Source organism: Stenella coeruleoalba, assembly GCF_951394435.1.
Source record: "Stenella coeruleoalba genome assembly, chromosome: 7".
Lineage (NCBI taxonomy): Eukaryota > Metazoa > Chordata > Mammalia > Artiodactyla > Delphinidae > Stenella > Stenella coeruleoalba.
Window position 1 is genome coordinate 35,910,032 of NC_137153.1, and position 110,543 is coordinate 36,020,574.

General features: G+C 39.5%; 2 protein-coding genes across 2 annotated transcripts; both read left to right on the forward strand.

The window, feature by feature from the left end:
* The first annotated feature begins 490 nt into the window (after positions 1–490).
* Positions 491–26,803, forward strand: ZNF367 (zinc finger protein 367). The gene is made up of 5 exons (XM_079927325.1): positions 491–1,153; positions 19,660–19,810; positions 22,382–22,501; positions 23,829–23,967; positions 26,483–26,803. Exons 1-5 carry the CDS (start codon positions 743–745, stop codon positions 26,703–26,705), a joined length of 1,044 nt encoding a protein of 347 aa, XP_079783451.1. The 5' UTR covers positions 491–742; the 3' UTR covers positions 26,706–26,803.
* A 4,076-nt stretch (positions 26,804–30,879) lies between these two features.
* SLC35D2 (solute carrier family 35 member D2) lies at positions 30,880–85,411 on the forward strand. Its single transcript, XM_079926499.1, has 12 exons — positions 30,880–31,441; positions 47,681–47,714; positions 49,607–49,693; positions 56,339–56,406; positions 62,557–62,628; positions 63,591–63,659; positions 68,020–68,122; positions 69,434–69,526; positions 75,008–75,075; positions 82,575–82,653; positions 83,636–83,718; positions 84,453–85,411. Exons 1-12 carry the CDS (start codon positions 31,290–31,292, stop codon positions 84,553–84,555), a joined length of 1,011 nt encoding a protein of 336 aa, XP_079782625.1. The 5' UTR covers positions 30,880–31,289; the 3' UTR covers positions 84,556–85,411.
* The last annotated feature ends 25,132 nt before the right edge of the window (positions 85,412–110,543 follow it).

Sequence of the window (110,543 nt, forward strand, 5' to 3'; positions counted from 1 at the left end):
TTCCAATCAGCAACTCTCTTACCGCCCGCCCCTGCCTGTCGCCCACAGCGCGCCTCCAACCCTGACTAACCGCGCGGAAGGACGGCAGGGGCGGGGCTACTGGAGGGTGTGTCTGGGCGAGTGCAGACGTCGCGCGCTCCCCCGGAGTTTCGAACGCTGTTGGCTCTTCAGGCAGAAAAAAAATACAAGAGCCGCGGCCAATAGCGTGGCAGAAAGGACCCGCGCGCAGGTCCGGCTCCGCCCTGCTCTAGCTAGAAAGAAATCCAGGCACAGCTATTGGCTCGCATGTGCTGTCACTCGCCGCTGCGGCCAGCGGGCAGGGGACTGGCGGTGATTGGTTCCGCCCAGGCGCGAAATGTAACGCGGGAAAAACTGGAGCAGGGACCCCGGCGGCAGGTTGTTATTTTCGGGGGCTCGGCGCTGCGCGTCCTGCTTTCCTGTCATCGCAAGGCAAAGCGCCCGCTGCTTCCCGCCGCTGCAGCCTGCGTTGGGGAGCACAAAGAGTGGAGGGCGGGCTTGACCCAGGGTTGGGGTCCGGCCCTGGCAGCCTGGTGCAGGCCGAGCGGCTCTGCTTCTTCGCTGGCCGCCGCGCAGGAGGGTTCCAGGAAACGTCCGCCTGCCATGAGCCAGCGAGACTGAGAGCCTGCGACTCCGAGCAGCGCGGGCGAGCGGAGCAAAGGGCCAGACCCGGGCTCAGGGAGTGCGGCCCACGGCCGCCGGAGCTGCGGATCGGGGCCGGGCAATGATCCGGGGTGTGGAGGGGCCGATGGCTGACAACCCGCCGCAGCCGCCGCCCGTCATCTTCTGCCAGGACTCCCCGAAGCGGGTGCTGGTGTCGGTCATCAGGACGACCCCGATCAAGCCCACATGCAGCGGCGGAGGGGAGCCGGAGCCGCCGCCACCGCTTATTCCCACCAGCCCCGGCTTCAGTGACTTCATGGTGTACCCGTGGCGCTGGGGTGAGAACGCGCACAACGTGACGCTCAGCCCCGGAGCCGCCGGGGGCGCCGCCTCAGCTGCCTTGCCCGCCGCCGCCGCAGAGCACCCAGGGCTGCGGGGCCGGGGCGCGCCCCCGCCCACCGCTTCGGCCGCCGCCGCCTCAGGAGGTGAGGACGAGGAGGAAGCGAGCAGCCCGGACAGCGGCCACCTCAAGGTAAGCGGCGCGGGCGGGGCTTGGGGCAGTCGCGGCCCGTTAACGGCGCGGCCCGGGAGCCGGCAGCGCCCGCAGACACGGCGGGCGGGGCGGGGCCGAGTTTAAAACGCGAGGTCGCTCTGGCAGGGGCGGTGGCGTTGGCGGGTGACAGGACGCTGACGTCACTGCCGCGCGCCAAAAAACTGCCCCGGGGGCGGGGCTAGGTTTTGGTCACGTGACACCGCCCGGGGGGTGGGGCAGCACAGCAGACCGGAGGCCACAGGCCAGCAGGTGTAGTAGGCGGGAGTGTGGCCTTGTTGTCACGGAGGGGGACGGTCAACCCGCTCTGCCAGTCGTTCGGCCCACCGCTGAGTCTTTTCTGGCGGGAGAGGGCGGGAAGGACCGCAGTCCTTGAACTGTTCCTCTGGGTGCGGGGGGAGGGGTTGCGCAGTTTCTGCCTCACCGCAGATACCCCGCCCCTGCTAAAGATGCCCTGTAGAGATAGCCGAAGAACAAGAAGGGACTTAGGGGAATCTTCCCCACCGGGAGTTGAGCCCTCGCTGTCTTTCACGCATCCAGCGTACTACTTTGCTAGGTTCTGAGAGCTCAGAGTGGAATGGGACGCTGTTGTCACCAACCTCGAATTGCTTGGAGTCTCAGACTGTATTAGAGCTGGAAAGGTTTCAAACCTACAATTTACGGATCAGGCAATTGACGCTTAGAGGGATTGGTGAAGGGAGCTCCCCAAGGTACACAGCTAGGTAGCGGGAACGCTGGTACTGTAGTTGAGTTTTTGTGGCTCCTAGTCCTGAAGCATGTGTTGGAGGTGCCTCCCTGCTGACATATACTTACCTCTATAGACTGTAAGCTCCAGGAGCGCCGGGACAATTTCTCTCTGGTAGACTTATTTGACTTTAATACCTTATACTCTGTAAATGCTGAATAAATGTGCTCAGTTAAGTATTTGTGTAATGAATGGTGCTAATATAAGGTTAATATTCAGATTCTATTTGTTAAGTGGCTATATAAGATAAGCAGTTTGCTAAAGATAAAACAAGTAAATCACCTTGTTGATAAGTACGTCTATATTGGCAAATATTATAAAAATTGAAACAGGTTTTATCATCATTTTACACGCAGTAGCAAAGATGTTGAAACACTGTGTTGAGCCTTAGGAAATTGATACACTTTGTTACTAATGGCATTGTTATTAAAGAACTATACATTTATACAGCTATATGCCTTGACACACTTCAACTCTTGAAGCTGCACTTCAGTAAAAATTTGAAAGAAGAAGCAGTAGAAATATTTATATTAGTGCTGAGTTTGTGGAGTGAACAATCACTGTGTGCTGTCTCTAGGTAGCCCTTAGTAAGATGGCTGGGTATCCTAGATATTTTTCCGTGTTAACATATTTACATGTTTAGTACTCAAAAAAATATATACGTAGTAGGTTATATGGTTGAGCAACATAAAGACATATATGCACAAATTACTTATAGAAGATTTTGCATCTGTTATTTTATTCTTAATTATAACTGAATCTAATTTTGGATTATCCAAGAAGATTAATGTTATAATAGATAAGTGAAATCTATACTTTTTTTGGGGGGGCTAAAACAGTTTTATCTTCATATAAACCTTTTAGAAAACATTCTTAATAATGCATAGGTTTGAATTTTATTTCCACTTTGTCTTTCTCTTTTCAGAAGTAAAACATAACACAAGTTATGAAAAACATTTAAAAGTGAAAAGGCTGTTATATATTTCACTTTTTTTCCTCCTCACCATCTTTCATACCATAACTGTTTCATAAATTAGTTCATAAATTAGTAGACAAATTGATTTTAACGTGTCCTTTTATCAATGAAGCAATCCAAATACAGCTCCAAAAATTCATTCATTTAGTTTTTGCAACTTGAGGGGGAGCCTCAAGCTTCCATATTTTGTGCCGTCTGGAATATACTTTCATTTAAGGAAGTTACCTAGTTTGATTTGTGATCAGTTCATTCTAGACTAAAGGTTGGGAATTCCAGCCTCCTTTACTTTGTTTTGCTTCTCTAAAGTACTCATAGTTCTTTTATCTCCATATACTTATAGGTGAATCATGCTGGCTGAGTCTGCTCACTTTTTGGGAAGACAAGTTTGTAATATAGTTGGTGCCAATAACATGGCACCAACTTCTACCCCCTTCGCTCAGTATGCGGGTTAGAGGCAATAACAGCTTTGGGTTTGAGAACAACTTTTGTGTTCATTTACTGTCTTTTGATGCCACCTTTCCCATGGGAGGTGTTAACATCTGAGTCCTACACACCTGGTGTCAGCTTTTGCTTGCTTTCTTGTTTGTTTCTGCCCAACACTGCCTCCCCGCCTGTGAGGAGAACATCCATCTAATACCAACTTATTTTGGCCCCTCATCACAAGATTGTTTAGCACAATTGGGATATAGTTATATATTAGCACTGTCTCTTCCCAGGTTGTAGAATTCTGGGAAGGAAGGGAGAAGGTCTAATTTTCATCTGCCAAATGATATTCCAAGCCTCCATATTTTGTGCCCTTTACTCAGACTGCATTCATGAGGTTACTTCTCCACTTTGGGACCTGTGTAGTTTGGCTTCTCTGCACATCCTCAGATACCACTTACCCTTCAGGACCCGCCAGCTGCCTATCCTGTTTCCCCTTTCTATCACCAATCACTTTAAACATCTAGAATGCACATAGCCTTACAAACAGCTGATTAGTACACAGTAGTTTTTGATAACCACCATGTTTAAACATAACGTCATGTTAACGTGTTAACGTGAACATAGTAGCCACCATTTGTTATTCATTGCCTTGCAGAGCAAACCACCAGACTCTGTGTTGATTGTTTTGAATTCTTTTAATTAATTTACCTTGTTTACCTGATGAAAAAGGATGAATTAGAGAAGTCCCCAAGATTAAGTTAACATTATATAAGTGGCAGAACTGATTGGAACTTTTTAGAGCCCTTACTCTTAATCTGTACCTGATACTGCTTCTGTGTTTATCATGTGTGTATTGACTTTAGGGGTTTATTTATTTATTTTTAGTATTAAGAAGATGCAAGTAGGGAATTCCCTGGTGGTGGTCCAGTGGTTAGGACTCTGCGCTTCCACTGTAGGGGCATAGGTTTGATCCCTGGTCAGGCAACTAACATTCCGCCAGGCAGCATGGCCAAAAAAAAAAAAAAAGAAGATGCAAGTAGACTTATGAAATAATACACACTATTCATAACTGCCTATATCTCGATTGAGATGCATCATGAGAATACACACAGTACAATAGATAGATGCAAATTAAGACTTAGAAAGTGGTCCAGATAGGTCAAGGTGGGGGATAGAGTTAGGAAGCAGATATGCAAGCCATAGGAAATTCGGATCTAAATCTGAATTCGAAAAGGAAAATAAGATCTATTTACATTTACTCATGAAAGTGAGAAGGTACACACGCCTCCCTCTGAGAACTGTTTTTCTTTTCCTTCCATGTTGTAGCTGTATAATTTATTTGAATTTTACTTTGTATAAAAATGTGTTGAGGACTTTTAGTTTTTTTAGTAATCACATGAATATAAAGTTTGAACATAACTTTTTCTAAAGCTTAGGTAAATGTGTACATTATTCTAAGTGGCTTGAGAAATAACTCCAATTTTATTAAATAACTTTAAAGTTATTGACATTGAAAACAAAACATTTACCATGAAATATTTTAGAAAACACTTTCAAAATCACTATCTTCTGGAGGTACTGAGATTGTTTTAAAAATTAAACCTGCTGAAGTATGCAAACATTTTGGCGATTTACTCATTTTTCTTCTTTCTAGTAGCTTATTTTGCAGCAGTTGCCATATAATAGCAATAGGATGTCTAAGAGTTTCTTTTTTAACTTTACTTTTTTTTTTTTTTTTTGCAAATCATCAAGCAGTCTTGACAAGATTTCTCTCTTAAGCTACAGGTACACTTAGTTGCTGATGAGTTAACTCTATTATTGTCAAAATGTACATAGATACATGGTTTTCTTATTGCTAAGGCTAAAATGAAAAAGGTCCTCTTTAAGTGACACTGCTCATTTTTGTATATATGGTTAAAAGATGCTATTTATTCATTTATTTAGGGTATTAGATGATTACTTGCCTTGTTTAATTTTCTTAGTTGAAAGAATGCACTTAGTGAAGTCTTACCTGTATATGGCTGGGATGTTGTATTATGTTGCATTTTTCAGCTCTTTATTTCTCACTTGGAAAATGCAAGTATGATTTGCATTTTCTTGTTTCTAGATGAAACAAGATCTTACAGTTACTGGGAGGCAGCCAAATAGTTAACTTAAAAAAAAAAACTTCCCCCACTATTAAACATGCTTGATAATTTTTTTTTTAACCAGAAACAGAGAAAATAGTAATGGATAATCTTAAAATTTTGATACTAAATAGTATTTGATACTAAATCAGTTATTTCAAATTGTAATGGAGTCAACAATATGTTTTTATGTATTTAAAAAATATTAGGGGGGGGCTTCCCTGGTGGCGCAGTGGTTGAGGGTCCACCTGCCGATTGGGGGACACGGGTTCATGCCCCGGTCTGGGAGGATCCCACGTGCCGCGGAGCGGCTGGGCCCGTGCGCCGTGGCGGCTGGGCCTGCGTGTCCAGAGCCTGTGCCCCGAGGCGGGAGAGGTCGCAGCAGTGAGAGGCCCGCGTACAGCAAAAAAAAAAAAAAAATTAGGGGACTTCCCTGGTGGCGCAGTGGATGAGAGTCTGCCTGCTAATGCAGGGGACACGGGTTCGAGCCCTGGTCTGGGAGGATCCCACATGCCGCAGAGCAACTAGGCCCGTGAGCCACAGCTACTGAGCCTGCGTTTCTGGAGTCTGTGCTCCGCAACAAGAAAGGCCGCGATAGTGAGAGGCCCGCGCATCGCGATGAAGAGTGGCCCCCGCTTGCCACAACTAGAGAAAGCCCTCGCACAGAAACAAAGACCCAACGCAGCCAAAAATAAATATAAATAAATAACAAAGATTTGTTGAGAATCACTGACCCTATACTTTGCAATACTATACATTAAATGTATTAAAAAAAATTAGGGAAATTATCCTTTCATGGCAGAGGAGTTGTATTACTAAGGTTTTTAATTAACCTTATTTCACGTTCCATTTCTTTCTTAACAGAACAAATCATCTGCTGTTTTTATGGATCATAGATGCTGTGTTTGTTTTTCATTTTTAAAACTATTTAAAACAATTATTCATGATATGATCATAACCAGCAACAATTTATACAATTATTGTGGAGAATTGATGAGATCTTTATCCCATTAACAAATATTTATTAACAATGTGCCTGAGTCAGGTAGCTTAGGCTAAACCATGCTGCCGAATGAACCTCAAAATCTCAATGTCAACCTAAACAAAGCTCGTGTTATGTATCCTGTGAGGGTTAACAGCAGGTGTGCTCTTCATCCTGTTCATTCTGGGACCCAGGAGGAACATCCCCTACCTGGGACATGCGAGTCTCAAGGCAGAGAGGAAAGAGAGATGGTAGAACCTTGTGATGGCTTTTAGAGCTTTTGCTCAGAAGTCACACATGTGATTTCTATTCACATTTCATTGGTCAAAGCATTGGCCTCATTGGGGCCCACAGTGCGGAAGGAACAGTGAATATTTTAACAATATTATAATCTGCCACAGTGCTTTCTCACATTCTTTTCCATTATTATTATTATTATTATTATTATTATTATTATTATTATTATTATTATTATGGCTGCATCGGGTCTTAGTTGTGGCACATGGGATCTTTGTTGAGGTATGTGGGATCTTTTTTCATTAAGGCACGTGGTCTCTTCGTTTAGGTGCTCGGGCTTCTCTCTAGTTGTGGCTTGCAGGTTTTTCTCTCTCTAGTTGTGGCGTGCAGGCTCCAGGTCATGTGGACTCTGTAGTTTGAGGCACGCAGGCTCTCTAGTTGAGGCATGCGAGCTCAATAGTTGTGGCTCCAGCTTAGTTGCCCCCCAGCATGTGGGATCTTAGTTCCCTGACCAGGGATCGAACCTGCGTGCTCTGCATTGGAAGGCAGATTCTTTACCACTGGACCACTGGGGAGTACCCTCACATTTTTTTTCTTTTTATACTTTTGTGGCAGAAAACACATAACGTAAAATTTACCATCTTAACCATTTTAAAGTATTAACTATATGAACATTGTTGTAATAGAACTCCAGAACTTTTTCATCTTACGAAACCAAAACTGTACCCATCTCGAGCTCCCCCTTTCTCCCTCTCTATGGCCCCTGGCAACCACTATTCTGCTTTCTGTTTCTAAGTTTGACCATTTTAGATACCGCATATAAGTGGAATCATGTAGTATTTGTCTTTTTGTGACTGCCTTATTTTACTTAGGATAATGCCCTTAATATTCATCCATGTTGTAGCATATGGCAGAATTGCCTTCTTTTTTAAGGCTGAATAATTTTTCATTGTATATATCCCATTTACTTTATCCATTCATCTGTCAGGGGACATTTAGGTTGCTTCCACCTCTTGGCTGTTGCAGAAATAGGTTTTAATATCTAAGAATTTTTTAGACATGACTTATAAGATAACTCATCCATGTTGAGATTGAGCTTTCCTTTCAAGGTGAAAATTGATTGAAGGGAATTTTGCTGTGGCTTATTATCAAGGTTTCAGGCTGATGTTTTTAAGCTTTGGGAAGGCTTTAGGTTTTTATATTGACAGCAGTAAAAACATCTTCAGTTTGGATGTAGGTGTTTTTTATGTTTTTCTTTTCTTTTTTTTCATTTAACTTATATGTGTAAAAATTTAACTTACCTGGAAAGAAAGTTTTTTTCTTCAAGGAAATGCTTATTTTAGATTAGTTTTACATACATAGAAATGTTAAGACAGTACAGGGAGTTCCCATCAACCACATATCCAGTTTCCCCTATTGCTGACGTCTTGCATTAATATGATATATTTGTTACAATTAACGAACCAAATTGGTACATTATTAACTAAAGTCCATAGTACATTCAGAGCTCGTTAGTGTTTCAAAAAATTGAGCAGAAATTCACATAGCATAAAATTAACCATTTTGAAGTATAATTCACTGATAGTTAGTAATTCACAATATTGTGAAAACACCACCTATATCAAGTTCCAAAACATTTTCATCGCCCCAAAAGAAAGTCCTGTATTCATTAAGTAGTCACTCCCTTTTCCCCTCTATAGGCAGTCTCTGGAAAACACCAATCTGTTTTCTGTCTGTGGTTTTACCTATTTTGGACATTTTATTACATGGAATCATAAAATATGTGGCCTTTTGTGTCTGACTTCTGTTACTTAGTATACTGTTTTTGAGGTTCATCCACCTTGTAGCATGTATCGTTTCTATGGCTGAATAACAGTCCATTGTATATGTATATGTACATATGTATATGACATTGTATCACACCGTCAAACTTTTCCATAGTGGCTAAAACTTTACATTCCTACCAGCAATGTATGAAGTTTCTAGTTTCTGCACATTCTTGACCAAAAAAACACCTTATTTCTACTTTTTTCCTGTTTTTTTTTTTTTTTGAGTATAACTAAGTTGGTGTGAAGTCGTATCTCACTGTGTGTGTGTGTGTGTGTGTGTGTGTGTGTGTGTGTGTGTGTGTGTGTGTGTTTAATCTTTTTCCCTTCAGGCTTTACTGAGATATAATTGACCTCAATTGTAGTTTTGATTTGCATTTCCCTAATGACTAATGATGTTGAGCATCTTTTCATGGGCTTGCTGCCCATACATATAACTACTTTGGAGATATGTCTATTCAAGTCCTTTACCCATATTTTATTTGAGTTTTCGTTGTTGTGTTGTAAAGGTTCTTTATATATTGTGGATACTAAAACCTTATCAGACATATGATTTGCAAGTATTGTATCCCATTCTGTAGGTTGTCTTTTCACTTTCTTGATAATGTCCTGTGACACAAATGTTTTTAATTTTAAGTCCAGTTTATCTATTCTTTTGTTGCTTAGGCGTTTGGTGCCACATCTAAGAATCCATTGTCAAATCCAAGGTCATGAATATTTATCCCTGTCTTCTTTTAAGAGTTTTAAAGTTTCAGCTCTGACATTTTGGTGTATGATGCATTTTGAGTTAATTTTTTATATATTGTGTGAGGTACAACTTCATTCTTTTGCATGTAGAAATCCAGTTTTCTCAGAACTATTGTTCTGAGAACAATATTGTTCTCAGATTGAACGATACTGTTGAAGAGCTATTCTTTCCTCATTGCATGTTCTTGGCACCCTTGTTGAAAATCAGTTGGCCATAGGATAAGGGTTAATGCCTTGATTCTCATTTTGTTTCATTGGCCTATGTCTTTCCTTATGCCAGTACTACACTGTCTTAATTGCCATTGCTTTGCAGTAAATTTTGTAATAGGGAGGTGTGAGTACTACTTTGTTCTTTTAAAATATTGTTTTGTCTACTTGGAGCCTCTTGCAATTCCATGAGTAGAGGATTGCTTTTTCCATTTCTGCAAAAAAGGCCTTTGGGATTTTAATAGGGATTGCACTAAGTCTGTATATCACTTTGGGTAGCAGTGGTATCTTATATTAAGCCTTCCAGTCCTAGAAATGTATCCCATAAGTTTTGATATGTTGTGCTTTTATTTTCATTCATGTCAAAGTATTTTCTAATTTCCTGTGTGATTTCTTCTTTGACCCATTGGCTGTTTAAGAGTGTTGTTTAATTTCCACATATTTGTGAATTTTCCAGTATTTTTTCTGTTATTGATTTATAGTTTCATTCCAAGTATGTCAAAGAAGATGCTTTGGATGCTTTCAGTCTTTTAAAATTTATTGATTCTTGCTTTGGGCCCAACATATGGTCTATCTTGGGAAATGTTCCACGTGCACTTGAAAAAAATGGATATTTTGCTGTTTTTGTGTGGAATGTTCTTCATATTCTGTTAGGTGTAGTTGGTTTATAGTGTTGTTCAAGTCTTCTATATCTTTGTTGACCTGTCTAGTTGTCCTATCCATTAATTGAAAGCGAAAGTCTCCAGCTATTTTTGAACTATGTCTTTTTATTTTCAATTCTGCCAATTTTTGCTTCATACATATTGGGAGCTCTGTTGTTAGGTGTGCATGTGTTTATAATTGTTATCTCTTTTTCCATCCTTTCACTTTTTTTTTTTTTGCCGTACGCGGGCCTCTCACTGTTGTGGCCTCTTCCGTTGCGGAGCACAGGCTCCGGACGCGCAGGCTCAGCGGCCATGGCTCACGGTCCCAGCCGCTCCGCGGCATGTGAGATCCTCCCGGACCGGGGCACGAACCCGTGTCCCCTGCATCAGCAGGCGGACTCTCAACCACTGTGCCACCAGGGAAGCCCCATCCTTTCACTTTTAAACCTATTTATGTTTTTGGCCCTAAAGTGAGTTTCTTGTAGATACCATATAGTTGGTTCATTTAAAAAAAAATCCATTCTGCCAATCTCTGCCTTTTGTTTGCAGAATTTAATCTATTTACATTTAAAGTGATTACTTACAAGGAAGAACTTCTCCCATTTTATTTGTTTTCTATAGTGTTATACCTATTTTGTTTATCAATTCTTCGATTACCGCCTTCTTTTGGGTTTGATTTTTTTTGTAATGAACTATTTTCTTTTCTTTCTTGTTTCCTTTTCTGTTTTTTCTTTTTGAATTAATATCACCTTAGCACCAATAGTATACAAAAGTTCTGCTCCCATATATTTCTGTCCCTCTCCCTTTTTGTTGTTGTTGTCATAATTACATCTTATATTGTGTTCCCATTAACAAAGATTTATTATTTTTTAATACATTTGGCATTTATCTTTTATATAGGAAAGAAAAGAAGAGTTATAAGCCCAAAGTGCAATACTTCTGGCTTATGTAGTTACCTGGTGTTGTTTATTTCTTTGTATGGCTTTGAGTTATTGTCTAGTGTCTTTTCATTTCTGCCTGAAGAACTAACTCCCTTTAGATTTATTGTAGGGCAGGTCTAGCAATGAACTCTCTTAGCTTTTGTTTGTCTGGGAATGCTTAATTTCTTCATTTTTGAGTGATAGTTTTGTTGAATATAAGATTATTGTTTGATTTTTTTTTTCCTTTCAGCACTTTAAACATGTCATCCCACTGATTTGCATAGTTTCTCCTGAGAAATCAGCTGTTAATCCTATTGAGGACTGGTATGTGTGATAAACTGCGTCTTTCTTGCTGCTCTCAAGAGTCTCTGTCTTTTGATAGTTTGATTATATCTCCATGTATATCTCTCTTTGTGTTTATGCCATTATTTCTTCAAATATTCTTTCTGCCCTAGTCTCTCTTGCCTTCTGGATCTCCGATTGTGTGTGTGTGGGTATGCTTGATGCTGTGGTGTCCCCCAGAAATCGTGTGTTGAGATCCTGACCCCCGAAGATGATGGTGTTAGGAGGTGGGGGTCTTTGGGAGGTGCTTAGGTCATGGAGGTGGAGCCCTCATGAATAGAATTAGTGCCTTTATGAAAGAGGCCCTGGAGAGCTCTCTTGCCCCTTTTGCCATGTGAGGACACAGCAAGAAGGCACTGGGTATGATCTAGGAAGTAGTCCCTAACCTGACCATGCCAGCATCTTCATCTTGGACTTTACAACTGCCAGAACTGTGAGAAATAAACTTTGGTTGTTTATAAGTTACCCAGTCTGTAGTATTTAGTTTTAGCAGCCCAAATGGACCCATAAGACACTTGATGTCCTACTGGTATCATAGGCCCTGTTCATTCTTTTCTCTTTCTGTTCCTCAGACTGGATAATTTCAGTTGACCTATCTTTAAATTTGCTGTTTCTTTCCTCCTGACCGTTCAAATCTGCCATTAAGACTCTGTAGTGAATTTTTTTCATTTTGGTTACTGTATTTTTTAGTTTCAGAATTTCTATTTTTAAAAATAATTTGTGGGCTTCCCTGGTGGTGCAGTGGTTGAGAGTCCGCCTGCCGATGCAGGGGACATGGATTCGTGCCCTGGTCTGGGAAGATCCCACATGCCGCTGAGTGGCTGGGCCCGTGAGCCATGGCCGCTGAGTCTGCACGTCCGGAGCCTGTGCTCTGCAATGGGAGAGGCCACAACAGTGAGAGGCCCGCGTACCACAAAAATAATAATAATAATATTTTGTTTCTTTTTTGACATTCTCAGTTTGTTGAAACAGTGTTCTGGTTTTCTTTTGTTCTTTGTCCATGGTTTCCATTACCTCTTTCAGCATATTTAAGACAGTTTAACATCTTTGTCTAGTAAGTCCAATGTCTGCTTCCTCATAGGAGAAATTGACTCCTATGTATGGGAGTTAATATTTTTGTTTCTTTGCATGCTTTGTAATATTTTGTTGAAAACTGGGTGTTTTGAATATTATAAAGTAGTAACTCTGGAAATCAGATTCTCCTCTCTCCTCAGAGTTTTAGTTGTGTGCTGTGGTTTGTAGTTGTTTGGTGACTTTTCTAAACTATTTTTGTAAACTCTATTCTTTATTGTGTTTGTTCTTTAAAGTCTGTTTCTTTAGCTTTAGTCATCTCATATTTTGAGAGAGATCTTGAATGCCCCCCAAAAAAAACCCAAAAAACAAAAACAGAAAAGAAAAGAAAGGGGGGAAAAAACCCCTTCTAACTTTTCAGAATGGTCTGTGCTGTAGCTCTCCTTCTGTACTTAGCCAGACTGTTTACAAGTCTGTCTTAGCCTTCATTTCTTGTTTGTGCTGAGCCTAAGGATCAGCCAGAGGTGAAAACTTATGTTCTTTTCAGGTTTTTTCTGAGTATGCTTCCTGCGCTGGGCAGGCAAGTGTGTGGCTTCCTAAATTCCTGTCTTTGGGATATGTGGGCACTTTCCAGTGCCCTAATTTCCTGAGGAAATTCTCTCCCCAGCTTTTCCTCCTAGGCTTTTGGTGTGTTTGTGTGCCTTCGTTGAAATCTTTTCCCCCAGGGGGCAGCAAGTTGTTATTGACCTTACAAGGTTTTTGAGAGATGCCCTCTGTGTAGCCACTCTTCTGCCCAGAGAGAGTTCTAAGTTAGCAAAACAAAGACAAGCATCTTGTTTCAGACCTTCAGGTAGCCCCCAGGCTGGGCAAAACAGACAAACAAAATTCTTTCAGAGTAAAGTCTTCTCTGTTCTTTCTTGAACCAGGGACTAGATTCCTACACTAAGAATGAAGGCAGTAATCTTCAAAGACCACTGAGTGAAGGGGTGGGGCAAGGGCTGTAAAAATTGCTGCAATGCTTTCCTACTGTTTTACGTTGCTTGTTTCTTGATTCATTGTTCTCTGAGTTGCTGTAAGTTTCTCATCATTTTCTGGAGTTGTGACAAAGCTGACTCTGAACAGTTTTTGCTTGACTTTTTAGTGATCTGTGGAGGGGTGGGCCCTTGGAACTACCTACTCTGCCATTTCACTGATGTCACTCAAGAAAGGTTTCAAAAAATTATTTACAGTTATACCTTTGAGATATTGTGGGTTCAGTCCCAGACTGCTAGTCACACAAGCTTTTGTTTCCCAATGAATAAAAAGTTATGTTTACACTATACTGTAGTCTCTTAAGTGTGCAATAGCATTATGTCTAAAAATTACCTCAATTAAAAAACACTTTTAGGGCTTCCCTGGTGGCGCAGTGGTTGAGAGTCCGCCTGCCGATGCAGGGGACAAGGGTTTGTGCCCCTGTCCAGGAAGATCCCACATGCCGCGGAGCGGCTGGGCCCGTGAGCCATGGCCGCTGAGCCTGTGCGTCCGGAGCCTGTGCTTCGCAACGGGAGAGGCCACAACAGTGAGAGGCCCGCGTACCGCAAAAAAAAAAAAAAAAAAAAAAAACTTTTAAAAAATATTTCTAAAAAATGCTAATCACCATCTGACAACACAGGGTTGCCACAAACCTTCAATTTGTAAAAAACGCAGTATCTGCAAAATGCAATAAAGTGAAGCGTAATAGAGACTCTGGGAGGGCTCATGCCAAGGAGTACTTCCCAAAACTTCTGCTGCCAGTGTCCTTGTCCCCACGGTGAGCTACAGCCACCCACCGCCTCTGCAGGAGACCCTCCAACGCTAGCAGAAAGAAGTAAGAACTTGATTATCTGGGCAACAGTCAGCTCTACCCAACACCAGTCCCTCCCATCAGGGAACTTGCACAAGCCTCTTAGTTAGCCTCATCCACCAGAGGGCAGACAGCAGAAGCAAGAAGAACTACAATCCTGCAGCCTGTGAAACAAAAACCACATTCACAGAAAGATAGACAAGATGAAAAGGCAGAGGGCTATGTACCAGAGGAAGGAACAAGATGAAACCCCAGCAAAACAACTAAATGAAGGGGAGATAGGCAACCTTCCAGGAAAAGAATTCAGAATAATGATAGTGAAGATGATATGGGACCTCGGAAAAAGAATGGAGGCAAAGATTGAGAAGATGCAAGAAATGTTTAACAAAGACCGAGAAGAATTAAAGAACAAACAAACAGAGATGAACAATACAATAACTGAAATGAAAACTACACTAGAAAGAATCAATAGCAGAATAACTGAGGCAGAAGAAAGGATAAGTGACCTGGAAGACAGAATGGTGGAATCCACTGCTGCAGAACAGAATAAACAAAAAAGAATGAAAAGAAATGAAGAAAGCCTAAGAGACCTCTGGGACAACATTAAACGCAACAACATTCGCATTATAGGGGCCCAGAAGGAGAAGAGAGAGATAAAGGACCCAAGAAAATATTTGAAGAGATTATAGTCGAAAACTTCCCTAACATGGGAAAGGAAATAGCCACCCAAGTCCAGGAAGCACAGAGAGTCGAATACAGGATAAACTCAAGGGGAAACATGCTGAGACACATAGTAATCAAAGTGTCAAAAATTATTGAAAGCAGCAAGGGGAAAATGACAAATAACATACAAGGGAACTCCCATAAGGTTAACAGCTGATTTCTCAGCAGAAACTCTACAAGCCAGAGGGAGTGGCATGCTATACTTAAAGTGATGAAAGAGAAGAACCTACAACCAAGATTCCTCTACCTGGCAAGGATCTCCTTCAGATTCGATGGAGAAATCAAAAGCATTACAGACAAGCAAAATCTAAGAGAGTTCAGCACCACCAAACCAGCTCTACAACAAATGCTAAAGGAACTTCTCTAAGTGGGAAGCACAAGAGAAGAAAAGGACCTACAAAAACAAACCCAAAACAATTAAGAAAATGGTCATAGGAGCATACATATCGATAATTACCTTAAACGTGAATGGATTAAATGCTCCAACCAAAAGACACAGGCTTGCTGAATGGTTACAAAAACAAGACCCATATATATGCTGTCTACAAGAGACCCACTTCAGACCTAGGGACACATACAGACTGAAAGTGAGGGGATGGAAAAAGATATTCCATGTGAAGGGAAATCAAAAGAAAGCTGGAGTAGCAATACTCATATCAGATAAAATAGACTTTAAAATAAAGAATGTTACAAGAGACAAGGAAGGACACTACTTAATGATCAAGGGATCAATCCAAGAAGAAGATATAACAATTATAAATATGTATGCACCCAACATAGGAGCACCTCAATACATAAGGCAACTGCTAACAGCTCTAAAAGAGGAAGTCGACAGTAACACAATAATAGTGGGGGACTTTAACACCTCACTTACACCAATGGACAGATCATCCAGACAGAAAATTAATAAGAAAACACGAGCTTTAAATGACACAATAGACCCAACAGATTTAATTGATATTTATAGGAAATTCCATCCAAAACCAGCAGATTACACTTTCTTCTCAAGTGCACATGGAACATTCTACAGGATAGATCACATCTTGGGTCACAAATCAAGCCACAGTAAATTTAAGAAAAATGAAATCACATCAAGCATCTTTTCTGACGACAGTGCTATGAGATTAGAAATCAATTACAGGGAAAAAAATGTAAAAAACACAAACACATGGAGGCTAAACAATATGTTACTAAAAACCAAGAGTTCACTGAAGAAATCAAAGAGGAAATCAAAAAATACCTAGAGACAAATGACAATGAAAACATGATGATCCAAAACCTATGGGATGCAGCAAAAGCAGTTCTAAGAGGAAAGTTTATAGCTATAGAAGCCTACCTCAAGAAACAAGAAAAATCTCAAATAAACAATCTAACCTTGCACCTAAAGGAACTAGAGGAAGAAGAACATACAAAACCCAATGTTAGCAGAAGGAAAGAAATCATAAAGATCAGAGCAGAAATAAATGAAATAGAAACGAAGAAAACAATAGCAAAGATCAGTAAAACTAAAAGCTGGTACTTTGAGAAGATAAACAAAATTGATAAACCATTAGCCAGACTCATCAAGAAAAAGAGTGAGAGGACTCAAGTCAGTGAAAAAGGAGAAGTTACAACAGACACTGCAGAAATACAAAGCATCCTAAGAGACTACTACAAACCACTCTATGCCAATAAAATGGACACCCTGGAAGAAATGGACAAATTCTTAGAAAGGTATAACCTTCCAAGACTGAACCTGGAAGAAATAGAAAATATGAACATACCAATCACAAGAAATGAAATTGAAATGTGATGAAAAATCTTCCAACAAACAAAAGTCCAGGACCAGATGGCTTCACAGGTGAATTGTATCAAACATTTAGAGAAGAGCTAATACCCATCCTTCTCAAACTCTTCCAAAATATAGCAGAGGAAGGAACACTCCCATACTCATTCTATGAGGCCACCATCACCCTGATACCAAAACCAGACAAAGATACTACAAAAAAAGAAAATTGCAGACAAATATCACTGATGAACATAGATGCAAAAGTCCTCAACAAAATACTAGCAAACAGAATCCAACAATACATTAAAAGGATCATACACCATGATCAAGTGGGATTTATCCCAGGGATGCAAGGATTCTTCAATATAAGTAAATCAATCAATGTGATACACCATATTAACAAATTGAAGAAGAAAAATCATATGATCATCTCAATAGATGCAGAAAAAGCTTTTGACAAAATTCGACCCCCATTTATGATAAAAACTCTCCACAAAGTGGGCATAGAGTGAACCTACCTCAACATAATAAAGGCCATATATGACAAACCCACAGCAAACATCATTCTAAGTGGTGAAAAACTGAAAGCATTTCCTCTGAGATCAGGAAGAAGACAAGGATGTCCACTCTCACCACTATTATTCAACATAGTTTTAGAAGTCCTAGCCGTGGCAATCAGAGAAGAAAAAGAAATAAAAGGAATACAAACTGGAAAAGAGGTAAAACTGTCACTGTTTGCAGATGACATGAAACTATACATAGAGAATCCTAAAGATGCTACCAGAAAACTACTAGAGCTAATCAATGAATTTGGTAAAGTTGCAGGATACAAAATTAATGCACAGAAATCTCTTGCATTCCTATACACTAATGAGGAAAAATCTGAAAGAGAAATTAAGGAAACACTCCCATTTACTATTGCAATAAAAAGCATAAAGTACCTAGGAATAAACCTACCTAGGGAGACAGAAGATCTCTATGCAGAAAACTGTAAGACACTGATGAAAGAAATTTGGATTAATGGAGAGATAGATCATGTTCTTGGATTGGAAGAATCAATATTGTGAAAATGACTATACTACCCAAAGGAAGGTACAGATTCAATGCAATCCCTATCAAATTACCAATGGCATTTTTTATGGAAGTAGAACAAAAAAATCTTAAAATTTGTATGGAGACAGAAAAGACCCTGAATAGCCAAAGCAGTCTTGAGGGAAAAAAATGGAGCTGGAGGAATCAGACTCCCTGACTTCAGACTATACTACAAAGCTACAGTAATCAAGACAATATGGTACTGGCACAAAAAGAGAAACAGATCAATGGAACAAGATAGAAAGCCCAGAGATAAACCCACACGTCTATGGTCAACTAATCTATGACAAAGGAAGCAAGGATATACAATGGAGAAGACAGTCTCTTCAATAAGTGGTGCTGGGAAAACTGGACAGCTATATTTAAAAAGATGAAATTAGAACACTGCCTAACACCATACACAAAAATAAACTCAAAATGGATTTGAGACCGAAATGTAAGACCGGACACTATAAAACTCTTAGGGGAAAACATAGGAAGAACACTCTTTTTTTTTTTTTTTTTTTTTTTTGCGGTGCGCGGGCCTTTCACTGCTGTGGCCTCTCCTGCCGCAGAGCACAGGCTCCAGACACGCAGACCCAGCAGCCACGACCCACGGGCCCAGCTGCTCCGCAGCACGCGGGACCCTCCCGGACCGGGACACGAACCCGTGTCCCCTGCATCGGCAGGCGGACTCTCAACCACTGCACCACCAGGGAAACCCCAAGAAGAACACTCTTTGACTTAAACCACAGCAAGATCTTTTTTGATCCACCTCCTAGAGTAATGGAAATAAATAAATAAACAAATAGGACCTAATGAAACTTCAAAGCTTTTGCACAGCAAAGGAAACCATAAAAAAGACGAAAAGACAACCCTCAGAATGGGAGAAAATATTTGTAAACGAATCAATGGACAAAGGATTACTCTCCAAAATATATAAACAGCTCATGCAACTCAATATTAACAAACAACCCAATCCAAAAATGGGCAGAAGACCTAAATAAACCTTTCTCCACAGAAGACATACAGATGACCATGAAGCACATGAAAAGCTGCGCAACATCACTAATTATTAGAGAAATGCAAATCAAAACTACAATGAGGTATCACCTCACACCAGTTAGAATGGGCATCATCAGAAAATCTACAAACAACAAATGCTGGCGAGGGTGTGGAGAAAAGGGAACCCTCTTGCATTGTTGGTGGGAATGTAAATTGATACAGCCACTATGGAGAACAGTATGGAGGTTCCTTAAAAAACTAAAAATAGAATTACCATATGATCCAGCAATCCCACTACTGGGCATATACCCAGATAAAAACATAATTCAAAAAGACACATGCACGCCAATGTTCATTGCAGCACTGTTTACAATAGCCAGGTCATAGAAGCAACCTTAATGCCCATTGAGAGACGAATGGATAAAGAAGTTGTGGTACATATATACAATGGAATATTACTCAGCCATAAAAAGGAACGAAATTGGGTCATTTGTAGAGATGTGGATGGATCTAGAGACTGTCATACAGAGTGAAGTAAGTCAGAAAGAGAAAAACAAATATCGTATATTAATGCATATATGTGGAACCTAGAAAAATGGTACAGATGAACCGGTTTACAGTGCAGAAGTTGAGACACAGATGTAGAGAACAAATGTATGGACACCAATGGGGGAAAGCGGTGGTGGGGGGTGGTGGTTGTGGTGTGATGAATTGGGTGATTGGGATTAACATGTATACACTGATGTGTATAAAACTGATGACTAATAAGGACCTGCTGTATAAAAAAATAAAATTGAAAAATTGAAAAAAAATGAAGCGTAGTAAAGTAAGGCATGCCTGTATTATGATATTTTGTTTTAATGAGTGGAGTCCAAGAAATTATATTAATGTTTATGCACATTGTTAACAGGATGGAATCCGACGTGGTAGACCCAGAGCAGATACTGTACGGGATTTAATAAATGAAGGAGAGCATTCGTCCAGCAGAATACGTTGTAACATCTGTAATAGGGTGTTTCCACGGGAGAAGTCACTCCAGGCTCACAAAAGGACTCATACAGGTAAGTTGAGCAAATTTTAGAGAATGCCAAAAGTGATACTTAACTGAAAGCTGATTTGATGTTTGGGCCTATAAATTAATTTTTAGTTACCTTCCATTTCCTTATTGTAAAGTTTTAAAAACAGGCACTGTATAGTCAGCTTCTCTTTTGGTGGGGAGGGATAGTTTTCTGAACATTGATACCATGTGATTTCTAAAGTTATCATGGTAATTAATGTAGTTGTCACAGGAATGTTATTACTAAATTTGGTTCTATCCTTCTATGTACCCGAATTTTACCTGATATGCCCTTAAGTTGTCTGTATAATTGTTAAAACTGATTTGTAGGCCAAATCCTAAATCAGTTATAGTCAAGTTTTTAATAGAATTTCTAGAATCCTCAGGGTATTTGACCTAACTATTAAATCTAAGGTGAAGTATAATTTTTCAGAATTAAGCATATTATAGGTAGCTATCCCAAGACTATCATGTATCTTTATTTGTGTAGAGAAGTTATACTTGCATTTAAAATACCATAAAAATACCATATAAAGAGCAAAAAGATAATATAAAGAGGGCCTTGTTCTTTCCATAGAGAAAGTTGGTCCCACCCAGAAGGAGCCATATGGTTCTAATAATGATATCAAATAATTTACAGATGAGGAAACTGAGGCACAAAAACACCCAATTACCACTGACTTACAACTTCTCATACCCTTAAGTCTAGAACTACACTGGCCAGTATAGTAGCACATGTGGCTGTTGAGCACGTGAAATGTGGCTAGTCTAAATTGAGATGAACAGGATGTTTAAAATACACTTAGTATGAAAAAAAGAGAGTAAATGATATCTTTAAAAATTTTTGATAATGATTACAAATTGAAATGATAGAATTTTAGATATATGGGGTTAAATGAAGTATATTATCAATTAATTTCACCTGTTTCTTTTTACGTTGTTAATGTGGCTACCATAAGTGGTTCTCATTCTATTTCTGTTGGTCAGTATGGGTCTAGAACTTGGGCTTTTAACCCTTAGTCCCCTGTTTGTTCCACTATGTTTATGGTCATCACCTGTTTCTTTTTTCTTTCCGTTTTTGAAAAGATATATTTTAGTGGTATGCTAGAATACAGTTTTCTTAGCTAAATCCCTGGAAAAGGGTAAAATTTTAATTTTGAATCATTATAAACTAAGGTGGCCAAGATGTTTTGACTTTAGGTATCATTCAGGAAAACTATTATTGAATGAATATCTGATTTTGAGAATTTTTGTATTTTTTCAATCTACTTAGTCTGAAATAACCCCAAATAACTGGTACACAGCTGTAGAGTACATTTTGCCAGTGTGAAATCAGTTGCTGAGATTCAAGACCATGCGGCATCATAAAAAGGTGCCTGAGTCCCAGTCCCGACCTACCACTAACCCATTGTGTGTCACCCAGTACTTCCAGGCTTACTACACTGTATGCCAGGGAACAGAGCTGAAGATCTCCATGCTATAGTTAAGCTCTAATAGTATATGCTTTGTAAAAAGCTTTTGTCTTACTTTATCCTATGTTTATTAACTTGTGTCCAACTGTCACATTCGTCTAGTACATTTCTAAATAATGAGAAATTTAGGGAAGACTCATTACTGTTCTTTGAGTCATATAGGAAGAACCAGTATATAATTGTTGACCAAAGAATGTTTATTCAAGAAATAATAAGTTTAATTATGATTGAAAAACAACCTTTTTGAGCGCTTTCTTTAGCCTAGCACTGTGTTGTATATAGGAAATGAAATGGAGTACAAGGTGTTACGTATCTTTGTATAAGGAGAGTACCATGATACATAAACAACATAGGACACTAAGTTAGTGAAGGGATATGTAGCTTAATATTTGGAGGTGGGTGTTGGGGGGTAGGGAGGAGTTTTACTGAGACTACAGGATTGGGAAGATTTGAATGGGCAGAAAAGATAGGGATTTCAAAGAGTAGAAGATGGGGAACTGCCTCGTGGCTGGAATGAATCTCCAAGAGGGAAGTAAAGATAAACCCTGCTCGCTAACCTAGTAGCTATAGTGCAGGTATTAGAGGACCATTTAAAAGTCAGCAGATAATCTTCAGTTGTTCAAGGAGTATAGTAGGGTTTGGGGTAATTTTAGAGGGTAGTTGCCTGGCAGCTGTTCTGGAAGTGCTGTGCAGGTCAGAGACTAGAGGCCTGCCAGGGTTCATTCTAGGTGGGAGGGGCTACCAGTCTGACCAGGGGAGGTGGCAGTGGGAAGGCAGGAGTGGCAGACATGTTCAAGAATCAGCAAGAGCTAGCGATTTGGATTGTGGGGCGAAAATATGGAATAAGTTGAAGATGATAACTTTAAGGATTTGAACCTGGGTACCTAAAAGCTCAGCGCCTAAAGAAAATATTGTGCTTCCAAGTGGATCTTCATATCATCCAAGTGTGCCCTTAGCACTTCCACTTGCAGCTCTGCAGAGGCTGTGACATGTTTTATTGTTGTTTGCAGTCGTAACTTATATAAAGGTTGATTCTCTCTCCGTGCCCCTTCCCCTTCTCACCTTATTGTCTCAGAAATAATATATAACATCTGTCTACTTAGGTGAGAGACCCTATCTGTGTGACTATCCAGACTGTGGAAAAGCCTTTGTTCAAAGTGGGCAGCTCAAAACCCATCAGCGTCTTCACACCGGAGAAAAACCTTTTGTTTGTTCAGAAAATGGTATGGTGTTAGGAGTTAAGTTTATGGAACAGCTAGTTGGGAGTTAAAATATCTTTTGCTTGAATTTTTGGGAAGCGAGATTTTTGATAAAGATTTAATCAAACCTCATAAGTTTTCTTCCTTGTTAATTGTGACCCATGCTCGATTTCCAGGAAATGACTGATTTTTAAATAAAGTGTTCTTTTTAGGTGAAAATCTTAAAGGGCAATTAAAAATGCTATATCTAGTTGTATGCTGTAGAAAAATCTATACAAGTAAATACAGCCTTTAGAGTAGGCTTTTACTTTGGTTTTAAACTTTTTAACTGTTAAACTGAAAGAAGCACATTATTGTCGAAATTTTCAGTCCAGGGGGAGCAGGGGTGGGGTGGATTTTACCAGCTCAACACTGCTGCTGTTGGTAATTTCATAGTTTCTTAAGCTGTTTTTCTTATGTACATTTTTACACAGTTATATTTGAAATTCAGTACAGTTTTCTTCTGTTGCTCCATGGTTTTCTTTTTTTCTTTTTTTTTAATAGATCTTTATTGGAGTATAATTGCTTCACAATACTATGTTAGTTTCTGTTGTACACCAAAGTGAATCAGCCATATGTAAACATATGGCCCCATATCCCCTCCCTCTTGAGCCACCCTCCCACCCTCCCTATCCCACCCCTCTAGGTCATCACAAAGCACCGAGCTGATATCCCTGTGCTATGCTGCTGCTTCCCACTAGCTAACTATTTTGCATTCGGTAGTGTACATATGTCGATGCTACTCTCACTTCGTCCCAGCTTTCCCCTCCCATCCCGTGTCCTCAAGTCCATTCTCTATGTCTACATCTTTATTCCTGCCCTGCAACTAGGTTCATCAGTACCATTTTTTTTTCGATTCCATATATATGCGTTAGCATATGAACAATGATTGCCTCAATGTTAGTTACTGAATATCTAATTTGTTTTTAAAATTTGCTTGTTATCAACAAACATGAGGGGCATGTTTTCCTACTTAAACTTTTGTTTACCTTTGGGATGTTTTTTTATGATAGAGTCCAAGAATGAAATTCCTGGGTCAGAGATTTTGAACATTTTTATGACTTGTGCTAATCACTTTCCAGTGGGGTTGAATGCATTTACATTGCGATGACCAAGGTGAAAGAACCGTCTTCACATTCCTCTCAGTGGCATTGATAATAGCAGCTGAGGGTTATTTTTTTTTCTCCTCAAGTTATAGAATGATAAATTTCATCATCTTAATTTACTTTTCTCGGATACCAGAGAAACTGAACATTTTCCATGTCTGCTGGATGTCCAGATTCTGATAACTGTTTCCTTCTGTGTTTTGAAGGCTGCCTAAGCAGATTCACCCATGCAAACCGCCACTGTCCGAAGCACCCTTATGCCAGGCTGAAGCGAGAGGAGCCCACAGATGCTCTCAGTAAGCCCCAGGCTGTGGACAACCAGGCTGCCGCCGAGTGGTTGGCAAAGTAAGGCTCTCTCTGGAGTCTACTGCAGAACACTGCCCAGTGTGTGGGTTGAAGTTGGGGACTTTGACAGTTCTTTCAGTTTAAATAAGTTGCTTTTCTACATATTTTATAAAATAACTTGAAATGGCACTTTTGTTTCCTGAAACCACAGAATTGTTAGGAGTTTTATTTGGATCTGTGTGATAGAAAACTACTATATGATATTAATTAGTCTGAGTGCTCAGACCACAATTTATTTTAAAAGCAAGAGTTTACCCCATTTGAAAAGAATGTTTTTTATGTATTGTATTTCATTGGTCATTAATGCAGTCCCTCTTCATTTCTTTATATTGGTTTTAGCTACGTGTTGATTATTAGAGGGATAGAGACTAGATGTTATTCTAAAGTAAAATTCCAAAAAGCACCCAGTTTAATTTTTTTTAATGGCAACAAGGGGACCAGTATAAAAACATTTCTCTAAGGATATTTTGAGTTAAGGAGTCATCTATCACATACACACCGGCAGCAGCTGACTGTGCCGCTCCCTAGCTTCACTGGCTTCCTCTGTACTGAGGATAAAGTCTAGAATCCCTAATTGTGTTGCTGTGGCTCTGCCTCCCTCTAGCAACACAGCTGTCTCCAGTCACCCGGGCTCCTTGTCTCTCAACAGCACTATTGCTGTTGTTTCCAGGCCTTTGTGCTCACTTCCCTCTTCATTTAGCCACTCTGCTCATTTTTCATTTCTTACTCAGGTTAAACACCACTTCAGGAAGTTCTTCCCTAAGCTGCCCACTAACCCCCCAAACAAACAAGGTTAAATCCACTTAATAGATGCTTTTATAACACATTGTATTTTCCCTCTCAAAACCTCCTTCACACATTTACTTGTTCAGTGGCTATCTTCCCTGCTGGATCGTAAGCTCCACAAGGGCAGGGAATATGTTTGTCCCGAGTACTGCGTCACTTCCTTCCTCCCTCTTCCTCCTGCCTGGCCCCCACTGCCCCATTATATCTAATTTTGCCCAAGCCAGAAACTTATTAGTCATCCTTGTGTTTATCTTCTTTTTCTCCCATCTACTCAGTGACCAACCTATGGATTCTACTTCCTTAACAATTATCAGATTCAGCCACTTCAGTCTTCTCAATCCATTCTCCATGCCGCTGCCAGAGGAGTCTTTCTAAAATGCTAATATGATGCTCAATATTAAGTCTAAGCCCTTTATTATAGCATTCAAAGCCCTTCGTTACCCAGTCCTTGCTGACCTTGCTAAGGTATTTTGCTATTTTGCTATTTTCCTTTTTTAGTTGTCCTTCAAGTGATACTGAACTGTTTGCATTTCTCTTTTTATACTTCTGCATATTTCCAAAACTTTTCTAGTTTGAGTAGTCTGGATTTCCTGAAATCTGGTCATTGTATTTTTTTTGTATGTAATTTTAAAAACAGCTTTATTGAGGTATAATTGGCACACAATAAATTGTACATATTTAAAGTGTATAATCTGATGCGTTTTGACATATGTAGACACCTGTGAAACCATCACCAAAATCAAGATAGTGAACTTACCCAACACTTTCACAGGCTTCCTCATGTCTCTTTGTAATCCACTGTCCCTGCATCTCCCTGCCCTCCTCCACCCCAAAGGACACTGACTGGTCTGCTTTCTGTCACTATAGTTAGTTCACATTTTCTAGAGTTTTATACAGATGGAGTCATATAGTATGTACTTGTTCGTCTGGCTTCTTTCAGTCAGCATAATTATTTTGAGAGTCATCATGTTGTTGAGTGTATCATTTCATTCCTTTTCATTGCTGTGCAGTAATCTGTTATATGGATGCACCTCCACTTATTCACCTCTTGATGGGCCTTTATGTTGTTTTTGGCTCTTACAAATAAAGCTGCTATGGACATGAATATACAAGTCTTTGAATGGACATTTTTGTAGGTAATGGTACTGTCATTTAAATATGCCTTTCTTTGGTTATCAAAAAAGATGGAACATTTGTATTTTTTCTTGTGAATTATCAGTTGGCTACGTAATAGAAAATGATGGTGCTCTTAAATTCTTGAGTAAGCTCTAGGTGTTACACATATTAATCCATTTGTCCTATTTTGTGGGTTTAAACTTTCTCATAGTTAACTCTGTCAGAAGCCATCATCCCTCTGTGGATAGAATAAATGGGTTTCTAATGATTATTCTACTGTTTCTATATTTTATTCTAGTCCATTTCACATATGATCTTTAAGGCAGCTATAGTTTAATGACAAAAACACGTGACTAGAGAGTTGAGTATAAGACCCAGAACTGCCACTTGTTGATTTTGTTATTCTGAGCAAGTCCTTCAACTTCTTGAACTTGAATTTTTTCCTCTGTTATGGAAAAACATGTAATGTATTCAAAATCACTTTATAACTTTATAAACTGAAACACAAAATAATACTGTAGGAAAGACCCCCCTTTTTATTTTCTTTAAAGAAAAGTGAACATTTGAGAATGTTATATATACTGTATAAGTAATACGGATGCATTTCATATAGGTACTGGGAAACACGAGAGCAGCGTACTCCCACCTTGAAAGGAAAGCTGGTTCAGAAGGCAGACCAGGAGCAGCAGGACCCTCTGGAGTACCTTCAGTCTGATGAGGAGGACGATGAGAAGAGCGGTGCCCAGCGGCGTCTGCAGGAGCAGCGGGAGCGCCTGCACGGAGCCCTCGCTCTCATCGAGCTCGCAAACTTGACGGGAGCGCCGCTCCGCCAGTAGCCAGAACACTGACTCTTTCCACTGTACAAAAGTACTGCCCAGCATACTTAAAAAGTAGACCCTTGGGCATAAGCTAAGCACCTTATTTGCTTATCATAGGCTGCTATTCTGTAGAAATTTATGAAGAATGTCATTGCCCCAGAATATGGGGTGAGAGAGAATTGCACTTTTTTTATATGGTATTGGATTTCTTGTAAAGTTTAAAATATTTTGTAAATATGGGACTTCTAGTACAGGGTAGAAAACTACATATTGTGGGAAGCTAGATTTTGCAAGTTTAATGCATTCATTGGAAGCAGTTCTCACAGGAAGCACTTTCTGAATAAGACACTTGTATGAAAAAAAGAAAAAGAATGGTACATGTAGCCAAAGAAGGTTTAAATAGATTATTTATAAGATCATTTTTAACAATGTATATTAGTATGTTTAACAATACTGTAAACACTGAAACAAGCAAGAAAGTATAAGATGTGTGTAAGATATATATTTTTAAATGGCAAAATAGTGTGCCTAATAAGACTAGAGAAATGGAAAACTGACTATTTCGGAAGACTTTCTAACTTACCGACTTTGGAAGAAAATAGGTATTTGAAGATCTTGGTAAGATGAACAGTAGTTCAGAATTTTCAAAATTGGAGTAAAATAAGTCTTATTCTATCTTTCTGAGGCTTTACAACTCACTGTGATATTTAGGTTTGAAAGCACTTGTCACCCTTAGCTTGTTAACTTGGGAACTTTTGCACATTTCATGTTTCTCATTTGCTGAAATTGAATGATTAATCTTGCAAAGTCTAGGTAACTCGGTAATTGGTATTTTTAAAAAATATTATGGGCCCTGTCATGAGATTTGGAAGTTGGATTTTTTTAATAAAAGGGACATCTACAGGGTTGTTTTGTAATGAACTGTTTTAGATCCTTTGTTAGCAAACACTAAATTTAAATGTACTGCTTGTTTAGAATTATTAGCAAATGGAAGCCTCCTATTTATATTTTCAGTGCATAAAGCCACCTTCTTGCTTTACTTCAGAATAACATGCCAAGCTATTTTGTGTTCACTAAATTTAGCTATCAGTTAAACACTGCAGAAAATATTAGCGACTCAAATAAGTAGGCTTCTGGAATAGTTTTAACTGCAAGTGTGTTAACTTGTGTGGTGGTTTTAAATCATTTTTTCCAAAATAGATGAAGTTTTTAAACACCACTTTATGTACTGAAGCATGAATAGAAAAAATCAAGAGCTGAGTAGTTCACCTCCTTTATGTAGGCATAAGCCTCCATCATTTTAACTTGTTTTAAGCAGAAACTAAATAACATCATAGCATGGTAATTTCATAGATTGCTTAATTGGAGTAAGCTTCAGAATAAGAGAGTGAAATATGGGCTCTTCAGCGCCTTTTGTTTCTTTTTTGTATTGAAGTAGTAGCCTACAGATGTAGTTTAAACATTATCTAAAATGTAGGCTTCTTTATCTCAAAATCCCAGTGTGTTGCAGTACACAGATAGTTTAAAATATGTAGCCACGGGGAAGGGGAGGTATGTAAATGTCTTGAAATGGAGCAAAAGTATGAAAGATGATAGTAACAAATAATGTGTATGATGAGGACATACTTTAAAAATGTAATTCCTCTGTACAGTAAATTACAAATCTTGAGGGATTTTTTTTTTGTAATAAGAGAATTTATATTTGTAATGGTTTAAGAATTTTGTTTGTAATCTGGTATATAGAATTTTAACTTGGAGCACTTATGAGCAAGTAAGAGAGACTATAGTATCTGAATTTTCTTGGTTTAGGTTTCAACATTTTTCTCTAGAATTTTTCCCTCAAATATGACTTAATGAATTATAAAAAGTGTCGTCAGTCTTGGGAAATTTAAAATTTGATGAACTTACCTAAAGAAGGAAGTGCAGTATGAATTTAAAAAATACAAATACTTGCCAGTTCACAGATAATAAAATTTAAGGCCTTCAAAAGTAAGAGTTTTTGTTTGTTTATCCTGTCAGCTTTTGCCAACTATAATAGTTATATTCACAAACTTTTCATTTGTATAATTGGAAGTTTTAAGAAATTATTACAACTATTTACTATAGAAATATTTAAAATGTTCTTTTTTTGATATAAGCTGTATACTTGGACAAAATACATTGGCATCTAAAATTTGAGGTGTGTTAACACTGCTTTTTGTTTTAAAAATGTGGTTTACATTCAGATTTTTGAAGTGTTTTATGCTTCATATGGCTAAGTTGTAGTTTGGCAGAGTTAACAGCATAAGAATAAACATGCTGTAATTTTAAAAAATGCTTTGAATAAAAACTTATTTTAATTTACAGTTTAAAGTACATGTTCATTCTTAAACCCTTTACAATTTGTTTTTCTTTTTAAAAATATAATAGCCGTAATATAAAAATCTAAAGATGGAAAGAAATGTCAACTATAGCCATACATTCTCCCATCATTATTATTTTGGTGCATTTTATATTTCATTCCAGTCTCATTCGAGGCATCATTTTAGCATAGTTAGAACCATCATGTGAATTCCTTTTTCTTACATTAAAATTATGGCCTTTTAGAATATAGATATTCATTTAACTTCCTCATCTGTTTCATTATTACAGTGTTAAAAATACTGGTGTAAAAAAGTATTAAACTATTGCCAGCTCTATCCCAGGCTTTATATTAGGGTAATCAGCAACTGGGATTTCATTTCACTTGTATCCAGGATGTGTTGAATCTGGGGTCAAACCCATAGAATCCACTCAGGGCCTGATTACTTTTCTGAGTCAAGCAAATTTAATTTTTTTATTAGTTATTTTTGGTAGATCTTTAGTTGTTTACTTGCAATGGCAAGGTTCAGCCTGTCCAGGCTTTGTGCAAAAGAATTTCACAAGCAACTCTTGAGTGTGAGTTGTGGTTTAAACAAAGTAAGGATGAGATTTTGACAGTGACTTAAGTTCCTGGAAGTATGTATATAGAAGCAAATTAAATGCAAATATGGTTAAGGCTGTCTTTAAAAGTGACTTTAAAATAGTCTTAGACTTCCCTGGTGGTCCAGTGGTTAAGACTCCGAGCTTCCAATGCAGGGGGCTCTGGTTGATCCCTGGTCTGGGATCTAAGATCCTGCATGCTGTGCAGCATGTGTGTGTGGGGTGGGGTGTGGTGTGGTGGGGGGGAAGCAGGACTGTTTTGCAGCCAAAACTTATTTGGAGACTCACTGGAAACATAGTTGATCTTTTTGAGGCAATTAACCAAAATGACTTCCAAGTTCAGATTTTTGGGTTCAACTTGAATATGAATTTATTTTCTATTTTAAACAGTCTTATGTGTGTTTGTTCCTTTCCTGTTTTGGGTAATGTAGACTCTTCCTTTCTGGCTCTTTTAGTGCTAGTTATTTGTCAGAAGTTCTGCTTTAGTTCTTATCAGTACTGAAAATGTTTTTGGTTGTTCAGTGACTCCAAAAGAAAATCATTGCATGGCATCGATATAGTTAGGCTCAAATATCTATTTAACTTGAAATCTTTAGCTTTTCTAAAAAGTTGAAATTTCAGATGTTTAAAATTAATTATTTAGAATGAAAATATGGGACATTTAATTGAAAAAACGCTAGACCAGGTAGACTGGTCAGAGTAGGCAGTTCTGGGAGGCCCTCCTTCAGTTAACATGAACAATAACCTGATGTTTAGATGCACCCATGTAGAAAAGAAATGGGTAGGGGGAGAACCTGCCTTAAAGCACCCAGAGGCAAGAAAAGCCTGGAGACTTTGCACCCACTATACCCCTAGCCATTCCACTCCTAGGTATTTCCCGAAGATAAATGAAAATATACGTTCACACAAAAAAACTTGTACACGAATGTTCATGGAAGCATTTTTTTGGTAATAGCCCTAAACTGGAAACAACCAAACATGCCCACCACCTAGCTAGTGAATGGATAAACAAATTGTGGTACTACTCAACAATGAAAAGACTCGAAAATGGGTGAGTCACAAAAATAATAAAAGCGAAAAGAGCCTTGAAAGAGTACATGCTCATTTATACGAATTTTCTGAAAAGGCAAATCTAACCTAGGGTAATAGAAATCAGAATGAAATGGGGGGGGGGTCGACCAGTGGGACACAAAGGGCACTTTTTGGGGTGATGGAAATGTTCTATGTTTTGACTTGGGTGGTTACACGGGTGTATGCATTTGTCAAAACATCGACTGTGGACTCGTTAAATCCGCATTTCATTGTATGTAAATTGTCAGTTAAAAATATTGGAAAAAAAGAAAGCAAAACAAACCCTAAGTCTTAACGCTTCTCACCAAGGCAGCAGTTTGGAGGAAAGTAGGGTCTTTAAACTCTCCCAAACCCGTCTCTGTTCTCCTTTTAGACACAGAGAGTGGTGCTTTTGAGGACGAACTGCAGCCGAACCCGCTCCTCCCGCGCCGGCAGCGTGGGGCGCCCGGCAGGGCTCTCGGACTTGCAGGGTTCCCGCCGTGGCCCTTCCTGTTTCGGCCGCGCCCTCTCCAGCGCCGGCCAGGGGCGGGGGCGGGGACGGAACTGGGGCAGCGCAGGCCGGAGTGCGGCCGATACTGGCAGCTGCGGGACATGACGGCAGGCCGCCAGGCCGAGGGTGAGGGTACGGACCACGCCTCCGCGCGGCTGCCCTCCCGGGTGGCCAAGCTACTGTCTGCACTCTTCTACGGGACCTGCTCCTTCCTCCTCGTGCTGGTTAACAAGGCGCTGCTGACCACCTACCGGTGAGGCGGGCGCCAGAGGTCCGGGCGGAGTCCGCGGGGGCCCCCGGCTGCTCCGCGGCGACCTGTCCCGGGACCTTCCCGTTACGGCGCCGCGCTGTCCGGCGGGAGCTGCCCCGACCCCCGAGGTCCCCGGGTGGGGGAGAGCGGCGGGGCTGCCCCTGCCCTCGGTGCACCTTGGCCGCGCCCTGGTCAACGGGCGGGCGGGAACAGCGAGCGGGGAGCCTCACTGCTGACTCCCGTGCCAATGTGGGCGGCTGTGTGCTCGGCACATGGACCACGTTTTCACAGGGTCGGGACCTTCAGAGTGTTCTGAAAACCAAACCACAACCTAGCAAAGTCATTCTACTCTCAGTGAGTGCGGGCACACCTCACCGCCACTTACTGCTGTAGGACATTCCTCGCAACTGTGCTTGTAGAGCTACCTCCCAGTGCTTTCACAAGTGCTGGTGAGCTGGAGCAAGTGATCTGAATGTGTTCTTCAAATGTGACTGTTCTTTATACAAATCAAGATGTTCAATCATCAGAAAAGTCCTGAGTGGATAAGTTTATTCGCATTGTTTGACCATTCATTCTCAGATTATCAGCATGTTCATGGAAAAATGGGGAAAACAATTAAAAATTCATATTCTATACTTTTTTGGATGAATGTGCAGTAAACCAGCAAATTTGTAGTTCCTTGAACCTATTTGTAAAGACTAGAAAATCCTGTTTAATTCTCCTTTCGTTGTATTGGCATTGAAAGAGCTGTGAATTTAGACCCAGCTCCACCATTTAATAGCTGTGCCTCTTAGGCCAGCCTCAGAGTCGTTTTTTCAGATGCAAAAGCTGGATAATTACAACTCTGTGAATTACCTCCCAGATCTCTGTGCGAGCTGTCAGAAGTGAGGGCTCCTTGTAAACTATACTGTGCTGCAAAAATGTAAAATCAGAATTTTATAAAGAGCCCAAAGAGACCTTAGAGTATCTTCAGCCCAAAGAGACTGTCAAGAGTATCTTCTTTTTATTTTATACTTGCAAAAGCTGAGACCTACATGAGCTTGGCTGGTTCCACCTGTAACAGATATTTACCAAGCACCTACTATGTGCCAAGCCCATCACTGGCACCAGGGAAGCAGCTGTGAAAAACGCAAAGCTCCTGCTGTGGAGATTCCATATCAGCGGTAGAGAGAGAAAATAAACAGGTGGGCTCATGAATAAGCAAGGTGATTTCAGGTATGCTATGAGAGTGCCTGGGATGGAATGGTTGGGGCTAGAGCATTACACACAGAAGAAAATGTGCTGAAGTGGGCATGAGCTTCGCCTGCTGGAGGAACAGAGAGAATGTCATTCTGGCTAGAATGAGCAAGTGGTAGAAGGTAGGAAAGACAACGTGGAGGTAGGCAGGGAAGGCAGAATCAGTTCCTTCATTCATTCAATAATATTCACTAAGCACCTGTTATATGCCAGGCACTGTTCTAGGCATTTGCGATACAGAAGTGAACAAAGCAGATCAAAATTCCATATGTCGTGAAGCATCCATCCATATTCCTGGAGCATACCCAGAGCCTTCTAGTGGATCAGTAAATAAACTGGTAGAATTTATATTAAGTCAGATGCAGCTGTGTGGTCAGGAGAAAAAAATAAGGAAAGGGAATTAGGGACTATGAGCATGGGGAAGAGTTTTCAGTCTCAGCATGATCAGTGAAGTCTCATTAAGGAGGTGACAGTTGAGCCAAGGGATGAATGATGTGAGGGAGATGGGGGAAGAACATTCCAGCATGGAAGAGTAAGGAGTTTAGGTGGGAATGGTACTAGATTGTGTAGGGCCTTTGTGGCCACTGCGGAAGCTCTGAGGGAGCTTCTGGAAGGTGTCAAGCAAAGGAGTAACATGATCTAACTCCTTGTAGCTGCTGTGTTGAGAGCAGATATTGGGAGACCAGCGTGGAGGTAGAGAGACCATGATAAATAGTTTTCATTTTAGTCTAAATGCAGTTGGGAGTCCCTTGGAAGGTTTTAGCATGGGTAGTGACATGGCATCATTTGTATGATTAACAAGATTTCTTTGGCTCTTGGGTGGGTGAAAAACTGATGGTATTGGAGCCAGGAATGGATTGTAATAGTCTAGATAATTTTAAGTGGTGGCTTGGACTGGGGTGGAGGGTAGCAGTGGATATGGAGGGAAGGGATGGATTTGGGTTAGTTTCTGGTGTTCCTAGGGCTATTGATATTCTTTACAAGGTCTATTCGTGTGTTGCAGCATGCTTGCTGGTGTCCGTGGGGAACAGAAACCCTCCCTCAAAGAAATTAGAATGAATAGATACATAAACATGGATCATTTCATATACAATGCAAGCAAATGAAAGAAAAAGAAAACTTAAACACCTACCGTAAAAAACAAGAGAATGCTATTATAGGCTTTGGGGGAGTGTTGACAGTTACGTCAGTTGAAGTTTGAAGATAAGTCTCTGCTTTCTGCTCTTGACTAAGTAGTGTGCTCGCTGACCACGGCAGTCAGTGCCTCCAAAAACATATGTCTTCTTGTTGGAAGCAGGACCAGTGAACACTGGTTAAGTGCTGGGAAGATGAAGGATAGTGTCCGACCAGAAAGAATTTATATGAGACATCTCATGCTCTAGCCTTTTCATCTTTAAAATTTTGAGTTCCATGATTGAAGGAGGAAGTTGAGTTTTTATCTCAGCAAGGCAAAGCCCCTTATAACCTTATAAGCAGATATTTCACATTTCCGTAATGTAATATACAGTTGGAGGGCCCTGTTCAAAAAACATTGTTTATTCTCTCATTTCAAAATAGTTTAGGAGCACGTTTTTGAGGGGAAGAGGGTTGGGGTGATTTGGTTATAACAATAAACCATAGAAATCTGATCCAATCATTAGCTGTTTGAGGACAGAATGTTGTGTTGTAGGATAGAAGGAAGGACCTTTCTGTAGTCACCTAATTTGCAGGACTACGGGAATGTAGCTCAGGGGATGTTTTTTTCTCTTACGGTTTGAGTAGATTGTGTCTGGTTGGGGTACAAGACTGATGGGTGGTCTTAGTTATTTGTTAGTTTTAGGTCGTTGAGATGCTAAATTTACCTGGCTGGACAGAGAGAGCCTTTGAAGGACTTGGACTGTCAGACCCTGTTGGGGTGAGACGGAGAAGCACGAATCTGTGGCCACTTGGTGACACTAGTGGTTCTTCGGAATCACATTCATGAGGGTTGTGCAGGCAGTCTGGAGTTGTTATTTTTGTTGCCTTTTTTTTTTTTTTTTTTTTTTTTGTGGCACGCAGGCCTCTCACTGTTGTGGCCTCTCCCGTTGCGGAGCACAGGCTCCGGACGTGCAGGCTCAGCGGCCATGGCTCACGGGCCTAGCCGCTCCGCGGCATGTGGGATCTTCCCGGACCGGGGCACGAACCCGTGTCCCCTGCATCGGCAGGCGGACTCTCAACCACTGCGCTACCAGGGAAGCCCTTGTTGCTATTTTAATACTGTTCTCTATGACATGTGAAGATTTACTAATGATGCTTAATAAAAAATATAAACTTAGCTGTATTCAATTCAACAAGTATTTGCTCCATATTTGCTGTGTGTCTACTTTTATGCAATCGAAGGCTTTAGGATCATTTCACACAGTGGTTTCCAAACTTGCTTGGTAATGTGAATCACTTGGAGAGTTTTTTTTTGTTTTTTTAAAGCTATTGAATCCGAGTCTCCAGTGGTGGGTGCTGGAAGTCTATATTAAAGAACAAAAACAGCCCTAATTTTCTCTTACTCTGATGAAAACCGGCTCTCTCCCAAAGATGCTGTTCCATTTGACCCCTGGAAAGGAGCTGGATCCTGGTCACACCCCAGGTGTGGCCAGGAGGTGGGGTTGAGTCCTCGTAGCTTCCCACTGCCCCTGCTCTGTGGAGAGTCCAGACTCAGCACTCACTTTCTGCCCTCTCTGTAATGGCTTCTGAGCTTCTGTGGCTCATTTAGTGGAGTCCTGGTATTCCTCTCCACTCAGACTCGCATAAGCCTTCAGGACTTTGAGATACGCACGCTGAATCATCACAGCCCACCTTGTCCCACATCCTGTGGTCACTCCTAGGGCCATGTGCTCAGTGTGACCCTGCCAGCCACTCCAGTTCCTGTGCAGGATTGTCCACACTCTGTGCTGCAACCCCGCTCATTTCTGCCACATCACCCTTCAGGCATCCCTTCCCTCCTGGTCCAGCAGGAGGGCCCCTGCGCTGGAAGCCACAAGGCTCCTTTCCAGCTCCCGTCTTGGCTGGTACTTGTCCTGCACAGCCTACCTTCTGCATCCTTCCTTCAGCATTGAGCAGCTCCGACTGTCCTGGGAGAAAAAACACTTCCGGGCTGGCTGGGTTGATGTTGAATTGATGATCACAAGCTTCAACCGGCTCTAGTACCACCTGCTCGTTCCTTCTGGGGGATTGCTTTCCTTGTCACAGAAAGGACTCCTTCCCACTTTCTCTTTTACCCTGAAACCTCCCACACCCCCATCCTCCACTCTCCTCTGATACTTCCTTGAGGAAATTGAAACCGTCAGATGATGTCCCCTTTCTGCTGTGATGGAGGGAGCATCTTGTTCCTGTGGAAGGTCCAGCTCCCCACTTCTGGATGTCCCCTTCTCCCGGCTCCTTTCATGATCCTCCTCTATTCTGCGTCAGCAAGCTCTCTCTACCGGCTTAAAACATGTTTAGGTTTCTCAAGCAAAAATAACCCTCCCTTGATCCACATGGGTGCTCATTTCTCTGTTCCTTTCAGAGTCCGACTCTTCAAAGAGTTGTGCACACATACTGTCTTTACTTCCTTGCATTCACTCCTAAAATAATTCAGTTAAAATTGGGAGTTATTTAAATACAGAAATGTACGAAGAAGACAGTAATAATATTGCATATTCCCACTACCTAGAATCAATATTTTTTTTAAAGAAAAGTCATTCTGTGTGATCATGATAAAGAATTCAAACAAAAGAAAAATATTAGGGTAAAATTTTAAAAATTACTAAATTGACATTAGGCAATAACTTCAGACATCTTTTTAGATAGATGGATGGATTGGAGAAAGATTAATAGACTGAATTACTTTTTATATAAAGTATATATTATAGATGCTACTTATTTACTCGTTTCTTTATAAATTGTTTTCTTTAATCCAAAAAGGAGTGGGAAATGGAGTGCGGGGGCTTTCATTTATTTAATTTTTTGAGGATCACCTAAGTCCCTCCACCACTTTTTTTTTTTTCCTCCACCACTTTTTATTATGAAAAGTTTCAAGCACACAGAAAAGTGGAAAGCAAAGTACAATGAACACCCATACACATACCACTGAGGTTCAGTAATTAACATTTTGCTATATTTGCATTTTCCCCTGAATGATTGAATATAAGCTGCATACGTCATGACACTACACTCAGATATTTCAACATGCCTCTCCTGAAATATGGATCTTCTCCTACATAGTATCCTTTTTGTTCTTAACAAATTTAACAGTAATTTCCTAAAATAATCTAATACCAAATCTATAATCATTCCAATTATTCCCCAAGATGTTTTTATGGTTGTTTTAAACATTTGAATTAAGATCCAATCAAAATTCATGCAACACACACAGTTATGTCTTTTTCGTTTATTTTCATCTAGAAAAGTCCCCCGTTCCACCTCTTTCCCCTGATACTGAATTTGAAAAGCCTGGGCCAGGTGTGTTGTAAAGTGTCCCATATTATGGGTGGTCTCATTTATTTTTTGAAGTCTCACTTAACTTACTCTCTGTTTTTTAAACTGAAAGTTAGATCTAAAGGCTTGATTACATTCAGATTAAACAGTTTTTGGCAAGACCACTTCATAGCCGACCCTGTAAACTTCAGCTTGCCTCATATGAGGGATTGTGCTACCATTAGTCATGCTGGCTGTGTTTGAAGGCTTACTTAAGGTGAGGACTGCAAGTTGCATGCACGTATGAAATGTAGTTTAACTGAATTGAATGGAGAAAAGAGAAATTAGAGTTCAACAAAAAGAATTGTTGACGTTCAAATATATATATATTTTCAATTTCTGATGGTATATATGGCTTCTCTGCTATGAATGATGACGTTTGCATACTTCTTCCCATGTTTCCACCCCTCCGTGTCTTCTTTTACAGTGTAGCATCCTATTGTGTAATTATAATCCCACAGTTGTTTGAATCTGTTCCATATTAAATGGATACAGTAGTCAGCACCCTTTTATCACAGTGCCTCCATTCCAGAGTTCATTATTTTGATTTGATTCCTAATTGGTTGATTCTGATGTATGGTAGTATTTTTATGGAGAGTTCATGGCTGCTGTATTAATCGTGTTGAATATTCTTAACAGCTTTTTCTACAAGTGTGCTTTTAGATCTGGAGAGTTTACTTATTCTCCCCGTGTCAAGGAAACAAATTTGCCTTTTATCTTTTAATCATTTTCTCTCTTTACTGAGAGAACAGCACAGCAATTAGCCCTCTCTGCTGGTATCTATCTTCTATATCTGTTTATGTTTGAGAGTTTGTCTTTTCCCTACTCATTCACTGTGATTACCTCATCTTGGTAATTCAGTTGAAAGCAGTGGCCATTTAGTTCTGTGTTGTTTCTAAATGGTTCATGTGGCAGTTATGTGTGTTTTTTCTTACATCTTTATTGGAGTATAATTGCCTTACAATGTTATGTTAGTTTCTGCTGTATAAAAAAGTGAATCAGCTATATGTATACATATATCCCCATATCCCCACCCTCTTGCGTCTCCCTCCCACACTCCCTATCCCACCCATCTAGGTGGTCACAAAGCACTGAGCTGATCTCCCTGTGCTATACGGCTGCTTCCCACTAGCTATCTATTTTACATTTCATAGTGTATATATGTCCATGCCACGCTCTCACTTCTTCCTAGCTTAACCTTCCCCCTCCCCGTGTCCTCAAGTCCATTCTCTACATCTGCGTCTTTATTCCTGTCCTGCCCCTAGGTGCTTCAGAACCTTTTTTTTTAGATTCCATATATATGTGTTAGCATACAGTATTTGTTTTTCTCTTTCTGACTTACTTCACTCTGTATGACAGGCTCTAGGTCCATCCACCTCACTACAAATAACTCAATTTCGTTTCTTTTTACGGCTGAGTAATATTCCATTGTATATATGAGCCACATCTTCTTTATCCATTCATCTGTTGATGGACACTTAGGTTGCTTCTATGTCCTGGCTATAGTAAATACTGCTGCAGTGAACATTGTGGTACATGACTCTTTTTGAATTATGGAATTCTCAGGGTACAGGCCCAGTAGTGGGATTGCTGGGTTGTATGGTAGTTCTATTTTTAGTTTTTTAAGGAACCTCTATACTGTTCTCTATAGTGGCTGTATGAATTTACATTCCTACCAACAGTGCAAGAGGGCTCCCTTTTCTCCACACCCACTCCAGCATTTATTTGTAGATTTTTTAATGATGGCCATTCTGACTGGTGTGAGATGATATCTCATTGTAGTTTTGATTTGCATTTCTCCAATGATTAGTGATGTTGAGCATCCTTTCATGTGTTTGTTGGCAATCTGTATATCTTCTTTGGAGAAATGTCTACTTAGGTCTTCTGCCCATTTATGAATTGGGTTTTTTTTTTTTTTGATATTGAGCTGCATGAGCTTCTTGTATATTTTGGAGAGTAATCCTTTGTCAGTTGCTTCATTTGCAAATATTTTCTCCCATTCTAAGGGTTGTCTTTTTGTATTGTTTCATTGCTGTGCAAGAGCTTTTAAGTTTCATTAGGTCCCATTTGTTTATTTTTGTTTTTATTTCCATTACTCTAGGAGGTGGGTAAAAAAGGATCTTGCTGTGGTTTATGTCATAGAGTGTTCTGCCTATGTTTTTCTCTAAGTGTTTTATAGTGTCTGGCCTTACATTTAGGTCTTTAATCCATTTTGAGTTTATTCTTGTGTACGGTGTTAGGGAGTGTTCTAATTTCATTCTTTTACAAGTAGCTGTCCAGTTTTCCCAGCACCACTTATTAAAGAGGCTGCCTTTTCTCCATTGTATATTCTTGCCTCCTTTATCAAAGATAAGGTGACCATATGTGCATGGGTTTATCTCTGGGCTTTCTATCCTGTTCTACTGATCTACATTTGTGTTTTTGTGCCAGTACCATACTGTCTTGATTACTGTAGCTTTGTAGTATAGTCTGAGTTTCAGGAGCCTGATTCCTCCATCTCTATTTTTCTTTCTCAAGATTGCTTAGGTTATTTGGGGTATTTTGTGTTTCCATACAAATTGTGAAATTTCTTGTTCTAGTTCTGTGCAAAATGCCAGTGGTAGTTTGATAGGGATTGCATTGAATCTGTAGATTGCTTTGGGGAGTATAGTCACTTTCACAATGTTGATTCTTCCAATCCAAGAACATGGTATATCTCGCCATCTGTTTGTATCATTTTTAATTTCTTTTATCAGTGTCTTATAGTTTTCTGCATACAGGCCTTTGTCTCCCTAGGTAGGTTTATTTCTAGGTATTTTATTCTTTTTGTTGCAATGGTGAATGGAAGTGTTTCCTTAATTTCTCTTTCAGATGTTTTCATCATCAGTGTATAGGAAGGCAAGAGATTTCTGTGCATTAATCTTGTATTCTGCTACTTTACCAAGCTCATTGATTAGCTCAGGTGGTTTTCTGGTAGCATCTTTAGGATTCTCTACATATAATATCATGTCATCTGCAAACAGTGACAGCTTTGCTTCATCTTTTCTGATTTGGATTCCTTTTATTTCTTTTTCTTCTCTGATTGCTGTGGCTGAAACTTCCAAAACTATGTTGAATAATAGTGGTGAGAGTGGGAAGTCGTGTCTTGTTCCTGATCTTAGAGGAAATGGTTTCACTTTTTCACCATTGAGAACAATGTTGGCTGTGGGTTTGTCATATATGGCCTTTATTATGTTGAGGTAAGTTCCCTCTGTGCCTACTTTCTGGATGGTTTTTATCATAAATGGGTGTTGAATTTTGCCGAAAGCCTTTTCGGCATCTATTCAGATTATCATACGGTTTTTACCTTCAGTTTGTTACTATGGTGTGTATCACATTGATTGATTTGTGTATATTGAAGAATCCTTGCATTCCTGGGATAAACCCCACTTGATCATCCTTTTAATGTGCTGTTGGATTCTGTTTGCTAGTATTTTGTTGAGGATTTTTGCATCTATCTCATCAGTGATATTGGCCTGTAGTTTCCTTTCTTTGTGACATCTTTGTCTGGTGTTGGTATCAGGGTGATGATGGTCTTGTAGAATGAGTTTGGGAGTGTTCCTCCCTCTGCTATATTTTGAAAGAGTTTGAGAAGGATAGATGTTAGCTCTTCTCTAAATGTTTGATAGAATTTACCTGTGAAGCCTTCTGGTTGTGGGCTTTTGTTTGTTGGAAGATTTTTAATCACAGTTTCAATTTCAGTGCTTGTGATTGGTCTGTTTATATTTACTATTTCTTCCTGATTCAGTCTCAGAAGGTTGTGCTTTTCTAAGAATTTGTCCAGTTCTTCCAGGTTTTCCATTTTGTTGGCATATAGTTTCTTGTACTAATCTCTCATGATCCTTTGTATTTCTGCAGTATCAGTTGTTACTTCTCCCTTTTCATTTCTAATTCTATTGAGTCTTCTCCCTGTTTTTCTTGATGAATCTGGCTAATGGTTTATCAATTTTCTTTATCTTCTCAAAGAACCAGCTTGTAGTTTCATTGATCTTTGCTATTGTTTCCTTCATTTCTTTTTCATTCATTTCTGATCTGATCTTTATGTTTTCTTTCCTTTTGCTAACTTTGGGGTTTTTTTGTTCTTCTTTCTCTAATTGCTTTAGGTTTAAAATTAGGTTGTTTATTTGAGATGTTTCTTGTCTCTTGAGGTAGGATTGTATTGCTATAAACTCCCCTCTTAGAACTGCTTTTGCGGCATCCCATAGGTTTTGTGTCACCGTGTTTTCATTGTCACTTGTTTCTAGGTATTTTTTGATTTCCTCTTGATTTCTTCAGTGATCTCCTGGTTATTTAGTAGTGTATTGTTAGCCTCCATGTGTTTGTATATTTTACAGATTTTTTCCTGTAATTGATATGTAGTCTCATAGCGTTGTGGTCAGAAAAGATACTAGATACGATTTCAGTTTTCCTAAATTTACCAAGGCTTGATTTGTGAGTCAAGATATGATCTATCCTGGAGAATGTTCCATGTGCTCTTGAGAAGAAAGTGTATTCTGTTGTTTTTGGATGGAATGTCCTCTAAGTATCAATTAAGTCCATCTGGTCTAATGTGTCATTTAAAGTTTGTGTTTCCGTTTTTATTTTCATTTTGGATGATCTGTCCATTGGTGAAAGTGGGGTGTTAAAGTCCCCTACTATTAGTGTGTTACTGTCGATTTCCCCTTTTATGGCTGTTAGCATTTGCCTTATGTATTGAGGTGCTCCTATGTTGGGTCCATATATATTTATAATTCTTATATCTTCTTCTTGGAATGATCCCTTGATCATTATGTAGTGTCCTTCCTTGTGTCTTATAACAATCTTTATTTTAAAGTCTATTTTATCTGATATGAGTATTGCTACTTCACCTTTCTTTTGATTTCCATTTGCATGGAATATCTTTTTCCATCCCCTCACTTTCAGTCTGTATGTGTCCCTAGGTCTGAAGTGGGTCTCTTGTAGACAGCATATATACGGATCTTGTTTTTGTATCCATTCAGCTGGTCTATGTCTTTTGGTTGGAGCATTTAATCCATTTACATTTAAGGTAATTATCAGTATATATATTCCTATGACCATTTTCTTAATTGTTTTGGGTTTGTTTTTGTAGGTCTTTTCCTTCTCTTGTGTTTCCTGCCTAGAGAAGTTCCTTTAGCATTTGTTGTAAAGCTGGTTTGGTGGTGATTGATTCTCTTAGCTTTTGCTTGTCTGTAAAGGTTTTAATTTCTCCATTGAATCTGAATGAGATCCTTGCTGGGTAGAGTATCTTGGTTGTTGGTTTTTCCCTTTCATCACTTTAAATATGTCCTGCCACTCCCTTCTGGCTTGCAGAGTTTCTGCTGAACGATCAGCTGTTAACCTTATGGGGATTCCCTTGTATGTTATTTGTTGCTTTTCCCTTGCTGCTTTTAATATTTTTCTTTGTATTTAATTTTTGATGGTTTGATTAATATGTGTCTTGGCATGTTTCTCCTTGGATTTATCCTGTATGGGACTCTCTGAACTTCCTGGACTTGATTGACTCTTTCCTTTCCCATATTAGGGAAGTTTTCAACTATAATCTCTTCAAAATATTTTCTCAGTCCCTTTCTTTTTCTCTTCTTCTTCTGGGGCCCCTATAATTTGAATGTTGGTGTGTTTAATGTTGTCTCCGAGGTCTCTGAGACTGTTCTCAATTCTTTTCATTCTTTTTTCTTTATTCTGCTCTGTGGTAGTTATTTCCATTGTTTTATCTTCCAGGTCACTTATCCATTCTTCTGCCTCACTTATTGTACTATTGATTCCTTTTAGAGTGTTTTTAATTTCATTTATTGTGTTGTTCATTATTGTTTGTTTGCTCTTTACTTCTTCTAGGTCCTTGTGAAATGTTTCTTGTATTTTCTCCGTTCTATTTCCAAGATTTTGGATCATATTTACTTTCATTACTCTGAATTCTTTTTCAGGTACACTGCCTATTTCCTCTTCATTTGTTTGGTCTGGTGGATTTTTACTTCGGTCCTTCATCTGCTGCCTATTTCTCTGTCTTCTCATTTTGCTTAACTTACTGCGTTTGGTGTCTCCTTTTTGCAGGCTGCCGTTTCGTAGTTCCTGTAGTTTTTGGTGTCTGCCCCCAGTGGGTAAGGTTGGTTCAGTGGCTCCCTGAGGCTTCCTTGTGAAGGCGACTGGTGCCTGTGTTCTGGTGGATGAGGCTGGATCTTGTCTTTCTGGTGGGCAGGACCACGTCCGGTGGTGTGTTTTGGGGTATCTGTGAACTTAGTATGATTTTAGGCAGCCTCTCTGCTAATGGGTAGGGTTGTGTTCATGTCTTGCTAGTTGTTTGGCATGGGGTGTCCAGCACTGGAGCTTGCTAGTCGTTGAGTGGAACTGGGTCTTTGTGTTGAGATGGAGATCTCTGGGAGAGCTCTTGCCCATTGATATCATGTGGGGCCAGGAGATCTCTGGTGGGTCAATGTCCTGAACTTGGCTCTCCCACCTCAGAGGCTCAGTCCTGAGACCTGGCTGGAGTACCAAGTGTCAGCCACATGGCTCAGAAGAAAAGGGAGGAAAAAAAGCAAGCAATCAAGAAAAAAATAAATTAATAAAGTTATTAAAATAAAAAATTATTAAAATTAAGAAGGTAATAAAAAAATAAAGAGAGCAACCAAACCAATAAACAAATCCACCAATTATAACAAGCATTAAAAACTAAATTAAGATAATCATAAAAATCAGAAATTAGTCATTCACATACAGCAAACCCCAAGTCTACAGTTGCTCCCAATGTCTACCTCCTCAATTTGGGATGATTCGTTGTCTATTCAGGTATTCCACAGATGCAGGGTACATCAAGTTGATTGTGGAGATTTAATCTGCTGCTCCTGAGGCTGCTGGGAGAGATTTCCCTTTCTCTTCTTTGTTTGCACAGCTCCTGGGGTTCAGCTTTGGATTTGGCCCCGCCTCTGCGTAGAGGTCGTCTGAGGGCGTCTTTTCTTCCCTCAGACAGGAGGGGGTTAAAGGAGTGGCTGATTAGGGGGCTCTGGCTCGCTCAGGTTGTGGGGAGGGTGGGGTACGGAACGTGGGGTGAGCCTGAAGCGGCAGAGGCCGGCTTGACATTGTAACAGCGTGACATTGTAACTACTCTGGCAGTGGTGGGCTGCACGGGCTCCCGGAGGGGAGGTGTGGATAGTGACCTGTGCTTGCACACAGGCTTCTTGGTGGCTGCAGTAGCAGCGTTGGCATTTCATGTCCGTGTCAGGTGTCCACGCTGATAGCTGTGGCTTGCGCCTTTCCCTGGAGCTTGTTTAGGCGGTGCTCTGCCCTCTGTGGGCAGACAGGCAGGGAATCCCCTCTAATCCCGTACCCGGAAACAATGGTCTCTTGCCTCTTAGGCAAGTCCAGCCTTTTTCCCGGACTCCCTCCTGGCTAGCCGTGGCACACTAGCCCCCTTCAGGCTGTGTTCACGCCGCCAACCCCGGTCCTCTACCTGCGATCTAAGCCCCGAATCCTGAGCCTCAGCTCTCAGCCCCCACCCGCCCCTGCAAGTGAGCAGACAAGCCTCTCAGGCTGGTGAGTGCTGGTCGGCCCTGATCCTCTGTGCAGGAATCTCTCCGCTTTGCCCTCTGCATCCCTGTTGCTGCGCTCTCCTCCCTGGCTGCGAAGCTTCCCCCCACCCCCACCCCCCGTCCCCACCAGTGAAGGTCCTTCCTAGTGTGTGGAAACTTTTCCTCCTTCACAGCTCCCTCCCACTGGTGCAGGTCCTGTCCCTATTCTTTTGTCTCTGTTTTTTCTTTTTTCTTTTACCCTACCCAGGTGTGTGGGGATTTTCTTGCCTTTTGGGAAGTCTGAGGTCTTCTGCCAGCATTCAGTAGGTGTTCTGTATGAGTTGTTCCACATGTAGATGTATTTTTGATGTATTTGTGGGGAGGAAGGTGATCTCCACGTCTTATTCCTCCACCATCTTGAAGGTCCTCCCCCAGTTATGTTGTTTTTTTTTTAAAGAAGATGTTGAGGGTAGGAGTTTGTTAATTAATTTATTTTTGCTGTGTTGGGTCTTTGTTTCTGTGCGAGGGCTTTCTCTAGTTGTGGCAAGCGGGGGCCACTCTTCATCGCGATGCGCGGGCCTCTCACTATCGCGGCCTTTCTTGTTGCGGAGCACAGACTCCAGAAACGCAGGCTCAGTAGCTGTGGCTCACGGGCCTAGTTGCTCTGCGGCATGTGGGATCCTCCCAGACCAGGGCTCGAACCCGTGTCCCTGCATTGGCAGGCAGATTCTCAACCACAGCGCCACCAGGGAAGCCCCCAGTTATGTTGTTTTGATCCTCAGTTGCTTTCCTTAGATCTGTAGGTCCCCTTTTCATCTCACTTGATTGCTTTGTTATCTCAATTTTGAGCTCTTGTTTTATTGATATCTTCTTATTAAGGTGTTCCGTAGCTGGAAGCAATTACAAAGGGTGCCTTCTCTCTCTGTGTTATATTCTCTTCTAGGCTGATCTCTTTGTCTTCCTTCTGTAAGCCTTTTGTTGTTGTTGTTTGTTTATGTTGTGGTTTTATTATTTTGCTTCATGTTGCAGGTTGTATTACTGGGCAAGGAGACTCTCAGGTACAGGGGAAGTATACTGGGTGGAGCTCTTGGGACCCACCCCTGTTGGGGAGTGAGGGAAGCAGGATTAGGTAGAGGGAGAAGCTGGGCTGTGCTTTATCACAACAAAGCCTGATCCCAGGCCCTCTGGAGCTGGAAGGGCTCTACAGAGTTGTCTTGAATTGGGGTGAAAGCCCCTGGCTTTTATACCCCTGCACAGACACACAGGCTTGGAACACAGGCTGCTCTCAGGGAGTGGGGGTGCTATTGGCAAGGCAGCTTTCTTCAGCTGAGGTTGCTCTTGAGCGACTGGAGAATGAGTGCTTCAGTCCAGAAGAGGGTGTCTGGGTGGCACATCTGGCATCCATTAGAGTTCATTTTATTCTCACAGTGGTGCTGTCTAGACAGTCATTCAGTTTTCTCTGATAAGGCAGGTTGGTTCTTTATTCTTTTCTTACCCTATCTGAAATAGGTATGTTTCCCTTTGACATACAGATTGAGGGCTGAGGTGTTGCTGTTGGTGGTGGTGGTGGTGGTTTTTTAGGTGATATTCCCCCTTTTTTAGTGGCCTGAGAGAATGACTGGGAGCCAGTGAAGGGCTGGAAAATGAGTGAGCCCGGTGAAGTGATGTGCTGCCTTGTTAAGTATGGTATGAGGTAGGGGTTAAGATTCTGATTCCAGTTACCTAGGGCCATTTCCCTACTGCTTGCATGGTCATCTTTGTCATGAATCAGGTTTCCATAAAGCTATGTATCTGTCCCCATGTGTGTTCTCTTGCTTTGTCCTGTTAGACTATCATTGTGCAAATACTGCACTCTCTCATTTATTGTAACTTTAAAATGAATCCTGGGGACTCCACTGGTTGTCCAGTGGTTAGGGCTCCGTGCTTCCACTGCGGGGCACAGGTTCAGTCCCTGGTGGGGAAACTAGGATCCCTGCATGCAGTGTGGTGCAGCCAAAAATAAATAAATAAAAGAATCCTGGCATCCAGTAGAGTCATTCCTCCAACTTTGTTTTTCTTCAGGATTATCTTGGATCATGTTTGCTTTTTGCCTTTGCATTTAGTCTTAGGATCAGTTTGTCAGTTTCCACAAAATACCTGCTCGTGTTTTTACAGAGAGATTTGATTTTATAGGTCAGTGTGTGGATAATGGTTCACAGCAATATTGATTCTAATCCATGAAATTTATTTAGGGCTTCTTTAATTTTTTAAATATTGATTTATAGTTTTCTATGTAGAGGTATTTCTTGGAAATCTTTTATTAGATTTGTACCTGGGTATATTATTTTGAAGAAAGGAAAACCGTATAATGGATCTCCATGTAGCCATCATCCAGTTTCAACAACCTTGTTAAATTTATATCACTCCTCCTCTCAATCCCAACCTCTCCCCCAAGATTATTTTGAAGCAAATTAAAAATGTATTGTCATATGCATTTCAATATGAATTTCTGAAAGATAAGAGGGACTTTTTTGTTAAAAAAAAAAACCTACCACCCCAATATTATTTCATGCCTAAAAAAAGTAAAAATAATTCCTTATTACCATAAAATACCCAGTTAGTGTTATTTGATGTTTTTTGGGTGCTATTGTAAATGAATACCTTTAAAATTTTATGTTCTTTGTGTTTTTATGATATATAGACATAGAAATGATTTTTTTCGTGTGTTCATCTTGTATCCAGTAACCTTGCTAAAGTTATTTATTATTTCTAGTAATTTATCCCCAGATTACTTTAGCTTTCTACATATACAGTTGTGTTGTTTGTTAATATGACAGTCTGCCTCAAGGGGCAATAGAAGTTTGACAAGTTTAGCAATGATCAGTTTAAAAAATGGAAAAGAAATGAACAAATTTGACAATTTCACTAAGACTGAAAAAAAAGTCTAAGACTTTTTAATAACTCCTATCATTATGTGTTGTATATTGTCTTCAACTTTTTTTATCAGTTGCTAATATTATTTGTTATTCTATATTTTTTGTAGTTTCCCATCACCAATTGTTCTTGGAATTGGACAGGTAAGTGAAAAAAAAAATCACCCTCTTAATTAGTTGTCAGTACACATCATGAAATTTTAAGTGCTTTTGTTTAAGACTGTGATTTACGAATTTGTTCAGCTGGCAGAGGACCATGGTACTTTTGGTGAAACAACATGAAGTAGTGACACACATCTTATTTCATTTTACAATTTAGGAGCAGTTGTATTTGTAGGAAAAAGCAACTAATTTTAACTTCCTTAATAGAATTTAATTACTCTAAAGCAAGGGGGCAGCAGACTGAAAGCCTCCAAGGTCTGCTGGGTAACAGATGAGTGTGCACAGTTTAAGCCACTGTGCCTGAGAAGAAAAAGGTTAGGGAGATGAGGTGAGGCCCACTAGGGATCAGAGAAATCTAATTTTTACATCAAACCCCCTAATTTGTAAATGGTGGCAACAGATTCATATTTTCATAAAACTCTCTACAGGCCAAACAAAACATGTTTGCACTTGCCTTCCTGAAGTTTGTGATGTTTGTTCTCAAGTGTAAGGATAAACTTGGATAAACTTTCAAACAATTTTCCGTTAATTTGTGGCTTTTTTACTTTTTTGGTCATATGCTGATGATTTCTAGTAGGCACGTGGTAACACAGGCACCAAAGTTTTTTTGTTTTCGTTTTCCTTTAGTCTATAAGGAGAAAAACTTAAAATTATAAAAATTGTATCTGTTAACTAAATTTTAAATTGTGAATCTGGAATTTATATGATTAAACATTATTCTAGTTAAATGTTTTGCTAATAAGGTACTCTTTGCACATCATTTTAGGGAGACAAAAATCATGAGGGAACAATATCTTTCCTTAAGGTCAAAAAATTGATATCTTTATGGTGCAGTGTGAAAATATGTTAAAAAGTACTTTAAAAGATCAATAATATGTGGTAATGTGCCCTTTGTAATGCCCAAGGCAAATAAATTCACTGGATTGTACTCAATTAAGGTAAAAACGTTTATGATTTGCAATTTGTGGGGGAAGAAGCCAGCAGACCAAATTTTAAAAGTCTGAATTGCAGAATATTTTAAACAAGTGTTGGTATATTTCTGTAAGAATTATAAAGTAAGTCATATATACAAACTACAATTATAATTCAGGGTGGGCTTGTGTTATATAAATCTATTATAAGTATTAAGTTTGTACACTCGGGCTCAAGGTTTAGGATGATAATCATTTTGAAGGAGACCTTAAATTTTTGCATCCTAATGTGGAGAAAAGTAAGTTCTAAAATGTGTGTAGAAAGATGATATTAAAACTTTTTATTTTATAATAATAATCTGGAGTATTTCTGATATACCTGGTGTAATCCAGATTAATAGCATTTGAATGAGATGTTTTTGCAACACCGGCTAGATTGGAGAGAAAAATAAATCCCTTTTAAAGTTGGTTTTCTTCTTAATTTGACTTTTGTGTTATAGAAATATTATACTTTACAAAATATGTTTATGTGTGGAGTTTGCCTCCCTTCCCCCTTCCTTTCATCCCCACACTTACTTTCTGGGGTAAGGTGACCATATGCTCAGTACATAGGAAGGATGGTCTAGGATCAACAAGCAGCCTCACCGACTGTGGTCACTCTGGTCAGTTTTGGGGACACAGTTCCTTTTTCCCACTGTTGTCGTTCCTTGAGCCCCTTGAGATATCGTATATACGTTATATTTGATGTTATACTTTTTGCCTATAGTTCTGGTGCAATCTATACGGTGGCAAGAAAAACAATTTTAATATTTCAAGGAATAATAGGTTTTTTGGAACCTAGAAAATGGACTTTTCAGATATATATATATTTTTGGTGAATCTCTTTTCTTTTGATGATGTGTTTGTACCTCAAATAGTCTTTCCAGATATTTTGCTGAAGTTTTTCTCTTCCCTTTTCTTTAGATGGCAGTTACCATAATGATACTATATGTGTCCAAGCTAAATAAAGTAATTCACTTCCCTGATTTTGACAAGAAAATTCCTATTAAGGTATGTGATGGAAAGTACATAAAGCTATGATGGAAGATGTAGAAATGCTATAGAATTACAAAGTGATCTTAAGAGTACAGGTCCGTTTCTATACACATGTGCTTCCTGCTGGCAATGGGTAGAAACTTCTTAATAAAGTTTTCATATCATTCAGTGGTCCACTAATGTAACATAATAATAGTAAAAGTATGTGCTTAGCAATGGATATTAAATAAATACTATGTGTCTTCTGAAATGACAAAGCTTTCTAATAGGAATTGGCAAGCTTATCTGGTAAACGACCAGATAGCAATTAATTCGGCTTTGTGGGCCAGACCATCTCTGCTGCAGCTCTTCAGCTCTGTACCATGAAAGCAGCTGTAGATGATACATATATACATGAATCGGTGTAGTTGTGTTCTAATAAAACTATTTGCATGAATAAAAGATGGGTTAGATTTATCTCTTGGGCCCTCCCAATTTGTTGATCCCTGTTTTAAATTTTCATTTTTAGCTTGGATTGATAACAGTTGTGAGTAGAATGACGAATAAACACATTTTGATATACGTAGGTTTTTTTCCACGGTGGAACTAGAAACATGAGAACTGCCATTCCTTCCTGGGAATGTGGAATGGAACTAACTTTTTTTCTTTTTTTTTGCGGTACGCGGGCCTCTCTCACTGTTGTGGCCTCTCCCGTTGCGGAGCACAGGCTCCGGACGCACAGGGTCAGCGGCCATGGCTCACGGGCCCAGCCGCCCCGCGGCATGTGGGATCTTCCCAGACCGGGGCACGAACCCGTGTCCCCTGCATCGGCAGGCGGACTCTCAACCACTGCGCCACCAGGGAAACCCGGAACTGACTTTTATTGTACAGTTGCTGGGTGACATGCATGAGGCCAGACATTTCATTCCTAGAGCAATCCCATACGACAGGTGGTATTAAATCGATCATGGTGACATTTTTTGATTTAGGGAGGTTAAATCAGACTGCAGTTCCTAGAGAGTGAGGACCTCACATGGTTTGTTCACTGCCATGTCTCTCAGGCCTGGAAAAACACTGGCATCTAGCTCTGGATTATTCATCAGGTCGACTAAGCACACGCTTACTGCATCAACAATCAGGGACATCCACAAAAAGAGAAAAACAAAATATTGAAGTATAGGAAAGATATTAACCCAGTCATCAAAAGAAAAATCAGAGTATTGTTGGGCTTGCTTACACTTAGCTTATGATATAATTTTTAAATACTTTGAACAATTGTGAAATATGATCTAGACATAGGAAAAAAGGCATCATACATGACTGTGTAGTTGAATGAATAATTACCCTTGTAATCATTACCTACGTCATGAGATGGGATCACAAAATCCTTCTTTACCCACTATTCTGACTTTTGTATTAATAATTTTCTTGCTTTCTTTGTAAGTTTTCTAAATTTGTATGTATCCTTGAATTATGTCGTTTAGGTTTGCCTATTCTTGGATGTTATATAAAGAGAATTAAACTCTATATATTCTTTTGTATCTTGCTTCTTTCACTTAATATTATGTTGGTAAGATTCATCCACATTGTTGTGTGTAGCCATATTCTTTTATTTTCATTGTATAAATATATTACAATTTATTTATCTGTTTTACTGTTTATGGTAGTTGGGGTTGTTTTTAGTTTGGGCCCTAGAAAAATAAAAAGTACTGTTCTGAACATACTGATAGCTGGATCTTGGTGCACAAGTATTAGTCACCTAAGGCTCCCATAACAAAATACCACAGACTAGGTGGCTTAACAGAAGTTTATTTTCTCACACTTCCGGAGGCTGGAAGTCCGAGATCAAGGTGCCAACAGGGTTGGTTTCTGATGAGAGTTCTCTCCTTGGCATATAGACAGCTGTCTTCTCACTGTGACCTCATGTGGCCTTTACTCTGTGCCTATGCACTCCTGGTGTCCCTTCCTCTTCTTATCAGGACACAAGTCCTATTGTATTAGGACCCCACATTTATTACCTCATTTAACCTTAATTACCTCCTTAAAGGCCCTATCTTCGCATGCAGTCATTTGGGGGCTAGGGGTTCAAAATGTGAATTTCGAGCAGATACAATTCAGTCCGAAACAGCACATGTGCGTGAGTTTTTTGGGAAGCTTATCAAGAAGTGAAACTACTGACTCCTAGGGTGAGCATATTGTCAACTTGAGTAGATAATGGCAAACTCTTCCCCCAAGCGGTTGTACCAGTTCCTACTCCTGACGAAAGTGACGAAAGTGCATGAAGGTCCCTATTGCTCCTCATTCTTGCCAATCCTTGGTATGCCAGTCATTTTAAATTGTGCTGATCTGGTGGGTGCATAATGACATCTTCTTGGATTTTATTTGCATTTCCCTGTTTATTAATGAGGTTGAGTGCCTTTTCATTTTTTAGTGCCCATTTGGATATCCTCTTTTGTGAAATACTTGTTCAAGACTTTTGCCCATTTTTCTGTTGGGTTGATGTCTTTTTCTTACTGATTTGTGTAGGAGTTTTAAAAAATATATTAATGATAGTCCTCTTGTTAGTTATATACAGCATTACAAATATATTTCCCCACTCTGTTTCATATCTTTTTATTTTCTTTATTATTTATCTTGTATTCCTTTATCATGTATTCCTTATCATGAAAAGGAATCTTAATTTTAAAATAGTTAAATTTTATCAGTCTTTTCCTTAATAATTAATCACTATTTTTCTTATTTAGGAAATTCTTCCCTACTCTGAGGTTATGAAGATATTTTTCTAGATAAAAGATGTATTGTTTTTCAGAGTTAGGTTTTTAATCTGCTTGGAGTTGATTTTTGTGGATGGTGTGAGGTAATGGTACAATTTCATTTAATTTTTTCATTTGTCGCAGACTCAACTGAAAAGTTTATCCTTAATATTGTGCCACTTATATCATGGTACTATTGTTCACATATATTTCTAAGCTCTCCATGCTTTTTCATTTGTCTATTTGTGTTTCTGCACCATTACCTCACAGTCGTAATTACTATTGCTTTATGCAAAGTCTTGCTATCTGGTAGAGCAAGTCTTTCCTCCTAAGTTCTTGGTTCTTCACATTTTTATGTGAATATTAGAAGCAGGTTTCAAGTTTCATGAAAAATAACCTTTTGAGATTTTGACTGGAATTGCATTGAAGCTCTAAAGCAATTTGGAATGAGTTGACATCTTTAAAGTATTGAATCTTTCAATCCATGTACATGGTATGCATACCCCTTCTTTAACTGCCCTCAGTAAAGTTTTATAATTTTCTCTATAGAGTTCTAACAGTTTTTGTTAGATTTGTTCTGAGGTACATCTTTTTTTTTTTTTTTTTTGCTATTGCATGTATCTTTTAAAAACAGGGGAATTCCCTGGCGGTCCAGTGGTTAGGACTCCACGCTTCCATTGCAGGGGGCACAGGTTTGATCCCTGGTCAGGGAACTAAGATCCTGCATGCTGCATGGCACGGCCAAAACACCCCCAGATTATTTGGAAAGTTAGAAGTATATCCACTAGAAAATTATTCACAATGTGAAAGTTGAGAGTTATGTTTTATACGGCGGGAACTTTTAGTACTTCAAGCCTGGGAGGCAGCATCTCAAGTAACTGTGAGAGAAGTGCTCTGAGGAGGTGAGGTGAGGAGCCAGGACATATAGGAGTTTTGCAACAAAGGGCAGGTGGTCTGAACATCAAAAGATTATTGTTAATTAAAGAAAACCGGATATGTCAACTTAAGGAATTTAGAGCTTTTCTATATATGGGAAGATGCAAGAGTCTGGGCTCACTGAAATCATTCCTTTGAGATGCATCTCAGCTATCTGGGACCAGTATCCTGTGTTTTCATAACCTGAGTTTCCTCAGGGCTCGCCAGCTCACCATAGGCTGTGGCTGCAAAGGTGGTGGCTGCAATGGCTGGTGACTGTGACATCCTTTGTTTACTGATATGGCAGGACATATTCCACTTCTCAGATACATATTTTTATCTTTCTTTTGTATATTGTCTTTGTATCTGCAACATTCTAACTTTCACTTCTTTTACTTGCCATACTGTATAGCACAGGACCTACAGTGCAATGTTGATAGAAATGGAAATGGCATTTTTGTCTGATCTCAAAGGGGAAACTTTTAATATTTCGTCATTAAGTGTATTGTTTGCTGTAGGTTTTTTTGAGATGCCTTTTTTCTGTGTTCCAGTTGCCTTTTGCTGTAGGGACATAGACACTACCTCTGGATGGAAGGGAGTGTCAAAGTCACATTTTAAGAGTATGTGAGAAGAGAGATATTGCTACAGCCATTATGTCTGATTATGGATTTGTCTATTTCTCTTGGTATTTCTGCCAGGTTTTTTGTTTTGTTTTATGTATTTTGAGGCTGTATGATTAGGTGCCTAATTTTTTTTTTTTTTGATTGCACCTCGCGGCATTCGGGATCTTAGTTTCTCGACCAGAGATAGAACCCGTGCCCCTTGCAGTGGAATTGCATAGCCCTAACCACTGGACCGCCAGGGAATTCCCATAGGTGCCTAAAATTTTAAATTAGTTAAATCTTACTGGTGAATTATAGTGTTTAATTGTGCACCGTGGAACTCCTCTGTTTCAGTTCTTTTAGTGTTCCCCTGGAATTCAAAACAGGCATATCTAACTTATCAAATTATAAAGTTGATTAATTAATGCATTGATTAATCAGCAGGGGAACTAGCACAAATAATTTAGCCCGTGGTTACCAGAAACTAGAAGTCAGTACTGTCTTTATTTTGAATTGTATATGGAAATGGGGCAACTGATTCTCTTCAACACCTAAGAACCTCTAAAGTTGTAATATCACCAGCTGTGTGATTGTTGAGTCAGTTGTACACTGTTAACCAGAATGTTGTTGACCGAAAAAAAATGTGCAACGTAAAAGTTGAGAATTATGTTTTATTTTGAGGACAAAACAAGGACTTAAGCCCAGGAGACAGTCTCTCAGATAGCTCAGGTGGCTCTGAGGGACTGCTCTAAAGAGGTGAGGGAAGGGCCAGCATATACAGGAGTTTTTGCAAAAAAGACCAGGTAGTTGGAACTTCAAAAGATTACTGTTAGTTAAAGAAAGCCAGATAGTATCTCAAGCTAATGAATTTAGTGCTTTTCTATGTATGGGAAGATGCAAGAGTCTTGGCTCATTGAAATTACTCCTTTGATGTGACCTTAGCTATCTGGGACCAGTATCCTCTTCCTTTCCATCCTGAGTCTCCTCAGGGTGCACCATGGGGGTGACTGCAGTGACTGAGGGCTTGGCAGTGAGGGCTTGGCAGTGGGCAGCCCGTTTGTCTCCATCCTGAGTTCCCTCAGGGCTCACTTTCAGGGGGCTGTAGTGGCTATCAAGCCATCAGGCTGCAACATCCTTTGTTTACTGATATGGCAGGTCCAAACATTTTTCACTTACAATGTTGATGAATAAAAGGGAAGGTCCTGGATCTATTATCTTGCTTATGTTTCTTGAGCAAATTTCCTAATAAAGAAATTCTGTAACTTTTTTGCAGATGACACATAGTATTTAAAAATCTTTCAAAAGGGGCTTCCCTGGTGGCACAGTGGTTGAGAGTCCGCCTGCTGATGCAGGGGACACGGGTTCGTGTCCCGGTCCAGGAAGATCCCACATGCCGCGGAGCGGCTGGGCCTGTGAGCCATGGCTGCTGAGCCTGCGCGTCCGGAGCCTGTGTTCCGCAACGGGAGAGGCCACAACAGTGAGAGCCCCGCGTACCGCAAAAAAAAAAAAAAAAAATCTTTCAAAAGCTATCTGAGTTGCACGCTTAGTGTCTTTTTAGTGGAAAAAGAAATGTTGGACTCATCTTGATAGCTATGGAGTACTATATTAGTTAAAAAGTTCTTAAAAGTTGTATGAGCTTATGAAGGGATTTTTTTTTCATTTATGGAAGACTAGGTGTTACATTTTGTCTCTTTTTCAGTGTGTTCTGAATAATATTTCTCTTAACAATCAGAAAATAATTCAGGAGCTCAGAGCTCGATAAACCTAATTCAAGTACAAGCTACATTGTTTAACCTTGGTAGATATTTAATTATTCTAGGCCTTTAAAGCAAATAAAGTAACTCCAAAGTAATGTGGCCAGTATACACTTTTTGAAAGTGTATAACTTTTTGTATAACTTTTTGAAAGTGTCACCAACTGTGTGACACATCAGTGGGATATAGACCTTTGCCTTTGTCCAGAAAAGTGCATATATGCATAGATAACAGAAGTTTGCACACTTTTTCAATGGCCTTCTGAATCTCATTCATAAACTATATTTATATAGTTTATAAGCGATAAACACCCATCCTCAACTCACCAACCTGGCTAGGGGTCTCCACCTAAGATAGGTGCTTATTCAGAGCTTTCTTTTAGGGAAATAGTCTACTAATGTGGGCAAGGTCAAGATTTCCATTTCTATCCAGCCTCCACACCACCACCATGATTATGGATATCACTTCCTGCCTAACTATTTTTTGATCACATGGAGAAAGTCATGATGTGTTCTGGATTCTGGAAAATATAGTCATTGCAAGGAAAGGAACTCAGAATGATTTGCTTACTGATGCGGAGTGAATGTCACCGTTTTTATATATGAAAGAAAATGTTATTGGAGTACTAACCAAATATTCTTTCTTTTTTTATTGAAGCTGTTTCCTCTGCCTCTCCTCTACATTGGAAACCACATAAGTGGATTATCAAGCACAAGTAAATTAAGGTAGAGTGCAGGATAATGGTTGATCGGAGTCTTCAATCGTTTGCTTTTAGTGTCACAAAGACCAGCTTTGATTTTTCAAGATATTGCTTGGGCTACATATAGAAGACAATAATATTCCATAATTTAAGAAAATAAGGTAGAGTTTTGAATTTAATTTGGTAATGCTTTAGAAATGTTAAAAAGCTGATATATTTTTCTTTATGTTCAAGTCTGAAGATAGAATGTGAGATCTATAGAAATCAAGATAGAGAAGGTTTGATTTATTCAGGAAGATTCATTTATACGAATATGGTTCTGTGTAACTTTTGGTTTCATCACAGTTTTATAAAAGCAGGAATAGGGCTTCCCTGGTGGCACAGTGGTTGAGAGTCCGCCTGCTGATGCAGGGGACACGGGTTCCTGCCTGGTCCAGGAAGATCCCACATGCCGCGGAGCGGCTGGGCCTGTGAGCCATGGCCGCTGAGCCTGCGCCTCCGGAGCCTGTGCTCCGCAACGGGAGAGGCCACAACAGTGAGAGGCCCGCGTACCGAAAAAAATAAAAAATAAAAAAATGAAAAATGGTCCACGTCAAAAAAATCTTTCTTTAAAAAAAAAAAAAAAAGCAGGAATATTCTGTCAGATTTGGTGTAGGTCAGCCTTGGTACAAGGAAAAATAAATGACAGACGTTATTTTCACGTATGTGATATATACTTCTGAAATCTGCATTTGCATTTATTTTATGGTCCTTTGACTACTCTGTTAAAAGTCACTGCAAAAATGAAAATAGAAGTGTACAAAGACCAAGTCATCCTATAAATTGGAAAACGTGGTGTGAAATATGTAGACTAATGAACACACATTAGGGTGACAAACCTTATGAAAAAGATGTGAATAATGGGAAAATAAAGTCTGACCAAAGGGTGACAGAAATGGAAGGAAACCTGTTTGTATAGGGAGAGAAGAAAAGTGGCAGGTAGGAGGTAGACCAGAAGGAGAAAGTACATATAAAACTGAGAAATGTGAAATTAGGCCTGTTGCCTTTCACTCTTGTTTGGAAAGGACAGATTGTGGTTGTTGTGAAAAACAAAATGTCCAATACTGTTTTTAGTTACATATTTTAGTTGTTTTGTTGTTTCCTTCTGGGATTAGGACCGTCAATTTTCCTTAATTGTCTTAAATTTGTATTAAAACTCCCTGTGGTAGGTGCTATTGCTGTGTTGCTACATATCCTCTTGCCCTGTCTCTGAGCCCACCTGCAGCGTGGGGATGCCTTCAGTTACCCTCATAGCTGCCCAGCCGCACTGGGGGTCTCTGCCTCGCAGATGAGGCCTTCTTGTTTTAGTGATCTTACAAACATCTTTATTACAAGTGTTCTTCAACACTTCTCTACATGCATAGCAGAAGAGGTAAGATGAAGGCTTTCAGCAAGTGAGACTGAGGAGGAAGGCTTTCAGCAAGTGTGACTGAGGAGGAAGGAAGGAAGATTGCTTATACGTGGTGTCATGTAGTATGTTTCTCTCTCTCCCCTGTTTTCCATAAACTGGTAGTTGGTCCTAGAGGCTTGATCAGATTCAGATTCAATTTTTCAGGCAACATCAGTTTATTGGTGATGTTGGGTTCTTTCTACTGCATCACCTCATGGGATACATAATGTTTTATCGCACCTTTAATGATATTTAATGGATCAGTTCCACTTTTAATGATTTTAAGGGGTCAGTCTGGTTCCTTCATTAGAATGTTTCCCATCAGTTTTTCCCCTAATGGTTTTAGCCCCTATTGATGATCATTGTCTAGATCCATTATTTCATTTCAAATTGAAAAATGATGATTTTCTAACTATATCACCCCTTCTACATTAATTGTCTAAAGTTCCTCAATAAATACAAACTTTCATTCACCATATCATACAGGAAAGGCAGGATAAAGCTTTATTTATAAATGTTCAGAGTAATAAATTAGTGTCCTGTCACCTTCAATAGTGAGTTGTTGTTTATTGTTTGTTTTGTTTTTTACCATCATTATTAACTCATGCATTTTCATTTATTTGAAACAAGTCCCTCATGAGATATGCATTTTGCAAATATTTTCTCTCAGTCTATGGCTTGTCTTTTCATTCTCTTAACACTGTCTTTCAGAGCAGAAGTTTTAATTTTAATGAAGTTCCACCATCATTTTTTTCTTTCACAGATTGTGCTTTTGGTGTTGTATCTAAAAACTCATTGCCAAACCCAAGGCCATCTAGATTTTCTCCTACATTATCTTCCAGAAGTTTTTGTTTTACATTTAGGTATATAATCCATTTTGAACTTAATTTTTGTGAAAGGTATAAGGCCTGTGTCTAGATTCAGGTTTTTTTACGTGTAGATGTCCAGTTGTTTGAGCACCATTTGTTGAAAAGGCTAGTCTATCTCCATTGAATTGTATTTGCTCCTTTGTCAAAGATTAGTTGACTATATTTGTGTGGGTATATTTCTGGGCTCTCTATTCTGTTCCATTATTCTATTTGTTTCATTTACTTAATGTTTTAATTCATTATATAAATACTTCTTTTGATGTTCAAATTATATCATCTCAGGTCAGTGGGAGCCTCTTTGAGTTGACTCCTATGTTCTAGAGCCCCAGTAGTCTTTGATTACTTCCTTGCTTCCTGGTACATGATGTCCCAGATTTATCTGGACTTTTCCTGCCATTTCTCCAAGGATGCCCTGGTTATTTTTAGTGTGAGGTTGAGGCCATAGTCTGGGTGCTGGATATATTTAGAAGAAAGGGCTAACACAGTATCCTGATGAATAACATGTAGGGTATGAGAAAAAGAAAGACCAAGATGCCTTCATGGTTTTTGGCCTGATGAAGTGGAAGAACAGAATTGCTATTGATTAGGTCTATACCTAGGAGTAGGATTGCGGGGGGTATGGCCATTCTGTGTTTAACATTTTGAGGAACTGCCAAGCTGTTTTCCAAAGTGGCTGTGCCATTTTACTTTCCCACCAGCAGTGTACGAGGCTTACAATTTCTGTACCTTCTTGCCAAATTTGTTATTGTCTATCTTTTTGATTATAGCTATCGTAGTGGTTGTGATGTCGTATCTTATTGTGGTTCTGATTTGCATTTCCCTGATGATTCATGATATTGACCATCTTTTTATGTGCTTATCGGTCATTTATATAGCTTCTTTGGAGTAATGTCTATTCAAGTCCTTTGCGCATTTTTTAACAGGGTTATTTATCTTTTAATTATTGAGTTTTAAGTCTTTAGGTATTCTAGATACAGGTCCTTTATTATATATATGATTGCAACATTTTCTCCTATTCTGTGGATTGTCTTTTTACTCTCTTGATGGTGTACTTTGAAGCACAAAAGTTCTAAGTTTTTAAAAATTCAATTAATAATTAAGGTAAAATATACATAACATAAAACTCACCATTTTAACTATTTTTAAGTGGACAGTTAAGTGTCATTAAGTATATTCACCATCTTGAGCAACCATCACCACTATCTATTTTCAGAAATTTTTCATCATCCCAAACAGAAATTCTGTACCCATTAAACCGAATGCCCCATTCCCCCATCCCCCTGGCCCTGGTAAACTCTATTTTACTTGCTATGTCTATGAATTTGCCTATTCTAGATATTTCATACAAATGGAATCATACAATATTTGTCCTTTTATGTCCAGTTTATTTCAGTTAGCATAATGTTTTTGTTTCATCCATGTTGTAGCATGTATCAGAATTTCATTCCTTAGTAAGACTGTATAGTATTCTATTGTATATATCTATCACATGTTGTTTATCTATTTATAAAAGTTTTACATTTTGGGGAAGTCTGATATATTTATATTTGTTATTTTTGCTTGTGCTTTTGGTATTGTGTCTAAGAGAATTTTGCCTGACCCAGGGTCATGAAGATATAATCCTATTCTTTCATCTAAGAGTTTTATAGTTTTGGCTCCTACATTTAGTCTTTGATATATTTTTACATAATTTTTTCTATATAGTGTGAGGTAGGGGTCCAAAATCATGCTTTTGCATGTGAATGTTGAGTTGTTTCAGCATTACTTATTGAAAAGACTGTTCTTTCCCCATTGTATTGTCTTGGCACCCTTGTTGAAAATTAATTGACCGTAATTGGAAAGATTTATTTCTTGATTCTCAATCTTATTGCTTTGATTAAATGTTTATCTTTAAACTAGTACTAGATAATACTGATAATTGTAGCTTTGTAGTGAGTTTTGAAATTGGGTCCACCAACTTTGTTTTTCTTTTTCAAGATTGTTTTGGCTTTCTGGTTTTCTTGCATTTCCACATTGATTATAGAATTAGTTTGTCAATTTCTGGGGGAAAAAAAGCCAGCTGAAATTTTGATAGGACTGTGTTGAATCTATAGATTTATTTGGGGAGTATTTCCATTTTAACAACATTAAGCCTCTGATCCATAACATGGAGTGTCTTTCCGTTTAATCTTCTTTCACCTTTTAACAATATTTTGTAGTTTGTAGCGTATTACAATTCTTACACTGGTTTTGTTACGTTATTCCTAAGAATTTTGTTCTTTTTGACGCTATCATAAATGGAATTGTTAATTTCCTTTTTGGATTGCTCATTGCTAGTGTATGGAAGTACAGTTGATTTTTGTATATTCATTTTGTTTCCTGCACACTTAACTTCATTTGTTCTAATAATATTTTTTAATGGATTTCTAGGATTTTCTCTGTATATATCATCTGAAAATAGAGACAACTTTCTTTTCTTTTTTCCAAACTGTATACTTCTTTTTTTTTTGGCCTAATTGTCCCATCTAGAACCTAAACTACCATGTGGAATAGATGTAGTGGTGTGAGTGGTCTTATTCCTGATCTTAGGGGGAATAGCATTCAGCTTTTGACCATTAACTATCCTTATCTGCTTTTATTTTTTTATTATTTTTTTCTTCTTGGCTATGCTGCATGGCTTATGGGATCTTAGTTCCCCGACCAGGGATTGAACTCAGGCCCTCGGCACTGAGAGCGCAGAGTCCTAACCACTGTACTGCCAGGGAATTCCCCTTATCTGCTTTTAAAAGGCATCATCTAAAAATACTTTTTGAATTTAATGGAAAATAATAAGACTTTTTTTTTTTTTTGTCTTGCTTTGAAAAAGGCAGTTCAGACCAGTCTCATAAGACATTTTTAAGTGAAGTTCCTGAAAATTCTTTCTGCACTGCTCTCTGGTTGTAGTGTGAAACCCCTCCTCAGGTCTGGTCAGGAGGAGCTGCCCACCCCACCCCCCAGACGCTGTGGTTCTGGCTTTCCTTTCTTTGGTCACCATCTTCTCAGGGTCACATTGGAAGCAGATGGAGGTGGGTTTTTCCAGCCCTGGCAGTCTGTGGCTGTGCATTGAACTGTGTCCTGGAATCTCTGGGTTTTGAGAGTGGGTGAAAGGTTCATAAGTATTTTTGAAAGGCAATGAATGTGGTCTCATTACATAAAGTTTTAGGGAAAAATTACCCATAATTTTATCCTCTAACATACTATTTTAAATACTCACTTTCAGTCTTTTTCCATATACAGAATGTATTTTATTACAGTTGCAGACTCTACATAGTTTTGTCACCTCCTTGATTTATTTAACATTCGTTTTCGAAGAATGGTAACGTTTTATATTATAGAATTAATGTATAATGTTCCCTCAAGTGGATTTATCATAATTTATTTAATCATTGCCTTGTCTGATATTCAGGTGGTTTCTGATGTTTTTCCCAAAGACATTACTGCAATGAACATGTTTGTGCACACGATTTTTTTTCTTTCCTTTGGGTTATTATCTTAGGGTAAGTTTCCCAGCAAGAAGTAATTAGGTCCTAGGTTAGGACCGTTTAATGACTGTCCATACATAGTCCCAACTTGATTTGTCAAAGGCTATATTGGTTCACACTGCATATAATCTTTTAGCACAAACTTTGTAGTAGTTGGATAGTATGATGTTTTGAATTGCTAGTAAGTAAAAATGGCATGAAATTATTGAATCTCCATTTCTTTTTATTATTTAATATGACTTATTAGTAGCATGTGTGATAATTAAGGTTAATTCCTTATATTTAATTTGGAAAATTAATGGGCTTAATTAAAAATGTAAGGCATTAAAAGAGTACCTGGTGTCTGATGATATTATACTTGAATCTTTTCCTGACAGCTTGCCGATGTTCACCGTGCTCAGGAAATTTACCATTCCACTTACTTTACTCCTGGAAACCATCATACTCGGGTGATTTTTGTTTTTCTTCTTTTCCTCTGGTGTCCTCTCCCCACAGCCCCACATTATTTTTACCTAGCAAATTCTCAACATCTAGTCATCTTTTCAAATAGTTGATTTGAAGTGCTAGTAGCAATAACTTAAGGGCAAATGGTTTGTTCACTTAAAAGCAGTCTCCTATTTCCATGATTCCCTAAGAATGTAATGAGTGTTTTTTAAAAACAATTATAATTTTACATTAGATAAATAAAATGTGTGTGTGGTCAAAAATTATAAAAAAAAAAAAACCCAACAACCCCAAAACAGATGTAAATCTGTTTCCTGAGCCAGATGGAATATACACTGATTTTGGAATGTAGAGGAAAAGTTGTCCACATATATAGTATAGAATAGGAGTAGCAGAAAATCAGGGAGATTCATTCTGATGCAGTAATTATGGTGTAACATCAGAATAAATTAATTTTTATAATGTTGGTTTAAAAATTTCTCATAAAGATACTCAGGCTGACATCTAAAAAGGTGATTCTTGATTTTGCTGTGGAGACAATTTAATGATGAAATTTGGATGATGGCCCAATGTTTTAAGTTTTACTATTGAATTTTATCTTAATCTTTGGATGCTTGATAAAAGTACATACCAACTAGACCCACCAGCAGGAGCTCTTCTGCATTTTGTCCCAGCGTCTTTCTAGTGAGAACAGAGAAATACATTTGTAATTAGATTAAGACAACTACTTAAGAAATAAAGTAAATTTGGTCTGATTTCCTAATCCATTTAAGGTACCTTTAGTACTCTTTTTACATAAAGCACTGTCCGTTAGATTTTAGCTATAAAACTGTTAACAATGTCTATTTGCAGTTTATTTAAAAATATAATCTATATTTTTTCCTCTCCTCCTCCTTTCCTTATCTATCTATCCATCTATCCATCTGTCTGCCTACCTATCTATCCATCCACTATTTATTTATTACAGGAAACAGTATTCCTTGAACATCATTGTCAGTGTCTTTGCCATCATTCTTGGTGCTTTCATAGCAGCTGGGTAAGACTTTGGACTATTTCTGCTCAATAACTCCTTTGTGTCTTTGACAATAGGCCTGGCCCCCTCCTCATTTTTCATTTTCCATCTGGCTGCAGTTGAATTGAGTAGCCAAGAGACAAATCTGTTGATGTTAGTGGAATCCCCATGTGTTCCTGTGAAAGTCAAACTGGGTTCCAAGTTGGCCAGAACATTTCTGAGAAATATATAGAGTGAGCATTACAAGGTATTAATACAGCTTTTCTTCATAAAAGGAGTAAACTGTATACTTTTATTACTGAATGTTTGTCTTCAATATAAAAATTTTACAAAGAATTTTGAAAAGTTCTTAGGCATTTGACTAAGAAGAATAACAGATTTATAAAGCCCTTGTAAGCTGATTTGTTTTATCATCCTGTGATGCCTTATTGGTCAATATTTCCAAGGATAGAATACTCTCATTAAATGTTTGGGACATGAGCCAATACCAGTGCATGACTACTATCTTATTCATTAATATACCTGACCAGGAATAAGGACTCCAAGTTTGCATTTGAAAGCAGGCGCTCGGACTCCTTTTATAGCATAGTGGTTAAAGCATGTGTGCAGTTACCTTCCTTGGTTTGAAACTTAACTTCTGTCAGCTATTTCTTAGCCTCTCTGTGCCTCAGTTTCCTCATTTATAAGGTAAAGGATACAGTTGGCCCTGTGTGTCCAAGCCTTCTGCATCTGTGGATTCAACCAACCATGGATCGAAAATATATATTTTTTAAATACCAGAAGATTCCCCAAAGCAAAACTTGGATTTGCTGTGCACTGGCGACTATTTACGTAGCATTTACATTGTATTAGGTGTTATAAGTAATCTAGAGATGATTTAAAGTATATGGGAGGATGTATGTAGGTTATATGCAGACGCTGCACATCATTTTATATAAGGGACTTGAGCATCCGTAGATTTGGGTACCTGCATGCAGAGGGCGTGGGGGTGTGGGGTACTGGAACTAGTCCCCCGTGGATATGGAGGGACGACTGTAATAGAAAAGAAAAACCTATGTGAATGAAAGGAAGAAAGAAAAAGTTGGAGGAATTTCAGTTAAACTAGTTTCATTAACTCATTTAGAAACAAGAGTTCTGGATCATTAATTGCAAATTAAATAAGGTGTGGGCTACAGAGCCAGGATGTCTGGAACCCTATTCTAGTCTCCTCACTTACTGGCTCTATAACCAAGGACAAGCTATTTAACCTCTCTGTGCCCCAGTTATTTTGACCGTGAAGTGCAGATTAGAATATCATCCACCTAATAGCATCACTATGAGAATTAAATGAGATAATAGTAAACCAGGATTTACACTAGTTCATGGTCAAGTTCAACAAAAACATGCTGAAGCATTTACTATATGCCAGGCATCATTCTATGTGCTGAGGAGTCCAGCAGTTAACAAGACCGAGAACAATCCTTGCCTTCATGGAGCTTTCATTCAGGTTGGTGGAAACAGATAATAAGCAAAAGAAATTGATTAAAGATATAGCATGCCAGCTGGTGACAGATATTAGCAATAATAATGGTGTTTATTATTGTTATAAATGTGTTTAGTCCCTTGCCTAGACCAGGGTTTATTATTTGCCTTTTTTATCTGTAACTTCCTCTTCTCCAGTTCTAGCTGTGGCTGAGCTCATCCCCCTTAAAGGTGGCCTGTTTGGTTTCAGTGCTGTGTTTCATGCCTGATATGGTACTGGTACAGACATTAAGCAGCTACACTTAGAGCCTGTTTTGATCATGAAGACTTTTGTTCAAACAAAACATATGCGTGAAGTAGCTAAAAAAGGGAGGTGCTCTGTTAAAAGTGCCTTCCTCCCACAGGGCTGAGGTCTCCCCAGGGACGCCTCTCTCTTCTAGGTTTCTTGGAGCTCAGTTTGAAAACCACTAACTTAGAGCCAGTTGAAGACTTGTACAAAAATTGGTTTATAAAAATGTAAGTCTTTGATGAGGCATGGCACGTCAGACCCTGTGTGTATGAAAGCACATCTCCAGAAGCAGTTAGTAGGAATTCAGCTCATAGGTGATACTCTAGTGAGCTGAAAGGGTAAGTAGTGTTTCCCAAAACATCTAACTTTTACCCAAGAGCCAGCTTGGAATAGTAATTCTCGGCTTTCCCCTTCCTCAGCACCCACAGAATGGAAAATATCCCTGTGGGTAACAAGCACAGTTCTTAGCTGCAGCCCAGCTGTCACCGCACCCTTCTCTGCTCTCACTCAAATTAACTCATCAAAGGCAGGTAACAGATGAGCCAGTTTAGGCAGCTGTAACAAATAGCCCCTACATCGTGGTTGTTTAACATACCAGGTATATTCTGCTCACACTCCAGATGCATACTAACATCAGTGAATGCTGTGGGAGTGCTCTGCCCATTGTAGCTACTTAGGGACCCAGGGGGATGGAACCTCTGCCTTAAAGAGGGTTTCCTTGCTCATCCAGAAGGGAAGAAGGCATGTGGGGAATTGTCTGCTGGCTCTCCAAGCTTTCCCCCGGAAGTGATGTGTTACTTCTTCTTACATTGTATTTGCCAAAGCAAGTCACATGGCCAGCAAAAGTTGAAATAGAATGTCTGCGAACAGCCCTAAATGACAATCACACGGGTTGACCATGAATCTGCTCCCATTTATAACACAAGTAAATTCTTATCAAACGTCTGTGCTTTCACTACTGGCCTAAACAAATGATGTTGGGAATTCCTGGCCCCCTCAAGTAGGAGACCTGAAGACTCCAAGAATTCCCCTTAGGCTCCCTGAGGAAGTGAGTAACACTTCCTTTCCATTCCTCTGGATGGAAAGGTACCTCACTTTTTTGCTCATTCATGTCTTTGCCATCTTAGGGAATGGCAGACACTTCTTAACACTGAGCTGAATGTGGGTAGGAAAGATCTGGAAAACCCTTATTTTCAGAGATTCTATTGTGATTGAGCCAGAGAATTATGATTTATGATGATCTAAAATTAATTTATATTCTCACAAATATATTTGTAGGTAAATAATGCCAGTGGAAGCCTCAAGCAAAATCTGGTTTAATTTGCATTCAGATTTTGATGCAATTTTTACCTATTTCTTTCTCTTTGGTTAGAAATAATCTTATTTTGATACTGAAGGGGATAAGGATATGCCACTCCAATATATGCCACTTTGGCATAAACATTATTTTGAGTTGAAGGCAATTGAGAATCAATAGATGTGGGAAGAGTTCTCTGCCCTCCCTTTTCTGCCTAAAAGTAGACCATAAATTTGCCTTTGTGAAGGTGTCCCTTGGTCCTGTACTTGAAATAGGAAAGCAATTCTTATCACCAGAGACAGAGAGTAGGCATCTAGATGAATCTGCATAAACAAACCTTATTAAAATAACCCTTATCTTCCATTAGTTTCCCCTATGTATTTCCTAGTCCCTTTCCCACAATTTATTTGTTCCTTAACACCCAAACCCTCTTTTTTGTTAAAATGGTATCTAAGCCCCAGAGTCTGACCACTTCTTTGAGTTTCATTTCTTTTCTGTGAACTCCTGTGCATGTAAAATATTTAAAACAATTTGTATTTTTTCCCCCGTTATTCTGTCTGTTGTCAGTTAAATTCACAGGCCCCCAGACACTGACCCAAAGAGGGTAAAGGAAACCTTCTTGACAATATATACTTATGAATTTGGACATGGGTGTGGTACTGTTTACAAGGTCAAGTGCAGGTGAATGCATCACATCTGGGCTTAGCTGTTGTTCACTCTCTCCTCCCTTTGCCATATTCCCCCCAAACATTTTTATACTAGTGTTATTTATTTAAAATGGAAATTGAAGAGAAGATGCTTCAAAGAATGGGAAGAAAGGGGCCTTAGAGGAGTTGCAGAGAAGGAATGGATCCCTGCCTTGCCTTTTTGATGGACAGGCTAGTGGGGGTGCTAGTGGATGACGTGAGTGGGGACCAGATGGAGGTGTCAGTTCCTCATTTGACCCCTTTACCATGTCACTGCTCAGCTGTCCCCAGAGGGCTGTACTCTGGGGAAGGCCCTATTTACTACAATAAGCCACAGGTGGGTTGAACAAATCATTCCTCTTTATCAGTTAGCAAAAGAATGGCTTTGCAGTCAAAGGAAGATGGTTAATGTCCCTCTGGTTTTAAGCGGTTGTGATTAAGCTTAAGCCTCCTGAAGGCCTGGTTTTGTTTTTGTCTGGGGACAGGGCAGAAGAATTAACCATTCATCACCATACAGGGGGAAAATATGCCAGAGAAAAGGTAGTTACTAGCATCACAAATGGATTTGATTAGGAAAGATGAAACAGAGAGTGTCTGAGGCCAAGTTGTGAGTTTCTGAATAATCATACTCCTCTGTGTTCTCCCTACCAGTTCTGACCTTGCTTTTAACTTGGAAGGCTATATTTTTGTATTCCTGAATGATATCTTCACAGCAGCGAATGGTGTTTATACCAAACAGAAAATGGACCCAAAGGTACCAGATCTTCACTCCTTTAGCTTTTAGGCTTTGTCATCTGGCCACTGAAATTACATGAAAAAATGAACTTGTAAAGATGACATGTAATTTAATTTACATGTTATGATCTACAGATTACTGATTTCTTTTTAATTATCTTGTCTGCATAGGTTCTTGTTACTCCTTGTCTTGCAAAGTTTGGGTGAAAATTAGGTAGGAAGGGAAAAATGGGCACTATTTTAGATGCAAAGTCAGAATACTATATAGAAAGGGGATTATTTTGAAAGGCAAATTAAAATTAGAAGAAGTTTTTTTACCATCATCATCAGTGACCAATGGGAAGTCAGGAGTATTCTGAAAGCAGCTGTAGTTTGAGAGTCTGGAGATGTGGGTTACAGATTCAAGTTTTGCTGCTGACTGGTTATTGTGACCTGGAACCTTCACTTCTCCAAACCTCAGTTTCCTCATCTGTGGAATGAGATGATTGGAATGGATAATTTATAAGGTCCTGTCACGAGGGCCGGGTGGGCGTATGAGCTCTCCTTCCTTGTGGCTGCCCTCAGGTCAGAGCTCCCAGCCCTCACCACGCCCCCCCACCCCCACCCCAGGCTGTGCAGGAAGCTCTGGAGGATGGGCCAGGCATATGTTTCTTTGTTCCAAGTTCTTTGTGTTGAGTGAGGGTGTTCTCTCTGATGGACAGGCTTATTCCTATGAGCTGTTTTTTATCTGCGCTGTATTTTTCTGCACTACCATTTGGTTTTTAATGGTGGCAGTTTTACAAAACTGGTTTTGCTGTCTTTTGAGAATCACAGTGTGTCACCCTGTATGGAAAGTGGCGGATGTAGCCTCTAACGAAAATTAAATTAATGCAAGCTTGGAAAACAAGATACCTGGTGTTTTAACCCTGCTGTTCCTTAATAGAAAGAGCAGATGTTTTTAAGGACTTCTGTTTATATTAATATTGTTAATGCTGTTTACTTTGTTCCACATTTCCCATTTTGAATAGCATGCTTTTAAAAAAAGAACAATTAGAATGTCAGAGATGGATGGAACCTCGGAGTCCATCCATCTCCATCCACTTTATCTGTCATTTTTTGGATAAAGCAAATTTTTTTTTGGAAATCACGGTACACTTGAAATGAAGCATTTTACATCAGAAATTTGCTGAAAATATTCCAATACAGAGCTGGTCAGAATGCATGTTCTAACTCTGCATAAGTACATGGTTGTATAATTAGCTTCAGGGGAAAATAAAATAAAATAAATGGCTCCAGGAAGTCTGATGCTTCATATTTCTGAAATTGAGTGGAGTTTTCTTGGTTTTTGCAGGAGTTAGGGAAATATGGAGTGCTTTTCTACAATGCCTGCTTCATGATTATCCCAACTCTTATCATTAGTGTCTCTACCGGAGACCTTCGACAGGTGAGCTGATGACAGTCATTCATTCTTACTTAGCAGTGTTTAAAATTTTAATATTTAACCTGTGGTACTTACTGAAATAAAAAGTGTATAAAGGTAACTAGGATTTCCGAAAGCAAGATGTTTGGTACGCCCAGTAATACCTTTGACACTTTCCTTTTCTCGGCATTTATCTTTAGAACTGTGGGGAGTAGCAGGAAGTAGTCAAAAAAACTCTGGTCTTGAAGCATTTTGCAAAACAACAACAAAAATCTGAGTTTGAGTCTCCCTTTCCCCTTTGTTGGCATGGGGATCCTGAGAAAGCTAGTTAACTTTGAAGGGGATTTTGATAGTTTTAAAAAATGGATTTACTTATTTATTACCCTTGTTATGGACATTTGGAAAAATACACACAAAATAGAATAATTTAATGAACTCTCATGTACCTATCACACAACTTCAATACTTTTTGGCATTTCACCCTTCTTATTTCATCTATCCTCATCTGCTCTCACTTCACCCCCCCCGCCACCCCCGGAATATTTTAAAGTAAATCCCAGACATCATGGCATTTGCCTCTAAATATTCCAGGATCTACATTTGAATTTTGAGAAGGTTTTGTTCTTTTGGTATTTGCCCTGTTCACCTTATCTGCTGTACACCTGTCAAAGACAAATAAAATAAGTTAGTAGAAGGATGGGAGGCCCAGTTGGGGGGTGGGTATCTCTTAGGAAGAGTGAATGTTCACCCCATAACATCCGCATGGCTACCTTGAAATGTGCGGGCTCAGAAAATTACCAGACAAACCACTTTAAGTTCATGTGAGAAACGAGGTGCGCTGGGCAAAATCCTGGTCTAGTGTGGCCTCTGGCCTCTCCCACAGACGTCCCCCTCCACACCATGGGCTGGGCATTAACCTTCATTAACCCTGTTGTTGTTGCTGGGCCGGGGGTGGGGTTCACAGTCCCCCACCGTTGCCCCCACCCCAGCGGCAGACGTTGACAGCATTTCTGTATTTAACAGTCAGCATGGTTGTGTGGTGCACACGGGTTGAGCGTCAATCCCATTTGTCACCTTTTAGGGGTTTGAATGACTTTAGAAGCTTTCAGATTCCGGGGCCTCCTGGGGTGAATGTCAGGGCTCCTTGTTCTTTCTCAGAACTATACCTTCTCCCTTGTACAATTCCTTTCTCAGAACAAGAGAAAGGTTGATCGGCTTAGCAGCAATGTCCCCAGGGGTAAACATCCATTTCCATATGTTTATATTGAAAACTACCAAGAAACCCCAGTTTTGATTAAAGGGGTCTCAGTGTGTGAACCTGGGCCTCACTGTTAGTTCAGAATATTGGAAGTTAAAGCAAGCACCCCGTATACCTCTAGCAATGATGAACAGGGCAGAATATCTAAAAGCACATTATTTATTTTTCAGCTACCATCAATTAAACCAATTTAGTGTCAGCAGCATTACATAAACAAGGTGAAATTATGAGCCCTCAACGTCCTACCAGCTTGTCTCTTTTCATTATCATAAAAATGAGTTTTTCTTTTGAGTCTCTGGAGTTTATCTGTTCTGAGATTCTGGTACTTTATAGCCTTTCAGATATATATTTATTTCTAGAAATAGAAATCTAGAAACTTCTAGGAACTCTTAGAACACCTGATTGAAACTAAAAGCACATTTCCCTATGGGAACAATGTTATAAATGGCGTAGTGACCAGAAACTGAATTTTAGGTACCTTTTGAAAATAGACTACATGTATTATATTAATAATTTATAACAGCATTTCAATAGGAATATGTATTTCCACATTTAGATCGTTGACTTACAAACTTATAGCATGGTGCTTTCAGAAGTTGCCACCTGCTTGTAATGATTGCCATGCAGAATTATTATACTTTCTCAAGTAATAGTAAAAATAGCTAATAATTGTTGAGGAATTATTCTATCAGACGTTGTTTGAAGTATTCTACATGAACTGTCTCGTTGCATTCCCACAGTAGCTTGAGGAGAAGGTACTATTATTATCCCCATTTTATAGACAAGGAATCTAGGGCACAGTGTTTAAAAAACTTTCCAAAGACAGTAAGTGATAGATCCAGGAGGCTGTCTGGCTCTAGAAACACATCATCTGCTGTAATCTCAATTTAAAAAAAAAAAATTTATTTATTTATTTTTGGCTGCGGTGGGTCTTTGTTGCTGCGCACAGGCTTTCTCTAGTTGCGGTGAGCGGGGGCTATTCTTCCTTGCAGTGTGCAGGCTTCTCATTGCGGTGGCTTCTCTTGTTGCGGAGCACTGGCTCTTGGCTCATGGGCTTCAGTAGCTGTGGCACACAGGCTTCAGTAGTTGTGGCTCACAGGCTCCAGAGCACAGGCTCAGTAGTTGTGGTGCATGGGCTTAGTTGCTCTGTGGCATGTGGGATCTTCCCGGACCAGGGCTCGAACCTGTGTCCCCTGCATTGTCAGGCAGATTCCCAACCACTGCACCACCAGGGAAGCCCCTCAATTTTTTAATTTGTATCAGTATATGAAAAGTGTTTGTTTCTTTCCTTCACATATGATAAAAACTATAACCTATCACTTATAGCTTAGAAAGTATAAGAGGCCTAACATATACCTTAACTTATTCAATCCTGGTGTTCTAGGAGAATATTATGCTCCTATTCTGGCTTTCGATGCTGGAATATCTCAGTATTTACCCATCTAGCCTCTTCCATTTGATCAGTCTCTTAAGATTTCAAACAGAAGTTACTATAGTTACCTGAGAGCCCCAGCAATGATAACTATTCACTGAAATTCCAGATGGATCAGAGCTAAATATATGGATTTAATTTAAAAGTTTATAAGAAAAATTATAATCAGAAAAATATATTTATTTTCTGTAAGAGACTGTAAGAGAAGGCTTTCTATAAGATGACAAAGATACGAAAACCATAAAGTTAAAAATTTGGCTCTAATTTAAAATTATTATATGATAAGAGATGCCAAAAGAGATAACACTGTAATCAGTAATTTTTAAAACTCTGTAGGAAAAAATAGTAAGATTTTTCACTACTAATGTTGTTTTGCTCTGTGTTCATTGAATCACTATGAATTTCTTCCAGTTGGTCACTTTTAACCATGGCTGAATCCATTTTAGACTGTGAACCAAATACAAAAAAGTAGTGAACTTACATAATTAGGTGTGTTAGTCTGCAATATAAAATTGCATTTTATTTGCCAAGTTTGGTTTGATTGTATTGAAAGTTAATTGAGGAATTCGAGTGAAAGGTTAACTTCTCTTGTTAATGGAAGGAGTACTTTGATGAGTCATTATTCCCGGTTGACTGTAGGGGGTCAGAGATTGTGTTAAGACTCGTGTGTGTGACTCACTGTACTGGGGGTTCACTCTTGGACCTTGGACTTACAGTCATCGACTTAACACAGTCAGCAGATCTGGTAATAGCACCTTGATTCTATCTGTGATTGACAAAGTCAGTAATGCCAGCTCCTCTTGTTAACAAATTAGGTCCCTGGAAAATAGTGGGTGAACTTTCTTTAGTTATTTGAATCATTGCAATAAGTTCAAGGTACATTTAGTGTGTTGCAGTTGATGAATAGGGATAAATAATAGGACTTTTTTCTGATTAAAAAACACATTAATGAAAAATGAAAAAGATTCACACTCCAACATATTTTCATAGCAATAGTGAGTCTAAAGAAGGAAGTACTTAATATTGTTACTCATCTTTATTTTCTATGTTTTCTTTTTTTTTTTAACATCTTTGTTGGGGTATAATTGCTTTACAATGGTGTGTTAGTTTCTGCTTTATAACAAAGTGAATCAGTTATACATATACATATGTTCCCATATCTCTTCCCTCTTGCGTCTCCCTCCCTCCCACCCTCCCTATCCCACCCCTCCAGGCTTATGTTTTCAAATAAATGTCATGCCACATGACTTTTTAAAATGCCACCAGCAGAGCCTCATGATTATTAAAGAAACAAAATAAAACTAAAATCTATCAAAATTTAGGCTGGCAATGAATCCAAGTATTTTTATGAAAATTACTACATAGCTCTCAATGGTTTATGTGGTATCAAGAATATATAGTTTTTGTATACTGTTTTCATAAATACTCCCAGTTCTTTGAGTAAATAAGTGTTTTCCTACCTTTGGTTTGAAGTTTGGGGCATATGCTTTTCTCTTATTCACAATCTTATTTAATTTTTCAGACACAGAATGTTTTCCATAAGTTTCTGTTTAGTTTTGTTCTTTGACTGTCTTGGTATAAACTGTCCTGGATGTTTTATGACCCTTTGATCAGCTTGGGGCTTGCCAGTAAGACAGATTTATATTTATTATATTTTTTATTTCACAAGTAAGTGTTAAAAAGAAAGTTTTATTATGAAAACTTTCAAACCTGTTCAGAAGGAAAGAGAATAGTATAACAAATCCCATGTACCCATCAACCATGTTTGGCAGTTATCAACATTTAATGTGTATTTTTTCATAAGAGGTGGTCAAAATGTTACTAATGAAACAGTGACAGTAAAGTGTAATCAGAGAAGAGAATTCCATTTTAATTGGTTTAAAAATTTGAACTATAAACTTAAGAAAGATTTAAATAGTTTTAAATCTACAAAGTTACTAAAACTTGGCTAACAAAGTATTGCTTAATAGAAAGTGAATAGAATTTATATTTAATCATGTTATTCAGCATGTACTTACATATAGTCTTGAGTCACCGTAAAGTCATTTTTGGACGCAGGCAAGGGACAAATCATGAATAAAATACTCCTTTTTATTGTTACCTGAAAAGGGTTTTTATTTTCTCACCTAAGAGCAGAAGCTGTCTTAAACTTCTCTGTCTACCAGCTCCTCTACCCCAATTACTTGATTGCTTTGTAAATAGCACACAATAGTTTATTTGTTCATGATACTTCCTAAGCATTTGCAAATTCTTTTTTTTTTTTTTTTTGGCTGCTCTTAGTTCCCCAACCAGGGATGGAACTGGGCCCTGGCAGTGAAAGCTCTGTGTCCTAACCACTGGACCGCCAGGGAATTCCCTTTTTTTTTCCTCTTGTGCAAATTCTTGAAAACAGTTTATGAACTTTAAGTTTTCTTAGTCTTGCCAGCATTATTAAATTTATAATAAGCTTTCTTTTAATATTATTTATTAAAAACACAACGCTGATCTTATGACTACAAATTAGTAAAGATTTAACGATAGCCATAGCAATAATAGCTGTCATTTTGCTCTTGCCACCTGTAAGTTTCTAAACAATTTCATTAAATCCTCACACTGACCTTCTGAGGAAGTTTTTAAAAAAATAATCCCCATTTGTAAAATGAGCCTGAGGTTCAGGGAGGAAAAATAATTAGCCCAATGCCACACAGCTAGTATTACCCAGGATTTTTGAAACTGTATTTTCTGTTTGCGAAACTGGAATTTGTACTAGAGTGTACACACTGGTAAAACCAGTATTATTAATCTAACCATTAGTTTTCTTTCTTTTTGATAATAGGCTACTGAATTCAACCAATGGAAGAATGTTCTATTTATCATACAGTTTCTTCTTTCCTGTTTTTTGGGGTAAGAAGCCATAGATAAGAAGAAGCTTTGGTCTGTGGTATCTCTTAACAAGTCAAATCAAAATATACATTCCGTCTGCTCTGTCAAAATCCCTTTTTGCTTCTCCAACTTCTACTGAAAAGTAGCACTGCAGCAGAGGAGTGGATTGGGACCCATGCTAAATGTGACCTCCAAAATATGATGTTGCATATTGATTTCTGAAAGTTAGTTTGAAATAAAATCAGCAGCCCTATCAAATTCAAATGTGTTTTTTGTCTTTGTCACAATGTCCCAAGGTTCCCAAGGTTCTCACCTCACATAAATATTTGGAAATAACCATTTTCTGTAGTGTTGTACCTGTTATATTCAGGGTGTTTTCTGAGGAGAGATGCCCAGGCCATTATATTGCCCAATAATTTTAGGCTTTTGTTCTTAAAATTTCCCTTAGGTTTAGCTTCCTGTTGAGTGGCCATGCAGTTTGTCTTTTTATATGTTCCCCAAACTTGTAAAGTCCTTTTCATAAATAGATAATACATACAACTAGTAAATAATACAAAAGCTGCAAAAGGATGCATAGGGAACATAAGCCACCTTCCCTTCTTCCCTGCCTTGTGACACTGCAGTTTTCCTCTCCAGAAGCAACTGCTGTTTGGAGTATCCTTCCTGGACTGGGCTCCATGTATACACAAGCACCTGTGTCTTATCCCATAAGAAAGGGTCTTTGAATGACTGTCTTGGAATTATTTGTCAAAAGATTTTTCCTGTGAAGAAAGATGAATTCCCCCTTATTTTTTTACATTACTAGTACTGTAATTTTCATTGTGTGTAAATGAACTAAGACAATTCATGAGTCTTTGATCAACACTCTTCAATTCTTAAACTTGATCTTAGTTGCAGTAACGTAATCACATCAGTAAAAGTATTTTTATGTATATCCTCAAGTTCAGTAATTCTCTCTTTAGCTGTGTCTGATTTAATGTTTAACCTGTTTCTTGGAGATTTTTTTAAATTTATTTTTTATTGAGGTATAGCTGATGTACAGTATTATGTGTTTCAGGTATACCACATAGTGATTCACAGTTTTTAAAGGTTATATTCCATTTAGAGTTATTATAAAATATTGGTTATATGCCCTGTGTTGTACTGTATATCCTTGTACCTTACTTATTTTATACATAGTACTTTGTACCTCTTAATCCCCTACCCCTATCTTGCCCCTCCCTGCTGGAGTTTTTGATTTTAACAATTTTTACTTTATTTGTAAAAGTTCCACAGTTTGTTTTCAAACTTGTCTGTTCATTCTTAACATTCTTTTGTGGGTCATCTTTGAGACTGTACCTTTTATTTCTTTAGATATTACACACATAGCTATTCTGTATTCTGCATCTGATGATTCCAATATCTGCAGTTCTTGAGAATCTGAATGTGTCGTTGGTTGACTAAATATGTAGTTTGTGAGTATCATTATGGTTTGCTTTCTTGTGTATTTGGTGACCTGTGAGCATATTATTTAATCTTAATCAGTCCTGTGGACTGAAAATTGGAATTTGAGAAACTTTCCTGCAGGGACAAATTGTTTTTAGTCTAGTTGGTAGCCAGGTGTGCCCCTGACCTGGACCACTCTGGCCTTTTTGAGGGTCTGGCCTCAGTGGGCTAGTGTCCCTTCTCACTTGGGGTTTGGCCCAGGGCTCAGTTTACAGACAGTGCTGTTTTGCAATGGCCTCTGCCCTGAAGCACCCTGATCCTGTACCTATTGTCCGCTGCTCTGATGCCTGCCTGGCTCAAATCCCCTTATCACTCTGTACCCAGTTTCTCCCTTTTCCAAAGGGGGGATATTAGGCAATCTCTTGTGCCTCTTTCAAAACCAATAGTCTCTCAAATAATGTGTTCTTTCAGGCATTGGTTGTTTGGCAGTGGGTGAGTACTAAGTGCTGTCAGTACTTAGGCAGCCATTGTTGGATGCCTAAGTGTAGTAAGATATTTGTAGTTTTCCCAGTTGTTGACTGAGAACATGTAACTTTGAAAAAAATCTACTAAGCTGTGTTTGTGAGTTACCCTTGGTGAAATCATCCTTTTCCCCCCATTACAATTAAAAAAAAGTCAACCCATATCACACAAACTCAGACCAGCATGTTTCCTTGCCTAAGCCCATGTTCACCTGTGAACAGCAGAGCCAAGTTTTAGTTTTATCTCATGTCATTATAAACTTGATAATATTTTTGTTTTGTTTTGTCTGTTTTTTTCACTTGCACTTTACTATTTACCCATTCCATGAAGGAAATCAAGAAGTAAACCTTTTTTTTTTTTATTATTTTTAAAAATTTTATTTTTGGCTGCATTGGGTCTTCTTTGCTATGTGCGGGCTTTCTGTAGTTGTGGTGAGTGGGAGCTACCCTTCATTGTGATGCGTGGGCTTCTCATTGTGGTAGCTTCTCTTGTTGCAGAGCACGGGCTCTAGGCACGTGGGTTTCGGTAGTTGCAGCATGCGGGCCCTAGAGCACGCGGGCCTCAGTAGTTGTGGCACGCAGTCTCAGTAGTTGTGGCGCATGGGCTTAGTTGCTCCACGGCATGTGGGATCTTCCTGGACCAGGGCTCGAACCTGTGCCCCCTGTATTGGCAGGTGGATTCTTAACTACTGTGCCACCAGGGAAGTCCCAAGAAGTAAACCCTTTGATGTCAGCTGTCTGCAGTGAGTGGTGGGGTGGGCAGTGCTTGAGCTGGCACTTCTGGGGCTTCTTTGTCAGAATCTTGACCCTATTGATCTACAACTACATGCCTTTTTTTCCAATTAATAATGTGCTTCCTAGAAAACAAATACTCTCTTGATAAAAGTTGTTAGTATTTTATCAGTAGTCATTTTGCATGTAAAAATGTCATAAAGGCATAGTAATTAAAAATAAATCAGTAAATGATGAAAACATTAATATTTCAGATTCTACAACTTTAAGGGTAAAACCTAGGTAGGTCTCAGTTTTTTAAGTGGGTCTTTTGAGGACACTAAAATCATGGCATCATTCTAACAGGTGCCTGTACTCTGGAATCAGATGGCCTAGATTTGAATCCTGGCTTTGCCACTTTTTAGCTCTGGGTCCTTGGACAAGTTATTTACCCTCTCTGAGCCTCAATTTCCTTATCTTTAAAATGGGAACAGTGATGTAATGTAGCTAATTTATAAGGTTATGTGGATTGAATGAGTAAAGAGCCCTTAGTGTGGACATATAGAAAATGTTCAGTAAGTGTTAACTATTGTTTTTGTTGTTAATATTTCTATTTCTGAGCCCAGCCTGTTCAGTTTGGCTGTCCTTTTTCACCCCAGACAGATTTGGTTCTGCCTATGGCCCATGACTTCAATAGTTTTTCTTCTGTTATGTCTGCTTCATCTTCAACCACCATGTTTTAATTCTGAAACTGCTCTAGAAGGAAACTTCCATTTTGGCATGGTGAATTTTTCAGAATCCTGCTTTCTTACAGTTTCTCACTCAGAGGACACGATGATTAGGTCACTTGCTTCTTTGCAGTAATAGAAACCATTGTAAGCTTCTGAGCATACCCTTGCTTTTCAGAACAACTGGAACTGGCTGTCCCTTCTCTTCGGTTCATGCTCAAGGAGCCTCAGGACTAACATGTGCGTGTTCCGACCCTTGACTCCAGAGAACTCTCTCTCAGCTTCTTTCTTATTTTCACTGCTTTCAAGTTTGCATTTCAAACTTGCTTTCTCTGACCACCAACCCTCTATCCGGAGTTGAAAATATAATTTAAAAACTATAACACTTTAGAACTGTATGTTAAGAAGCCAGTGGAATGGTGAAAAGAGCAGACTTTTCTTCTGAGTCATGGTGAATGATTCAGCTTTAAGAAATGCTATTTGTAATCAAGAGTTTGTAAATAAAGCATATGATGAAGTGAAATTGCATCAGGCAGGTAGACTGGATTGTGGGAGCCACGATAATTTAATGCAGGTAGAGGTAAAATAAGACTGAAATGTAAGTTGACAAACTAGATTTTAAAAAGCTAGTTCTGCTGTTCTTTTTAATCTTGCCGAGAAGTGACAGGTTCTGGTTCATTCACACCAGCATCTGGCACCAGCCCCTAAGCCCTGGAGGCAATTATCCTAATCTGTTTCTGCCCTAGTAGCAGCCTCTTTGATCTCACTGAAGCAGTAATATATTCCTTAATAGAAACACAAATGTATCAATTTTCCCTACTCACAGCATAAAAAATGTTCTATTCTTTGAACCTTCACTGATCCTGCCAAGATGTAGGGTCCAAGACAAAATAGGATTCTGCTGATTGCTTGGACACAGGAGTGACAGAACCTTCAAAGAGTGTAGATATTTCCATCATTTCCCAACAAACCACATTGTAGCGTAAAATCGATGCTCCAGGAAAATAGATCATATTTATCCCATGACTTTGGCTTCCCTGGCACACCACTGAGGTCTGGGGTAGGAGAGAGTTCTTACCAGAGATGGGCAAGATGAGATTACTTGAAATTCTTTGAAATCTGAAATAAGAGAGTAATGTGCTTGGGTACAATTGTGGTTGGTGGAAGGAGTGTAAAAGTCACATTTTATTATTTGAACATTTGTGTTGGACTTCTTTGTATGCATGTACATGGAATGGTAACCAGCAACAAGTTGTAAACAAGGCCATTTGAGTTCTGCCTGTGACTCCCACGAGTGTGCCGTCCAACTTCGGGTTAATCAGTTATTTTTTGTGTTATTTTTCAGAAACAGGAAGAAACCTTTGAGCAAGGGTTCTGGTTCAGGGGTTTTCACATGGGTACCTCCATCCCTTGGGGCCCTACAAGCCAAAACACCAGCTGGTATCTGTTGTCTGAATAAATGTGTATCTTTTGTATGTGCCATTAGTTTTCAAATGTACACAGATGATAAGTACGATTTTATAAGTACGTAATGGCAGAAATGTACTGAGAATTCAGCAGTGCTTTTAAATATCTTTACATTTTATTAATTCACAGATGCTAAAATCAAAACTGTCATGTGGAGGTTGACATTTTTGGTGTTAAAAGTGGTTTCCTTTGCATTGAGTTAATGGAGGGTCTTTTAATTCAGAACCTTGGTCTTAGCCAAAGGACAGTGTAGGTGCATATTTGCGTATAGAAATAAATCATGTTTCTTAGAAAAAGTTTTAATACACTCCTTTGATCCTCGTCATTTTATAGTTACCCTCTCTGGGGACACCCAGGTGGTATACTAAGAAGTGCAGCCTTTCTGTCTGCAGAAAGTGGCTGTTCCTGTGTCAGATGCCATCTGTCACTTAGGAGGACTGCCGCTAATTCAAACTCCCCCAGGAGGCTGGAGACAGGGACTCCTCCCCTCGCTCAGCCCAGCTGGTGGGTGAGTGTCCTAGTGGCCCACACTCATGCTAGATGGATATTGGCCAAGGTGGTTTCGCTAAAATGTGGAATGAACAAAACATTGCATGATTGGAAACCCTGGAGTAGGAAATTTTAAGCAAAAATAGGACATAAAGGATATTCATGACTGTCTAAGTTTAAGGCTGCGCTCCAGTTTAGGAAGCCTGCCGGAAGATTTTCTGTGTCCTGGAAATTGGGTTGGGCCCCTCCTGGGAGTTGTGATCTCTGTTATTTTATTAGACTCTTAGCTCCTTCAGGGCAGATGCTGTGGGTTTATATACTCTTACTACCCAGGCCCAGCAGGGCAGGCACCAAGTAACACCAGGTTGAGTTTTTTAATCTTTTCATTTTACGCATAAGTTGGATTATTTATAGTTCCCTGGGACTCTGAATTAATGTTGAATTTATTAAAATTGTAAAAATTTAAAAAAACTTAGATTTTCTTAAGCCAATTTATAAATAGTCTTGCTCTATTTATAAAGCTAGTAATTTTTATACTAACATAAGAATATTTACTTTCATTATTTGATTAATGATTTGTTAACCCAAGTTTAACTGATTGAAATCTCCTAAGTAATTTACTGTAAATCAGTCTTGTTTACAACTTAGTGAATTAAAAAAAGTTAAACATTTAAAATGTGATTTACAAATGTAATTTACCTGATTTTTCCAGCAATTCCAAGCCTTAATAAGGCCCTAGAGAAGCTGATGGGCCAGGTTGCTTTACAAGCCTAGCAACTCTTTGAAATCTAATAAACCAAACTTGGCAATGTGGTAAATCAGCTTCTTTTAAACATTTGAATACTGTGTACAGACTTAGATTTTCTTACCCCATTCAAGTGAAAATTGCAAATTTAATATCAATTGCACATTTTAAATACAAGCCACAAAGACCAGGATGTTGGAGTCTCTAACTTGCCAAATTGTTGTAATTACCTTAATAACAAAGACAGACATTATTTTGAAGATTACAGAATTTGTTTGTAATTGAGTTTATTCCTCAGCTTGATGTATGTCATCGCTAATATTTTTTCTCTATCATCCCGGGTGATGAACATACTCAGGACAAAAACGGTTACTGTTTGTGATCTAGATTCTGTTATTAACAATCAGAAGTTTGGGCCTGGACCTGCGACTGGGTGCTAAATTGCCCCAGGGGGAGTCTCCCTAATGCTTAGGGGCTGAGCCCTTTCTTAGAGTACAATTCCCAAGCTCATGCCTTCTAACTGGTGTTTAGCTTTAAAATCCAATACATCTTACGCTCTCTCAGTATCTTTCCAGTCTCATTCTCAACCAGTTTTTATTGTAACCTCTTTCAACATTTAATCACCTGATTCCAGTGGATGAAATTTTGCACCTCACCTAGGTTACAGCTAATTTTCATTACTACTTGAGTGAAATGAATATATTTCTTTATCTCTGATTGAATTCTACATTCCTGTGTATACGTATATTTTCTTATCTGGTGTTTGGTCATGATTCTGTAGTCATTTTGTTGACAAGTGCCAATATACTGGTCCGTGTTGAATGCCTGTCAGATTAACTTTAGTAATAAGGTACAGGAGTACCACTGGCATGTGGAATCCATTATTTAAATCTTCTTTGTCCAAAGCTAGCAATCATTCTGCTGGTTTTCCCTGCTAACACCAGTGGTTCTCAGAACTGGCTGCACATTAGAATCATCTATAGAGCTTTGATATGGCATATGGCTGGGTCCCCACCTCAAACCAGTTGGAGACCCTCTGCCGGGCATCATGGTGTTAAAAGTGCACCAGGTGATTCTGATGCACAGAGAGGATTGAAACCCACTGTTGTAACATCTGTTAAACGAAAGATTTCAGATCATTTAAAAAAACTCATTGTCCTTATCCCCTTTTTGTGGAAACACTGATGGAAAATGCACAGACAAAATGAAAAGGACATCTAAGGTAGACAGTTTGGCTAATGCACGACTGGACCATTTTGCTGAAAATATCGAATTATTGAGATGTTTTAAGATGTAGGTAATTTTAAATCTTTATGGTGTGTTTTTCTTTTTTATTTGTTTAAAATGCCTGTGTGGGTCACTTACTGGCTCTTCTTAATCTGTTTATTACCCAGACCAGTAAGGCACACTCAAGTGTTTTCTCCGTTGCCCCAGGTTTCTGTTGATGTACTCCACACTTTTGTGCAGCTATTACAATTCGGCCCTGACGACGGCGGTGGTTGGAGCCATCAAGGTAAGTGGTTGAAGCCTTGAAATGCACAACCAAATTGGGGAGTTGACTGTTTGATTTTATTGTTGTTATTATCCGTGCTGTAGTAAGAAAGGAGGCTTGTGAAATTTTCAGCTGTGCCTGGGTAACCCCTCCTTACGTCTTCTAATCTCCTAATCCACAAAAAGAGGGAAGACTTGCTCATTTAAAAGGAAGAAACAAATTATGACTTAAATTGGGAATGGTGGGAAGGGATGGTCTGGGAAAACCAAGTGAAATAGCTGAAAAAAATACCAAATTTCTGTGCTAAGATACCTTGTGATCTACAGTTTGGTTTTCTGGGAGAACCTTGCTGACTAAGAAAGGGAATTCTTGTGAAGAACTGTTTTCGGCCTAGATCTATGCTCAATTATAAGGTGATTAACTCTGGGACTGGTGTGTATGCTGCGTGTGTGTACATGCATTTGAACACACGCTAATGAATAGGAGGGTGGAGGTGTTCTAAATTCTGTTCTGCAGTTGCTTTGTGTTTCTGTTCACGTGAACTCCTACCGTGAGTGAGTGCTTCAACAGGTGACTTCTCTGTTGGCTGCCCAAGGGCCTCTGAGAATACACTGGACAGAGTACTGCTTGTAATTTATCAGATGTCTTAGTTTGTTCAAGTTTAGGACTAATATGATTAAAATTCACTACCCAATGATGGTAAAGAGATGAAATCTGGAAAGCTGATTACAACCCAACTCTTACATCTTCTTCCTATGTATTAACTGGAAGAGGGTATGGATAATGCAGTTTCTGTGATTATGGTGCTGTAGTTTATTTCATTTTCTTTATAAAGCCATATGTAATGGTTTTTATCCACTTACTCAATATTCCATGAACCCCTGCTATATGCGAGTCTCTTTGAAAAGTAACTAAAATATTTAGTTTCAGGTTTCACTATATATATGAGTTTTCCCCCTAAAGCCTTTACTTTTAAAATCATTAATCCTCTCTTTTTCTGCAGAACGTATCCGTTGCCTACATTGGAATGTTAGTATGTGGAGACTACATTTTCTCTGTATTAAACTTTGTAGGGTTAAATATTTGGTAAGTGGGATTTTTAAATGAACTCATTTTAGTAAAATATGAATTTTTAAAAGCCTGATTAATCTGTTATAAGTGAAAGAGCAGGAGGTGTTTTGACTTTACAATTTCTAGGATAAAATTCACTTAAATCATTCAGTTCATCTCTTTTTATGACATACTCTTTCATGTGGACCATGGGGCCATGTAATGAAAATTCAAAGGGTTGAGATCTAATTTTCTGTTTCCCCCTCTCAGAAAAGCCCTTAAGTTGTGTGTCTTCCTTTTGTGAATGGGTCTCACTAAATCTGTGCTCCATTGAAGCACCATGTGCTAAGGATATTGGGAGGAGTGACTAAGATACTTTTGAAAGGCATTTTGGGGTCTCAGAGGTGGGACACTATTTTAGGATAATACTGTATAGTTTATTCAAGTAATAACCAAGGGCTTATTTTTTCTCCAAGTTTCTCTATCAGACTTGATCTGCTCTTTTTCTGCCCCCACAGATTTGTAAATAAGAGGGTTAATTCTCATCGATTAATACACAAATTTGAGGAAGTAAAACAGGGGGCTCAATAATTCCCTTCAAATTAAGCTGACTGCATTGTAAATCACCTATACTTCAATAAAATAAAGAAAAAGAAACAAACAGCCAAGTTATCAAAAAAATTAAGTTGACTGTATTTGTAAAGATGTCAGTAACTGTTGGTTGTATCATCTATGGAATTTATTTTCACTCTTTTTTATTCTCCTTTCAGCATGGCAGGGGGCTTGAGATACTCCTTTTTAACTTTAAACAGCCAGTTAAAACCTAAGCAACCTGTGGACGAAGAAAACATCCCTCAGGATTTGAAGGGCTAGAACCTGGGGCAGAATTGCAGACTGGCTTGCAGACTGGCGGGAATGAGGGAATATTCCCAGCTGTTTTGGTTGTGGCGCTCACCCCTGGTTAAGGCACAACAGGAATGTCTGCAAAATGCAAAGAGAATCTACATCATGTGCTGCCTGAGGAGCCATCGTCAGCCCTGAGATATGTATCCGGGCAAAGCCTTACCAGCTGAAAGTGAATCTTCTCAAAATAAACCACTGGTGAAAGGGATTGTTTCCAAGGCACTTGCGTGGACCGCACATCTGTGTGCTGTTCCAGGTACTGCGAGTGCTTCAAAGGAGGCCGATGCTGTGAGGGTGCTTATCTGCACCTTGGCCTTAATTTCAAAGGTCCCAGCCAAAGCAGAGTGCCAGCGGCAACATTTTTTTGGTTTAAACAGACATGTCTTTATTTTAATAAAATCAGCCACTTAACTGCCAGTAGAGTTATTTGCTAGCTTTGATTTGATCTTATATGTTGGTATCTTTTCCCAATCATCAAAGTAAAATAAAAAATAATTTATATGCATACCTCATACTGTGATATTATTGTAGACAGGCAGAAAAACAGTAGGTCATTTATTCAGTCTGCCTTGAAGGGTAATATTCCTTTCAAGGCTTATGTTGGGAAAGATTACAAAATAACTCAATGGAAAAAACAATACTCAGTGTGCCCTGTCAGCATTTAAGTTGGTCGTATTTCTCTCCTCTTCTCCTTCCAGGTTTGTTCAGGGGCTTTGAAATTCAGATCATAGGGACTTTAACCAAGGTACATTTTTTTCCTGGGCTTGCCTGACCCCCCAGACCAGTGGTGTGTGGGAAGGAACCCCGGTTTGGATGAGAGTTATTATCATCTTCGTTAAGAAACGGACTGTCCCCGTTGGGGTCGTGGTGCAGGGTAGGGCCCCAGTCTGGAGGGGGCCAGTCAGGAGCTCTTCTTTCTAGTCTTGTCTTCACTGCTAACATACCAAGACCTTCACAGGTCACCTTGCCACTGTCGCCTCCATTTTTTAATCTTTAAAATGGAACTATGTCTCCAAATCCCTGCCAGCTCTGACTTTCTAAGTTTATAGAAGCTGAGCCAGATGGACAGGGCAGCAAATGAAGGAATGATTCTGTTGACATGTTTCAATTTACTTTAAAATTTAAAAAATTTTAATTGTAAAATACACCTAACATAAAATTTACCATCTTAACCGTTTCTAAGTGTACACTTCAGTAGTGTTAAGTATATGCACACTGTTGCGTAGCCAATCTCCAGAACTTTTTCATGTTGCAAAACTGAAACTCTATACCCATTAAACAATAATTCCCCATTCCTCCCTTTCCCCAGCTCCTGGCAACCACCATTCTACTTTCTTTCTCTGTGAATGTGACTACTGTAGGTACCTCATAAAAGTAGAATCCCACAATATTTATCTTTCAGTAGCTGGCTTATTTCGCTTAGGATAATATCATCAAGTTTCATCCATGTTGCAGCATGTGTCCAAATTTCTTTCCTTTTTAAGACTAAATAATATTCCATCATATGGATATACCACATTTTGTTTATCCATTCGTCTGTCAGTGGACACTTGGATTGCTTCTACCTCTTGGTTGTTTGTGTATAATCCTGTTATGAACATGGGTGCACAAATATGTCTTTGAGACCCTGCTTTCCGTTCTTTCAGATAGTAAAAGGAAACTTGTTTCCTCTATACACAGAGCACTTCTGATGCCAAATGTGTGGGATCTTTCCCTCACATTAAGCGATTCTCCAACTCTTTGGACACCAACTAGGGGTCCTACAATTAAATGCAGACTCTAAGTACCCAGAGTTAGCACAGAGCCCACAGGTTAAGGGCTTAGTTCCCCAAGACTGCCCCCTACTTCAGATGCCAAACCCAAGTCCCAGGTTGTGAATGGTGCTTCTGACCAACTAACCATCAATCTGGGGTCTCCACACCCCCTTCCTCGGGTTTAATAATTTGCTAGAATGGCTCACAGAACTCAGGGAAGTGCTCTACTCTCTATTGCCAGTTTATTATGAAGCATACAACTCAGGAACAGCCAAAGGGAAGAAATGCATAGGACAAGGTATGTGGGAAATGGTTTGGAGCTTTCACGACTCCTCCAGGTGTGCCCCGCTCCCAGCACATCAGTGTGTTCATGAACTGGGAGCTCTCCAAACCCCATCGTTTGTTTTTCACGGTAACACATGGACCACAGCTGCACCATTTTATATTCCCACCAACAGTGCACGGGGATTCCAGTTTCTCCACATCCTCACCACTTGTTTCCTTTTTTTTTTTTTTTTTTGGTAGTAGTAGTAGTAGGTGTGCTAATGGATGTGAAGTGATATCTCATTGTAGTTTTTTTTTTGTGGTACGTGGGCCTCTCACTGTTGTGGCCTCTCCCGTTGTGGAGCACAGGCTCCGGACACGCAGGCTCAGCGGCCATGGCTCACAGGCCCAGCCGCTCTGCGGCATGTGGGATCCTCCCGGACCGGGGCACGAACCCGTGTCCCCTGCATCGGCAGGTGGACTCTCAACCACTGCACCACCAGGGAAGCCCGCTTATTGTAGTTTTGATTTACATTTCACTGATGGTTAGTGATGTTGAGCATCTTCTCATGTGCTTGTTGGCCATTTGTACATATTCTTTGGAGAAATGTCTATTCAAATCCTTTGCCCAGTTTTGAATAGGGTTGTTTGTTCTTTTGTTGTTGAGTTGTAGGAGTTCTTTATTTTTTCAGTTTATTTTTAAATTGGGGTATAATTGCTTTACAATGTTGTGTTAGTTTCTGTTGTACAGCAAAGTAAATCAGCTATATGTATACATATATCCCCTCTTTTTTGGATTTCCTGCCCGTTAGGTCACCACAGAGCACCGAGTAGATTTCCCTGTGCTATACAGCAGGTTCTCATTAGTTATCTAATTAGTTATGTATGTATGTCAATCCCAATCTCCCAATTCATCCCACTCCTCCTTTCCCCCCTTGGTGTCTATACGTTTGTTCTCTACGTCTGTGTCTCTATTTCTGCTTTGCTGATACGTTCATCTGTACCATGTTTCTAGATTCCACATATATGCCTTAATATACAATATTTGTTTTTTCTTTCTGACTTATTTCACTCTGTATGACAGTCTCTAGGTCCATACACATCTCTACAAATTACCCAATTTCATTCCTTTTTATGGCTGAGTAATATTCCATTGTATGTATGTGCCACATCTTCTTTATCCATTCATCTGTCGATGGATATTTCAGTTGCTTCCAAGTCCTGGCGTTTGTAAATAGTGCTCCAGTGAACATTGGGGTGCATGTGTTTTCTTGAATTATGGTTTTCTTAGGATATATGCCCAGTAAGGGGATTGCTGGGTCATATGGTAGTTCTATTTTTAGTTTTTTAAGGAACCTCCATACTGTTCTCCATACTGGCTGTATCAATTTACATTCCCACCAACAGTGCAAGAGGGTTCCCTTTTCTCTACACCCTTTCCAGCATTTATTGTTTGTAGATTTTTTGATGATGGCCACTCTGACTAGTATGAGGAGATACCTCATTGTAGTTTTGATTTGCATCTCTCTAATAATTAGTGATGTTGAGCATCTTTTCATGTGCCTCTTGGCCAACTGTGTGTCTTCTTTGGTGAAATGTCCGTTTAGGTCTTCTGCCCATTTTTTGATTGGGTTGTTTGTTTTTTTGATATTGAGCTGCATGAGCTGCTTGTATATTCTGGAGATTAATCCCTTGTCAGTTGCTTCGTTTGCAAATATTTTCTCCCATTCTGAGTATTGTCTTTTCCTCTTGTTTATGGTTTCCTTTGCTGTGCAAAAACTTTTCAGTTTCATTAGGTCCCATTTGTTTATTTTTGTTTTTATTTTCATTATTCTAGGAGGTGGGTCAAAAAAGATCTTGCTGTGATTTATGTCATTGAGTGTTCTTCCTATGTTTTCCTCTAAGAGTTTTATACAGTGTCCGGTCTTACATTTAGGTCTTTAATCCATTTTGAGTTTATTTTTGTGTATGGTGTTAGGTAGTGTTCTAATTTCATTCTTTTACATGTAGCTATCCAGTTTTCCCAGCACCACTTATTGAAGAGTCTGTCTTTTCTCCATTGTATTTTCTTGCCTCCTTTGTCATAGATTAGGTGACCATAGGTACGTGGGTTTATCTCTGGGCTTTCTACCCTGTTCCATTGATCTATACTTCTTGTGCCAGTACCATACTGTCTTTCTTTTCTTTTCTTTTCTTTTTTAATTTATTTATTTATTTATTTATTTTTGGCTGAATTGGGTCTTTGTTACTGCACGTGGGCTTTCTCTAGTTGCAGCAAGTGGGGATTGCTCTTTGTTGTGGTGCACGGGCTTCTCATTGCAGTGGCTTCTCTTGTGGAGCATGGGCTCTAGGCACACGGGCTTCAGTAGTTGTGACCACTCAGGCTCAGTAGTTGTGGTGCACGGACTTAGTTGCTCTCTGGCATGTGGGATCTTCCCGGACCAGGGATATCCCATGTCCCCTGCATTGGCAGGAAGATTCTCAACCACTGTGCCACCAGGGAAGTCGCTACCACTGTAGGGATTTTGATCACTGTAGCTTTGTAGTATAGTCTGAAATCAGAGAGCCTGATATTCCTCCAGCTCTGTTTTTCTTTCTCAAGGTAGCTTTGACTATTTGGGGTCTTTTGTGTTTCCATACAAATCGTAAAATTTTTTGTTCTAATTCTGTGAAAAATGCCATTGGTAATTTGATAGAGATTGCATTGAATCTGTAGATTGCTTTGGGTAGGGTACTCATTTTCACAATATTGATACTTCCAATCCAAGAACATGATATATCTCTCCATCTGTTTGTGTCATCTTTGATGTCTTTCATCAGTATTTTGTAGTTTTCTGAGTACAGGTCTTTTGCTTCCTTGGGTAGCTTTATTTCTAGGTATTTTATTCTTTTTGTTGCAATGGTAAATGGAATTGTGTCCTTAATTTCTCTTTCCAATCTTTTGTTGTTAGTGTATAGGAACGCAAGAGATTTCTGTGCATTAATTTTGTATCCTGCAACTTTACCAAATTCATTGATTAGCTCTAGTAGTTTTCTGGTAGCATCTTTAGGATTTTCTATGTATAGTATCATGTCATCTGCAAACAGTGACAGCTTTGCTTCATCTTTTCCGATTTGGATTCCTTTTATTTCCTTTTCTTCTCTGATTGCTGTGGCTAAAACTTCCAAAACCATGTTGAATAATATTGGTGAGAGTGGATATCCTTGTCTTGTTCCTGATCTTAGTGGAAATGCTTTCAGGTTTTCACCATTGAGAATGATGTTTGCTGTGGGTTTGTCATATATGGCCTTTATTATGTTGAGGTAGGTTCCCTCTATGCCTACTTTCTGGAGAGTTTTTATCATAAATGGTGTTGAATTTTGTCAAAAGCTTTTTCTGCATCTATTGAGAGGATCACATGGTTTTTACTCTTCAATTTGTTAATACGGTGTATCACACTGATTGATTCGTGTGTATTGAAGAATCCTTGCATCCCAGGGATGAATCCCAGTTGATCATGGTGTATGATCTTTTTAATGTGTTGTTGGATTCTGTTTGCTAGCATTTTTGTGTATATGTTCATCACTGATATTGGTCTGTAATTTTCTCTTTTTTGTGATATCTTTGTCTGGTTTTGCTATCAGGGTGATGGTGGCCATGTAGAATGAGGTTGGGAGTGTTCCTTCCTCTGCACTTTTTTGGAAGTGTTTGAGAAGAATGGGTGTTAGCTCTTCTCTAAATGTTTGATAGAATTTGCCTGTGAAGCCATCTGGTCCTGGACTTTTGTTTGTTGGAAGATTTTTCATCACAGTTCCAATTTCATTACTTGTGATTGGTCTGTTCATATTTTCTGTTTCTTCCTGGTTCAGTCTTGGAAGGTTATACCTTTCCAAGAATTTGTCCATTTCTTCCAGGTTGTCCATTTTATTGGCATATAGTTGCTTGTAGTAATCTCTTAGGATGCTTTGTATTTCTGCAGTGTCTGTTGTAACTTCTCCTTTTTCATTTCTAATTTTATTGATTTGAGTCCTCTCACTCTTTTTCTTGATGAGTCTGGCTAATGGCTTATCGATTTTATCTTCTCAAAGAACCAGCTTTTAATTTTATTGATCTTTGCTATTGTTTTCTTTGTTTCTATTACATTTATTTCTGCTCTGATCTTTATGATTTTTTTCCTAGTACTAACCCTGGGTTTTGTATGTTCTTCTTTCTCTAGTTCCTTTGGGTGTAAGGTTAGATTGTTTATTTGAGATTTTTCTTGTTTCTTGAGGTAGGCTTGTATTGCTATAAACTTCCCTCTTAAAACTGCTTTTGCTGCATGCCATAGGTTTTGGGTCATTGTGTTTTCATTGTCATTTTTCTCTAGGTAATTTTTGATTCCCTTTTCGATTTCTTCAGTGATCTCTTGGTTATTTAGTAGTGTATTGTTTAGCCTCCGTGTGTTTGGTTTTTTTCTTTTTTTTTTTTAGGTATATATTTTTTATTTTTGGTGTGTTGCATCTTTGCTGCTGCATGCGGGCCTTCTCTAGTTGCGGCAAGTGGGGGCTACTCTTTGATGTGGTGCATGGGCTTCTCATTGTGATAGCTTCTCTTGTTGTGGAGCATGGGCTCTAGGGCACACAGACTTCAGTAGTTGTGGCTTGCAGGCTCAGTAGTTGTGGTTCGCAGACTCCAGAGCGCAGGCTCAGTAGTTGTGGCACACGGGCTTAGTTGCTCAGCGGCATGTGGGATCTTCCCAGACCAGGGATAGAACCCGTGTCTCCTGCATTGGCAGGTGGATTCTTAACCACTGCGCCACCAGGGAAGTCCACACCTGTCATTGATTTCTAATCTCATAGTGTTGTGGTTGGAAAAGATGCTTGATATGATTTCAATTTTCTTAAATTTACCAAGGCTTGAGTTTTGACCCAAGATGTGATCTATCCTAGAGAATGTTCCATGTGTGCTTTAGAAGAAAGTATATTCTCCTGCTTTTGGATGTCCTATAAGTATCAATTAAGTCTGTCTGGTCTGTTGTGTCATTTAAAGCTTGTGTTTCCTTATTAATTTCCTGTCTGAATAATCTGTCCATTGGTGAAAGTGGGGTGTTAAAGTCCCCTACTATTATTGTGTTACTGTCGATTTCCCCTTTTATGGCTGTTAGCATTTGCCTTATGTATTGAGGTGCTCCTATGTTGGGTGCATAAATATTTACAATTGTTATATCTTCTTGGATCGATCCCTTGATCATTATGTAGTGTCCTTCCTTGTGTCTTGTAACAGCCTTTATTTTAAAGTCTATTTTATCTGATATGAGTATTGCTACTTCACCTTTCTTTTGATTTCCATTTGCATGGAATATCTTTTTCCATCCCCTCACTTTCAGTCTGTATGTGTCCCTAGGTCTGAAGTCGGTCTCTTGTAGACAGCATATATGTGGGTCTTGTTTTTGTATCCATTCAGCCAGTCTGTGCCTTTTGGTTGGAGTGTTTAATCCATTCATATTTAAGGTAATTATCAATGTGTGTTTTCCCATTACCATTTTCTTAATTGTTTTGTGTTTGTTCTTGTAGATCTTTTCCTTCTCTTGTGTTTCCACCTAGAGAAGTTCTTTTAGCATTTGTTGTAAAGCTGGTTTGGTGGTGCTGAATTCTCTTAACTTTTGCTTGTCTGTATAGCTTTTTATTTCTCTATCGAATCTGAATGAGATCCTTGCTGGGTAGAGTAATCTTGGTTATAGGTTTTTTCCTTTCAACACTCTAAATATATCCTGCCACTCCCTTCTTGCCTGCAGAGTTTCTGCTGAAAAATCAGCTCATTATCTTATGGGGATTCCCTTGTATGTTTGCTTTTCCCTTGCTGCTTTTAATATTTTTTCTTTGAGTTTAGAGTTTAATTTTTGTTAGTTTGGTTAATATGTGTCTCAGTGTGTTTCTCTTTTGGTTTGACCTGTATGGGACTCTTTGTGCTTCCTGGACTCGGGTGGTTATTTCCTTTCCCATGTTAGGGAAGTTTTCAACTATAATCTTTTCAAATATTTTCTCAGACCCTTTCTCTTTCTCTTCTTTTTCTGGGACCCCTATAATTCGAATGTTGGTGCATTCAGTATGTCCCAGAGGTCTCTGAGACTGTCCTCATTTCTTTTCATTCTTTTTTCTTTATTCTGCTCCTTGGCAGTTATTTCCACCATTCTATCTTCCAGCTCAGTTATTCGTTCTTCTGCCTCAGTTATTCTGCTATTGATTCCTTCTATTGTATTTTTCATTTCAGTTATTGTGTTGTTCATCACTGATTGTTCTTTAGTTTTTCTAGGTTCTTGTTAAACATTTCTTGTATCTTCTCAATCTGTGCCTCCATTCTATTTCCGAGATTCTGGATCATCTTTAGTATCATTACTCTGAATTCTTTTTCAGGTAGATTGCCTATTTCCTCTTCATTTATTTGGTCTTATAGGTTTTTACCTTGCTCCTTCATCTAGAACATATTTTTTTTGTCGTTTCACTTTTTTTTGATGAGTGGGGCTGTGTTCCTGTCTTGCTGGTTGTTTGGCCTGAGATGTCCAGCACTGGAGTTTGCAGGCAGTTGGGTTGAGCTGGATCTTGGTGCTGAGATGAGGACTTCTGGGAGACCTCACACTGATTAATATTCCCTGGGGCCTTGAGTTTGCTGTTAGTCCAGTGGCTTGGACTCAGTACTCCCACCACAGGAGCTCAGGCCCAACCCCCAACCTGGGAGCCAAGACCCTGCAAGCTGCATGGCACAGCAAAAGAAAACCAACAACAACAACAAACAAAAAAGAGCAGAATGATAACAAAGAATAAAAAATAAAGTTAGAAAAATAAAAAATATATTAGAAAAAATAGAAATGAAAATGAAATAACAACAAGAGGCAAAACAGAACCACAATAGCAAAAAATAAAATAAAAAGTTAAAAGATAAGAATAAAAAAAATAAGAAAAAAAACATTCCCTGGTGCCTCTGCTCTGTGTCCTTGCCCCCATGGTGACACACAGCCAACCCCCACCACCCCAGTAGGCCCTCAAAGACCTCTAGTTAGGCCTCAGGACCTGGCACATCAACCCATCTCTGTGCACATTCCTTTCACCAGCGTCTGCTCCTGAAGCTGGCCTGGAGCACACGTGCCTGCACGGGCCAGCTGGGGTGCAGGCCTCCACAGGCATGCCCGCAGGGGCCAGCACAGCAGGAGGAGCCTTGGAAGGGGGACAGCGCTTGACCCTCCTGGACCTGTAGAGCCAGAGGAGGCCTTGGTGGGGATGGGGCTCAGGCCTGGGACTTGTATTGCCAGAGGGTGCTTTGAGGGGGCCTCAGGCCCAGGACCCATGTGGCCGGAGTGGGCTTTGGGGACACCTGGGCCTGGGACCCCAGCAGGCTTGCTGGGGCCTAAGCATGCAAGGGAGATCCTGGCCACTTTCCCCTCTGATCCCATGATCCCTCAAAGGTCCCTCTCCATTCCTGCTGATCCCCTCACTGTGAGTGGGCCCTTCTGAGTGGGGGAATATCTCTTCTCCTGCAGTCCCTCTATCAGGGGCACTGGTCCAATCCTGCCTCCACCCTTCTTCCCCTTGCTTCTTCCCTTCCACGTCCTACCTGGTTGCATGGGGATTCCTCCTGTCCCTTTAGGTGTCCGAAGTCTCCCACAAGTGCCCAGTAGGTGCTTGCTTGGAAGGCTGCCTGTGAGGAGATAAAAACTCCATGTCCTCCTACTCTGCCATCTTGACTCTGCCCCCTGTTTCAGTTTACTTTTTTTTTTTTTTTTTTTTTGGTATGTAGGCCTCTCACTGTTGTGGCCTCTCCCGTTGCGGAGCACAGGCTCCGGACGCGCAGGCTCAGCGGCCATGGCTCACAGGCCCATCTGCTCCACGGCATGTGGGATCTTCCCGGACCGGGGCATGAACCTGTGTCCCCTGCATCGGCAGGCGGACTCTCAACCACTGTGCCACCAGGGAAGCCCTCAGTTTACTTTTAAAAGGCTTCTAGAGTATTACCTTGGGGCTCCCAAACTGTGTAACCACCTTCTCTTGCATCATCAACATCATTTCTGAAACCCAGGGACCAAAAGTGGTAAGACTTGAAAAATGTAAACATCAACTCATTTTCAGTGACAAAACAAAAACAGGGACTTCCCTGGTGGTCCAGTGGTTAAGACGTCACACTCCAAATGCAGGGAGCCTGGGTTCATTCCCTGGTCAGGGAACTAGAACCTGCATGCCCAACTAAAGATACCTCATGCCTCAGCGAAGATCCCGTGTGCCGCAGCTAAGACCCGGCACAGCAAAATAAATAAATATTAAACAAACAAAACCAAGATTTGCTTTCTTGCAAAAATTTTTTTTCTAATTTTCATTTTTAGAATTCTTAAAGGAAGATGCTTTTGTGTTTTTCTAAAGTCTTAACATGGTCAGTCTTTTGTTTTAATAGCCAGAATGCCTTGGAATGGGGTTCTTACTTAAATGTTTTTCTTTTACAGTCACTTCAAATACTTGGCCTTAAATGACCCTTTCTTTTTACCAGTGTGGAAAGACTTCTGCTTCTATGTGTGGCCAGCAGAGGGCACCCTAAGAACAGCCCGGCAGTCCTTGCAGCTGGGTTGAAACTTGCAGTTTCTGCTCTTCCTCTACAGAACCAGATTCCCGTGGTGGGAGGTTGATGGTAGTGCCAATCTGGCTTTTGAATTAAGGTTAGCTGAGAATGCTGGATGCAGAGAGGTGGTGCAAAAGGGGTCCATGAGTTCCAAGGAGGCTAAAGAAGAAATGTAGCCCAGTGCCCTAGGTCTCTGGATTTCTTAAAAAAAAAACAAAAACATAAAAACTATTCTGGGGCTTCCCTGGTGGCGCAGTGGTTGAGAGTCCGCCTGCCGATGCAGGGGACATGGATTCGTGCCCCGGTCCGGGAAGATCCCACATGCCACGGAGCGGCTGGGCCCGTGAGCCATGGCCGCTGAGCCTGCGCGTCCGGAGCCTGTGCTCCGCAACAGGAGAGGCCACAACAGTGAGAGGCCCATGTACTGCAAAAAAAAACAACTATTCTGGATGGAACAAGGAAAATTAGTTTAATATTCTTGATATTTTGCTTACGTCTGGCTATTTTACTGCTAAAAACAGTGACATTTGTTAACTTGGACTTTTTCTTGCTGTTTTAATATTTTTCTATATATTAGATATATAAGTACAAGTACAGGGGCACTGGAGTTTTGTGACAGCTAAGTTTGCCTAAAGAATGAAACCTAGTTTAGAGAAGAGTTATATATTTTATATATTATTATTATTGTATATTTATATATTACATATTATTTTAATTTATATATGTTTTCTGTGCTCTCAGGAAAATGGCAAACGTACATATGTCAATACTTTCAGAGACTTTAGTGACATTTTTCCTTTTGCATCATCGCGTCAACTTTTCAGTCTTGGTGAGTCATTTTTATGACTTGTGAGTAATTTCTGTTTTCTGTGAATGGATATGTGTACCTGTGCATACATTTTGAGTGCTGGGACTTGCCAAGGGTCAGCGATTTAGCTGACCAGTAGCTGCTATTCCGTGGTAGCTTTGGGAAACTGAGGGCACCCAGCGCTCAGAATGTCCAAGTTCTCTTTCTGTCATTAAATACTGAAGCACATGGTAAAACAAAGCATGCCTTTTTAGGATGAAACCAGAAACCCCAAGCCATTCCTGGGGACTCCCACGGTCAGGGAATACCATCTGTGTGCCTCTGACTCTCACCTGCACTCCAGGTTGAGGTCTCCCATGATAAGCCTCAGAACCTTTTCTCTGCATTGTGACCTGGACCAGAACATCGCATTACCTGGGGCTTGTGACAAATGCAGAATATCGGGGTGCACACACTGAATAGGAATCTGCATTTTAACCCAGGTGATTGGAGAAGCACTACCCCAGACTTTTGGCCCAGACCATATTTTTAGTACCAAGGGGTTCACAGAATTTAGTGGGCTGGTGAACTTGGATGGGGAAAGAATACATCTAGATTTTCCCTAACCAAAATTTAGCATTTCTTTTCATTTGAATGTAGGCAAGACCACAGTAATATCGGCTGTGCTTGTGACTTTGTTATCAATAGAAATTGAAATACTTTCATATCACTTTATAGTTTTTGTAGAAAATCATTTATGTGCTGCTCAGTATTCTGGTAGTTATTAGTGCCTCCACTAGTTCTTGTTATTTAATATGTTCATAAAGAATATTTTTAGTACATCTTATTTAGAAAATATTGCAGTAACTTTTTATGGTAACTGGTTTTCTTTATAATTTTATGTATCTTATTTCATGTATTTAAAAACATTATTTGGAGAAGGAGGCTGTAGCCATCCCTAGACTGCTGTTGTAGTTCATGGCACTGAAAAAAGTAAGGACCCCTGCCTTAGAGAGAAAGAAAAAATTCCAGATTAATATGTTTCCTCAAGAAGTTGTTCCTTTTTTTTTTTTTTTTTTTTTTTTTTTTTGCGGTACGCGGGCCTCTCACTGTTGTGGCCTCTCCCGTCGCGGAGCACAGGCTCCGGACGCACAGGCTCAGCGGCCATGGCTCACGGGCCCAGCCGCTCCGCGGCACGCGGGATCTTCCCGGACCGGGGCACGAACCCGCGTCCCCTGCATCAGCAGGCGGACTCTCAACCACTGCGCCACCAGGGAAGCCGGAAGTTGTTCCATTTTTGGCCTTAGTACCAGTGGAGGCTTGCTCCTAGATGGGTATAGATAAGCCTGGGGAAATTTTTACATCTGCTACCTGGTGGGAAGGTATCATCCTCCAGCCAGTGTGGTCAACTGTCTGCAGCTAGAGGGAGAAAGAGGGAGAGGGAAAGGAAGGGGAGGAGAGGGGAGGGGAAGGGGAGGAAAAGGGAGGGAAAAGGAAGGGAAGGGAGAGACAATGGGACAGGATACCTAGGCTTCACTGCCACATCCTCTTCACTCAAAGATCAGAACAGAGATGTGTCTCGTCAATTGTGTCACAGTACCCAACCTTGTTCTTCAAATTCTGCTTACCTGAAGCGTGATGTTAAGTCTATGGAAAGGTGGGACGGCAGCATGAGATGCTCTGTGGGCCCACTCTCCGGTGAGACGAGAGAAAGTAGAAAAAACTATAAAAACCGTTTAAGGTCTCTGGAAATTGTCCTAAGGGCAATTAGAGATTAGAGATATGTTTTATTTAGGTCTATGCAGTGTTAAAATGTTTTCTGAGTTTGTTGCTTTATATTGCTCTGTCATTTAAATAAAATTTTTTATAAAAATTGAGAAATTTCACATTAGAAACTAGATTTCTAGCATCAGTTGAAAGAAATCACAACCTGCCAGCTGGGCCAGAATTTCCACAGGACAACACTCAGCTGGCACTGAGGTCGAGGGGGCACTTTTAATTTTGCCATGTTCTCCACCATTCTCCGTGTCGCCAGTGGTGTGGCTGTGTTGGCCTTCCACCAGTGTGCTTGTAGTGTTGTTTCCTTCAAACAGAGTTGAGAGGATAGGAGGAAAATGATAGCTGAATCAAGAGAGCCAACGTTTGTTACTTGTTTGTGGAAATAGAAATTATACCTACTCTGTGCCTGTGTTGAAAGAATATTAAGGTGTCTGGCCTACTTCCTTAATTTGTGTTACTTCTCTGCCTTGACTGTAGGCATTTGAGTTTTTGATTCCAGTTCTAGAGGCCTAGTTCTCAAACTGTTTTATCTCCATACTATGTAGAGTTGCTAGACATGTATGGCAAGGAAAATTTTTTGGTACCATTTATTGAACTCTAAAAATAATGTGTTTACAGCCAACATGTTGGTGGTTGTCAAGGTGGTGGGGTGGGGGTGGGTGAAATGGGGTCAAAAGGTATAAGAACATCCAGTTATAAAATAAGTAAGTTATGGAGATGTAATGCACAGCATGGTGATTATAGTTAATAATATGGCACTGCATATTTGAAAGTTGCTAAGAGACTAGATCTCACCATAAGAAAAAAATTTTTGAAAATTTTGTAACTTATGTATGGTGATAGATTATTTTGCAATGTGTACAAATACTGAATCATTATGTTGTATACCTGAAACTAATATAATGTTATATGTCAATTATACCTCAATAAAAAAAATCAAACATTAAAAAAATTTGCTGATGTAAGTATACTTATGGTGACTTTCCAGCTTATACAGTTGTTTTTAAAATATAAAAAGTGTAATAAAAATTTTTAAAAGATAAAAAAAAGTATTTAAAAGCTTTACATTGAAGTTAATGTTTATTGCTATAATAACATAACACATTCAGTTGCATTTCTTCAGTGGGAAGAAAACAGCTAACAGACTGGAAAAAATAACAGGTCTCCACATTGAAGAATTTAATTTTCAAATACATTGAGGTACTCTTGTGAATAGTGAAATACGAATTTATTTTAAGTCTTTTCTGAATTCATAGTCAGATATTGACAGGTAATTTCTCAATCTATTAAGTGGAGTTGAATACATTTTTTGATGTTGAAAAGTAAACGTAGGGGAATTCCCTGGCAGTCCAGTGGTTAGGACTCTGTGCTTCCACTGCAAGGGGCACGGGTTCCATTCCTAGTTGGGGAACTAAGATCTGGCCCAGCACAGAAAAAAAAAAAAAAAAAGAGTAAAGGTGGGAACTTTGGTTTAAAATCAAGCACACAAGTGAACTACTACATACTTCCATTTCTGGTAATATGGAAGGCTAAGTTATCCACCCTTTAAAAAAAAATGTAAGATAAAATTTGTTTAAACTGAGGTACAATTTACATTCAATAAATTACACAGACCTTAAGTGTACTGTACATGAGTTTTGATAAAGTTGTACTCCCATGAACACACATATCAAAATATAGAACATCCTCATCACCATGGAAAAGTTCCTTATGTCCTCTACCAAGAAACCAGTGTTCTGATTTATTTTACTGAAGATTAGGTTTGCCTCTAAATGGCATCATGTAGTATGTACATGTGGTGGGTAACTTCTGAAATGGATCACAATGCCTGCCTCTTATATTCACTTCCTTGTATAATCTCCTCCCTTTGAATGTGGGCTGCACCTAGAATGTGAGCTAGCTTCTCATGTATAGAATACAGCAAAAGTAATGGGTGGTTCCTTCTAAGATTAGGTTACAAGAGAGTGTGGCTTCTCTCTTTCTCTCTCTGACTCTTCTCATTTGCTTGATCTGATGAAGCAAGCTACCATTTTCTGAGCTGTTTTATTAAGAGGCCCACATGTCAAGGAACAGCTGTGTGTGTGTGTGTGTGTGTGTGTGTGTGTGTGTGTGTGTGGCGGGGATGGAATTAATCTGGCAACAAACATGTGAGTGAGCTTGGAATGCATCTTTCCTAGCTGAGGCTTGATTCAGCCACTGGGAAGATCAGGAAAGTTTTAATAAAAGTGCTATCATCTAACCGGTTCTTCAAGTTTTGGTGGACTTTAATTCATATTAATGATTTTTAGTCACAAAAGTAATACATGTTCATTGTGGAAATTTTAAAAATATAGAAAAGCACAAAGATGCAAATTTAAAAAAAAACGAGCTCATAAATCCCACCACCTCAGTATAAAAACATTATTAACATTTTGGTGTACATTCTTATAAACATTTTTCTTCTAATCATCACATCTAAAAGAACAATTGGGACCATGCTGTTTAGTCATCTGCATTTTTAAAATTAATTAATATTTATTTATTTAACACCTTTATTGGAGTATAATTGCTTTACAATGTTGTGTTAGTTGCTGCTGTATAACAAAGTGAATCAGCTATACATATACATATATCCCCATATCCCCTCCCTCTTGCTCCTCCCTCCCACCCTCCCTATCCTACCCCCCCATCCCAACCCTCTAGGTGGTCACAAAGCACAGAGATGATCTCCCTGTGCTATGTGGCTGCTTCCCATTAGCTAGCTATTTTACATTTGGTAGTGTATATATGTCAGTGCTACTCTCTCACTTCATCCCAGCGTACCCTTCCCCCTCCCCGTCCTCAAGTCCATTCTGTACATCTGAGTCTTTATTCCTGTCCTGACCCTAGGTTCATCAGAACCATTTTTTTTTTTTTTAGATTCCATATATATGTGTTAGCATATGGTATTTGTTTTTCTCTTTCTGACTTACTTCACTCTGTAGGACAGACTCTAGGTCCATCCACCTCACTACAAATAACTCAGTTTCGTTTCTTTTTATGGCTGAGTAATATGCCATTGTATATATGTGCCACATCTTCTTCATCCACTCATCTGTTGATGGACACTTAGGTTGCTTCCATGTCCTGGCTATTGTAAATAGTGCTGCAATGAACATTGTGATATATGTCTCTTTTTGAATTATGATTTTCTCAGGGTATATGCCCAGTAGTGGGATTGCTGGGTCATATGGTAGTTCTATTTTTATTTTTTTAAGGAACCTCCATACTGTTCTCCATAGTGACTGTATCAATTTACATTCCCACCAACAGTGCAGGAGGGTTCCTTTTTCTCCATACCCTATCCAACATTTATTGGTAGATTTTTTGATGATGGCCATTCTGACCGGTGTGGTAGTTTTGATTTGCATCTCTTTAATGATTAGTGATGTTGAGCATCCTTTCATGTGTTTGTTGGCAATCTGTATATCTTCTTTGGAGAAATGTCTATTTAGGTCTTCTGTCCATTTTTGGATTGGGTTGTTTGTTTTTTGATATTGAGCTGCATGAGCTGCTTGTAAATTTTGGAGATTAATCCTTTGTCAGTTGCTTCATTTGCAAATATTTTCTCCCATTCTGAGGGTTGTCTTTTGGTCTTGTTTATGGTTTCCTTTGCTGTGCAAAAGCTTTTAAGTTTCATTAGATCCCACTGGTTTATTTTTGTTTTTATTTCCATTTCTCTAGGAGGTGGGTCTAAAAGGATCTTACTGTGAATTACATCATTGAGTGTTCTTCCCTTGTTTTCCTCTAAGAGTTTGATAGCCTTACATTTAGGTCTTTTACCATTTTGAGTTTATTTTTGTGTATGGTGTTAGGAAGTGTTCTAATTTCATTCTTTTACATGTAGCTGTCCAGTTTTCCCAGCACCACTTATTGAAGAGGCTGTCTTTTCTGCATTGTATATTCTTGCCTCCTTTATCAAAAATAAGGTGACCATATGTGTGTGGGTTTATCTCTGGGATTTCTATCCTGTTGCATTGATCTGTATTTCTGTTTTTGTGCCAGTACCATACCATCTTGATTACTGTAGCTTTGTAGTATAGTCTGAACTCAGGGAGCCTGATGCCTCCAGCTCCATTTTTCTTTCTCAAGATTGCTTTGGCTATTTGGGGTCTTTTGTGTTTCCATACAAATTGTGAAATTTTTTATTCTAGTTCTGTGAAAAATCCCATTGGTAGTTTGATAAGGATTGCATTGAATCTGTAGATTGCTTTGGGTAGTATGGTCAATGTTGATTCTTCCAGTCCAAGAACATGGTATATGTCTCCATCTGTTTGTATCATTTTTTAATTTCTTTTAGAAAGGTTTTATAGTTTTCTGCATACAGGTCTTTTGTCTCCTTAGGTAGGTTTATTCCTACGTATTTTATTCTTTTTGTTGCAATGGTAAATGGTAGTGTTTCCTTAATTTCTCTTTCAGATTTTTTACTGTTAGTGTGTAGGAATGCAAGAGATTTCTGTGCATTAATTTTGTATCCTGCTACTTTACCAAATTCATTGATTAGCTCTAGTAGTTTTCTGGTAGCATCTTTAGGATTCTCTATGTATAGTATCATATCATCTGCAAACAGGGACAGCTGTACTTCTTCTTTTCTGATTTGGATTCCTTTTATTTCTTTTTCTTCTCTGATTGCCATGGCTAAAACTGCCAAAACTATGTTGAATAATAGTGATGAGAGTGGGTAACCTTTTCTTGTTCCTGGTCTTAGAGGAAATGCTTTTGGTTTTTCACCACTGAGAATGATGTTGGCTGTGGGTTTGTCATATATGGCTTTTATTATGCTGAGATAGGTTCCCTCTATGCACATTTCCTGGAGAGTTCTTATCATAAATGGGTGTTGAAGTTTGTTGAAAGCTTTTTCTGCATCTATTGAGATCATCATATGGTTTTTATCCTTCAGTTTTTAATATGATGTATCCCATTGATTGTTTTGCATATATTGAAGAATCCTTGCATTCCTGGGATAAACCCAAATTGATCGTCGTGTATGATCCTTTTAATGTCCTGTTGGATTCTGTTTGCTAGTGTTTTGTTGAGGATTTTTACATCTATGATCATCAGTGATATTGGCCTGTACTTTTCTTTTTTTGTGACATCTTTGTGTGGTTTTGGTATTGGGTGATGGTGGCCTCATAGAATGAGTTTGGGAGTGTTCCTCCCTCTGCTATATTTTGGAAGAGTTTGAGAAGAAGAGGTGTTAGCTCTCCTCTAAACATTTGATAGAATTCACCTGTGAAGCCATCAAGTCCTGGGCTTTTGTTGTTGGAAGATTTTTAATCACAGTTTCAATTTCAGTGCTTGTGATTGGTCTGTTCATATTTTCTATTTCTTCCTGCTTCAGTCTTGGAAGGTTTTACTTTCCTAAGAATTTGTCCATTTCTTCCAGGTTGTCTCTTTTGTTGCCATATAGTTGCTTGTAGTAATCTCTCATGATCCTTTGTATTTCTGCATTGTCAGTTGTTACTTCTCCTTTTTCATTTCTAATTCTGTTGATTTGAGTCTTTTCCCTTTTTTTCTTCATGAGTCTGGCTAAAGGTTTATCAATTTTGTTTATCTTCTCAAAGAACCATCTTTTAGTTTTATTGATCTTTGCTATTGTTTCCTTCACTTCTGTTTCATTTATTTCTCATCTGATCTTTATGATTTGTTCTGCTATCTTTGGGTTTGTTTTGTTCTTCTTTCTCTAATTGCTTTAGGTGTAAGTTAGGTTGATTATTTGAGATTTTTCTTGTTTCTTGAGGTAGGATTGTATTTTTATAACCTTCCTTCTTAGAACTGCTTTTGCTGCATCCCATAGGTTTTGGGTCGTCGGGTTTTCATCGTCATTTGTTTCTAGGTATTTTTTGATTTCCTCAGTAATCTCTTGGTTATTTAGTAGCGTTTTGTTTAGCCTCCATGTGTTTGTGTTTTGTACAGGTTTTTTCCTGTAATTGATATGTAGTCTCCTAGCATTGTGGTTGGATAAGATACTTGATACGATTTCAATTTTTTAAAATTTACCAAGGCTTGATATGTGACCCAAGATATGATCTTCCTGGAGAATTTTCCATGTACACTTGAGAAGAAAGTGTATTCTGTTGTTTTGGGATGGAATGTCCTATAAATATCAATTAAGTCCATCTGGTCTAATGTGTCATTTAAAGCTTGTGTTTCCTTATTTATTTTCATTTTGGATGATCTGTCCATTGGTGCAAGTGGGGTGTTAAGGGGCCCTACTATTATTATGTTACTGTCAATTTCCCCTTTTATGGCTGTTAGCCTTTGCCTTATGTATTGAGGTGCTCCTATGTTGGGTGCATAAATATTTACAATTGTTATATTTTCTTCTTGGATTAATCCCTTGATCATTATGTATTGTCCTTCTTAGTCTCTTGTTTTAGTCTTTATTTTCAAGTCTATTTTGTCTGATATGACTATTGCTACTCCAGGTTTCTTTTGATTTCCATTTGCATGGAGTATCTTTTTCCATCTCCTCACTTTCAGTCTGTATGTGTTCCTAGGTCTAAAGTGGGTCTCTTGTAGACAGCATATATATGGGTCTTGTTTTTGTATCCATTCAGCCAGTCTGTATCTTTTGGTTGGAGCATTTAATCCATTTACATTTATCACTTATCAATATGTATGTTCCTTTTACCATTTTCTTAATTACTTTGGGTTTGTTTTTGTAGGCCTTTTCTTTCTCTTGTCTTTCCTGCATAAAGAAGGTCCTTTAGCATTTGTTGTAAAGCTGGTTTTGTGGTGCTGAACTCTCTCAGCTTTTGCTTGTCTGTAAAGGTTTTAATTTCTCTGTGAAATCTGACTGAGATCCTTGCTTGGTACAGTAATCTTGGTTGTAGTTTATTCCCTTTCATCACTTTAAATATGTCCTGCCACTCCCTTTTGGCTTGCAGAATTTCTTTTTTGTTGTTGTTGTTAACATCTTTATTGGAGTATAATTGCTTTACAATGGTGTGTTAGTTTCTGCTTTATAACAAATCGAATCAGCTGTACATATACATATATCCACATATCTCCTCCCTCTTGCATCTCCCTCCTCCCCTCCCTATCCCATCCCTCTAGGTGGTCACAAAGCACCGAGCTGATCTCCCTGTGCTATGCGACTGCTTCCCACTAGCTATCTATTTCACACTTGGTAGTATATATAAGTCTATGCCACTTTCTCACTTCATCCCAGCTTATCATTCCCCCTCCCCATGTCCTCATGTCCATTCTCTAATTCTATGTCTTTATTTATTTGTCCTGCCCCTAGGTTCTTCAGAACCTTTTTTTTTTTTTAGATTCCATATATATGTGTTAGCATATGGTATATGTTTTTCTCTTTCTGACATACTTCACTCTGTGTGACAGACTAGGTCCATCCACCTCACTACAAATAACTCAATTTCGTTCTTTTTTATGGCTGAGTAATATTCCATTGTATATATGTGTCACATCTTCTTTATCCATTCATCTGCAATGAACACTTAGGTTGCTTCCATATCCTGGCTATTGTAAATAGAGGAGACTTGCAGAGTTTCTGCTGAAAGATCAGCTGTTAACTTTATGGGGATTCCCTTGTATGTTATTTGTTGCTTTTAATATTTTTTCTTTTTTTAAAATTTTTGATAGTTTGAGTAATATGTGTCCTGGCATGTTTCTGCTTGGATTTATCCTGTATGGGACTCTTTGTCCTTCCTGGACTCGGGTGGTTGTTTCCTTTCCCATGTTAGAGAAGTTTTTGACTATAATCTATTCAAATATTTTCTCAGACCCATTCTCTTTCTCTTCATCTTCTGGGACCCCTATAATTCGAATGTTGGTGCATTTAATGTTGTCCCAGAGGTCTCTGAGACTGTCCTCAATTCTTCTCTTTTTTCTTTATTCTGCTCTGTGGTAGTTGTTTACACTATTTTATCTTCCAGGTCACTTATCTGTTCTTCTGCCTCAGTTATTCTGCTATTGATTCCTTCTATTGTGTTTTTAATTTCATTTAGTGTGTTGCTCATCATTGTTTGTTTGCTCTTTAGGTCTTCTAGGTCCTTGTTAAACATTTCTTGTATTTTCTCCATTCTATTTCTGAGATTTGGATCATCTTTACTATCATTACTCTGAAATCTTTTTCAGGTAGACTGCCTCTTTCCTCTTCATTTGTTTGCTCTGGTGGGTTTGTACCTTGCTTCTTTATCTGCTGCATATTTCTCTGTCTTCTCATTTTGCTTAACTTATTGTGCTTGGGGTCCCCTTTTCACAGGCTGCAGCTTTGTAGTTCCCGTTATTTATGGTGTCTGCTCGCAGTGGGTGAAGTTGGTTCAGTGGCTTGTGTAGTCTTTCTGGTGGAGGGGACTGGTGCCTGTGGTCTGGTGGGTGGAGCTGTTTCTTGTCCTGTTGGTCAGCAGGGCTACATCTGGTGGTGTGTTTTGGGGCGTCTGTGAGCTTAGTATGATTTGGGGCAGCCTCTCTGCTAATGGGTGGGGTTGTGTTGCTGTCTTGCTAGTTCTTTGGCATGGGGCATCCAGCACAGGAGCTTGCTGGCCATTGTGTGGAGCTGGGTGTTAGTGTTGAGACGGAGATCTCTGGGAGAGCTCTCACTGAGTGATATTACGTGGGGCTCTGAGGTTTCTGGTGGTCCAATGTCCTTGACTCGGCTCTCGCACCTCAGAGGCGCAGGCCCGATATGTGGCTGGAGCACCAAGGCCTTGCCGGCCACACAGCTCAGAAGAAAAGGAAGAAAAGAAAAGAAAAAAAAAAGAACAGATAGAAGCCCAAAACAAATAGTAAAAGCAAAACTAAACACACAAAATCACACAAAGAAAAATACACACACGCTCATAAAAAGAAAATCAGGGCTTCTCTGGTGGCACAGTGGTTGAGAATCCCCCTGCTGATGCAAGGGACATGGGTTCGTGCCCCGGTCTGGGAAGATCCCACATGCCGCGGAGTGGCTGGGCCCGTGAGCCATGGCCGCTGAGCCTGCGCGTCCGGAGCCAATGGGAGAGGCCACAACAGTGAGAGGCCCGCGTTCTGCAAAAAAAAAAAAAAAGAAAAGAAAATCAAACAAAACCTGAATAGCAAAAACTAAACAAAGAAAAGAAACCCAAACAGACAGAACCCTAGGACAAATGGTAAAAGCAAACCTAAACAGACAAAATCACACTAAGAAACTCACACACACACACTCACAAAAAGAGAAAAAAGGAATAATAATAATTAAGTTGTTTTTAATGGGAAGATAGCAACCATACCAATAAACAAATCCACCAATGATAACAAGCACTAAAAACTAAACTAAGATAAACATAAAACCAAAAACATCTCAGACGCAGAAAGCAAATCGCAAGTCTGCAGTTGCTCCCAAAGTCCACTGCCTCAATTTTGGGAACATCTGTTGTCTCTTCAGGTATTCCGTAGATGCAGGGTTTATCAAGTTGATTGCGAGGATTTAATCCACTGCTCCTGAGGCTGCACAGAGAATTTTCCCTTTCTCTTCTTTGTTTGCACAGCTACTAGCGTTCCACTTTGGTTTGGGCCTCACCTCTGCATGTAGGCCACCCCCGGGCATCTGTTCCCCACCCAGACAGGATGGGGTTAAAACATTGGCTGATTAGGGCTCTTTTGCTCACTCAGGCCGGGGAGAGGGAGGGGTATGGTAGTCACAATTGGAATGCGGGGGGAACCTGTGGCGGCAGAGGTCAGCATGACATTGCAACAGCCTGAGGTGCAACTTCTCCCAGGGAAGTTGTCCCTGGATCATGGGACCCCGGCAGCGGCGGGCTGCACAGTTTCCCAGGGAGGTGTGGGTAGCGACCTGCACTTGCACACAGCGTTCTTGGTGGCAGCAACAGCAGTGTTAGCGGTCCATGTCCTTCTCTGTGGTCCGAGATGGTAGCCGCGGCTTGCGCCTGTCTCTGGAGCTCTCTTAAGTGATGCTCTGCCCTCTGTGGGCACACGGAGTAGGAATCCCCTCTCTTCGTGCACCCCAAGACAATGGTCTCTTTCCTCTCCGGCAGGTCCAGAATTTTTCCCAGACTCCCTCCCAGCTAGCTGTGGTGCACTAGCCCCCTTCAGGCTGTGTTCACTCAGCCAACCCCAGTCTTCTCCCTGGGATCTAATCTCTGAAGCCCGAGCCTCAGCTCCCAGCTCCCACCCGCCCCTGCGGGTGAGCAGACAAGCCTCTCGGGATGGTGACTGCCGGTCGGCACTGATCCTCTGTGTGGGAATCTCTCTGCTTTGCCCTCTGCACCCCCGTTGCTGTGCTGTCCTTCGCGGCTCCGAAGCTTCCCGCCAGCCCACCCCTGTCTCCACCAGTGAAGTGGCTTCCTAGTGTGTGGAAACTTTTCCTCCTTCACAGCTCCCTCCCAGAGGTGCAGGTCCTGTCCCTATTCTTTTGTCTCTGTTTTTTCTTTTGCCCTATCTAGGTACGTGGGGATTTTCTTGCCTTTTGGGAAGACTCAGGTTTTCTGCCAGTGTTCAGTAGGTGTTTGTAGGCGTTGTTCCACATGTAGATATATTTTTGATGTATTTGTGAAGAGGAAGGTAAGCTCCACGTCCTACTCCTCTGCCATCTTGAAGGTCTCCCCTTAACATTTTTATAAATGTTATTTCATTTAATCTTCACAATAGCCCTGCAAAGTAAGAAGTATTTTCAATCCCATTTTATAATAATAACTTGAGGGACAGAAAGTTTAGTTTGTCCAAGTCACACGACAAAGCCAACATGTACATCTGGAATGTCTTTCTCCAGAGCCCATGCTCACCTCCCTCCCAGCTGCATCCCAGACGATGGGTAGTGTTTGGAGATGGCAGGGCATGAAAAGGAAAGGAATCACTCAGAGGGGTTGTTTGTAATGTTGGATTTGGTGACCACTTCTATCTACAACATAAAGGAAAGGGAGAAATTTAAAATAACGAATTTTCCCAGCCTGGGAAAAGATGATGTCACAAATGATACCAATTTCATAATCTGTTCAATAGTACATGTGATTTCTACTAGTCAAAAAGTATTCCTTCAATTCAGCCTTACCTCAACCTCAGACACAGGGCTCTATGCACTGTGTGATGCAGTGAGGTCTTATCAAATCTGCAGTCCAGTCACTCTGTGCTAAGGAGATCTGGCCCTGGCTGAAAATCTTCTGGCTGATCTGGGAGCCAGCGTGGGAGCTGGAGCACCTCGTTTGTGCAAGCCTGGGCCGACCCACACTGCTTTCCCACGGGGAGGTGTCTTTGTAACCAGGGGGCATCCAGGACAGGCACCAGGCTAAAGCAGAATGGCCCCTCTCCACTCCACACTAAGAGCACTTTATATCTGCCCCGGCAGGGATGGGAACAACAAGTTTTTGCCAAAAGGAAAGAAGAAATCAAAACGTAAAATATTTCTCTGGGTTGCATGTTTCTGGCTTGACTTATGTCACTTACACAACAACGGTTATTGTTTGTTTGAATGACACAGAGGGTTTTAGGCAAGGCCAGAAACGCTAGCCCAGGATTTGGTCCCCCAGAGTTCTGACACCTAAAGAAGGGGAAGGAACAGTGGGTGTGTGGAGTCAGGAATGTCTCTTCTGATTCCAGCCTTCAGCTGCCTGAGCCCTCAAGCTGCATCCTGCCCCACAGACAAGAAAATGTAGCCACAGACAACAGTGGAAGAGGGGCTTTGAAACAAAGAAGGAAGAGTGGGCACATGTTTCCTGGGACTCTTGGGATCCTCGAACTCTTTGAAGGTCTGTCTGACAAGTTCAGCTTCGACAGGAAATACTGATTCACCGGACAAAGAGTTCTGGTTCGACACTGGCTGAATACACAGCACCCAGCTCCACCATCCACAGCCCCCAAGCCCAGGATAAGTTGTTTTGTTTCTACTTTTCTCTCAGGTTTTCTAAACCTTGCCACTTTCAAGAAATCTACTCTCAGGGAGCTAATTTTTACATAATTATTAGCTCTGCTTTTCCTTTGTGAAAGCCACTCTCCATTTTTGGTTGACATTTGATGACCTGCATCAGTAGAAAAGTTAGTTTTGTCCTCTTTTACTGAAAACTTGGTGACAAAGTCAAATTCTCTTCAGGTCTCTCTAGTGTGAAACTTCTTATAATCCTTTCCCCTAACACATACCACAGCTCACTTACACAGATGCTTTAGGGAGAAGGCCAGGCCCTTATGAACATCTTAGAGAGCCTTCTTCAGGCCTCTTTCTTCCTCTGAATTTCTGCAGTTTGCCACCCCCTTTGCTCCCACTTCTGCATCTTACCATATTGTGTCCAACCATTCTGTCCTCTATTGAGTGCTGGGACAGATAAACACACAAACATTTGGTAATAAACACACAAACATTTGATAAATGGGGCAATTGTGAAGGAACCCCTTCCCATCTTTGCCTTTTTCAGTTTTTTTAAAATTTCCTCTTCATTAACTCCATATGCTATAGGCTTCCAGTTGAGATCTATCCCTGCTCCCTGAGACCCTGCAACTTGCCCCTTACCTGTACCAGTGTCTGTCACCTCTTTACCAAAACTTCTTTAACGGGAACTTAACTTCATTGCTTCCACACCGATAAACGTTCGTTTTCCTTTTTCATTAAAGAGTGAATATTTATTGACTACTTACTTTTGCTCTAACAAAACAAAGTCCCAATCCAAAGGAGTTTACATTGTAGTGGCAGGAGACCCGACCACAAGCAAATAAGATAAGCCAATAAATAATACGCTCAGAAGAAAAATAAAGCAGAGGCATAGGACTGCAGGATGGGCATCGGCCTGGCCTTTTCCAGGCCTTAGTGAAAACGGTAATTGTTGTTTTCGTATCTATCAAACACCTCAGCCTCTCACTC

Coding starts and splice junctions, on each gene's coding strand:
- SLC35D2 (XM_079926499.1), top strand. CDS start 31,290: ATGACGGCAGGCCGCCAGGCCGAGGGTGAGGGTACGGACCACGCCTCC. Junction 75,076..82,574: donor CTTCTTTCCTGTTTTTTGGG/GTAAGAAGCCAT, acceptor CCGTTGCCCCAG/GTTTCTGTTGATGTACTCCA. Junction 82,654..83,635: donor CGGTGGTTGGAGCCATCAAG/GTAAGTGGTTGA, acceptor CTTTTTCTGCAG/AACGTATCCGTTGCCTACAT.
- ZNF367 (XM_079927325.1), top strand. CDS start 743: ATGATCCGGGGTGTGGAGGGGCCGATGGCTGACAACCCGCCGCAGCCG. Junction 19,811..22,381: donor TCACAAAAGGACTCATACAG/GTAAGTTGAGCA, acceptor CTGTCTACTTAG/GTGAGAGACCCTATCTGTGT. Junction 23,968..26,482: donor GCCGCCGAGTGGTTGGCAAA/GTAAGGCTCTCT, acceptor CATTTCATATAG/GTACTGGGAAACACGAGAGC.